Source organism: Harpegnathos saltator, unplaced genomic scaffold (assembly GCF_003227715.2).
Source record: "Harpegnathos saltator strain DR-91 unplaced genomic scaffold, Hsal_v8.6 scaffold113, whole genome shotgun sequence".
NCBI lineage: Eukaryota > Metazoa > Arthropoda > Insecta > Hymenoptera > Formicidae > Harpegnathos > Harpegnathos saltator.
The window spans coordinates 93,868-224,462 of record NW_020229888.1 but is presented as its reverse complement, the minus strand read 5'-3'; the positions used below and the strand labels follow the sequence as shown (position 1 = coordinate 224,462).

At 37.3% G+C, this 130,595-nt stretch overlaps 6 protein-coding genes and 4 long non-coding RNA genes across 20 annotated transcripts; 6 read left to right on the top strand and 4 right to left on the bottom strand.

The window, feature by feature from the left end:
* Nucleotides 1-3,637: 3,637 nt before the first annotated feature.
* LOC112588034 (meiosis-specific coiled-coil domain-containing protein MEIOC-like) lies at nucleotides 3,638-9,298 on the top strand. 2 transcript variants are annotated; one of them, XM_025301460.1, is made up of 5 exons: nucleotides 3,638-3,969; nucleotides 5,216-5,341; nucleotides 5,463-7,487; nucleotides 7,888-8,053; nucleotides 8,211-9,298. In XM_025301460.1, exons 1-5 carry the CDS (start codon nucleotides 3,898-3,900, stop codon nucleotides 8,420-8,422), a joined length of 2,601 nt encoding a protein of 866 aa, XP_025157245.1. In that variant the 5' UTR covers nucleotides 3,638-3,897; the 3' UTR covers nucleotides 8,423-9,298. The 2 variants fall into 2 exon arrangements, with proteins under 2 accessions (XP_025157245.1, XP_025157246.1); XM_025301461.1 differs by lacking the exon at nucleotides 3,638-3,969 and adding an exon at nucleotides 4,497-4,709.
* A 20,711-nt stretch (nucleotides 9,299-30,009) lies between these two features.
* Nucleotides 30,010-78,666, bottom strand: LOC105180991 (ADAM metallopeptidase with thrombospondin type 1 motif A). 5 transcript variants are annotated; one of them, XM_025301440.1, is made up of 29 exons: nucleotides 78,482-78,666; nucleotides 77,858-78,293; nucleotides 60,619-60,747; nucleotides 59,462-59,622; nucleotides 59,055-59,180; nucleotides 49,579-49,780; nucleotides 47,062-47,272; nucleotides 46,739-46,946; nucleotides 45,352-45,566; nucleotides 44,798-44,950; nucleotides 44,483-44,632; nucleotides 43,768-43,919; nucleotides 42,576-42,915; nucleotides 42,113-42,201; nucleotides 41,593-41,940; nucleotides 41,202-41,368; nucleotides 40,745-40,995; nucleotides 40,189-40,567; nucleotides 39,810-39,971; nucleotides 39,114-39,254; nucleotides 36,667-36,798; nucleotides 36,367-36,537; nucleotides 36,014-36,229; nucleotides 35,436-35,627; nucleotides 33,177-33,365; nucleotides 32,772-33,097; nucleotides 32,230-32,366; nucleotides 31,919-32,112; nucleotides 30,010-31,655 (listed from the first exon to the last, which is right to left on the bottom strand). In XM_025301440.1, the coding sequence occupies exons 2-29, from the start codon at nucleotides 78,162-78,164 to the stop codon at nucleotides 31,566-31,568; spliced, it is 5,538 nt and encodes a 1,845-aa protein (XP_025157225.1). In that variant the 5' UTR covers nucleotides 78,165-78,293; nucleotides 78,482-78,666; the 3' UTR covers nucleotides 30,010-31,565. The 5 variants fall into 5 exon arrangements, with proteins under 5 accessions (XP_025157225.1, XP_025157229.1, XP_025157237.1 ...); XM_025301444.1 differs by having other exon boundaries at nucleotides 31,467-31,655; nucleotides 42,576-42,919; nucleotides 43,778-43,919; XM_025301452.1 differs by lacking the exon at nucleotides 35,436-35,627 and having other exon boundaries at nucleotides 31,467-31,655.
* A 9,133-nt stretch (nucleotides 78,667-87,799) lies between these two features.
* On the top strand, nucleotides 87,800-92,732 carry gb (solute carrier family 7 member genderblind). Of its 2 annotated transcripts, XM_011137413.3 has the most exons (11): nucleotides 87,800-87,883; nucleotides 88,612-88,780; nucleotides 88,916-89,138; nucleotides 89,221-89,336; nucleotides 90,216-90,341; nucleotides 90,419-90,563; nucleotides 91,349-91,472; nucleotides 91,574-91,774; nucleotides 91,861-92,010; nucleotides 92,089-92,266; nucleotides 92,372-92,730. In XM_011137413.3, the coding sequence occupies exons 2-11, from the start codon at nucleotides 88,717-88,719 to the stop codon at nucleotides 92,434-92,436; spliced, it is 1,392 nt and encodes a 463-aa protein (XP_011135715.1). In that variant the 5' UTR covers nucleotides 87,800-87,883; nucleotides 88,612-88,716; the 3' UTR covers nucleotides 92,437-92,730. The 2 variants fall into 2 exon arrangements, with proteins under 2 accessions (XP_011135715.1, XP_025157217.1); XM_025301432.1 differs by lacking the exon at nucleotides 87,800-87,883 and having other exon boundaries at nucleotides 88,426-88,780; nucleotides 92,372-92,732.
* Nucleotides 92,733-94,549: 1,817 nt separating this feature from the next.
* Nucleotides 94,550-96,467, bottom strand: Vha14-1 (V-type proton ATPase subunit Vha14-1). Its single transcript, XM_011137416.3, has 5 exons — nucleotides 96,264-96,467; nucleotides 95,885-95,966; nucleotides 95,308-95,390; nucleotides 94,777-94,899; nucleotides 94,550-94,662 (listed from the first exon to the last, which is right to left on the bottom strand). Exons 1-5 carry the CDS (start codon nucleotides 96,315-96,317, stop codon nucleotides 94,630-94,632), a joined length of 375 nt encoding a protein of 124 aa, XP_011135718.1. The 5' UTR covers nucleotides 96,318-96,467; the 3' UTR covers nucleotides 94,550-94,629.
* A 768-nt stretch (nucleotides 96,468-97,235) lies between these two features.
* Nucleotides 97,236-98,070, top strand: LOC105180993 (uncharacterized). Its single transcript, XR_003113322.1, has 3 exons — nucleotides 97,236-97,483; nucleotides 97,566-97,785; nucleotides 97,959-98,070. It is a non-coding gene; the product is annotated as an uncharacterized LOC105180993 (long non-coding RNA).
* Nucleotides 98,071-106,019: 7,949 nt separating this feature from the next.
* Nucleotides 106,020-106,744, top strand: LOC112589178 (uncharacterized). The gene is made up of 3 exons (XR_003113346.1): nucleotides 106,020-106,355; nucleotides 106,513-106,607; nucleotides 106,689-106,744. It is a non-coding gene; the product is annotated as an uncharacterized LOC112589178 (long non-coding RNA).
* Nucleotides 106,745-106,978: 234 nt separating this feature from the next.
* LOC112589173 (uncharacterized) lies at nucleotides 106,979-108,994 on the top strand. Of its 2 annotated transcripts, XR_003113342.1 has the most exons (3): nucleotides 106,979-107,062; nucleotides 107,338-107,603; nucleotides 108,240-108,994. XR_003113342.1 is itself a non-coding variant. In XM_025301413.1 (2 exons), the coding sequence occupies exons 1-2, from the start codon at nucleotides 107,910-107,912 to the stop codon at nucleotides 108,477-108,479; spliced, it is 441 nt and encodes a 146-aa protein (XP_025157198.1). In that variant the 5' UTR covers nucleotides 107,610-107,909; the 3' UTR covers nucleotides 108,480-108,994. The 2 variants fall into 2 exon arrangements, 1 of the variants encoding a protein (XP_025157198.1); XM_025301413.1 differs by lacking the exons at nucleotides 106,979-107,062; nucleotides 107,338-107,603 and adding an exon at nucleotides 107,610-108,110.
* A 1,428-nt stretch (nucleotides 108,995-110,422) lies between these two features.
* On the top strand, nucleotides 110,423-112,661 carry LOC105190909 (brain protein I3). Of its 2 annotated transcripts, none has more exons than XM_011153923.3 (3): nucleotides 110,423-111,085; nucleotides 111,882-112,033; nucleotides 112,132-112,661. In XM_011153923.3, the coding sequence occupies exons 1-3, from the start codon at nucleotides 111,019-111,021 to the stop codon at nucleotides 112,261-112,263; spliced, it is 351 nt and encodes a 116-aa protein (XP_011152225.1). In that variant the 5' UTR covers nucleotides 110,423-111,018; the 3' UTR covers nucleotides 112,264-112,661. The 2 variants fall into 2 exon arrangements, with proteins under 2 accessions (XP_011152225.1, XP_011152222.1); XM_011153920.3 differs by having other exon boundaries at nucleotides 110,429-111,085; nucleotides 111,879-112,033; nucleotides 112,132-112,656.
* On the bottom strand, nucleotides 112,158-115,079 carry LOC105190908 (uncharacterized). Of its 2 annotated transcripts, none has more exons than XR_003113341.1 (3): nucleotides 114,251-114,985; nucleotides 113,631-113,742; nucleotides 112,158-112,295 (listed from the first exon to the last, which is right to left on the bottom strand). It is a non-coding gene; the product is annotated as an uncharacterized LOC105190908 (long non-coding RNA). The 2 variants fall into 2 exon arrangements; XR_002163098.2 differs by having other exon boundaries at nucleotides 112,245-112,295; nucleotides 113,129-113,742; nucleotides 114,251-115,079.
* An 11,579-nt stretch (nucleotides 115,080-126,658) lies between these two features.
* Nucleotides 126,659-127,485, bottom strand: LOC112589172 (uncharacterized). 2 transcript variants are annotated; one of them, XR_003113338.1, is made up of 3 exons: nucleotides 127,324-127,485; nucleotides 127,181-127,246; nucleotides 126,659-126,688 (listed from the first exon to the last, which is right to left on the bottom strand). It is a non-coding gene; the product is annotated as an uncharacterized LOC112589172 (long non-coding RNA). The 2 variants fall into 2 exon arrangements; XR_003113339.1 differs by lacking the exon at nucleotides 126,659-126,688 and adding an exon at nucleotides 126,730-126,754.
* Nucleotides 127,486-130,595: the final 3,110 nt, after the last annotated feature.

The window sequence follows — 130,595 nt, the reverse complement described above, 5'->3', positions numbered from 1 at the left end:
TTGACGACTTTATTGTGTCTAAAGACGTAACATTTTTCCGAGATGGAATTCATCAGCTGTCTGAAAGATGGCTTAAAGTTATAGAAAGCAACAGCGAATACTTTGATTGAACAATTTAATTTACTTTCTTTTAAAATAAACCTTGAATGTAGCTGAAAAAATTGGATTATTCATTTGTACACCTAATACTAAATAAGTACATAGTATTTGCGATGATATATTTATTTCTAAATTTTTTGTTGAATATGTGTTATTTGCATCTTCTAAATCATAAATTAAATTTTCCATTGCGCTTTTTGAGTCAAGTGACCCAACAAGACGGTGATTTTTTTACTCATGAAGAGAAAAGAAAACTGACAAAAAGCAAATGATTATTAACATTAATTAAGAGAGGACAAAATAATAGCAATTACGTAATCAAAAGAATTTAAATTTTGAGTTATTTCATAAAGAGGAAATTTGAAGCATTTTCCAACAACTTGGTCAAAACTAATCACAATCAATTTATCAGAAAGTGTCGTACAATGAAAAATTACTATTTGGGAAGACTGTATTAAAGTGTGGAAAAAATTTTCCACGTTTTGGAAACGTTTTAGTACAAGCCGATATTCATTATCAAGTCTAATAATATTTTGAATACAAATACTATAATCTTTCAGAATTATCGTATCATCCTTTCCATTCAATGACAAAGAAAATATTTCACAAAATATCTTTCGATATTGAAAGCAACACTGAGTAAAAATTCCAGGTGTAGGTCCTCTTCGATTCCTTGGGGAGCGTCGTCCCCGCCGTAGGGCACGGCGGGGCGGTGCTTCCCAGGGGTGGGAAGCGGGCCCGAGGTGACACCGGCCAAGGAGCCGCCACTGATTCGTCAGGGGCCTCCTCGGCCGCCTCGGGCCCGCCTCCGAATACGTGGAGGGGGAGGGGCGACGAGTGTCTAACCCGTCTCCCCCGAGCGTAGGGACCGGGAAAGAGGAGTGGAGGCTTGGTTAGGGCTAGGCCCCACTCCCTGCCCTCTTGACGAGCAAGGGGGCTTGGAGGGAGGGTGGGTATCCCCCCTCCAGTAAATATAACCAGAAGGCCAACCCGGCCGGGCAACTGGACGGGAGACCGCGCCCCCGACTCTCTTTGTGGCAGGGGGTGCGGTATTTGGGCGTGGGGTTCTGATAACAAGCTCTGGGGCCGGGGAGGGAATACGGGAGTAGTTCCCCTGACTCCCCCCACCATGGTCCGAAAGGTAGATGCCCCAGTGGGATTTTAGCCGGTAGGAGTCCGGCATAACCCCCGCCCTTCCTAAGGGGCGGAGGTATCCATAATGGATTTCCCCACCGTTATAAAAAAAAAGGTCCTCTTTGATGTATGCCAGAAACTTTAATAATATTTTTAGGTGATGCATTATATTGGCGGTGGAATCTTTGTTCCTCATAACGCCTATTATTTATTTGCTGCAAATGATGATTTGGCTTTCGACAAATTTTTTTTAAATATCTCATATTATTTTTATATGGGAAGGCTGAAAAAGAATCCAAAAGTCCATAATTTTTAACATCATTACATAAATGTAATAGACCATGAACATCATACGAAACGAATTCAACACCATACTATTTAGGAGCTCTTTTAACGAAAATTTTCAACATCGTTTCTGCTTTATTAATAAGTGCTGCATCTTTACATGAGGCATCGTCTACCAAAATGCGAATTGCAGAATGTAATAGTAGGAAGTGCAAATACATAGCTTCATTTAAAAGGTCAACAAAAATAATAGGACCGGTATATAATAAAATTTGACGATGCTCTGTAGCCTTGAAAGTACGATGTTTTGCTATATCAATTGGTAGTCTTGCAAATTCTTTTAGACAAAATTGTTTAGCTAACTTCAATCTATCAGAAAGAATTTTTAGAGGCAGGTGAAAGTTTTGCAGAAGAAGCATATTTTTTATTGATAATAGCCAAGAACATTTTATCCCTAACACCAAGGCAAACTAAGTACATATAATCGAAAACAGTTTGTTTTACTAAATTTATAGAAAGATGTGCGATAGATCCTTCTTCATTATGATGCTCTCCATCTAAACATATATCATATTCTTTGCTTGTTCGCAACCTATGATCTACATCAAGATATACCATAACACCTTGGCGAATACTTTCTCTTGTGATCCAATGCTTGGAACATGGAATTCTAGATTTATGACCTTGATGTTCTAACACAAAAGCTCATGCCACTGTATCTGCGATTAAACAACAAATACTAAATGTAACTTTTTCCCATTAAAAGTTATTCCTTTATTATTCTTGTAGCACATCATCAACAAATGGTCTTAATAACTCAGTAGCATTTGTAGGTTTCGAGGATCCTTTCCAAACACCTATAATTTCTAGCTTACTTCCATAAATGTTAGCAATTCTGATTTGTATAGGATACAGTTGAATTTTACTTGCACTATCTAAAGCGGCACTATCTACATGGAAATCTATCTTTAAATTATTCGGGATGATATCTAAAGATATAATTTTAAGAATAGACTGAATTCCTTTCTCGAAACCTAAATGTAGATACTGTCCTCCAGCAATGTCAATAATATTACATGGTGTACGAGGTATATTCATAACTGTTCTTGGATCACAATGAAGTTGTGAAAAACAAGAATGAGTCCTGAGAAGTTGCAAAATCTCTTTTGCTTGGACATGGTTAATACGTGTTTTTAGAAACACATAAGCAAGCTCTTCCTCGAAATTTCTTTCTACACCAAGAACTAAAGATTCCTCAATTTCAGATTTATTTTTCTTCTCATTTTCCACATTATTATAACTTGTTCGAGAAGACTTGTTAGTAAGTTTTACATTTCGAAATTCCTGCCTTATGTAAAAGTTAGTTGAATCATTCATTTTAGAATTACATGCAACATTATCTGATTTTAAAAGTACTTTTCTATCAATCATCTCTTTACGCGAAGTATTGTTCGAAAGAACAATTTGAAAGAAAAATTATTCGAGCTAACCTGTACTTATACCCAGTCGAAATTTTATGAATAATTTTACGTGAACGAATTTTTGCAATTTGTATATTTTTCAAATGAATGTGAAACAATAAATAAATATAAACAAAAATAAAACTTACTTTAATTAAATTTTTAAATAATATTGGCTAAAGAATATCGGCTTGTATTTATATCATGTCCGTTATACATGCGAAAAGAAATAAAGGCGAATGGTCTGTTCCTTTTCGCTGTACAACGACAGAAGCGCGCACTGTGAGATCATCATGCAAACATTTTGTTATCGGGGTGAATTACATGTCGTGACGGTAACATGCAAACTTTATCGATGCAAGACAGTACGGTGGCAGCATATTTCTTGCTCGATGTGCTTACCACAGCATGCACTAACGTGCTGACACGCTTTGTTATCGGGGTAATTAAAAATGTATTATTAAAATTGAAAAACTACAATAATGTATGTATGTTATTATTCTTCTTTAATCATAGCTCGAAAGTTTCTTTGCTATTACGAAAATAATTTAGAGTCAACCATCTTTATTATTACTTCATTGGTAATATGCTTTCTAATCGACGGTTGATAAAATGTGAATCGTCGTATATTATCTACAATAAAGTGACGCGAGCTTCGACCACTTAGATGAGACTCATATGGGTCAGTGAAATGTCAGTGAATAATGTGAACAGTGTACGAGTGGTATATGAGCGGTACGTACAGAAGATGTGAATAACAAGCGGTAGTGATGGATGACAATAGAAAAATAGGAATCACCATCAAAACTAGTTAAGAAAACCGATTGTAACTGATCGTCGCGATAAAGTGATGGCGAGTAACGACGATACAATCAGTGATAGTAGTGAGACAGTAACCATCGACCAGCTTTTTTAACGAATGGCGTTGTCCAAAGTGTGTAATCAGACATCTATGATTCTCGGCGATAATGCTTTCGCCATCGTTGGCAAGGTAAGGTTTTCTTTAAAAACCTCTTTCTCTCCCCTTCTCACTCTCTCTCTCTCCCCCCTCTCTCTCTACCTCTCTCTCTCCCTTTCCCTCTCTCTTTTCCTCTCTCTCTTTCTCTCTCTCTCTCTCTCTCTCTCTCTCTTTCTCTCTTCCCCTCACCCTCTCCTCACCCTGTCACACTTCTTTCATCAGATTAAAAGACAACGAAGTCTTGTTTGGCGTTTCATTAAATATTATATCAAAATAGTATTGGGTTCCTCCTACTTAGCTGCACTATGTTACATTTTCTGCACCACAAATGACACAAGTACAGTAAGTTGAGAAAGTTGTCATACTATTCATCGTGTTCTCTCCATATTTTTGTTTCCATAGGAAAGACAAATAATGCGGCAAAGTATTTCGTCGGGAAATATTGTTTTCATACGCACGTTAGGAACAGAAATTTTTATTTAGTAATATCTGTCTTCATATAGAATTGTATTAAAATAATAAGAACGGCGGTACCAATATCTTTTTTATCTGTTGTGTACATATATTCGGGAGAGGAAAGTGCAGGAAAGTACACAGAAAGTGCTGTCTAATAGGAACAGAATTCTTGTGTCGTAAACCTGAGAAAGAAGGGAGAAGGGTGCGATCCGCGTTTGTTTGAAGCTGCACCGAGCGAGTGAACGAAAAAACGTGAATATAAGAAATCATGCTTCGTGTATTTCTCACATTCGTCCGCAAGAATGCAAATAGTGATGGTATAATATCTGCGCTTATCCTTACATTCGTCTCGATCAGCGTGTGGGTGTATTCGAGTGTAGCGAATTTGCCATAGGCATAGCCACGATCATAACGTAGCTTCAACTTTTCTTACTTCGTTCGATTTCTCGGTTATTGGGATTTTTATTTCGTCAGCACACGTCGCATGTCTCGCATCTTTTACGTCGTTTAATATTTTCATGTAATAAATCGACTGTTCTTTCCTTTCGTTCGCGTCGTTCGAAAACAATCGACAGATTCTATGCTATTTTATATGGTTGAATACATTTCCTATAATAATTGTCGCTAAATAAATAATATATATTATTCAAAGGCTTTTTCGATGCTAACAGTCGTGACATTCGAAGTTTAGTTAATCGTAAACTATCAGCTTTACTAAATTATTGTTGACGACACTAAATTACTGTATATTTTTGTTTTATGGATTACCCAAGTCCACTTGTCATTTACAAGAATTTTATATCGACAATTGTTCTCTATACAGAATAACGAGATTGAACATAGTGTCAATATGTTGGATGTACCACGGAAAATATATTCAAGGGACTTGCATGGTTCAGAATATAATCATTGGAGTTACGACTTAACAGACTACAGCACAAAAAGAAATGTAAGTAATATAGATATTTAATAAATTTTGTGCTAACTTTATAGAATGATAATGCATAATGTTGTTGCTATAACAATATTGTCAATATGGTTGAGTTTTCAAAATGCCAAAATCTGTTTAGATGAATACTGAAGATGATGATAGTCAGGATTTAAATAATTCAATGGTTAATGATCTGGTGTCAAAGATCCTTGATGAAGATTCCATGACCATTGATACTTTTCGCAATAGTTATAACAGCAGAAATTATCAAACTGCTGAGTTTGTTAACTCTTATCCTAATCAAATTGGAGATAGTCTGAACAGTTATTTGAGTGATGTGGTAGATCACTTAGAAAGTCGTTATCCATGCGGCAAATTAACAAACAATACCTATAACAATGTTAAGAGTGAATACCATCGTACAAACAATCTTTGTAATGATTTTAATATATTGAGTCTGAATACACACATGGGGCAATCAACAGAACAAAGTAGTGCCAGCAGCAATGAACTTCCACCAAACACATATTCATCTGATACACGGGCACATGTTGTACATTCGAATGATGGGAATATATACACAAATGGAAGCAGTATGCCACTGTGTAACGATCTGCTAACAACTATCACTACAAATGAAATCAATTACAGCAAACAGTCTGGTAGTTGGACAGAGCCCTTAATGACGCCTTCAATGGGGTGCAACAGGAGTGAGTTAATGGGAAATTACTCGAGAGTTCCAAGTTGTGCTAAACCGGATCTTAATTTCAATGTGGCGTTAACCCTCGCCTTGGATTCATCGAACTCGACAGTTCCTATTAATGAGCTGGAGTATCACAACAGCTTGAGACACAATTGTACGCCATCTAACTCATATGGCAATCAATCTATGATGAACATGCATGATATGTACAGTATCAGCAGTAACACCACTCAGAGTTTTGGATATAGGCCGAACTCGGCGATGACTGACCTAAACGCCGAATCTGTTTTCCTGTCAACTTCGCCATCACATTTCTCACCTGCCGACACAACGACTCTACATACTTGTTTTGGCAGCAATATACAACGTAACGACATCAGCGATTTTGCCAAGGAGGCTCACGATACCGCTCGATTAAATATGACAAGTATCAGTAACATACCTAATGAACAGATGATTCAGTTCTTGCAGCCGCAGACTCGTAGTAGCTACAAATTGGATCAAGCTGTGGACCAAGATTATAAAACCTTAATCGATTACTATTCCCCTGGTATAACTGGTACAAATAATTTTATCGCATCCTTGACTAATAACCTAGACACGAATGAAAACGTCTGCCTCCCTAGTGACTGTAGGATCGATAATAATTTATTGAAGATAATCAGTCCGAAATCAAAGGCTGTTGAAGCTAAACCGTATTCGCCGATAGGATTTCCAAAGAACTTAAGTTCGCGTAATTTGTATCAGCCTATGGCTAAATATGGTTGTCACAGTTATCAACAATACACTGCCAGCAGTGGCGGCGATACTCTCAAGATATTGCCACAAAACTCGGCGTTTTATCACAACGACTTAAAGCAGCCTAAATTAAATGCATATAAACTGGATGGATATGATATAACTAAAGAGATGGCCTTTCCCTCGGCAGGTCATCTGACTGATTGTATCGCAAGTTCCACATTAGACAAGGACGCAACCTTTGGTCACATCATGAAGCAACATCATATGTCAAAAATACAGAGCATTCCCGCTGGGATCCCACCGCCGGATATTATTTTCAATTCGAGAATGATATCGGGTGCAAATACTGTAAGATCGGGAACATTCCCGTCAGTGATGCCAGTCCCAGTCCCTGTTCCGCTTCATCCCGTACCACGGCTGTTCTCCACGCTTTACGGAGGAAGTTTAAGTTTTAGAAACAGCATTAGTGGTGCAGCCAGAAAGACCGGTCCCTCGAGTATATTGCATTTCAATCTCGAGCAAACGTACGAGCAATTCAAGCAGCTGGAGAAAGAGCGCAAGAAGTGCGAGGCCGGATTAGCCGCTCACTTTCCAGGGAAACGAGTAACTAGCGCAAATAACATACCTATCCCACGTCCTCAAGGAAATCCGTCTAGAGTGGATCGCTTGGTAATCGATTATTTGAGAGAGCACGCTCGTGTCATTACATTAATAGCGAAGGTAAATAAACAATTGTGTCTGCGAAAATATATCTTTATCTGTACTACTTTATGTTTTATTTGTATTACGTAAGCACTATGCATTATAAACTTACCTTCTACTCCACTACTTTTATTTGACTTTACTGTGTTATGTATACACTGAATGGAGTGAACTGCTTGTTTTTCGTTCTCGAAAAAAATCTCTTATAAAAAGAAATTATTTCTTCTCTATCAAGTATTTTCTATTTCTATTTTGTTGTTCTTTAACTTTTTTTTTAAGAATAGTTTTTCATTGTCATAGTTTGTCGCAGTTTTATCTTTTAATCGTATCTTGTATATAATTTGCATATGTATATACTTATACAATTGTATAAGTATATACATATACTTATACAATTTTTCACTTTGTAATGGAACAGATGGAACGCTTACGTGGGACTACGATGAATCAACGTGTGCACAAAGCTATGGAACATTGGCTGGAAGCTATCAAATTTGTTCAAGATTGTCGCAAGCAAGAAATCACAAATGCTATCAAACGTCAAAAAGAGAATCCTCATTGCATTTTAGCGTATGACGACAATGGTGAGTGTAGTGGGAAAGTAGTTCACGTTGAATTTGCGCGTGAATCATTGATCGTAGTCCTTTTAGTGCAACTGTAAATTTGAAAATTATAAATTTGATATAACATACCATTATGTTGTTACCGTTATATGTTTTTAACATATTTGTGCGTACCTAGATATTTTGACTTTGGCTGGAAGCGTGCACGCATTGACGAAAGCATCGCGATACGCGCGAACCGGTATGTATAACGCGCTCCAAGCTACGCTACTTTATGATTTGGACGTGGAGAAGAAGGTCGTTGAGACTTCCAAGGAACCGGTGCTCGAGACTAGATACAGCGAAAGTCAGCTAAAAGATGGAATCAACGATTATTCAAGCAATACCTAGCAAAATTGCGCCGAATCCATATCGTTCATCTTGAAACGCTAAAAAGAGGCGAATTCAGCAGCTTTTTACTTACGTATAGTATTACGTTTATGAAAAGCGTACGCTGGTGTTTACGTGATTATTTTATCGTTGAAACAAAATGCCGCCCATTAAATTCAAAACTTTCACTCGCGATATGTGAGAAGAATCGTTATATGCGAGAAAAAGAAGACACGCACGTATACAGACACACATACACACACACACACACGACACACACATAGAAAGAACTAAAGTGTAAAACTCGAAAACGTGGAATGTGCGCAACTTTTTACAGATTATTAATAATTCCGTAGTTTTCTACGTATTTTAACGCTTATCGGCGGTGCGATATAGCTTTTCGGAAACACCGATATAGATGCGAAAGAATTTCGCTCATCGCTGGAGAGACTGCCCATTCTTTGTCATTTATCTCTATTATCTGTGTCAAGAAAAGAAAGAGGATATCTTTTTTTTTGACACTTGAAGATAAACTAGGAGCGGTATAAATTGGGTTTAAACCGGTGAATAATCACTAGCTTTGAAATCGTTGACTTATTAACTCGCAACAAGAACGAGATTGCTCAGATGATATTACATCCTTTTAGAAATATCGTTCTTCGTATAATTATTCGTTTGTACATGTATCTTAAGTTAAACGAGATAGGCAAAATACTAAACCGATGTACTCGTTCAAAATGTCCGATAGTAATTCATTAGATTAGCTCAATGTGGCCTTCCTTAAATGTGTAACCCATTGTGTGGTAGTAGATGTCTTAAAACTTGAATATTTCGTATAAGTGCCATGCCAATTAAATCGCATGCAACACGCGAGCTTTACATTTACATGTGTGTATATATATATATATATATATATATATATATATATATATATATATATAAATGTTGATAGCAGGGAAAATAGAGGAAGGCGCATTGAAACACTAGGATACATCCAATGAACGATTTCGTGCTGGTAGAAATACGATATAAACAAATTTTCGGTATTCTTTCTATTTGTGTTTCTCAAAGCCACAGAAATGTCATCAGGCCCGATAGATACAGCAAACGCCAAGAGAATAAATACGACATATGTTAGAGATACACACTTCTGCCGTGTGTATGGCGCACGGTATTTCAAAATTTATTTTTTAAACTCGGTGTTTCAAGCGTTCCCCGTTTTCTCCTTCTAGATTTTCATTACCGACATCGTTCCAGATGTACTCTTACGAATACAGAAGATACACATATGTAATACGCACATACGCGAGGTATGACTGCATTACATCGACAGGTATACGCACAATGACATTAAACCACATTCATATATATATGTAATGTTAATTTGCACGTTTGCTTTTTCGTGATAATTTTGCATATTTGCAATGGATATTAACGGTCAAAAGTTTGTATCATTTAATTTTTAATCAAATAACGAAGTAATTGGAAACGTGTGCGTAAAGTCATACTTTTTTGATTTTTTTCTTTTTTACTTATAGAATTTTCATTGTGTATTTTTCCGAAAAACGAAGAACTTTGATTTTCTTCATGCATTGTTTTGAATCCATATTTTTAAATGAATGACGAAATGACTTCCTTTTTTTATAATTTAGTAATGGATAATCCTTAATCTTTTTGAGAAAAGAAAAAAAGAATACATCGAGAAATATTTCGAGAGCGAATAACAACTTCAATTATCTCCCATCATGAATGATTTTTCTTCTGTTTTAACAACGCGATTCATAATGCACTATTATTTAGTTACCATCTATTTCTCTTCTTCACGAGTAGAACATAAAGTGTGTTGTAAACACATTATCATAATGCTGCATCCTTAAAAGTGAAAATACAGCATAAATATGTATTTGACAATCCCGTTTAAATTGCATGTGATATGTATTCAATACTTAAATGTACACACACACATACATCCACATCCACACGCGCACACATACACATGTACATACACACATATGTTAAAACTGAGATAATCAAGTACTATGTCTACGAAGTAGGAGCAAAATAGTGATGTGATTCTGATAGACTTTCTATGAGGCAAGAATTGAAAGATGCGGAATAAGAGTGAAATATAAGTTTGTAGCTAAAATGGTTAACTCTAAGTATGTAGAGATATTTAAAACATACTTTATAACTATAATGGGCTTGCAAAATACTCTTGTTTCCATAGTCCAATGAAATGGATGTCTAGTAAGACATGGATGTAAAAGTATGACAAAACGTACGCTTTCTCATTTCGGAGCCATTGGGTTTACATTGGTTAATCTTGTTCTAAGCAGATACGATATGTGTACGTACAGCTATCTTTGACAAATGGTATTTTCGCATCTTACGAGTTATAATTATCCGAGGAATTGTATTCGAGAAAATGTGGAATGTCCTTAATGGTTTTTCAATCATTATAATATATTCAGCTCTTCAAAAGTCGGTTATTTTCATATATATCCAACTTTATATCTTGAATCAATCACACAATCTCTCTCTCTCTCTCTCTCTCTCTCTCTCTCATTTATTTCCAAATGTTATTGTAACAAAACATGACAATTGAAGAGTTTATTTCCAGATTATCTTAGAGATATAGAAAAAGAGAGGACTAAATTATGTGCTTACGAACTTACAATACTTATTGGCGAAAGACGATGTCGTTCGTATGAAAGAAGTATGCCACGTATCGTATATGTTTGTGTATGTATATATGTATTGGGTGAGTGCAAAAGTTCGTGCGGAGTTTGTGAGTAAAAGTCACACAGTGATTAGGCAAACAAAAATCTTTGTTCAATCAATGATATTATTCTCCATCGTTTTCTATAATCTTTTTCCAACGTTCTGGCAGCATACGGATGCCTCGATCATAAAAACTGCGCGGTTTAGATTCGAAGAACGAAGAGACGCCGTTTTTTAAGGCCTCCAAAGAGTCAAAGTTTTTTCCATTTAAATAATTTTGCAATGACCGGAACAAGTGATAGTCAGATGGTGCGATATCAGGAGAATACGGTGGATGCGTTAAGACATCCCATTTCAGGCTCTTCAGTTTGCGCAGCGTCTTTTTCGAAACGTGTGGTCTGGCGTTGTGATGAAAGACGACTCCCTTGCGATTTGACAAAATCGGACGTTTCTCTTTTATTTCTCGATTCAGATTGGTTAATTGGCGACAGTACTTGTCCGAATCAATCGTTTCGCCAGCGGGGAGAAGCTCGAAATAGATTATGCCCTTGCAATCCCACCAAACAGAGAGCATCACCTTCATCGGGTACAAACTGGCCTTTGGCATTGCGTCACCATGCTCACCTGATTGTTTCCATGTCCGTTTGTGCTGAACATTGTTGTAGAGGACCCATTTCTCATCGCCCGTCACTAGTCGATCCAAAAACGACTCGTTATTGAGCCGCCCGAGTAAAGAAACGGCTGCAGAAATTCGCTTGATTTTGTTCTTCTCGGTCAGCAAATGGGGCACCCATATATCGAGCTTCAAATCGAATTCCATCTTTTTTAAACGCCGAAAAGCGGTTGATCGGTCAACGTTTAGTGCTGTAGCAACTTCTTCTGTTGAAATTCGCGGATTATTGAGCACTAAAGTACGCAAAACATCGTCATCAATGTCAGAAGGTCGACCAGAGCGTGGCTTGTCTTCAAGGTTAAATTCTCCGCGCCGAAATTTAGCAAACCATTTTTCCACAGTTTGTTTAGCTGGTGCTTCATCCTGATAAACATCCTGAATGTTTTTTACGGCTGCGGCAACGTTTATTCCCTTCCGAAACTCGTAAAGCGTAACATGCCGTAAATGCACCTTATCGATACTCATTTTTAAAGTGATATTTCTCGAAGCAGTTTGTATGAAAACAAATGATTTTTTTTTTAATAACAGCTGAAGACGTCATCTTTCCAACGTTATATAATATGTAGATGGAAGTATTAATGACAACACTTTACGACGCTTATAACTCCATCTATTGAAACTCCGCACGAACTTTTGCACTCACCCAATACATATATATATGTCGCGTCGTGCAGGAAAACCATATTTAGACATTAAGTGTGCCGCGCGTGTGAGTTATATATGTAAATAGGAGAAAAAGCGGTGTGTCGTAATACAATGCAGCCGAAAATATGGAAGCAATTGACCAATGTTCGAAGCGCGAGACTTCTAAACTATCATTACCATGTTATGTATACTATAGAGAGAAACTTAAGGCGAAGCTTTCAAATGAACATACTCTCTCCTGTAAGCAGGTGCTCACGATAATGAATTTTCGATACTTAGTATCGTAAAATTCGTCTTATCTCCCGTTGTAGCGGTTGCAAATCTCCTCCGTCATGATAGGTGAAAGTATTTCTGAGCCGCTTGTGAAGGATTAGCATGTTTAGTCGACAGCAGCGGTGTTTATAATCGTGAGCGCGACATACATTCACGATACTGTCGTTGCTGTTATAATAGCGCGATTTGCGTATGTAAATTACTTTTTTAATTGTTTTTTCTCGACGTCTTGTTCTCGGAAAGACTCGAGCGAGATTGCCAATACGTAATATGCGCGATTACTTCGCAATTCTCTCCTTCGTGAGTTATGCGCGGACGCACTAATGATCACGCGACCTGACTGTTCGGTCGCGGCTTTCACAGTCATAAAATGGCAGGAGTTTTCGTAATAATCAGTATTTATATATTGAAAACTGAGATCTGTTGACTAATATTTAAAAAAAAAGATTTTAACGAGTTTGTTATCTTTCTCATTTTTTTTCTTTTTGTCGAATTAGCTGTTTCAATTATTATTAAATTAATTGAGTTTAAGTTCAGTTTTTTTTTTATATACGTACGTATCGTACATATCGTACATATCATACGTAACTTCGTATAATTAATTTATATAATTGTTTAGTGTTTTTATTCACATTGTATTGTTCCTAAATAATATATAGAAATATTTTATGCGTTGAACTAATACACACGACTAGTCGGGCGTGTAACATAGTAACGAGGTCCTTATCGGCTTATTCAGCGGTTTGTTACGTGTTTTTTGTTCTTCCTGGTAGCTAGGTAACGCACTGCCGCTTGAATTTGCCTAATTAACATTAACCAAGTCTAGATGCAGCGAAACCGAAATCAAAGCGGGTCCTCGTGCTATGCTTACTGCGAATTTATTACAATCATATATTTTAGCATAGATATTGTTTATTATATGTAGAAATTCACTATACGTTCACTTAATGTAACTCCCGACTGCTATCTCGAATGTCGCACTGATACCACAACACCGTACCTTGAATATTAATAATAATAGTTATAGAGATCACACAGCGTGTACATATGAATATCTGAGAAAGCTTTCGTTTCGTTAAGCAAAGAATAAATAGCGCTGTGTCGAGATAACGATCTCTGTTAAATAGCACACGGGCTGAGCATCGTGCGCTAACTATGCGCGCATTATAATCTTATATGTATTCAGTGTAGTGGACGAATGTGTAAGATAAACGGTTAAAATATTGCGAGTGACAACACGATAACTACGAAACGAAAGTCGAGGTATGATGTTTATCGAGATGTACAGTGTATCGCACTTGAATCGCATTATTTTTTAAGGCAATTTTTTCCAGATTTATTCTTAACCAATATATAGTCGAGTTGCAAGACTGATTCTTATTCATTGCTACTTTTGCTTAATTTTGTATGTTCCAAATTATATATATTTGCAATTAAATATCGAGGTATGCACATGTAGAATTCTTCATTGGAGTTTCTTCAAGATTAGAAAAATATGATATTTAGTCCTTTTCCTCTTCTGAAGAAAACGCGATTTGTTAGGGAGCTTCTTTTTTCTGTCGATGATAAATTATACGGTTATCTTAAAACTTTAATATTCTTGTGGAGATAAGATTGTCTCCCCGTATTGCATTGAGAATGTGCCGTTGAAAAATAATGCGGTGTACATGGAAGTAGGACATAATACACAAACGAACATTTACAAACACACATACACATGTGTCGATATACTATAGATTTATATGTATGCGTGTTAGGAATCATTCCCGCGCTTTTATAGCAAAGGAAACAAGTCCATTGGTCTGTATGTCCCGCGTAATTCTGCGCGATCGCTGACCGAATATTAGGAGAATATATTGAGAGCTTCTTAGATAAGCTAGGAGATATATATGATATGTGGATCTTTCTCTCTCTCTCTCTTTCTTTCTCTCTCTCTCTCTCTCTCTCTCTCTCTCTCTCTCTGTTTCTCTCTCTTTCTGCAATTTCTGTCTGAAAAGAAAAAAATCGAGGTCTAATTATAGAATTTACTGGTATCTGAGCTCTATGTGATCAGTCGACAACCGCACTTATTTTTCCGATTATGTCGGAAATCGCGTGTAATCGAATAAAATAAAGGCAATATTCCGATATTCATTGCTAGCACTAAAAAGCTATAGTATACATTATGTATAATATAGATTTTTCTACTTAATACTTAGTACTGATAATGAACGTCGGAACGCGGCCAAAGAGTAGAGCGCAATGAAGATGGAACGTAGCGTAGTTTGCGAGAATTTGCGAATCAGTCGTTCATTATTAGATCGCGCATTATCGGCTCTAGATACGATTACGAAGTAGCGCGCGAATAAACTGAGGTCACGAAGCTTCCTAATTGGTTGGTCGACGTTAGAGACGATTATAACTGCGAAACTCAGTGTTACGCACTTCCCTGCCACGAGCGTATCCTTCCGTCATATTGCTCCGTTGTTATTTCTCTCGTTTATGAAGTTGTGTTATGATTCGGGAATCGAAACTGCTAATTTCTCATTGAAAAACCATGTAGATTCAACATCGCGCGAGATGACCCTCTCCTCGCTGGTTTACAGCGCCGGAAGTCACGTCGGTTGCGATTCCCATCGCGAACTTATCAGGGTCGATAATTAAGCAACTTAGCGTAATTTCCACGTGACACGCGAAACGAAAAACGAAAGCGTTTGACTCTCGCTCGGCTGTCTGTGGGGAATGATGCTGTCTCGCCGGTCGGTTTATTACTCGCAACACATTGCCGCTTATTTGACATGATATACCACTGTATATATAGTTAGGCAAATAGAGAGAGGTATGCCTACGCGGAAAAGGATAACGCAAGAAATAACTCGCGTAGATTATCGTTAGCAGTTTGTCTTATAAGAGACACACCGTACTCGCGACGATGCCACTTCTACGGATTTAGCGCGCGTTAGTTTCATTGAAAAATCCTCGATTAAACTCGTCGACGAGATGCGGTCCTCCATGGCGCGAACGTATCGTGAGACACGATCACAGATCGCCCCGACGAGATTAATCTTCGCAATGATAAGATCGAACTTCACAAATCCTCCGTCCTTGCGCTTTCGCTTTCAATTATCTTCCTCGTATCGAAGTCTCGGCTTTCCTCCGCTCGCTCAAGTAATTGCGACGCACGATTATCGAAACGAAATGACCAATCGCACCGATGACGACACCAAATGAAAGAATACAAAGAAAGAAGGAGACTTCGCGGTTGAAGTGTGTATCTCAATCGCGAGATTTCAACCGATGACAGTTTCTAATGATACCTAATACTGTAAGGCTCTATAAATTCGCCGGGGCGATCTTCTGATACTTCTCGCGGTACGTCCTTCGGAGAAAGCGTTTCGTGAACGAGGCCGTCGACTCTCTTCTGCCTGTAAGTCGCATTATAAACGAAGACAATCGCCAAGCCGCATCACCTCGTTCAAGACGGTATGTGCGTTGCCGAGTTAGAAAGAAGAGAGAGCGGCGTGAACGGGAGCCGATCGGCCTAGAGTTCGTCGACGAGATCGAGCGGAGGTGCTCGGTTTGCGGACCATTGAAACAAAAAAAAATGAAATACTGTACAACGATTACGCTACAATAATATCTAATGTACCTAGGTGAGAACGGGACTAAGCGTGATGGGTCTCATGTACGCAAGCTGTGCGCTTTTTTACAACACGTACACACGCATATTACGACCGTGATAAGACACGACACATCATTGCACCGAGGTCGACCGATCGGTCTTTCGTCCGTTTGTTTCTGCAAAGTTAAGCCGCATGATTTTCGTTCCGGTTCGACCGAGACGCGACAGTGCACAGCGAGATCCTTCGCGTATATCCCGGATAATCATAGCTGTGGAAATTCTTCGATAGCCGCGTAGATTGTATCAGTCGGTGTTGGAATACTATCGAGGAGACTCTTTTCGTGTAGGTAACGAATGACACGGAGATGTATTCGCGCGTCTCAAGACTGTGTTCGAAGATTTCCTCAAGTCGTCTCTCTTGGACACTCGTGTTGTGTCGCATCAATCTTTAATGGTCGTTAAAATGTTCACACAAGATCCTCGTTTTGGTGAATATATTAATATACATAATGCATATTCAAAACGTTTCTATAACGCTATTGTTTCGCCAATTTCTGATTAATATAGAAAAAAACTTCGCTAAGAGAGAGGAAGAGGATGGGGAGAGAGAGAGAGAGAGAGAGAGAGAGAGAGAGAGAGAGAGGGAGAGGGAGAGAGAGAGAGAGAGAGAGAGATCATTTATGAAACGGAAAATGTCCATCTGTTCCGACGCCGACTGTGTACATATCAATGTCTTCGATGTATTTTAGCTGTAACGTTTAGCGCGAACTTATTAGGAGACGATCCTTCGTTCCGAGCGTGTTACTTTCGAATATAAATCTCGAAGAGGGCTTCAACGTGTCTAGTGCCATCGTGTGTTGCCGATACACACGGCGATACGAGCGGCTGGCAAGTTCTCCGTTTCGCATGAGAGAAAGCCCCATTAATAGAGGAAGAAACACGCAAACTCCTTCGAAGAGATACCTCGACCTGTAGCGAAAATGTCGATCGTCCCGCACGTATCCTCTCGTTTCGTCGTTTCCTCGCGTTCGAATGTAGCATTAAGAGTGATTAGGTGTATTGTGAGTTTATCGTTGTGAAGAGTTCACATTGGCTTTGTCGATGTTTTCACGAGACGAACGACAGAGCTTGCAATTCTATGGCTCGAAAAAAGCGCTGATAACGAATATCGATAACGAATCTGTCGGTAGATTCCGCAGGCGTATGGATGTGTGTATGTATGTGTTTGTGCACGCGCGCGCGTGGTGTGTGTTAGCGCGCAAGTGTTATTTTTATATGTCTAATCATAAGATTTCTATATGGTGAAGGACTAAAAGAAAAAAAAAAGAGAAGAGAAATGATTGTATTTCCACATGATGGAGGAGGAGCGAAGGAAGGAAGGAACGAACGCGAATTTCGCTGGTGGGAAAATAGGGTTTGCGGAAAATTGAACAGTGTGAAAATGGCACACTCGGTGATCAGAGGTTGACGACCGGTTTCCTTCGTTCTTATCGACGTCCACGAGGTTCTCGTTGATTTCCATGTCTTCGTTATGACATGTTGTAAGTGTGTTAACGTTAATCGTGTCGATTACTTGTAACATTATTGTATTGTGCTCGTTGTTGTTGTCGTCGTCACCATTATCATTGTCGTTGTCATCGCTGTAGTTGTCAAGATGTTATCCTCATCCTCCTGCGCAACACATGTCTGTGATTATTTTCTTTCCTTTTTCTTTTTTATTTTTAAGTACGGCGACTCGGGCGACGAACTTATCAGTATTTCGACATATCGCGAAAGAAAATCAGAAGAAACGTGCGCGCACTTTCTCTCTTTTTCACATCTCTGTTTTTCTTCCTTTCCTCTCTTCCCCCTCAAAAGTTTATACCCGCGAGATTCCGCGTGCATGCATTAATCTCGCGACACAGAAATCAGAATGTTTCATTCACTGTCACTCTTGATCCTACGAGCAGTAAAACTGCTACTGAGGGAAGAACGTTACTCTATTGTCGCAGGTTGAAAATCTTATCGTGATACCAACGAGTTTGATTTTTCGACAATACGCGTGAGATGTTTTCGCGACTCATCGCGTTTATTAGACTCATCGTTCGTGAGTAACGGAGATCGCGCCTTTACGCGTCTGACACATCGAAAATCGGACTCTACTAAGTTCTACGGTTTCGGTTCTGCTCACTTTGTCCAAATAGAATAGCTTTTCTCCCCCTCTCTTTCCATTATTGCGTTACTTTCCTTTGGTACTTGTGATCTTTTCGCAATCGAACAAAAACATTTTTACGCGGCTACGATATATTTATGCGTATGTGTAACCGAGTGTCACATTGCAAAAATCCCTATTAACGCGATATCGAATATCCTTACGCTCGCGTGTACAGGACGAATTATCCTGTATACGTTTGTGTACATCAACATGTACAGAATGTATCGTGTAAGTCGTTACGGAATTCACTCCATGAAAATTATTCAGTTGTTACGGATGCGATTTTGTCGATACACCTATTTGCGATGGTAGAAAAATATAGAAACTTATGCGAGTATCAAAAATTAAAAGAAGAGAAAAGCGAGAAAATTATATCGGCCTAATTATAACTATAAATTTTATTGCAGAAGAGAAATTCGGTTTTTATATGAGAGAATCGGATTTTTTGACTCCACAAAAATGACAATTCTGAAATCGCTCTCCTGCGATTTTCTTTTGAAACATTTCCTCCTGAAATCGAGATCTTTGTAACGTTTTATGTTTTACATTCTGTACGTATATATCGATATTACTATAAAACGTAAAGTTTAATACAATCGGCTGATTTACTAAGTACGAACTCTCGAGGTTTTCCATGAACTTCAATGCTTCTAGGCTGTGATTTGTAACAGATCTATCGCGCGTTATTATCGAAACAAATGACAATCCTCCAAGAGCAAAGTTAAAAACGAGAGAAAAAGAGATAAGATTTAAAAGAAGAGGCATAGAAAATGCATTCAAAATAGAGAACACTTCGACTCTCATGTCGGACATGCTTTCTCTTCGTCCGGTTCTAGAATATTTGAGATACTTTAAAACGCGATATCAATATACGATCGTCCGTTTTTCACGTAATATATCTATGCTATCAACGTGAGATATGGATAGCGACGTCTACCGAAAAGAAACAGAAGCGAACAGAAAAAAGAAAAAAAGAGAAAAGCGAAATACGAAAGTCTATTTCTCTGTCTTTCTCTCTCCTCTCGGGATGGACGCGTAGAACGCGAGGAAGGCGAGAATAGGAAAACTAATTAATGATTTTTTTACGCGTTACGTTTCAATGTATACTACTACTGAGATATTACAGATTGTACGATGCTAGCCGTATGATACGACAGCGTAATATACTATAATAATACGTGGATGATATATCATTAAATGGGCTGTGGTAGAAAACCTTTATATACTTCACATGTGTATATACACATCATAAAAAACACATATACCGGCATACACAAACAACATATATATGTCGCGGCACGCGGATCCTCTCGTTTAATCTCGTCGCAAAAGGAGAAGCGCCATCATTCAAAAGCGCGTCTGTCTTTCGAGCGTGTGAAAGTTACTATCCTACATTTTCTCATACAACGACCTTGCACAAAATGTACCTAATTACATATACATACACACACATATATACACATACACACAACTATTGACAGTAGGAGGAGAGATCCACCGTAATGATTGTCAATAATATATTGTACCTATCGCATATATATATATATATATATGTATGTGTGTATATATATATATATATATATTTCGTTTTGACGCGGGCAAATTATATTGAGCTAAGGCTGTAAATTCGATCGAAATTTCGATCGGCGGGGGGAAAGATCCATTTTCTCTGATCGCGATATGCGTGACGCGATGCTGCCGCTTCGAAGATTTCAGAAAAGCTTTTTCTCAGTTGAGGATCGATGCTTCCCTCGCTCTCAGTACTTTTTATCCGATACCGTAGTGTGTTGCGGACTATTCACGATGAGATTCTATAACCGCGCGTACACGTGCATAAAGAACTCGGTCAAACACACGTCGAATGTGTTACAATAAATGTTATATACATTATATTAAGATTGTTCCAATATATACATACAAACAAGTATACGCGAATGTTTGTATACATACATAGATACATACATAACATATATGTATTAGGTCAACGCAAAAGATCTGTCGTTCGTCAAATATGATAATGAACAAAGTGGTGCAATCTTCAAATAACATTTGTCAAACAGAATACTTATTAGCTCTCTAACGCATTTTCTCTATTTGAAAGGAAACTGCTCGAATTTATTTTAAAGAAAAAGTATCTTAATGATTTAACGATAATAATTAGTAACTTAATACGGAACTCGATAGACGAACAATCTTTGCGTCAGTCTGATACAAGCACGATGTTTTTTGTGCGTCTTCTGCATTATTTACGAAATTAATTAACACTTCATGCTCGCGCACTTATCTGCGCGGCTGTCGCGTGCGAATTTTGCGCTCGTAACGATTTTCCGTGAACGCGACGTGTCGGAGCGGCAGGCATGCACCTATGCACAACAAGCGTTTATATCAATCGCGTAGTCTTAGTTCGCTAATTGAAACGGGAAAGGGATGTCTTAGAGATTCTTGCTCAAATAACACTGTATATCCTTTCGTTTCCGCGCGTCGTGAGCGGCACGCGTTTCCATGCGCCCTGTATCGCTCTCGGCCCAAGAGTATAATAGGCCCAGAAACATGAAGAGAGAAGAAAAAAGAAACGTGGACCATTCTACATGGGCTCAATCGCGATAGACACACGTACATGCAAGAGTGATCACAAAAGAAATTCCTATGTCTATATTTCGATCTGCCTAGCCGCGTGTAGCGGCGATGATCCGCGTCAGCACGTAGAGCAACGTCGTTCGTTGCATGCACCCTTTTTTACACAATGCGCGCGCGGAGATTCTCCTCTTATAGATAGAATGTAACTATTTGTAGACGCGAGAAACAGACTCGGACGTGATGTACCGGATTCAGGTCCCTCGGCTTTTCTTCCGACAATGTTGATGAGAAAGCACTATACCGACCAGTAAACGGAGAGAACAGATTCATTGAATTAATCAAACGCGCTCTGGTCGGTTCATTATTACGTTAATTCAATCAATCTTTTTTTCCGTGTGAGCTCTGCAATATACCAATGTAATATTTTGAAATAAGATATATTATTGACAAAGATAGCGACCCAATCAATTTGTCTGATGGCTTGAGGTCTCACTCCTCAGTATATTATAGAGCTCGCTAATTCCGACACTTGGGCTGACTAAATGTTGAGACAGTGTTGTACAATAGTGTTAAACTCGGTGTTGAGACCGTAGATAATCGCCGATACATGCAGGCTTGATAGCGACGGCAAACGAAGGAGCAAGGACTACCTCCTGAATTGACAAATACCGTCGACCACGTCGAAGCACGTCGACAGCGCATTCCTTCCATTCCCCTTTCTATACTACTTTTCAAAGTCCGCATGGGATCTGAGGCATACGAGCGTATGCATACGTAGTATACGAGAAGATGTTACTTCTCTAGTTATCCTCTCTCTTTCTCTCACACACCTAGAGTGTCGAGAGGCGAACTTAATTTTACATCGAAATGCGCTAATGTACTACGACGCAAACAACAACTGGAGAGCTCTTAGACTTTTATTTATACGCGCACGTACTTTTATACGTATTTCTGTGTCGTTAGCGCTGGCGCGCGAGGTGCCAGATCGATTTCCCGAGATTATCGCGATCGATCGATCATTGCGAAAAACATGATCGAAAACAGTGTGTATCTCCTGTCGTCAGACAGCTCTGTATATTTAGCCGTGCGCGACGCGTCTCGCGCCAACGCTTCAGCTAGATGGTTCATTGGAACGCGACGATGATATCCTCTCCGAATTAGAAAGTCAGAGTGGCTAGCACGATTTGTGTGACGCGTGATTGGGCGTACCAAGGATCACGTTTTCATAAAAAAGAAAAAAAAAGATAAAGAGCGTAGAGAGTCGTAAGTAAGTATATAAACTTGAGCTTAATGTATCCTCTCGCGCGTGTACGGAACTCTTGTTTGTACTTTACTAGTTTATTAAATGCTCATCTCGCAATATATTACATATAAAAGAAAAAAAGTTACGTGGGAGAAGGAAGTATCTAACGCGTCCCTCCGAAGTCTGTTATTCTCTCTTTTTTTTTTATTAGTATACATGCACATGCACATAAAAATATTGTGTGCACGTGTGTGTGTACACACACATATACACACGTATGAATGTCAAGTAGCAGAGACACGTACTTATCGTGCTTTCGCTTTGAGAGACATTTAGCAATTTCGATAGATTATTTAAAGCGTTACGAGCGTGATACTGTTCGAGCGAAGCCTATAGGAGATCGACAAAGCTGATTACTTGTTCTTTTGCTTTTTTTTCGTTCTCCTTTTTTATGTTCGAACACTATGACAGTTAGTAAATGTGTTTTACTCAAAGTGTCCTTCCTACGTAAAAATTTACTTGTTTGTTCTTATAAATTATAAATAAATGGTATCTTTCATGTTCACCTGTTCTCTCTCTTTCTCTTGTACACTCTCTCTCCTTCCTTTTGTGTACCCGCTTATTTACTACGATTACAATCAGAATACCTTCCCGATTTGTATCATTTAAGTTTCGCTGTGTATCGAGCAATATATTACATTTGGTAATGTGTAAAAAATAAATGTGTGTTTACATCATACTTAATAACGACAAGATTACCGGTACAAACGCACCAAATACGCGATAAAACAAATGAGTTTGAATGAAAAATGTACGCATTGTGTGTGACTTGTTGTATTTTAATAATTTATATACACTAGTTCTCTCTCACACAAAATCTTATGATCGCGCGCAACATCACGATAACATCGACAGTACACTGACTTTCCTTATACAAAAAAATTACCTCCTCGCAATTATGAGATAAATAAATATATCTCAGGCAATTGTTCAAGGCTTATGTAGAATATACAATCGCGCCACATAAATAAAAAAATACTCGAGATTGGCAGTAAAGAATTATAAAGTTACTCGATAGAGTGACGACATCTCGTACATGTGTATTTGTGTGTATATATGTATATGTACATATATCCTAATATTGCCAATGTGGTCATAAATGCTCATGAGGCAGGCTCTGTTAAGCGTTCCAAAGCACATTACCCACATAATGCCATCAAATCGTATATATAAAAAAAATACTTGAAAGTACTTGCAACGAACCACACTGCTAGATGCTTTTTAATAAGAGGAGTGCTTCTCAAATAAATATTCCTACTTATCGTAAATTTTATACATATATATCAGAGATGATAAATCAATGTTGTCGAATCACCTAAGCACTTTGTTTTCTACTCCGGTTTTATCGCTTACAACATTACACATTGGGAAGAATTTATTGTAAATTAGCCAATCAATACGAATAAGAAGAACGACATTCGGTAGTGATATTGGCATATTTTACACAAGTATCCCGGTAAATTTATGTTCGAATAGCACTCGACTGATATAAACGCGAGAACACACTCATCCAGGTATTTGGAGGACATTGCGTAAGAAACATTCCATTCGCGGATACATGATACGTTGATATAACAGCAAGATATAATAGAACAGCAGTAGATATAATAAAATATATAGAACAAAATGAATAGAACTGCAAAACAACGGTCGATCAATTAGATGTCATATTAAATATGTCTAGTCGCGACACAGGGTGCTCTTTTTGTACTGCGATACGATACGATTATATCTGCATTGTTCGCGAAATTGCAAAAGCTGGTCCGCATATAGATATAATGGTTCACAAGAATAGATGCTCCCATCGTCGTATTGTGTGGTAAAACAAATTTTCTTTGAAATGATATGGCAAACTGCCAAACGCAGCTCGCGGAATACTTCGTCACCAACGGTTTATTCAGTACCATCTGTCGCTAGCTTCCCTGACATTAAAACAAAAATCACATAAACATTGTTTCTTTACACATATCCCTTTACATTATCATCGCAGTTCTCACAATTCCAATAGTATTAATTTTGACTCAAAACATTTGTAAAAAAAAAAAAAAAGAAATATTTCTATTCTTTTTCTCTCCCCCCCCTCACACACACTGTGCTCACCAGGTAAGTTGCACGATTCATATCCTTGTCAGATCTTATTATGCTATGTGGCCGAGTCTGAAAATTACTCGTAATATACTTAACAATTATGTTTATACGTAACATACACATACACGCATGTACACACACATACATTAGAGGTAGGTATTTCGTTACTCTTTCTGAAATTCGAATATTCGTACAAGATATCCAAGTAGAAACAATCTATTTACCAATCTAAGTAATGAATATCCGCACGAATATAATGGACATTAAATGATTAAATATTTAATGAGTATATAAGATTAATCGTATAGTATATATATAAGAGTCGTAAATAAAGATATATATCATTGACCGTAAATTTGTTTGTTAAATTTGATATTTACGAGGAACGATTAAATCGCGGATATAGATGTGATCAATATTCCGGTTTCGGAATCAAAATTTCCACAATCCGAAAATTCGATTTATCTGATATTTAAATAAGCGGACTTTCTTATCTTTAATATATACCCACCTCCCACACATACTAGTACATACATACATATGCATATATATGTATACATAACATACATAACATACATAAGCATACATACATATGTACGTATATTTGATTAAAAAATGATCTAATCACAATATTGTAAATCGGGAACGCAGCAAAAGTGATCACAATTAAATTACCATGTAAACAGCAACCGATAATACAGGATGTGGAAATTGGATCAAGATAATGTGACGCATGTTGATACGTTCTATAGTATTCTAAATTTTGTATTATTTAACTGTTGCAATATTGGTGTGTAAAGAATCGGAAAATTTTTTGTTTCAAGAGAATTGTTTATAGGTAATTCCAATTCCAATAACGTTATCTACTTCCGATTACTATTTCGGCTTGTGAGCGTATTGCATATTTGTATATCTTTATATCAAACTATTATTTTGAGGAGAATTTCAGCAAGATTTTTCTTAAAATAAACAGTTTGTGATATAAAGATATTTAGATATCATATACTCATATTTTAACTGTTACGCTTAACGCTTACAGAAAGCATTATTGGAGTTCTATGTACATGTATATCTCGACTTCTATCATGATTGATTGTTCTGCAGAAACTTATAGCGATCCTGACTTTTCTGCGTTTCTAATTTTATTGTGCTTAAATCGATGTGCAACCAAAAAGGTATACATATATTATATATACGTCATATATACATACATACATGACACACATACATTATACACATTACGCAACACACATACATATTAACTATGGCAGTCTGTCAAAATACACGCGTTTATATAATATATATTTATACTAACAAGCGCCTGGTTTGAAGTGCCCTATAAACGGAACGATATTAGCACTTTATGACATAGTCTCACGACCGTTAGCGAAGTAAATTATTATACTGACCAATCTTGTTGATTATTCAGCATTAAAAGACTAACTGGCACTGCACTAATATTAATACCGTTTTTAAGCGCGATGGGATAAAATTCTCTTATGTTTTATACTTATCATACGTATTTCTTGTAGCATAAATATTATCGGTTTTTGTACAAATTCCACATGAAGTCATATCAGTAACGTAATACAATTATACTTGACATAACTAAAAATTGTATTTCGAGAACAGTATCTTTTTTATATATAAATTGAAATAAGAAAAAGAGTTATCCTACAGCTTGTTCCTTTTCACGACGGTCTCATGATTTTTTTGTATGCTCATTACGCAAGAGGAAAATATGTACAGGGTGTAAACGAGTAAGTGATCCAACTTTTGACTACACGATTTAGCATTATCAATAACACTGTAGTTAATGTAGTCATGTATAGATGTTGCACGAGAAGGTTTACTACTTAACGTAGTAATGCATTATAAAAGTGTGATGCATTACCACGTTAAGTATTTACACCTTTATGTACTTGATCTTAGCTTAAATAGCCGAGAAGTCAACTATCTCAACTTGCCGATAACGACATGATGCGTGTAACATCTATACGCGACTCCATTAATTATAGTGCTATCGGTAATGCTAAATCCTGTGGTAAAAAGTTGGATCACTTACTCGTTTACATCCTGTATACAGGGTGTTTCAGAACTTTGGGACACGGGCTCCGTAGGGACATAGAGCTAAGTGAGAAGAACAAAAAAGTCCTGTACCATAATGTGAAAATCGTAATAGTTTTTTAGTAATAACTGCGTAAAGTTTGGCATTTTCCACGCCTATCACGGTCTATAGACACTCCGCGGCAAGCTGTGTGCGTAGGGGCTGAGCGATAACGCGTCTCGCGCTGACTGTCGCGATGGCGTCTTAGCGCTTTGACGCCGCGCGACGGTCAGCGCGAGCTGCGTTATCGTTCAGCCCCTACGCACATAGCTTGCCGCGGAGCGTCTATAGGCCGCGCTGGGCGTGGAAAACGCCTAAGTTTGCGCTGTTATAATTAAAAAACTATTAAGCCCTAAACACAATGCCAGGCAACAGGCAATAAGAATAAAAATAGACCAATCACAATCGATTATTACAAGAATAATCTATTGTGATTGGTCTATTTTTATTCTTATTGCCTGTTGCCTGGCATTGTGTTTAGGGCTTTACGATTTTCACATTATGGCACAGGACTTTTTTGTTCCTCTCACTTAGCTCTATATCCCTACGGAGTCAGTGTCCCAAAGTTCTGAGACACCCTGTATATAAAAAAAAGAAGAAACGGTAAATAACGAAATGGAATCCACTCTCGTCATGCTTTATGAAACTTCTCTCAATCAACTGTAAATTATAATCTTGAATGGATCTTAATTAGATGTGACGCATATAAATTTTTCATCTACTTAAGAACTGTGAATTATCATTAACTATTCTAATTACAAAATACTCGGCTCAATTATGCTCATATTATCTTTCGATATTTTATTCCCAAAATTAAAAATAAAATATCTTTCCGTTAATATTTTTTCTTTCTAACATTGATAAGACACTGTGAAAAAATATGGCAGTGCATCACGATTAATAGCAAACTATAGGATCATAAGATCATTAAAAGAGAGCGTAATATTAACCGTAACGTACATAAAGTCTGTAGAAAACAATGATACAAGTGAAAAACAAACCAAAACTGTCAGGATAATTATTTATATTTTAATACATCATTGTTTCCTTCTCTCTCTTTTTTTATAGTTTTATAGTCTATTTTTTAGAATAATTCTTGACCATTTCTTTTTCTCTATTAATTATTACAAATGAAAAACGAATATAATTCTAATATTATTTCATAATCTTCTTCGTAATTTTTTTTTATTTTACACTTGTAGAAACGTTTCCTACAGACGCATTACGATTACATGTATATCGTAACTTGGCACAAATATTTTACTGTATTTAAATGCACAGACATCGCGTATTCTTATCTACAACTGCAGACGAATTCACTTATGAAAAAAGAAAAGAATAGCAAATATGCGGATCGAAATGAGTTTCAAGTACGAGATCTATTCCAGCAGAATGATCGCCCGAGAAATTGCTTCATATCTGTAGGTAAAATTTAATGCACATAAAATACAGGGTGTGCCATAATTATAAAACACCAACTCCATAGGAGCGTAGAGCTAAGCGAGAGAAACGAAAAAAATCCTCTTCCATTTAGTAATATCTCGCATAGATTTTTAGTAATAATCGCGGAAAGTTTGGCGTCTTGGCGCTTTGACGTTGCGCGACAGTCAGCGCAGTGATGTCAGATGCAATATATTGTGATGCTACAGCACATGCGTGAGATGACGTAGGAGCTCGCTGCTTGAGTAAAAGCCCCAGTATCGAATCTTTTTTAAGGTATTATAGCGCCCGTATTATACTATGTATTGAGAATTGCAATCGAGTAAATTAGATAATCTAAATCGTGGTTATTTTATTTGGTCCGATAGTAATTCTCAATCTATAGTCTAATATGAGTCTAATACAAATATTATGTAACAGTTACATAGTTGAGTGAAAAATTATAATGTTAATGTAACGTAACTGTTATTTAGTATCCACTGGAGTTATAATGTAACTGATATTTAGTATCCACTGAACAATATAATCTAAGATAAGGCACTCGCGCAAGAAACACGGGAAAATTACACTGGAGCCTGGAAGGCAGCTGATCGGATAGCGCGGACCCCTTCATGGACCCTGTGATGCGCTTTATTGCCATCATTGGCATAGAGCTTTACGTCATCTCACGCATGCGTTGTAACGTCGCAATATATTGCATCTGACATCACTGCAGTCAGCGCGAGCCGCGATACCGCTCAGCTTCGATGTACGTAGCTCCAGTGCTGCGAGATCGGGAGAATTTCTCACGCTACAGCGCATGCCTGAAGTGACATAGAGCTACATATATGTCAAAACCCACTGACAGTTTAAAGCGTATGACAGAGGATCCACGGAGGATCCTTTCTATTCTTCCTACAATTCCTTCATATTTTCTTTCAGACGAGGGATCTTACGTCCGTATTAGACTATAGATTGAATTACAAGTGGACCAACTTAAATAACCAAGATTTAGATTACCTGATTTATCCGATTGCAATTTTCAATCCATAATATCATCACCATATCGTTAAAATACCTTTAAATTAATACGGCACTGAGACTCCCACAGCATTTACTCAATGCGCATGCCCGGAAATTCTCCCGATCTCGCAGCACTGCACAGCTCGCCGCGGAGTGTCTATTGGCCGCGAATGCCGCGATGGGCGTGACAAACGTCAAACTTTACGTTATTATTAAAAAACTATACGAGATATTGCTAAATGGAACAGGACTTTTTCGTTCTTCTCGCTTAGCTCTACGCCCCTATGGAGTTGATGTGTTACAATTATGGGACACCCTGTATATTAAACAGGCAAATCAAGTATTTTGCATAATGTGTCATATGCAGGGTGTTTGATAGCTGATCATGCAGACGAAAGTTGGAGATAGATTGGGTGTAGCCGAGAAGAAAAGTCATGTACCATAATGTCAAATTGCCAATACTTATCGAGTTATTAATTAAAACATGTGAGCCAATGAGTGTGTAGAGAGCGGAGGGCGACCGCAGTAAGCACGTAGACATTTGATACAGGCGGAGTCAGCGAGTGACGGTAGGCGAGCGCGGCGAGGGGCAACGTAAACAACAAGAGGCGAACGCGCGCGACGAGGAGCGAGCGAGCGCGAACGACGAGGAGTGAGCGAGCGTAAGCGACAAGAGGCGAGCGAGCGCGACGAAGAGCGAGCGAGCGCGAACGACGAGGAGCGAGCGAGCTATAAGGAAAAAGTTATAAAGAAAAAGCTCTCGCTCGCTCCTCGTCGCGCGCGATCGCCTCTTGTCGCTTACGTTGCCCCTCGCCGCGCGCGCTCGCCTACCGTCACTCGCTGACTTCGCCTGTATCAAATGTCTACGTGCTTACTGCGGCCGCTCTCCGCTCCCTACGCGCTCGTTGGCTCACATGTTTTAATTAATAACTCGGTAACTATTGCCAATTTGACATTATGGTACATGACTTTTCTTCTCGGCTACACCCAATCTATCTCCATCTTTCGTCTGCATGATCAGCTATCAAACACCCTGTATGTGTAACATTGATGGCTGGTGAGAGTGATGCATTACCGAGGTTCTACTCTAGGCGTGTGACGAACGCTATGCCCTTTTAATTCCAAGTTACGTTTTTCTTATACGAAAATCATGTATAACAGTTCGAGAATCAGAAAGGCATATTTGGTATTCGGTATACGTCCAGAATACGATTCTTGGTCTATACCCTTAGTTAAACTTAACCATGCATACGCGTACAATTTCAACTTGACACAATTAATCATCAACCGAATGTAGATCTCGTAGCTGAAGATGGTAATTTTTATTTTTTCAATCGCACTAACGCGTGTGATGGCAGTGATAGTTTAAGTATGATGTCATATGCATGTCGGTATATCAGCCGGTGTGTGAGCTGAATTCTGGTATCGTTTATATATTCGATATTTTTTTCATCGATGGTTACTAAGAAACTAGTCGAATTTAAAGCATGTCGGTGGTTACAGTACACCACGGCTCGCAGTCGCGGAATCGACGTATGTGTCATTTATCTAAATTAATGCTGTCAACACACATGAGTAATCTCTGTACAGGGTGTTGCATCAACATACGCCTCAGTACGACAGTATATGCCTCTGTATTACTCCCTGAATTCGGGCAGTAATACAGGGATGTATACTATCATACTAGGGCGTATGTCGATGCAACACCCTGTACATCTAGAATATTCATTCTTTGTACTTTCGAATATTCATTCGGTATACAAATACATAGATATTACTCTGGCGCTCAAAGTATCCGGATACTTGAAATGTACGAGTAAACCGAGTTTTCAAGAAAATCCGAGTAAATAATGTCTGTCTGAATAATTACTGTCTATAATTAAATTAAAGATCTATTAAATTTCAACGACAGATACTACCGACTGTACCATATTAAGTTCATGTTGCACCGGTTTGTATTTTGTCGACATAATTAGACAGTGAACTGGCAGTAGGAATCGAGAGAATCCGTCATATGTTCCAATTAACAGTGATAATAAAATTAGACTAAATAAAATTCATAACAAGACTTATATCAACAAATTTCGTATCAACTATTCAAAACTACACTTTTCCAGTTGCAGTCTTGGAATATCTAAATATTCAAATATTAGATATTCAAATGTATAAATACCAAAATAACAGACTCGTATGTACTCGTATATACCGACAGCATTAATCTAAACGTATTGCTTTTCACACAATAATCGAATTTTTCTTCTATAACTCCATTAAAATAGTCTCTAACGAAGTGTTACATATTAAAAAGAGAGAAAATAAATTTTCTCTGGCAGCCAACGATTTAGGAAATATAAATCGGGGTGTTCCTAATAAGAAAAAATGCTTACTAGTGTACGCGTGACAGATCAGCGATGTTCGTCCGATTGTTCGCACTCTCGCTACTTCGTAAAGCATCCTGGATACTCTTTTCCAGATTCTCCTTTGGATCGTGTGATACACGTAAAACAAATTGATATAGCAGAAGAAATTGATGATTGTGACTAGGGAGGTAAGATGTCTAACTTCAGGCCTATCTTCGGTTTACAAAAGCCGCAATAACCGCCACATTTGCCGAAGATTCGCTGATTATTCTGAAAAATAAACATAATGTTAGTAACAAGATATAAATATAATGGTAATACCAAGAACTTTAAAAATTATAATACAAGTAATTATAATATAAAGAAACCAATTGACAATCTTGTTCATTTAAGTATTTTAGTTTTGGTAATAGAAGATGTTAATATAAAACATAAAAAGAAATATTTGAGAACATGTGTGTTTATGTGTATATATGTGCAGTTATAGTATGAAATCGGCAATCACTTTGTTCCTTTAAAATTTGATTTCTTACGATCTTGTTAATCACAAGAGAGGCGCTCATGGTGTCCGGGATCCATGTAACTTCTGGCGATAATTTCAAAACGGTTCCTCTCAAATCAATGCTAAAATGACCCTGTGGGCATTTAGCAAGACTATAACAATCGCCGGCCTTACCATACTCTACGCGTTTCATCCCGTGTGTCCGTGAAAATGTATAATCATTTGCTAAAAATATAGAAACGATATCCAAAATGTAAATATATAAATGTCTAAAAAACAAATTTTTAATGCAAACGAACATTCTAAATAAAGTCTTGTTAAAGTTTTGCAATAATTATTCACCTATGATGTAGAGTCTCACAGGATCTATGCGTATTCTCTTGAACATGGTTTTGCCAGAAATCGTTCCAAATTCAGACACACAGTTACAGCTATCATTTCTTTGGCCATTAAATGGGCACACATGCGGATTTTTTAACCTGATTCGTTCAAATCAAACAATTAATTTTTGCTTGTATCAGTTATTAATCAAGCTAAGTATCAATTATCTAAAACAATAAGTAGAGGAAATATTTTAGATACACGATTCAAAGGCAGATTGGGAAAATCTTTATCTTCAAGGAAATTATTTTATCTTTATTTCTTTGTCTTTAAAAAAAACTTTATTTTAATTTAATGGCGCGGATGAACTTTGATCTTTCAGTAGCACGAATAGTAGTTTTTCTATTTACTAGTGAAAAATAAAAGCCTCTTCTAACCTGACAATTAGTTATACTACTGTATGATTAAAACTTTCGCAGAATAGGCTTCAAAGAAATTAAATGAAATGAAGTTAAATAAAGTCGATTCATTGATTAGTATTTTGCTCATTCTTAATAGCTCACCTTTTATCGTAAATCTCCGCATAGTTCTCACTATCGCCAGCTGGCAATGTCAGATATTCTCGTGGCTCAGCACTCGACATACCGTGACAATAAATTGTCATATTTTTACCACCAATCAGCAACGAATATTCACCGTCTATGTTAGTTCGAAAACGTCTCTGAATTTCCAGACAGGTGATCGGTCCGCATCTTCTTTGATTGCACTTGCGTTTTCGTTGCGGCCTAAATTCTACTGGGCAATAGCTTCGCGCGACTTTATTGCCGTTTCTGTCATGGCAATAGATCCTTCGGTTCTGTCGGCCTTTGCGTCCACAAGGATGACTGCACTAGAAATTGATAAATCAAGAGGAAACGTGAGAATCGATTTATATGATTTCGGAACGGAATTCAAGAACCATGTCTTACTTTCTTCCAGGCGCCGGCGGTCCAGTAAAATTTGTCACTGCATTCACGCAATTTGCAAGTTTGCTCACTGGTCGGTTTCTGATCCATTAGGCAACCCTCAGTCGGGGTTGGGTCAATCCATCCATAAGAGTTCACATGGTGGCAAGTAACCGTGCGATGTTGTTTCCCTTCGCCACATTTGGCCGAACACTTAGAAATAATAAACATGGTTATTAGCCTTGTTGTCATCGCATAGAAAAAACAACGCCGTTAGTGTAAATGAAATTTCTATGTTGTCTAGGAACTAGACAGAAATTGTTTATTGTTGGAACAGAAAAATTTTCCTATGGAAGGGTCCGGCTTAATCAATCGCTCTCAATTATCTTGACCGAGTTTTAATGCAGTTAAATGTTTACAAATAAATGTTTGCGGTGGCGACAACAGAGATACTATAATATTCTTCGTCATTAAGTTTTCATCTGATCCCTCTTCAATTATATCAATTGAAACATTTTTTTCGTGTATGTTCGAATATACCGCGAGATTGTATAGAAAAATTACACAGAAGTTATCACGATATTTTTATGAGAATCCTATCATGTAAGAGAATGTATTCATTAAAAAATCATTGCAGTCTGGTGAAATATATTCGTGATCCAAATAAAGCTTTCGTAATAACATGTTTTCGTAATGTCTCCACAAATATTAATTAATTACCAATTATAACTGTAAGAGTTTCACATGTCTGTCGATAGTTAGATATGTCTTACGTCGATCTTAAAAAAATACGTTCTTTTGTTATATAGACGTGTATTCCCATCTCACTCAACTATGCGAATTTGTACGGACAATTTAAAACCGGACACATGCTCATGCGTAATCTGAAATGAAAATGCAGAGGTTTTCTTCTAGACACGTGTCAAATGCTAAATATGTTTTTCTGGTTCTTAAACAAAAATAATTATATGTAAAGTTCGTACAAAAAAAGTTTGGAATTAAAAGGGTGTACATATCTGGAAGCTACATATAGGAAGCGCAGAGGAAAGTGGGCAGTAAGTGAGGACCGCCGGAGGAGAAGTATTTCCCCTGACGCGGCACGATATGATGTACCCCAGTGTACTTAATGTCTTCTAGTCCAGGATGAGATGAAGGTTTGTGACGCTCTAAACTGTGTTATTTTATTAATATATCTAATAGAATATTTGTTGAACACGACGAATACCTCACAGAATGTGAGTGAAACACAGTGCTTTATCCCTTTTGAATATTATCCTAATATCAATATTGTATGCGTGATTATGTATCACAATGCAATAACGTTTTGCAAATCCGCTAAATAAAGTGCAGATTATGTACGTAATGACAATGCACACGAGGAATCCTTTCGTATCAAAATGAATACATAATCGTTATTTTATATTATTGTTATTTTTATAAACAATCGTTAAGTGCACGGCCTAATGTTAAAGAACTTAATGAAACCCAATTTTTTCGAAAGCTATCCACTTGGATCAATCAACGTTAATTGTTTCATTGTTAAAAACCTTGAAAATAAAAATCGCTTCTGTGTCCATAAAAATATATGTTATTTTACAGGATGTCTACACACACAAAAGTATTTTCCAATTTTACAAATTTACTCAGCATTATGCTTTGTAATTCCAGCACAATCTTTTACTCAATCTATCTGATTTCGGAATTCCAACAATTTTTAGCGTCTGTTTAATGAATATAGGACTTCTTTTCAACTGTTTTAATGTTGGAAATAAGAAATCCCTAATTCATCAAACTATTGCTTTTATAAGATTCATTGAATTTGTGAGATTGGAAAGCGCCTTCGTGAGCATTCTCAATTTCTCAATAATACGACGAGATTCGCATGCATGAAGGACCAATACGCTTCAAGTAACGAAAACGAAGGAACATTAAATCATCAATGCATCTCAACCGGATTTAATGATGTCCCTTATCGATAACCATTGATCAACAATCATCATGCATATACTATACTCCACTGTAGCATTTATAGCACCCATTCCTATATGATATGATTCATCAAGATTAGTTACTTATGGATATATTCTTGCTGCGATAATTGTTATTTCCTTTGCAGTACAAGTATATATACACAAACATACGTGCGTAATATAAATAATTCGGTTTTACTTTCACGTTTTGCTCTTGAAGGCTAACGAGAGTTATATGTGCGCATAATGGAACATAGGAGCAAGCCATTACGAGTGCAAGATGCTGGCATAAGAGGTAGAGGTACAAAGATACCTCCAACCAGGAGCCTTCTTGCCAGCTATAGTCGCAGGCAATACGCTGGCATGATCTCTGCGATTTTGGTTTGCGCGGTTTCGTTCTCGAGCACTGCTCATCTTTAACGGGTACTTCCGGCCCACGGCTGCCTCTTCTGATTATACATTCCACTCTTCGCGTCTGAATTCCGTAGCCGCACGATTTAGAGCACTGCAAAATATTTCGTTTCGCTGCAAGTTCGCTACATATGATGGCTCGCACTGGTCACACTCGGCGAGAAATCACATTGTCATCATCACCAATTATCGCTTCGCTGCATTTTTATTTCTTTTTCGTTTTTTGAATATTTATATTTGCCTGTCTCTTGTGAAATTCTCACGTAAATTAAATCCTGATATTGATTGTTCCTTATCCACATATCAATCGATTGGTTTTTAAATGCCAGAGAGATCAGAAAGGATTAATGAGAACAAAGGAACATTAAGTACATTAAATTGCCCATGTGTGTCAGCCAGATTTGACAACGTCCCCTATTGATAACCATCAATCAATGCGATTATTATTTTATATTATCATACGAGAGAAACGTTACTTACGGGAGTCCAATCAGACATTCTCCATCTGCGGACAATATTAGAATCAAAATTGTTCTCTCTGTTGATTTTAGGGCCACCTCTGCAAGGCTCCTTCTGACACCTTCGCATGTGTTTCGGTTGTTGACCAGTGCATTCCATGTCTCGCAAGGTCTCGCCGCGGTAACTCTGGCAGCGAACTTGACGATGCTCGAATCCATGGCCGCACTCCGAGTCGCACTAGATCATTTCAATCGTCGAAAAAAGCATTAATCATGGACATAACATAAATATTATAAAACAATTCCAATGGAAATCATATTAATATGACAAAATTATATGAGGCATAATATATTGATATATACAAATGGATCTACCTCGCTCCAATCACCGGTAACCCAAACTGAACACGGATGACGATTGCACGTGCTCCTGGCCGCCGGTTGTTGACGCGCATTGCAGTAATAATTTGGTGCAACAAGTCCCGTCTCCGAGGATATACACTTTACGACTCTACTTTTGTACCCGGTGTCGCACGCTTTCGAGCACTATATGCAAATAATAACGAGTATAACGAATATTACAGACATCACGATTGCCATTATAAACATTATGATCGTTGTTATAAATGTCACGAATATCACAAAAAAGACGTTTAACAAAATCAACGAGCTTACCTCACCGTACAATCCTGCATCCCACTTGTAACCCGATTGAAATGTGATGCCGTTGTTATCAATTTCGTTATCTTGCTGCGAAAGATCTTCACGCGATGGATTGGACGAATATATGATCGGTGGTACATTTATCTACAAAATGTATTCCCTTTATACGTTATAAGTAGCCTTTCGAACGAGAATACGAAATATGGTGTTGAAGGAAATTATATAATAAACTCGAAACTTTTTCTTACCGTATTCAATTAAGCTGGCCATCAGTCAACTTGTAAATTGAACGTATAAATAATGACAAATGTATAATGACATATGTTTTACGTCTGGCTTTTACGGCTGACACAACCACTGCAGCACAATTGCATGGGACTAGTACAGAAATTTAGTGCTTTTCGTTGCTCTATTCTCGATTTTGTTGCTTCAGCCATTTCGAAGAAAACAGTGGCTGTGCTAGCTTAACATTAAAGTTAGCACAGCCATTCCAAAAAAGAAATAAAAAACCAAAAACGAATACATTTTTTAACTACGATTTTGTTGTTGTTAATTTCTTGCTTTATTCCTGATTTTGTTGCTCCAGCCGTTTCGTCAAAAATCGGTGTCTTAAACAATAGCCGGGAACCTATAGGTGTATGCTGACTACAAGAGTAAACTACTCGAAAAAAATTTGTTGCTCGCCCAATTTCGGTCTTAATATGTTGTCTGATTTTGTTGCTCTTAAGATGTCGCAGTTTTGGATTTATTACTCACGAGCAACAAATTTTTTTTCGAAAATCGGTCAATTTCTTTAGAGTTCTGGTAGCCCCCCGAAGAGTTCTATCGATTATTGTTAAGAATCGTTGAGCTGCGATCGAAGATAAAAAAGTTGCAGTCGTTTGAAGTTTCGAAGTGCTAAATTTTCTAAGTCCCTCAGAGGTGAACAAATTTTTTTTCATAATTTCGGCGTTCCGTTAAGAGTTCTGATAGCTCCCCTAAGAGCTCTATCGATTTTCCTCAAGCATCAAAGCACTAAAGTTTAAGGTAAAAAAGTTATGGCCTTTTAAATTTACGCAATCGTGAAGGTCCTCCCCCATAACTTTATTTCATGTTTTAACCACTTTAATCAACGAAACTCTTTTTTTTATTGATAGAGAACTCTAGAACTATTTGAGAGGCAATCAGAACTCTGCTCATTTTTTTCAAATTTTGAAAAGGTGGGGTAACTTCACAGAGGTCGGCGTAGCCAAGAAACCAGCCACGCTCGCCTTCCAAATGCGCGCCGTCATCCCTTCACTGCGAGAGCATTACCGTGGTCCCAAATAAGGCACCGATGAAGGCATATGATTTGAATTTAGCTAATCCCGCGCGCGACTCTATGTCGTGCGTTTCTCAAACATTTACTCTTGTAGCCAGCACACACCTATAGGTTCTCGGTTATTGCTTAAACATGTGCCGCGAGCAACAAATTCGAAATTGAGATATCTTAAGAACAACAAGATCGGGTAACATATTTAGTCCAAAATTGGGCGAACAACAAATTTTTTTCGAATAGTTTACTCCTGTAGCCAGCATCTATAGGTTCTCGACTATTGTTTAAACATATACCGCTAGCAACAAATTTGAAACTGCAATATCTTGAGAGCAACAAAATCTGACAATATACTGAGATCGACATTGGGTGAGCAACAAATTTCTTTCGAGTAGTTTACTCCTGGAGCCAGCACACACCTAAGTTGCCGGCTATTGTTTAAATATATACCGCGAGCAACAAATTCGAAACTGTAATATCTTAAAGGCAACAAAATCAGATAACATATTAAAACCGAAATTGGACGAGCAACAAATTTTTTTCGAGTAGTTTACTCTTGTAGCTAGCACACACCTATAGGTTTCCGGCTATTGTTTAACACACCGATTTTTGGCAAAACGACTGGACAACAAAATCAGGAATAAAGCAATAAATTAGCAAAAAAATCGTAGCTTAAAAATATGTATTCGTTTTTCATTTTAATTTCTTTTTCAAGTGGCTGTGTTAATTTAAATCTTAAGCAAGCACAACTACTGTTTTTTTCGAAATGGCTGGAGCAACAAAATCAGGAATAGAGCAACAAATTAACAACAAAATCGTAGTTTAAAAATATATATTCGTTTTTGGTTTTTTATTTTTTTTTGGAATGGCTGTGCTAACTTTAATGATAAGCTAGCACAGCCACTGTTTTCTTCGAAATAGCTGGAGCAACAAAATCGAAACTAGAGCAACAAATTAGCAACAAAAAAGTACTAAATTTCTGTGCTAGTCCCATGCGATTTGCTGAAATGACTGTGCCAGCTTAATAGACATAAATGTTTTTACAAAAATACTAAATTCACCTGACTTAATTCGATATTATTCCTTTACACACATTATGTGAAGGTGTCGTATCAAAAGTTACGAGTGCAGTATGGATTTATTAAGTACAGTACCGGTAACTTACAACAGTAGGGCATGGTTTCAGCATGCAGGAAGCCGAATCATCTGGTTTTTCCGAGATGGGACATTTGTCGCTCGTCAGACCGTCAGTACTTTTGCAGATAACATTTCTTCGTAACGTTCCTTCACCGCACGTCACGGAGCACTGCACAAATAAAAAAAGTAGATTCAATCCGGCAGTTCATAACGCAAAATTGATAGTCAACCAAATCGTGGTGTGTTCTAAACCATGCATTTAAACATCTATCGAAAATGTCGGTGAGATATTTGGCTAGACTGTGGATAAAGACTAGCGATATGAATAATATGAATTGACAGATAATAAGTAGATTTATATGTAATAAATTGAGCTCAAGGTCAATTCTTACAGTATGCCAATAGTTCGGAGACCGTCAGGTTTAATCGTTTTTATCGTGGAATGACGAAGATGAAATCATTTTATAATAATTTCATCATCAGTATCGAGTTCCAATGCAAAAGATATTCTGAAGTCGGGAATGATATTGTGAAATTACTTTCATCGTTCGAAATAGACATCATTATCATCGATATGCTTTTCCGAATTAAGAAAAAAAAGAAACTTTACATAATCTCTTAAAAGATACAGATAAACTAATAAAAACTGGAATCGGTAAATTTTTATAAGTAAGGGAGACGCAAATTTAAGCAGCGAATATTGATCTCGAATGATGTACAGTACCGGACTCCAGTCGCCGGCATGCCAGTAATGACAAGGACCTGCATCGCAGACCTCCGTCGTTCCGATTGGCGTACCGCTGCAGAAGGTATGCGATACCACGCGATTCTCGACATGGCACCAGGAGTCTCTGTGCCGTTTTCCCACGCCGCATGTCACGGAACACTGCGACATTTCGTGACGCGCGTTTCACATTATTAATCCAACTCATTCGTAAATGTTATTCGATGTGCGGGCTAAGGCGGTTAAAGCGTGATGGACAAGCTTCTCGAGACCTCGTGTTTCACTTCACTTGAAACACGTGTATAATCAAGACTGAGGCTTGAAGAAATGTCAATACATCGCACATTTTACCCGCCTTTCTACGTGGCGCATATCTTACCGGACTCCATTCGCCCAAATCCCACTTGGGGCAAGCCTCTTGACCGCATATTCTCTTGAGATGCTTCTCCTGTCCAGCGCAATTCTCATCTCGCACCTGTCGTTCGTTCGAATCAACACATTTCGCGCTTCTCGACTGAACACCGCCGCCGCATGAGACACTGCAGGAATTCCACTCGTTGTAACTCCAATGAGCGTCATCACATGGACCCATACAAGATTGATGTTCGTTTGGTTTCTCGATGTGTAAGCACACGTGTGCTGATATCGGCTGTGGAGGATGTGTCGAATCCAGTAAGACTTGAACGCATCGCGAAGTTATGGTTTGAACGCCTGGGCCACAGTGATTCGAGCACTCGGACACAGAAGTCGTCTGCCACCTAAAACATATCAATTCTTACAATATAATAATACAATATAATAATTCAGTCGACAAGAAGTTCGGAAATATCATGTCTTACGACTAACGAATAACAGTTCATCGAATCAATTAATAGATCTAGTAAATAAAATTCTCAGGTACGAACGTAACACCACCAAATGCGTAATCTACTTACTGCAGTGTGCAATGTGCATTGCACACTTGACTCTCCTCTTGTGGCCTGTTCTCGGCTCTGCAATAATCGTCGGGCACCACGTCCTTGTGCTCGGTGCTTCTGCATTCGGCTTTACGATATTTCATACCCTGGCACATTCGATTACAAGTCGACCAGTCGCTGAGCAACCACATGAAGCTGTTGAGAATATTCTTCGGTACGGTGTATTCATATGTAATTTGCGGCGGATACACATTCCCTACGGATAATATCTGGAACATTGTATATGTTTATTTGAACAGACATACATTGCCGATCTTTCTTCGGTCCCTGAGTAACGTCATTGCAATCGAATAACGTTAAATTAGATATTAATATATATATATATATATTATAAATATACTATATTATATAATATATAATATACTGTAATATACAAAATATAAGATACTATAAATTAAATAATGAGTAGACCTGCCTCCAGAATTAGATCGATAGTGATTGGCCGAGAACTGTTGAGTCGCTCGACGACCGATTCTGGTCCGCTGTATTCGATGGTGACGCCCGGATATACGATCACCTTGCGATGCATCACCATAAAATTGCCGTTCAGAATATATTCGCCGTCTTCTCCGATCCGCAATGCTATAGGACAATACATCGTGACACGTTTTCAGTTAACATCCAGTCAAAACTTTCGAGGAAATTAATTCAAATCGTGATGGGTTAAGAATGTTCCCAAAGAGACAGGAGTGCATAAATAGGAGGATTGACTGTTTTATCATCATAAGATATCATGCGAGTAATTTTCAAACGTTGAATTGTTATCACAGTAGGAAACAGAAACCGAATTTCGACGAGAGTTTTACCGAGGTAATTGCTATCATTGTGCGAACTCAGCCAGCCGCGTTGCCTAATGTCGATATAACTACTACCGGCAGGAATCTTAGCCACTCTCGTATAACCGTACACGCTGGCATTGTAGGAGCCGGTGATTCTCTGACAGGTAGAGTTATCTCCTCGGCAGACTCCGCAGGTATCGAGCTCAACAGTCGAATTCAAAACGTGATCGCACCCAGCTGGTTTGCATTGGCCGTTAACGCATATATGAAAAGTATCGGGTCCGCAGGGTGTTCCGTCGATCACTTTGTCGCGTAACATATAATATTGATTACTTTCCACTTGGCAGTATAATTTGCAACGATCTTGCGATAGTACTGCAAATGAAAGATTCATGTTAAGGTCCTTTTTCTTATTGTTCGTGGTACTCCTCGTAAATTCAAAGATAAATTAAAAGTCGATCTTACTTGTTCAAAGTAAGTTTAAACGAATGTAAAATAACTGAGAATAAATAAATGAGAGTAAATCAAAATAAAAGTAATCGCTTACTTCTTGTATATTTTGCATGCCATTTGACATCCCTAGCGAGATTCTGAATGTTGAAGTTATTGTTGTCGAATTTCGAGCACTGTTGCTCTCTGCGAAAAGAGAAGAAGGAACGACTGCTAATATTGAAAGTGTATGAGTGAATCATCGAGATCAATAATGCTTTACGGGGTTAAAATGCGATTATGCACTACACGCTCCAATTTGCATCGCTTCATTGATCTATTTCCAGCGTTAATTGATACAACATTAATTGACACAGTCATGCTCCTGTTGATTCATTTAGAAAGTTATTCTAAGAACTGAAACAGACGAGTTTCTTTTCAAGAAGAAATATAAAATAGATATAAGAAATCTCGCGCATAATGCTTATTAATTATAAATAAATTTTATTAAGTTCCTATTTTTCACACTCCCGAGAAATTTCATTGACGATGATTCTCGCGCGCAGCGTGTTAACATGTACCTGAAATCCGGGCTACCAGGTGGGCACTCTCTGATACCGCAGCTACGATATTTGACACGTTCACCAATGCAGTAGTTGCCACCATTCTTCGGTGCCGGATTGTCGCACTCGCGGTACTTTCTTTTGACACCGCCACCGCAGGTGCGCGAACATTCGCCATATCTTCCCCATTCGCCCCATTGGCCGTCCACCGGCTTAAGATTTCTGCGCGAAACGCACTCGCCGTGATGACACCACTTGTCGACGCCGCACGAGGTACCGTCCGCCCATGGCATATGCTGGGTGTGACATTGCTGATGATGATCCCACAATGGCGCGGTGCACCACAATGTCCTACACACTGCCTGGCCGGTAACCAACCAAGCCCTCAGTTTACCTCAATTCTTAAGCAACAGTTTATTTTAATGCATATATTACAGAGTTATTGATATCGGTAAGATTTCGAGGTTTAAATTGAACTATGCAATTTTGTTATTGTTTGCATATAAAAGAATTAAACTCGTTACTGTTATGGTAGCTTATAGATTAAATAGATAATAATATGAATTAAATATAGTAACAATAATACATACACAGACACACAATAATAATAATATGAAAATAATATTGATGATGATAATGATGATGATGATTATAACTTTAATGCACGGTATATAGGATACAAAGCGTCTGATTACTCGAGTGTAGTAGATGTATTTGACTTTGTCGTGAAGCGACCAAACGACGAAGCAACAGCTTCGCAGCTGATACTACTGCCTTGACTAATGAAAAATGTAGTTAAGATGACAACTATGTTTATTCGACAGTATGGTATGTGATGTCGCAAACAATGAAGTCAATGCACACAACGACGCTGACACGGTATGAATTTACATAAATATAAGTAACTCATCGAACGAACTGACTATAGTTCACTCGACACAGTATGTGACTTCATACAACAGAACGGAAGGTTGTGAAAAAGGATTTCAAGGAGTAGGAAAGAATTGTAGTGCTTAACTGCAGAGAATGATAATGTATTAAGCTGCGTATCCATCGACTCTCATTGCGCAAGAATATCAGAATTAACTAGAATGGTCAAAGGTGCCAATTAAATGAAAATGAAACAAGCGAAAGTAGAGCGTGTCCTTTTGAGACAAATCGAGAACTAGTTTCAATCAGATCCATGAAAAGAAGAACGTTTTCGACTTACCATCACTCACCATGTGAGGGCAGATTCTGGATCCTTGCCCGAAGACGAGCTCGCACTGCTTGTTCTCCGAATAATCTTCGCCGGGTAAGCGACCGTTCTGCCGTTCCATCATCTTGCTGGGCTCGTCTAATAGGCAGTTAGCGTAGCCAGCTCTGAAAACAAGACAAGGCATGAATTAAAGAATTTCACGTGGTTCTTGCGAAACACGTCATTAGACAGTTTTGCATATCGCACAAATATCCCTTTGGGATCGCATTTCTCGTAACAACGAGATGCGTTTACGAGCGCACAAGAATCGTTTAAAATCCCGTTCAACCGGATTTTTACACGACGACTCGTCTTCCACCTATTGCCCTTTCGAAAGATATATTATAGAAAATATTCACAGCATCCCACGTTTCTCTCGAATTAGATTTGCTCGGAGTTGGCAGAACTTGAAAGTCCTGTCGGATTGTGAAGGGATTATTAAACGAACCATAAGTTATCATCGCCGCGGACAAGTTTCGAGAAATAGTCTATTCAGAGATCTCATCGCGAGCGCACGCTATACAAAACAGAGGCAGATTAACGCGACACAGACAAAGCCTGCCATCGCGCAGCGTGTTGCGGTATCGTATCAGGTCGCGGTCGTGGGTCAATTCGTGATGATCTTTTCCCAGAGTACCCCGGCGCGCCGTTCATAACCGAGTCGTTTGCCGACTAATGATTGACTCACTCGAGAAATTCGGTGACATAGTGCCGGGAGCATTTGGACCATTCCCAAGGAAAGGTGTTATCGTCCAGCATGCGGGACATGACGTTGTGCACGCCCGAACGGTTCCTGAAGCCCGCACACTTGGGATCGTCGTCGTGCGGCATGTTGAGCCTGAAAATCATTTCAAGTATTTCTCTTTGAAGCGAAGCATAACACGTTTACGATCATTGTAACATATGTAATATGCTACTATAATAATATGCTACTATAAAATAGCATACTATTCGAATATTAGAATATAACAGTGATATGTTATTGTATTGATAATACACTTACACATGACCGATCTCATGCGCGATGGTAAACGCCGCGGCCAATCCATTGTCCTGTACAATAGCACACGAAGATCCTGGCGAGCACATTCTACCAAGTTCGGCTAATCCCAGAGTGTCACAACGCTTCTGACTCGGATTGTGACATAAATTTTCTCTAGAAATTTACTTTGTATTCAGAAATGTACATGCAGTCCGTCTCGGTATCTCAAATTTTAACTTCTTAAAACCAAAATTTTCTCGTCAATTATTTTATCTAAACATCCTTATGGTAAATGATAAAATTGTAAAATTTTTTAACGCTGGCAAATAACTTTAATACAATTATTTATACATAATCAATCCAACATTATATTTACTACATATCGTTAATTAATATTATTTGATCTATATGCAGTTGTTATGTAATACGTACGTATCGACGATAATGTTGCAACACATTTCTCTTTGATGTATTTTGAAATGAAAATCACGAAAGAGAACCAAAGCTTGCCATTGAGTATATGTCTATAATTTGAAGAACTTGAGTTTGTCTAATATAATATGTCTGATACAAACCTGGTCAAAAGAAGCGCAGCGTCGTGGTGTTCTGGGGAGGGCTCATCCGGATTGTTGTGCTTTTGCCAGTTGCAAAATCGCTTCAACATCTCGGCTGCCGCGATTCCATCGCTGCCAGTATGCTTCTCACCGAATATCACGTCGGTCTTGATAATTTTCATCACGGCTATGCTCACTGGATTGCCGATCGATTGATCTTTATAAATCCGTGAGACCTATCCTTCCAAGGAGCAGACATATTTGACAATGTATTTGAGACAATTTATTTGATTATCGTAATATCGCAACGAGTTCATCTACAGTTGCAACATATTTAATATTCAGATTCAACATATTTAATATTCATATAAATTGAGTAAATTGGTGCATGACTTCGTGCTTTTTACCCAAGTGAAAGAAGTTATATCTGAATAAGTAAAAAGAGGTAATTTAATCAAGTTCAAATATATACGACGTTAAAAATTAAAATTGAGAAGATTAAAACTAAAAATAAAAAAAACGAGTGATCATCTCGTTGCTGTCAAAAATCGTCTTTAAGATAACTGTAGCTAAGATTATTGACTGAAAGAACACTTATTGTATTTAGGGTACGCTGCATATCGAAAGCATCTATTTCAATTCTGTTCGCTCTTTCATTCATAAAAGATTCATGAATCTCTTAAAGCCGATTGATAGTTGGCAGTTAGGAAACGAGATTGAATCATCGAATGAATGACAGGCGTGGATTCGTGAAAGCGAACTCTCCGCAGGATGTTGCCCTCCGGTAAGGTGTGGCCTTCGCGTGGGATATATAACTGGCGTAGTGCACTCGATAATGACCACCATGACGAAGCTAACTACCGAATTACATCGAATCAATGCTTGCCATCCCGTTTCTCTTCTTCTGTCTTGACTTGAGAGAGAGAGAGAGAGAGAGAGAGAGAGAGAGAGAGAGAGAGAGAGGAGAGGGAGAGGGAGAGAGAGGGAGAGGGAGAGGGAGAGGGAGAGGGAGAGGGAGAGGGAGAGAGAGAGAGAGAGAGAGAGAGAGAGAGAGTCATATATTTTTTGAAAATCATTATTATATTAAGTCTTCTTAATGCGCGTGCGTGCACGTGAAATGAGATATAAAATATAATATACTACCTGACACGACATGTTTTCCTCACATATTAAAATATCAGCAGTATTATAACGCTAGTGCGTTTCCTTTGATATCACAGCGATCAAAATTTTATAGCAAAAGTTAAAAAATGAATAACGGCGAAGAGGAACGTAAGAACCGTACTGATTTGATTTCATAACAACGAAATATCCTTCTATACGAAATAGATATTCGGATTCACAGTTAGAATTTTCAATTTCCACTTTCTTACTAATCTACGAATATTCGAAGGTAGTATGTACCCACCGTGCTCATCAGGACCAAGATATAACTGATTAAGCCGCTACCGTGGTAATCTACCATTTTCTTGTCAGCTACCACCATGATCTCGATGAAATATTCACGAGGCAACGCTCGTCGTGGCCTCCACGTGACGAAAGGATCCGACTCCATCTCCGAGTCTTGAGAGTACTCTCCGTTCTGATAGCTGTGCTCGCGTTCCATACTGTAGTATCTAGAATTGCATCAAACGTATGTTACGAACTTGATGCATACATACATTCGACTGATGCACTCAGTGATTTTGTCTTCTTTCCTTATGCTCGGTCATATGTAGAATCAGTCGATACCTATTGTCGCGGTTTTCCTTTTCAAAGAAAGCCCGACGATACTCGCTCTGCTCCGTAAACCGTTCGTACTCCTCCTCTTCCTCCTTGGAATGCCCCAGCGACGCGGTTTTCCGCGTCAATGATCTGCGTTCTCGCGGACGCTCCCCGACGTAAATCTTATGAGCGGAACTGTCGTCCGTCAGCGGTGAAGGAGTGTCGTCTAAGTCATAATCTATTGACATCGTAATGCTAATCACGATTATGCAAGAAGAATCATACATTCACGAGTTAATTCTTGAAATAGGAGAAATTATCACTCTAATGTGTAACGCTGACAATCCTGTTTCGCTAAGTAAATTATTACGTTGAACGCGTTCACGCGCATTTTAATACGTTTTACAGATCACCGTTATTGCTTACGGTCGACTGGAACGCCAGAAGGGAGACATTGCGGAATTTTCCGTCGCATCGGCCAATTCGTCACAGCACGCACGTCGGTTTTTCACGCGATTCTTATTTTTCGCTTGAAATCCTGTCGTACACATACGAGGGATATCGTGCCGGACGAACGTTGCAAACAACATGCACTTTCACCCGATCGAAAATACAGTATACATCGCGTAACTTTCTAGCGATTATCGAATATCTTACGTCTCGTCTCGGCGAAAAGAACGCATTCATAATTTGCATGCTCGAAGGTGCGACGTAAAAAATGATGAAGTGTATTATTTGCATCATGCCTTCTCATGCCGCTATCGTCTCTTCGATGTCCTCGTTATATCTCATTACCGCATCGCAGTCATCGTTTAAATGTTACATATAAGTGAAAGTAAAATCACTAGAAGGAGGTAGCGGGTATTACACGTAATGGTCTCCAGAGACCATTCATATTTCTAATATTCAACGTCGCGATAACGACAGCGAATGAACGAACTTTCGAGTCGCGTGACTTCGTAGAGATCGTTTTAAGCGGCGACCCTTTCGTCCATTCTTTTCCTATTATGGACTCGACCGAGTATCCATAATAATTCGCTTTTTTTTCGCGAGGGACGAGAAAGAAAGAGAGAAACAGGAAGGGCTCGGGTCAACTTGGAAGTTAATCAGGGTACCCGTTAGCTCGCGACGCGATCGCATCGAGTCAATGACTTTTGCATATCGGAGATTCGATCGTTCGCGTCGAAGATTGCTAGAGGCTCCGCAGACTTAACGAGAACCACGTAATCGGCGTGTGCTGTCTGTCTGCTTTTCCCGGCACGCCTCGTCGCTACTACATTCCCTTGCTTCGATACTTCGAGATCTTAATAATAAAAGGGACGTATTATCTTTATATATTATCTTTAACTAAATCCTTAGGATCTTAGTTCTTAGTCAATATCAAGAAAAAGAAGAAAATGAAGATGTACTGATTTAATATTTTGAACTCTTCTATTTATGTAATCTCAATATTTTGAACTCTCGTTGAGCTTTACATCTTATCCTTTTAAATTTTACTGTGAAAAACTATCACCGTGCTTAACAAATAATGTGTTCAGAAATAGCATGCTTATTCAGTGAACTTATTTTGTAGCTTGTAATAATAATGTCGTTATCGTTACATTCTCGTTGCGTATCATCTCTGCCATGTATTATACCTGCGCAACAAGTAACGATAACGACGTTCCCGTTAAACGTCCCGTTAAACAAAATTTATCTAAGACGGAATAATTGTTTCATTTCGGCATCATGTTACACATAGAGGCAAGAGTTCATACTCGTTGCTTACGCGTGAAAATTTACACGACTCAGTTTTATCGTAATTAATTAATCGACACGCAATTGATATCGTATCGTTGCAGGCAGGCGGACTCGACGAAGTCGACGTTATTTTTAAAAGATGACACTCGCACGACCCGAAGTGATACACAAGGAGATGAGAATATTTGGACAGTGTACCATCGACGACGTCGTTTTGTAGGCAGAGAGTACCGCGCGTCGCCAAGCTGTCTCGATGGTACATCAGAATTCGCCCGAGGAAAAACGTAAATGTCTGAACCTGTTTCGGTAGAGGTGGTCGTGCGAGTATACGCTGAATGAAAAAAGACACGATACCTTCTCTCCTCTTCGAGTCCTCGCGTACGTGAACACGCGTTTCACGTCGAGATGTGTGTTAAATCCGTGCAATTGTGGTCTCACATATAAACATGGCAGAAAGAGAGGGAGAGAGAATATTTTTTATTTATTCAATAATTATATGAAAACTTTCAAATGTTTAATCAGTAAGGAATATTTGGGACAAATATGAGTTACGCAGGATGACAGTTGCGAATTTTACTGATGAATGGATAATAAAATCGCATTATTATCTTGCGTAGCCTTTCTTAATGTTTCTTAGTGATTTATTCATTTAGGTCATTTCTGAATTTATTATAGCGTTGTTTATAGCGATTGCATCGATAAGTCTATATGCGCGAAATTGATAATGTCGTATCGATCCTTCCTATGTGGCGAGAATATCGCGAATGAAATTAGTTATAAACATACGAGTGAAAGTTGACTTACCTATCACGCCGCAGTTACGATTCTTGACTTCGTCCTCGGTAATATCGAAGCCGGTATCTTCGTTGAAGCTGGACGACACCGTTGAGGGTACCCGATAAATCGCGTGCTGCAATGAAGATCCAAGGGAGTCCTTGTCATCTTCGCGCCAATGTTCCGTAGGTTTGATAAAGTAGCTTCCCATAGACGTCTTCATGTGACCGGTCTAAAAATCGCAACAAAAATTCGAATCATAATGCATCACATCGATTGTCGCAATCACCAGATAATCTTCCAGATAAATAATCTTCATAACGGAATTTTCGATTCTAAAATCCTACATATCAAAATATCAATTCCGTCGACTAAATTCTATCCGAGTCTACTTGCGAAACGAAATATAAGAATACAATTCGTTCTATATTTGCTTCCCCGAAGTTTCCAGTTTCTCGTTAAACGCACTTTATTTTTACCTGTCGATCGAAGATTACAGGTACTTCTCATCGAGTTGTCTCATCGAGAAACAAATTGATTCCGAATCGATCCAGACAATCTTCAAGTGAACAGAACGTCCGCTGATTTCGCAAAATATTTTTCCACAGTATAGTTTTCGCTAGTAATATCTCTGATCTCCAGCATGGTCTATTTGGGGATCAGTTGTGTCTCGATATTGCACTATGTAAGAACTTCCTCGATCCGAGCATATTATGCGGTAGAAGCAGCCGAGAGTATGCTTTCGCTAAATATAATCCGCCTACGTGCATTCCACATGTAAGCGAATCCGGGGGAGAGACGCGCATGGATGTGCACGAGTATAGACGAATCAAAAGAGAATTTGCTATGTCGAAATACAATGCAAATCTTCCTCAAGAGGAGCAATTCGAATCTGAGACGCTTCGCCATTGAGATATCGCATGTTGAACGTTAAAACATATAGACAACGATGTCGCGTCAGATTTTCACAAATGACAAACTAATATAAAATGACTAATAATTAAAAGATACAAAATTAAATTGATTCAAAACCCAAATTGAATTAATACAAAATTCAAATAACTCGAAATAGCATTAGAAACACAAAAGAAAATGATATTGTATCGAATATTCTACGACGAGGAAGCGACAATTAATTCGATATGAAGAATCCGCGAGTTAAAAGAAAGTACGGTCGATCCGGGACATCTTGCACGCGCCAATAAAAAGTCGAAAGTTAACACACACATCTGCGACGTCGTTATTTCTCTTTTTGTCCGACGTGTATATCGAAGGATTAACAAAATTCAATCTAGGAGACCCATAATTAAACTCGTCTTTGATGAATAGTCACAGAACGATGATCGCAAAATAGTGGAAAAGGGAGAGAACTTTCTTCTAATTACAGCAAGCTGTCATCAGGATCGCGGATCGTCCACCATGACTGCTCTAATGACACACCACACTACATTATGGGAGTGTGGTGAAACTGGCTTAGAAGCAATAAAGCGACATTTATCGATTATCAACACCGTTATGGCACGATCCGCGTTTTCCTCCGTAATTTCCATATTCCGCGAGCGAGCAACGTACATTCGTTCGTTCACTTCTAATTTGCGACAAATTGAACCTAAAAGTGGTTTGCACCGTTCCGCCTGTTAAACACGTGTCAACACACGTGCGTAACTATCGCTTTCATAATCGATCCCGTGTTACGTATTGTAAAAAGTTGCGCGTAACACACCTGTGAGAAATGCCTGTATTTAGAAACGAATTTTATTTCACACGAACGAAAATTAACTACCAATTTTTATTTTTTAAACATCGTTTTATTATTATTTTCGATTATTCTGTAATTATAGACTTTCAGTATAACTTACGATAATACTTACAAAGAGATGGAAAGACATGTAACATCAATAATTGAATGAGTCATATTTCATTCGAAAGGGGGGGTTGAGTACATAAAGAGGGTTCGCGTGCATGGGCCTTTATTTGCAAGAAATTTTCAATTAAAAAAATAGCTATACCAGAACTGTAGTAACTTGAAACCACTAACCGCGAAGCGCGGTAGCCACAAAGACTAAGGCACGCGCCTTATTTTGTTCTCTACGTCCGAGGAGGGATTCGAGTCCTCGTAGGGGACAACCTTTTTTTATTTATAATATTATATATTACTATATTTTATATTTCTAATATTTTTATTATTTTTATTACTATATTTTATATTTCTAATATTTTTATTATTTTTTATAAGACAAAAATATAATGCACACATATACAATAATATCTGTCTTATTATATAAAAAATAACAAGAATAAACGTTTTAATTATTTATTATATATTTTTTAAAATTTAGTTTTAATTATTATTATGAATTTTAAAATTGAACCAGCCTTGGACGTAGACAACAAGAGCGCGTGCTTTAGTCTTCGTGGCTATCGTGTTTCACATTTGTTGTTGATTCCAAGTTACTGTACTTGACATGTAGCTATTTTTTAATTGCAAATTTCTCGCAAACGAAGACTCATGTACACAATCTCTTTTAGGATTTTTATGTACTCAACCCCCCCTCCATTCGAATAAAATATGACTTATTCAATTATCGATTTTACATGTCTTGCTATCTCCTTGTTAGTATAGCATTTTGCCAGTTGAAATAATTTAAGAAATAATTTACGAGATTTATCCAATACGTTTTTATTAGTGGCGTTTCTATTTTTTCAAGAAATAATTAATCTATTGAGCGCAGATCGGGAACTGCTAATTCAAAGTAAACCTTCATCGAACAAGCGAGATTACGTTGAAATTATTTAGAAAAACGGCATTTCACGTAATTATTATAACAGAATATTGGACGTTGTGCATCTATATAAAATAACAAGCGTTCCCGTTTATTTTCGATCACGACGACGTGTACAGATATTATTAGAAGAGTGCTATTTACAAATAAAGCACCGTCCGTTGTTATCCTATCTGCTAACACCGATATGTTAACGTTTTGATTAAACATTCTAACGGAGATAGACTCTCTCATTTATTTGTTTTTTCGGAATGCGGAGATTCTCGACACTTGTACATACACGTGTGCCGCGAAGGGAGCGAGTAGCACCGATGATGATCTACTTAAAATACTTACAGCCTGAATAGCTTTTTTCATATAGTTACGTTAAATTTACAATTATTTAATTATACTTTTTTACATACTACTAAATAATCATCCCATTAAGAATTGGCACGAAAAATTTATCCTATTTAATAATTCGTAGAAAAAATCAGTGATTTGAATCCAAAAAGCTTTATTCGAGTAACACCTTTTTTAAATCCGATTTTTAGCGGTAAATATACTGGGTTAATGAAGAAAGTTGATAGGAAAAAAAGAAAATAAAACGACTTTTCGTTAGATGTTCACAAAAAAAAATACTAAACCCACATTGCATATTTTATTTATAAAAAATGCTAATACATCGAAATCAAATGGGTATTTCAAGTTTTATTTGACAAATATGACAAACTTCTATCGACAAACTTCGCCTCAACGTTTGGGTCAAAATCCCATCAACGATATGCTCCGATGCTAAAAAGTAAATATTTAGTATAATGTGCACTCTCTCTCACTACTTAACTTCTTTGTACCACGTGTATATTGTGCATGTGCGTATGCGCGTACGTATGTATGTATGTGTGTGAAGAGTTTTCCTTTCTGCACAATGAAAATTCACCATCTACGGTCTCCATCTACGGTCCAAGTTCTCCATTTCTTTTTCCTCTCCTGATGTGCATTTCTCTCGTCTTCTTTTAGTAGCCAGCCGGCAAATGTTGCACAAAAAACCCACAGACGTATTCGACTTGAGATCTTTCGTTCAACGTCAAATCACATAGTTCACTATAGTCGGTATCGATGAGGAACTCACTCGTCATATAATGCAAATTGAAAAATTCGTCGGTTCGGTATCGATGTGTTTCCCGCCGGGTCAGGTGTGCGAATAGCGAAGAATCGAAGCTCGACGTGACTCGCCACGGCTGCGAGAGATCGGACTTCGTAGCGGCTCGTCCGATTCGTTCGCAATTTGCATTCTCGCAGGCATGCACCTTCCCCCGCGTGGCTATTCCGCGGCACAAAGAACGACTTGACGGATACCAAGAACTCTCTCGGCGTCTTGGAACGTCGTTTTTCTCTATCCGTTTTTTTCCTCGCCTATATACGCCGTTATCTCGCTTTCCTATCCGCCCTTCTCCTCGTTCCCAGACACCCACCTACCGTTTCGCCTGTTCGATCAACGAATAAGCCGCCTGTCCTGCAGTGACCATCTTCCGAGGGGAAGCACGTCGATCTCTCTCGACGAATCAGAGTTTTATTTCAGAGCTAAAATTTCATACTCAAGGGAAATGACCTCCGTCGACGTCGTATGAATTCACTATTTCGGGAAGGATAATTTAAGATTATTCAAAATAGCGTTTTGTCCGTTCGGGACAAGGTTCACCCAATTTAAATTTTATCGATAAGCACAAAGAAGAAGAATAAAGTTCGCAAGGATATACGGTCCATTGCGACAGTCCAACGTGGCCGAGAATCATGGCGAGAAACATAACAAAGACAATGCCAATGATTTTAAGGTACGTTATACGAAGAAACGGCATCGGATCGCGAACAAGTGTGCTTGCTTGCGATTCTGTTGAGAAAAACGTAAAAATGCTGACCGCATCGTTCGCGGCTGTGACCATAGCGCATTCATTTGAGTATTCGCGATTAGGCTCGCTAGTCGCATCACCGCGAGTCGCTATTTAGGCTCGCGCGCTCCCGTAAATTTGTGGTTTACGCTAAAATGTAAAAAAAAAGCAAGCATCGCCATGTGACGGGGAAATGCTGGGGTAGAAATGATGGTGTTCTGGTATCGTCGCGAGAGATGCAACGATACCGAGAAAAAAGTCTCAAACGATGTTAGTGAGAAAAGTGCGCGCGGACGTCGCGAGAGTGCATACGTTTCGCATGTAGAGGGCTAGTCGTTAAATTAAAGGCGGCCAGAGTGGGCCGAGACCCATGAGCGAGTATTATCTTTATTTAGGTTCCGCTTAATACGCAGAACATAATACATCATAATAAAAGGTGACTGGGCTGTAACGTACACTCGTGCGGCTTGCATTAAGAGGGACAACGACGACGGGCCACGCAGTAATTCGATGCAGAAACGGGTCTGAGCGCTGTGAGTTTGAGGACTCGAAACAAACAGTTTCTTTTCTCTGTAGAGTGTAGATCGATGCAAAAAGAAAAATTGAGGAAAGGTAATAGTAAGATTTCGTTTAGTTAAAATTTTGCTTGTTGTTTTTAGAAGCATGTATATTTAGATAAATAAATAAATATATATATATATCTGTATATATATATATACACATATATATATATATATATCGATTTCATTACTACGACTCTCTATGAATAATGTGAGCGAGGATTGGATGAAACAGAAACCAACGGGCATTTTCTCTAAGGATTTCAACAAAAAAAGTACCGCTATTCACTGTTTCGTTATTTTCGAAAGCGCTAATCGATAGCAAGAGAGAAACAAGCGAGACGAATTTGAATTTAATGTCTGCTCGCGGCTTCTCTCTTTTCCTCTCTCTCTCTCTCTCTCTCTCTCTCTCTCCCTCTCTCTCCCTCTCTCTCTCTCTCTCTCTCTCTCTCTCTCACATACACTCTCTCTCTTTCTCTTTTTCTTTCTCTCTCTTCGAGGCGCGTATCCTTGTTAAAGCGGCCGTACGAAATGTCATCGCGGACGAAATATTTCTAATTAATTCCGCCTATTATATTACACATTTCTGCCAAGGTCGTCAAGTCGAATTGAAACTGGTCGTACCGGCTCGAGTCGAACTCACAGATTTGGCGTTCCTTGATGCCATGTCGCGTCGTGTCGCGCTGCGTTGTGCTGTGCTATGTTGTGCCAAATAAAAACAATATCCAGTTTCTCTTTGTCGGAAAGCTGCGTTCGGAAAAATTTACTGCATCCAGCTGAAGTGGAGAGACGAAGCTGAAAACGTTCGGGGTCGAATAATTTCGGCGTCACAACACTCGCGATTTACGCTTACGATTGGCCAAAAATACGCGCTCTTTGTTACGCGACCTATATGAAAACGCTCACAAAACAGAAGACTCTGAATGAGACTTTAATCCGCAAAGTCCCGCGGACATGTGACATTAAAAATCGAGAGGACGCGGTAAACAATGACTCGCCTCGGAAGATATTTCGCGTTGAGGAGAAGTGACCTTTAAATTAAGATTAAGTCAAATCGCAAGAAGATATTTCGAAAGCCTGAGTCCTTGTTTCATCGCGATAATTTTGCCTGGAAATATTTCGAGTCATCAATCCATGTCTGTAAAAAACTTGATGTCTAGACAGTAAATTTGGTGCACGCCCGTGTATGTGTCCATCCGCTTCTATGTGTACGAACACCCGAAGCGATGTGTATATACAACGAAATGGTCCGAGGAGTGAATCACTGCTTAGGATATCCCGTATTCTCTTGCTTTCGTTTTCTTCTTTTTTCTCATCTTTTAGACAACGCTAGTTTACGCATCAGCTGGGAATTCCGTGGCGAAGTTCCACGTTCTTGTCTAGCCTGTATCGTAATTTGTCGAGATTACACACGAGATGTATATTTTCGATCGGTCAAATCTGAAATTGCCGGATAATTATTCTTCTTTCCTAAAACCTCTGTTCTGCTTCATCCGTCGATCAAATGACAATTAAGATTACACAAAATTAACTGCGAGTGTTGTATAAACGTACAATCAACAGAGATCAAGACACTTGCAGCGGTAACAGGTAAAATTCCAAGCGGAAAATCGCTGGAGATATTAATCTTCACGCCATCAACTTACGACGTCATCGCCTTGTCCTGAGGCAAAGTACAGAAATAATAAACTAGAGCAGCGCATATATATCGCGCAACCAATTGAATTGCATTTCTCCGTTATTATTGATCATCAGTACAGAGATCATGATCATCCATACCGGTTAGTGAATAACCAGCAATTTTGAACAAACTTTCTCATGGTCGTCAATGTGAAAAATGCCAAAAAATGCGGGTGCCAAACAAGAGGAGTGATAGATATTGGAAAATAATGAGCGATGAAGGAGAACGGATCAAGTGACGTATCCGGACACAAACGAGCGAACGCGAGATAGCGACCGAGATTCACGTGGTGTCTCGCGCAGGGTCGAATAATTAGGTCGAGTGGCTTGACTCGCTATCGAAAGTAGAAACATCAAGGCTCGACTCTCTGGGTGCGCTTCTTCCTATTTCTACGCTTGAACAGACGACCGATTGACTACTTTAACCTTGCCATGACTAAATTAAAGCATGACCCAATCGTATGCGTAGAACGCGTTGAACAAGCGAAAAATAAGTTCTATTCCATTCTCCACGCCCGTCGCCTTTTCCAACGGACGCTTTCGAAGAAGCGCGCGCTATCTCTACGAGTGTCAAGAAAGGAAAATCTTGGCCAACGGGCCTCAAGCAAAATCCCTCTCTGTGACTCGAGTGTGCACACGTATGTGTATGTGCGTATGCGTGTGGTGAGCAAAAGGAGCTTTTTTATTCTCCACGATAAACCATTCGTTTCGAAGCTTCCGCGACATTTCGCAAAGCAGAATTCCGACTCGCGAGAACCGAACACCGAGGCGGCGAACGCGTCTACCGGGTGTCCGGCGAGAGAAGAGAAGACGCGTGATATACGAGCGGTCCGCGCAATAAATTCGCTTTAGAGCGTCGCAAATAATTCTCGCTCTCTAACACCTCTTGATATAAAATCCAATCGCGCCGCGCGCGCGCGCTGCACGACGCGACGGTCCGGTGTTTCCCATGGAGCGTCGAGACGGTGCTGTCGCGGTCGACTGCGCGGCGCGTTTCCCCGCTGAATGGCTCGCGAGGACTTGTACGATTCACGAAGGTGTTTCTGATGTACGATCGAGTCGTCGTGTTTTTTCCTTCCTTCCTTTTTCTCTCTTCAGCATCGAGCAGCTCTCGAGTGAATTCATGCCGCGAGATGTGGTAATTCGCACAATCGATCGTGCGTGCGCGACGTGTACAGTCCAACAAATCACGCGGAACGTGTATCGTTTCGCACGACAACGACGGTGTGTGCACGCGGTGCGAGCACGAGACCAATGATTGCTCTACAACGGAGGGCTACGCTACACGAACCTTGAACCTATTTTTTGCGTGCAACTATTTTCAGACATCCTCGCGTGTAACGTACAACAACGTCTCGCCCAACCGTCACACTCGCACCGCGCCGTCGTGCATGTTACTCGAGTTTACTTTTTACCCGGCCTCATTGAGCGAAGGAAATCTCAGCCGGCTAAGATGTCTTCGAGGAAGAAAAAATGTGTAATCGAAACCCCTTTTTCGAGTTGCCAATGACAAATGTTGTCGAATGTGTTGTAAATCATGGCAAATAAAATATATATCAATCATGGCAAATAAAACATCATGGCAAATAAAATGTACACATTTTTCATCGCGGTTTTTGCAAGCGTGCTTTTGTCTTACGGTGACAATAAAGAATAATCAGACGAAAAAGCTTCATGCTTTGTTTTCTATTTTGGTGTTAAGGAACAATAACGCTCAACAATAAAGCTTCCGATTTTCCGGCAATATAAAGTGTAATTTTACATGTGCGCGTGCTCGGAGATGAAAAATTGCAAAAACAAACGATACTCTTTCAATGTCGCCATCTTTCAATTTTTCGTATGAGCATGCGGAAGCATACAATCGTAGCATTGCGCGGATCGTAAATACCTGAGAAATTCCATGAATCGTAATGTAACGACGCAGTGCCGGCGTATATATTTACGACCGGTGTGATTCAAAAGAAGTTTCCAATTTTATTTTCGCAACTCACTAAAAACTACCCTCCCCCTTCTCTCTCGCCTTCTTTCTCTGCGTTTTTTATTTTTCGATATTGGCAGAAAACTGGTATATTGGCGATTGAGCGAGAAAGAAAAAGATGCGCGCTCGCATGCCTACTTGTTATTTTAATTATTATAATAAATATCACGAATTATTCGTACATATAAAAAGAGAACTTTTTTAATTCCAAGGTTGAAAGAATGAAGAACGGAAAAAGTGTTGTGTTAATTTTAAATTAACTTTAGTTAATTTTAGATTAACGTATTCCACGCATTTTCCAACATCGCTTCTGGAGTGATGCTGTTCGCGTTTCGTGAAAATTCTGCACGCAACACTGAAGACTTAACACAGTGATACCGATAATAATAATCACAACCAATAACAACAATAATCTAAAGCATGTTCATTAACCGGTAGAAAGAATATATACATATATTATTACATTCAGAAAATTAGACGTGAGGGGAACTCTTTATGTTAATCGACTGGCGTTACAACGAAATACAAGCTCGGGCAGATTTATCATCCTCGGAATCGATCGGGATTAACTGCGCTGCGCGATGCGAATAAAGAATCACGAGAAGCGACGTTTTCTAAAGCTTAATCTCTGACTCACCATTCCGTGACAAAGGCTGACACTGACCGCTGAACTTGGATCGCCATCGACCGATCCGCTGTAGAAGCAGCCCAAGTGATGACCCGCGTGCTCTCTTCTGGTTGTGTTCTCGCCAATGTGCGTCACCTGCGTCGTCATCATGCAAAAGCTAATGAGTGTTGCCGATTAAGTAGCGAAACGACTCGCCAAGATCACGCGACCTTAGCTCGTTTCGCTTTGACACGTATCCTTTCCCTATTGCGCTACACCAGAATATGCATAAGATTCTTCGTCTAGCTCGAGTTATACATAGATATAAATTCTCGTTAAAATATATCTGGGATATATGATGAAAACAGTACGTTAATAAAATGATAGATACAACATAATCGATAGATACAATATCGTTTATCACCGTTGGTACTTACTTTTATGTCAGGAGATACGAAACTGGCGTCGTGCGCTAATCGCAAGCGAAATCGTTTGCCGAAGGCAGTAAATTCGTACTGCGGATGCGGGTCCCACACCTCGGCCGACGTATGGCGGAAGTGACCGCTGTGATGCCTCTTCGCCGTGGAAAACCCTTCGGCTGAAAACAAGAGAGGATTCTTTTTAAGGGTTAGATTATTAATTGTACGTATATATTTTGGACTCACAAGAAGATGGCAAAACATGTAAAATCGATAATTGAATGAGTCATATTTTATTCAAATGGAGGGGTTGAGTACATAAAAACCTTAAAAGGGTTTGCGTGCATGAGCCTTTGTTTGCAAAAAATTTGCAATTAAAAAAACAGCTATACGTTTGGTACAGTAACTTGGAATCAACAAGTGTGAAGCGCGGTAGCCACGAAGACTAAAGCACGCGCTAGTATCTTGTCGTCTACGTCCGAGGAGTCGAGTCGTCGCGGTGCGAATTTTTTTTTATTTATAGTATTATATATTATTATATTTTATAATATTTCTATATTTTTAATATTTTTATTATTTTTTATAGGACAAAAATATAATGCACACATATACAATAATATCTATCTTATTATATAAAAAATAACAGGAATAAATGTTTTAATTATAATATATTAATTATAATAGTTTTATAATAAATAATTAAAACGTTTATTCTTGTTATTTTTTATATAATAAGATAGATATTATTGTATATGTGTGCATTATATTTTTGTTTTGTATAAAATAAGAAAAATATTAAAAATATTGTAGAAATATTATAAAATGTAGTAATACATAACATTATATAAAAAAATTTGGCACTGCGAGGACTTGAACCCTCCTCGGACGTAGACGACCAGATACTAAGCCGTGCCTTAGTCTTCGTGGCTACCGTATTTCTCGCATGTTGATCCCAGTTACTGTACTTAACATGTAGCTGTTTTTTTAATTGCAAATTTCTCGCAAACCTTCAGGGTTTTTATGTACTCAAACTTTCTATTCGAATGAAATATGACTCATTCAATTATAGATTTTACATGTCTTGCCATCTCTTTGTCAGACTCGACGGTAATTGGAGAGAGAAACGAAGAAGACGAGCGATAGAAACAAAAAATTTTTGCACATGTAACACTTACGCGGATCCTCATATTGATTTTGGCTAATTTTTAAAGGCTTCACATATTCCAGATTGTCTTTGATAGGCGGCAACACGTCGATCGAAGTGTCATTGTACCTTTTTGTATTTTGTGTTTCCTCGGAAAGCACTACAACAAACAGAATAATTCAGATAGAAATAATTATGAAACTAAAAAACTGAATAAAGACTAATCTAATACAGAAAAAAATATTTAAAATGTTTTAAAATAAGGTGCGCTTTCTGCAATTTTTCGAGTTGACGTTCGTCCGATAAGACTAACAAGAACCGTGTTGGATCGAGGACGCTCGGGTCGATCGGACAGTACGAAGTGGAAACTATTTCTCAAGTAACAATTTCTTTAGATAATAATATTAACATAACTTGCCGAAGAAGGACAGGACGCCGTTTTATGTATCGCTAATTACCTACCGGCTAAACAAGCCAATCGGCCGATATAAACTGAACAACTGCGTGCGTAACGACCAGGTAGGTACATTCTACGATTTCTCTGGTCGATGCAATCAGGCCTGGCTCTGATAGTTTTTTTACGTTATCACGTATCGAGCCCCGCTTACGCACCACGATCGGGAGCAAGGGGAGAGGTGCCGATATTCATTAATCTAGATTTAACGACGAGAGCGCTTGTGCGAAGCACGACGAACGAGAGAGACCTTGGAGAAATTGTTCGCGGAACAGCGACCATTGCTTTTCGCCTAATTATATCGGGCTTACCTACAACGCAACAGCCACGGTATAGTGCGCCACGTCTGGAGAGAAACACATAGCGCACGCACGGTTCTATAATTACGCACGACAGTTTTCGCGAGACGTATCGAATGTCGGTTTCGAATCTCGCGAGTCGAGAGATAACCGCGAAATGTCTTACGGCCGAGTGTCACGACACAAATGTATTACTGTAATCAAAAAGTATCCGAACTTTATTTTTTTTTAAATCGTGGGTAAACTGTAAATCAAATCCGTTTGCTTTCTTAAGTTAGTACACATGTCCTTCACATTTGATGAAAAAATCATGGCGTTCCTTTAAGACCATCACACATAAATGAACGTAAGACAGTAAGACGTAAGCAGTAAAGAAACTGACTAATCACAATCAATTATTCTCGTAAGTTTTAAAATGGCGTCCTTAAATTCCGATTGTGATTGGTTGATTTGCTTACTGCTTACGTCTTACTGCTTAAGTTCGTTTGCGTGTGATGGCCTTTAAGCCGTTTGAAAGTGGCAGTTGTTTATGTCAGTGAAGATTGTTGTGCACGGCGATTTTACGATGTCGAAAAATATGGAGCAAAGAATTTGTTTGAAATTTTGTGTTGTGAACGAAATTTCGTTCACAAACGCATTCAAAATGTTGCAAAAAGCTTATGGCGATGATTGTTTATCGAAGACAAATGTTTGAATAGCTTAAAAAGTTTCAAGAAGGACAAGAATCCGTTGAAGACAACCCACGCTCTAGAAGACCATCAACATTAACGGATAACGCTCATATTGAGAAAGTGAAGAAATTGGTGCTCCAAAATCATCGATTGACTGTGCGAGAGATAGCAGATGAAGTTGAAATATCATTTGGATCGTGCCAGCACACAATCTGTAAGAAACGACCGGAATTGTGGGAAAACAACTCGTAGATTTTGCATCACGATGACGCATTATCGCATACCTCGACACTTGCGTGAATTTCTGAACTCAAACTGAAAAAACTCAACGAATGTTGCTCCGCAAGCACCGTATTCACCAGATATGGCCCCCTGCGACTTTTTCCTATTCGCCCTACTGAAAAAACCACTTCGCGGACAACGTTTCGAATCGATTGAGGAGATCAAAGAAAAATCGCTGCGTGAATTAAAGGCCATACCGTCTGCCGCGTATGAACGATGTTTCCAGGACTGGATCAAACACTGGCGTATGTGCGTTGCAAGCAATAGGGATTACTTTGAAGGAAACTATAAGAAGAATTTTGATGATTGAATTGTAATTTTGATTTTTAAAAATAAAGCTTGGATACTTTTTGATCACAGTAGTACATGCACTGCGGCTTATGTGGCATATAAAAAAGAAAAAATTTAAGCGATGCAACTTGAGCAGTGAATAAATCTATCAACAATAATCGAGATTTAAAGTCGACTATCATTTTAAATTATATTTCAAATTACATGCATAATTTTATATTATATGTATTAATAATTAATAATAACAATAATAATAATATAATATTATACACTTATAAAAGTTCTCTCTACCTATTTTAACGAGAGAATACATATATCATATATGTTTAACATTTTAGTAATAAATATATCTCTGTCTTTTTCATCTTTCTTTTTAATGCTGCTATATGGGAATATAGCTGCTATATAGAAATAAATTCCTGGAGAAGTTATCTACGGAAAGGAAACGAAATGAAGAAAGACATTTCAACGCTATACACAGCCACAAGTAACACCATAAAAGATTACGGAACAAAGGGATACCGTGTCATACCAGAGGAGATTAAGCCTAGTTACAAAATGTGAACACGTGGGCGACCGCGTCTGAGAATATGCATGTTCAACGTTGCACAATTCTAGCATGGTACGCGGATACCGCAGAGGTAGAAAAGAAAATTTGTGTGACGAACCTACATCGTAAATAATATTCCCCTCTTCAAAACCGAAAGATTTTCATTGCGCGATTATATTATTTCACTTATTTGACAAGTATATTACAACACTTCCAATAAAAAATCTTTCGCAAGCACGATCTCCGCGCCCAGTGAAGTTTTCACTAAATCTGGAAAATCACAATTTTAACGGGAACAATCAACGAAATGTATAAACCGAACGATTAAAAAAACAAGTTCAAAATTTGGGTGCACCAAAAGTAACACGAGTCTTGATGTAAAATCACTTATATTCAGATAAGGTTGTGCTATACGCGATACTTAATACACTGTTTAAGAGACCTTCATCCATTTACATTCTCTCTGATACAAGTTTTCTCTGATACAAGGAGGAGTAAAAAGCATTTAGAGACTATTCCGGCTGATGCATTGCGATAACGCAATCTCATCTTTCACGATAACTTATGTAATAAAAACACGCAACTCACTGAAAACGCAATACGTTTTCTCCAGACATCTTTTATAGATATCATAGTATATACGATTTACGATCGCAATATAAGGTACTCAAAATACTACGACGGGGACAAAGATTGTGAAGGCACGTCAACGTGTTCTCGTTGGCAATGACGAAGTGCTATCGTCGCGCCGGCACGTTTTAACGATCTCTATCATCAACCGACTAAACCGTAAAGCGGAAAGTCTTTTTTACCGGGGTTAACAAATGACTCTGCGATCTTTGTCGCACCCGCCATCCGTGCCGATAATAAACGATCCATCAACGGCTATCAATCACGGATAAGTGCTTACAGTTGAATCTATTAATGGACTATAATGCCACGTCTCCTCGGCTTTCTCTACGTTATATCTTCGTTGATCGCGCGTTGGTTTACCGATACGAAAATGATACGGTACGCGTTCACGGCGCAAACGTTGTGCCATTTTACGACGATTGTGCCATTTTTACGACGATTCAGATCGGTAGATTCGCGTATAACAGTCATCTATAATAGAACGTGCGGCTTGGTTACGTCAACGATTGAAAATACGCGAAAGGAAATACGCGGGAAAGGATGTTTAGCGTCGGAATAAGTTGCTAAATTCGATACATCGCGCAATGTTTGCGTTTTCGACACGTCGTGCCGATTGTTTATCGCAGAACTGCGAGGGGCCGATAGTAATTATCCATTTCAACTCCGCGGGCTTGGGGATTCGACCGCGAGACGTGATACTTTTGAAAATACTGTGGAAACGTGCCAGACGGCGCCAACCCTTTCGAAAGGAGAACAACAGGTTCGCCTCGCGCGCTGAAACTCCTTTGAAAGGTACTCCCGCGACACTAACAATAACTACTTCTGCTTCCACTCTCGAGAGGAAACAATACGGTAACTGTAAATATTTCACCATATCTCACACTTTCAATGGGAATATTCTAAATGACCTGACAGACGTATATGCGTGAAAAGGAAAGAGAAATGAGAGGCAAAGAAATGTATAGTTTAAGATCGTGTTTCCGAAATCGGAAAGCGAAGTGGAAAGGAGCTATTGCAAGTTGCGAACAGAAAATCGGTTGGTTATAAAATGGAATCGTGAAGACGATGCAAGAAGGATCTGTCTAGAAAAACTAACGGCAAGAAGGACAATTCTCTGAACGTTCGACGAATCATGTACACACTAATGTTAACAACGCTAATCGTTTTTCTCAGAATAACGTTTAACTAGTTCCCTGCATATCTGCATTAATAATAGAGCATATACCAACAATTTTCTCGATCGCTGCTTGAAAGCTGAAATGATAACACGACTCGTAAGTATCAGCCTCGCCTGTCAAGCACCGACGTGACAACAATAACATGGCATTACCAGTAAATCTTATGTTGCACGTTGGTACATACATAATCATGTCTTGTAACTATGTCGTGGGGAAAAATACAACAGGGTTAAACAGTCACTCGAAGTACACTTCTCGCTACAAAATGGTCCTTGTGACGTGTAAATTAAATGCAATAACGATGTTCGGGAATTGTTTTGGGAAACGTTCGATGTTCCATTCAGTACTAATACATTCCATACAGGACTAATATTCGTCCATCTTTCTGTATTAGCTTTACGGATCACTAGAAAACTACGCGAACCAAAAGACGAGGTATTCTCGTGACAATATCTTTCTTTGTCACGTTGATAATTAATTATCATTTTCATTGACGAGGAATTATAAGAAACCTTCAGCCTAAATTTTTGTGATCGTAAAAAGGACATGGTGAGAGTGTACATTAAGTTAGCCCTACCTTTTTTGAAAATTATATTTTTGAAAGTTGTTCCAGGTTGTTTAACTTTGTACCACATTGTCCCAAAGCGATATTATTTTATTCCAAACAGTTCTCAAATAAAACGAGAAAAACTGTTTTTTAACAGGTCCCCCCTTTTTCAAAAATCTAATATTTCTTTATCGTTACAGATTGTTCTAGTTATTCCAAACATTGTTCCAGAAGAACAATTCCGTAAGTCGAACCATAAGCCCAGCAAGTTAAAAAAATGTTCGACATATAAATACTCCCCGATCAAGAATAAACATACCCTTCCTTTCATGTTCCAATCGATAGCTTTTTGTTCTGAGTTGTTCTAAGCCTAAATAACATAGTTCTATAGTATAAATCTCGAATCATCTACGGTTTTCACAAAATTCGGGAAAATCTATTTTTAACAATATCGTCAAGAGTAAACATACATTTCCTTTCATGTTCCAATCGACAGCTTTTTGTTCTGAGTTGTTTTAGGCCTAGATAACATAGTTCTGTAGTATAAATTTCAATCATCTACGCTCTTGACAGTTAAAAAATTCGTTTTCCGTTAAACCGTTAAAAAATCGATTTTCTCGAATTTTGAGGGAATCGTAAATGATACGAGATTTATACTACAAAACTATGTCATCTAGGTCTAGGACAACTCAAAACAAAAAGCTGTCGATTGGGACACGAAAGAAAAGGTGTGTTTACTCTTGACGGTAACCGTTAAAAAATCGATTTTCTCGAATTTTGTGAGAACCGTAGATGATTCGAGATTTATACTATTGAACTACTATTTATACTATTATACTATTTATACTATTTATACTATTGAGATTTATAATATAGAACTATGTTATTTAGGCTTAGAACAACTCAGAACAAAAAGCTATCGATTGGAACATGAAAGGAAGGGTATGTTTATTCTTGATCGGGGAGTATTTACCAGGTGTGTCGGTAATTCCTTTCCGGTTTTTTCGCTAAAGAAAACACGTTATTTACAATGGATAGTTAAAATATATTTATTCAAAGTATTGGCCATTTGATTCTATACATTTTGCCCATCTCTCAGGCAATTTATGGATGCCATTCCAAAAGAACTGTTTCTCCTTTGAGCTAAACCATTCATCGAGCCATTTTTTAACTTCTTCGAAATCGGCGAAGTACTGCTCTGCAAGCGCGTGCCCCATCGATGCGAAAAGGTGGTAGTTGGATGGAGCCAGGTCTGGAGAGTACGGCGGATGCGATAAAACTTCCCATCCAAGTGATTCCAACACTTCTTTGACTGGTTTTGCTGTATGAGACGGCGCGTTGTCATGCTGCAAAATCACCTTATCATGTCTTTGAGCGTATTGTGAACGTTTTTCGATCAATGTACAGTTCAAATTGATCATTTGTTGTTGGTAGCGATCAGTATTAACTGTTTCTCCAGGTTTCAACAGTTCATAATATACGACACCAACCTGGTCCCACCAGATACAGAGCATAGTCTTGCGACCAAAGCGATTTGGCCTTGCAGTCGATGGGCCGCCTTCGCCAGATGATAACTATGATTTTTTTCGCTTGGGATTTTCGAAATAAATCCATTTTTCATCACCCGTTACTATTCGATGCAGAAATGACTTCCTTTCATACCTTTGAAGCAGCATTTCACTGACGATTTTTCGATTTTCCAATTGTCTGTCATTCAATTCATGTGGCACCCATCTTCCCATCTTTTGGATCTTTCCCATCGCTTGTAATCGTTCACAAATTGCTACTCGGCTCACATTCAACTTTTCTGCCAATTGTTTTTGAGTTTGTGTTGGGTCTTCATCCAATAACTCCTGCAATTCCGCATCTTCAAACGTTTTCGGCCTACCAGGACGTTTTTTGTCTTGAACGTTGAAATCACCACATTTGAATTGTCGAAACCACGTTTCACATGTTCTTATGGTTGGAGCATGCTCACCGTAAGTCTCTACCAGCAAACGATGACTTTCAGCGGCTTTTTTATCTTGATTAAACAAGAAAAGTAATGCGTGCCGCAAATGCACGTTTTCAGGCACAAAACTCGACATTTTCAAAAAATTACTAATCTATAACGCTGTTATTTTGGCGGAACGTAACTTGTGTAGTTTTGAGGTTAATGTCAGTAGAATAAAATGACATATATATCAAATCATAACATTGCATACTTATGGCTAGTGACATTTGTTACAAAAACCGGAAAATAATTACCGACATACCTGGTATATGTCGAACATTTTTTTAATTTGCTGGGCTTATGGTTCGACTTACGGAATTGTTCTTTTGGGACAATGTTTAGAACAACTAGAACAATCTGTAACGATAAAAAAATATTCGATTTTTGAAAAAGGGAGGGCTAGCTAAAAAAACAGTTTTTGTCGTTTTATTTGAGAACTGTTTGGAATAATATAATATCGCTTTGGAACAATGTAGTACAAAGTTAGAACAACCTGGAACAACTTTCAAAAATATAATTTTCAAAAAAGGTGGGCTAACTTCATGTACACCATGGAGGGACCCAGAAGTAATAGAAGAGGAATAATGTTATCGACAATATTTAGTCATCCGACATAAATATCTGGATATTTAGAACATAATAAATATCAATCTTACTAGGTGCGCAACTAGCGCAAGTTTCCGGGTTTTTTAATCAATGAAAAATGGAAAATTTCAAGAGAAATACAAAAAATGGTTTATTCAAAGTATCGTCCCTCGCTAGCTACACATTTTTGCCATCTCTCTAGCAATACATGAATACCGCGACGATAAAACGACGCGTCTTTGGACCAAAACCATTCATCCAATTTTGCACTTCTTCGAAATTGGCCAAGTGTTGCCCAGCCAAGCCATGCGCCATCGACCGGAATAAGTGATAATCGGAAGGGGCCAGATCTGGCGAATACGGCGGGTGCGGTAGCAGATCCCATTTCAGTTTTGATGGTGTTCTGGACGATAGAAGTGCGATGGCACTGAACGTTGTCGTGCTGCAATATCACTCGTTCGTGTCTCGTGTCCCATTCTGGCCGTTTTTCGAGCAATGCATGGTTCAAATTGATCAGTTGTTATCGGTAGCGATGCCCATTGACAGTTTCGCCCGGTTTCAGCAGCTCATAGTACACGATTCCTTTCTGGTCCCACCAAACGCAGAGCATTGTCTTCTTTCCGAAGCGATTTGGCCGTGCCGTGGATGTTGATGCTTCGCCAGCTGAAAGCCACAATTTTTTGAAAGCCTCGAAATATATCCACTTCTCATCGCCAGTAACAATTCGATGCAGGAAACTCTTTCTTTCATGCCGCAAAAGCAAAATTTCGGAAGTGGCTCTTCGATTCTCCATCTGTCTCTCAGTCAACTCATGCGGCACCCATTTTCCTTCCTTTTGAATTTTTCCCATAGCATGTAAACGTTTGGAAATATCTTGGCGAGTCATGTTTAATGCCTCCGCAAGTTGATCTTGTGTTTGCGTATCATCTTCATCCAATAACGCTTGGAAATCGGCGTCTTCAATTGTTTTTGGTCTTCCAAAGCGCTCCTTGTGCCCAATGTCGAAATCGCCACTTCTGAAGCGTTTAAACCAATCTTCACAGGTAGTTTTCGATGGTGCATGTTCGCCGTAGGCCTCCTCAAGCAAACGACGTGCTTCAGCTGCACTTTTTTCAAGTTAAAGCAGAAAAGCAAAGCTTCCCGCAAATGCTGTTTATTTGGCACAAAACTCGGCATCTTCGTTGTTAGAAAAAATATTTTTGCGTTATGATATGTGTTGGTATTACGACTGGTTATTGTTAACAGATGTCCAAGCTATAAAAGAAATACAACTTCAGACATGTATGTCGACTACATGTGTCGTTAGCGCCATCCATGTATGAAACCCAGAAACTTAGTTGCTCACCTATGTAGTATAATTTATTGGGGACTTGAATAAGTTCTCGCTGTTTTTTCGTTAAAATGAATGCTTTACTTAAAAAAATTAGTAAAGAACATGTTATTGAAAGTATTGTCCATCGCTAGCCACTACTTTCTCCCATCTTTCTGGCAGTATACGAATACTATGTCGAAAGAACGACTCATCTTTTGAGGTTATCCACGAATCGACCCATTTTTTAGCATCTTCATAAGAATGGAAGTGCTGCTCAGTTAGGCCATGAGTCATCGATCGGAACAAGTGGTAATCGGAAAGAACAATGTCCGGTGAATACGGCGGATGGGGTAGGACTTCCCATTTGAGGGTTTCCAAATAGGTTTTGACCGGTTTTGCAACATGTGGTCGAGCGTTGTCATGCTGCAAAATTACTTTGTCGTGTCTCTTCTCGTATTGCGGCTGTTTTTCCTTCAATGCTCGGCTCAAACGCATCAATTGTAGTCGATAGCGATCTCCCGTGATGGTTTCGTTGGGTTTGAGGAGCTCATAATATACTACACCCAGCTGATCCCACCAAATACAGAGCATAAGCTTGGAACCATGGATATTCGGCTTTGCCGTCAATGTTGATGCATGGCCGGGCTTACCCCACGATTTTCTACGCTTCGGGTTATCGTAGTGTATCCACTTTTCATCGCCAGTCACGATACGATGCAAAAAACCTTTCCTTTTCTGCCGTTGGAGCAGCTGTTCACACGTGAAAAAACGCTGTTCGACGTTTTTCGGTTTCAATTCGTACGACACCCAATTTCCTTGCTTTTGAATCATTCCTAATGCTTTTAAACGTTTGGCAACTGTTGTGTGATCAACTCCTAATGATTCTGCAAGTTCATTTTGCGTCTAACATGGGTCTTCATCGAGTAATGCTTCCAATTCTTCGTCTTCAAACTTTTTCGGTGCGGCAAAGCGTTCTTTATCTTCAACATCAAAATCATTATATTTAAAGCGTCTAAACCAATCTCTGCAAGTTGTTTCCGACAGAACATGGTCGCCGTAAGTCTCCACAAGAATTCTATGTGCTTCAGCTGCAGATTTTTTTTTGAAAAAAATAATGCAGTAAAATTCTCCGCAAATACTCTTTTTTTGGCACGAAATTCGACATGTTTAACGCTATGAAAAAATATGTTATTTTACGCTTCGGCAGAATAACATATACTGTCACTTCGAGCCTAATGATGGAGCTTCACGATGCAGTTGGCTGTAGTAAAAAGGCCCGATGTAAAAAGGCTAAGATAACATCATCTGTCGAGAAACAGCGAGAACTTATTCAAGTCCCCAATACGATTACCTCAACGTCTCATCGATATGTAAACTTAGAATAAAGTAAGTAAGAATAACTTAGAATAAAAGAAGTAACTTAGAATAAAGTAAGAATTGGATATGTTCCGAGCAATACGAATATATCCTCTAGCTGAATAAGTACAGTACAGTACTTTTTTCTGTGACTGCTAGTATCTTTCACAAAAAATGCTTTCCACGTACTGAAAAATTTGATTATCGAATTAAGCATACACGTATCATTAACGCGCTTGTCTTCACCAAATAGAATATTCTTTCACTAATGGTTTCAGTAAACATGACATTACGGTGTCGAGTTATAAGATGATGACACAGACATATCGTTGTTAATAGATAATACTCATTCAATGGAACTGCATTTCATTCCACGAATCAACCGCAAACGCGCGCCAAACAGTCTGCACGTCGAACATTCCTATCGTAAACGTATCGTTTGTGAGACATTGTTTCCCACATAAAAGAGTGACTCTCATTATCGCCGGACCATTTCTCTCGCATAAACATTTACAGTCGGATACGACTCGTCCCCCTACGGTTAGGCCCCTACGGTGCCGAGTGACATCGAAAAGAAGGCATTCTCTGTCACAAGGCGGACACTGTTCGCAAGAGAAAGAATATCTACAAGCTTGCCCGTTGTCGCCGTTTAATTACTGCATCGAAAAGCAAGGCCTCGAAAGAGACTCGAGATGTAAGCTATCCAGCCGAGACATCGAGACTCTTGTCTTGATCGAGACGAGATATCATCATCTCCATCGGGAGAGTGTATCTTTCTTCGCGAGACAGTTGTTGCACAAAATTCTCGAAACTCGAAAAGATTGCCGAGCGGCTTACTGGCCAACCGGCTAACTTAAATTGGCTTGTGAAACACGTGGCGATTAAGCAAATAAGCTGTAACTTTGCTGAATCTAACGTCTTGCGGACAAACACGCGGTATCCATGTGGCTCGTGCTAGTAATAAAACTTTCCGAATGCGAATGTGTCAAGCGAATCGCGACGAAATTATATCTCACTCCTCGGTCTATCGCAACGTCAATAGTAAGTTTGGGATACCGTGAAGGATGCAGTTTACCCTGAACGGATGGCGAAGTAAGAAAAAAAGCCTCATATCAACGTGTTATTACTGCGTGTGTTAAATTAGATATTGCGAAGATTGCGCAAGCTGTCGATCGATCGATATACGAGCAAATTCAGAAATGTGTTAATGTCAATGGCTATCCTGTTTGAAAACGCAACACTAGAGAGAGAAATTACAAATAATAGCTGCTGTTACAATGCGACTCCACCTTGAGCTGCTTTTTTTTTTGCGTAATTATTATAAATCTCGTATGAGAGCGCGTGTAATATGTAATGCTAAAAAGATCAAATTGAAACGCTTTATGGAAATAATTCTTCGTAAATTATAAAGAACTGATCATCTCATCTCTTTTTCTTACAGGCCGTCGGAAAATCACGCGAAGAAGAAAACGAGATATTTGCGTGACAATATCTCTTCTCTGCTATGCTGAATCAAATAGGAAGATTCTTTGGAGAACGTGGCAGGTTACATATTTGTACTCAAGGTCGCCCATTTGAGCACTTTCGTTGACTCATTCGATATGATCAAATATTTTCAAGTGACCTTGTCTGGCCTTGAATGTCCTCGAGTGACAAGTCATTGAATTCGTTTCGATACGCGCTACGGTAATACAACGATGAACCGATTTTGACCTGATGAAACTCTAAAAGAGGATGAAAGATTGCTCTTCTTTCTCTTGACGAAGTTCTCTTTGCGAAGTTCACCGGATACATTTTACCACAACTAGCAATAAGCAATGAAACAGTTATAAATCAGTAATCGGGTTTCAATATTATTGTCTAATTTGTGGCAATCGATAACACAAGCAATGAGGAATAATAGTCCTAAGAAAATTAACTCGCCAAGACTATTACTCCGGTTTAAAATTTTTCCTCGTGGTTCTCGGCACGAAGCCACATGCAAGCGGCTGCAAAAGTTGTAGGAACCGAGGTTTTAGCGCGCCAGGGTCCATTAAAAGCGACGATTGGGATAACACGGATCAAACGCGGTGTAAAATCACGAGCAGCAGCACCGGCAATGCGCGGAGGAGGTTCAAGACCATCGAACGTTATCGTATCGTTCAGAGTGGCAGCTGGCTTCGGCTATTTTAATTCGAATGGTCTTAGACGTGAATTATGACCGGGCGACCGATATATCCTGCGTGTAGCAAAGCTGAGGTGATCCGACTTTTGTGGATCGGTCGAAATGTTTACGGACGAAAGCTCTAAACGTCTGGCGGCAGTATCGGACGTCCTGGGCGTTCGCGACGCCATCGTCCTCGGGAGTAAACTTCTCCCGTGAATTAACGGTGCTTCGTATATCGCTCGGCGCTTAAGCCAATCAAGGAAGCGACACGCGTTTCGTCAACCACCTATTAAAACATTCTTTGTTTAATCCGGTCAAAGCACAATTCTCTCCCGCTTTAAACAAACAAACTACCGAGTTCAATTTTGGTTATTTCCTGTTATTTTCTGCATTTATCGGACGTCGAAATACGCAGGATAGGTCGAACGTCGTAAAATTTGGTGTGCGCGTAACTTCCGACTGGCAGCAAATTAAATTGACAAAGAATGTCGAGTTGTTGTATTAAGTGTGTGAATTAATTCGGTCCGTTATTTTCTTCCAAAAAAAGACTCTAGTATGAAAAAACATGAAAAAGTACACTAATCAAAGTATTTGCCATCGCTTGCTATTACTTTTTCCTATCTGTCTGGCAGTTGTTCCATTCCGTGATGGAAAAACGACTCGTCCTTCAAAGCGATCCATTCTTTATTTCTTTGCATATTCCGGCCGCTTATTCTTCAATGTATTGTTTAAACGGATCAATTGTTGTTGGTAAAGTTCGGCAGTGATGGTTTGGCTCTGTTTTAATAGTTCATGATACACCCTTTTGGTCCCACCATACATAGCATTACTTTCTTGCCATGAATATTTCGCTTTGATATCGATGTGGATGGTTTTCCTGGGTCGCTAATGGATTTCCTTCGTTTGGGATTATCGAAATATATCCACTTTTCGTCTCCACTCACAATACGATGCAAAAGACCTTTTCTTTTTGCCTGGCAAGCAAGATTTCAGACATAGCTTTTCGTCTCTCGATGTCTCTTTCTTTCAGTTCGTATGACATCCATCTTCCTTCTTTGTATATCTTTCCCATGGCTGCCAAACGCACAGCAATTGTTGATCGATCAACATTCAACAATTGCGCGAGCTCATGTTGCAATTGACACCGATCTTCATCGATTAGCGCCTGTAATTCCTTGTCTTCGAACTTCTTCGGCTGCCTGGACGAGGTTTGTCATCGACACTGAAATTATTACTTTTGAAACGTCGAAACCATTCTCTGCATGATTTATCGGTAGGAGCATTTTCACCATAAGCTTCTACGAGCATTCGATGAGTTTCAGCGGCTGTTTTCTTTAAATGAAAATGAGAACTTCCCGGAAATGATGCTTTTTTGGCTCGAATTTCAACATTTTCGAATCAGATAAACACGATGTTATTGTTACAAACCTAAACGTTTATCAACTGAATATTATTGCCAGATATTAAAACCTAAAAATTAAGCCTTTTGCAGACATTAGAGGTTAGAAAATTACATAGTACAGCAATTGGCCACCAGATGGACCGAATTAATTCACATATCTAATAACTTGGGATCCATACGTCGAAAAAAAATTCTCTCGGATATTTCGCGAGAAAAAGATTTTGAATAAAAAATATCAATATTCACAATTAATATTCAAGATATTCACCACAAAGCATCGTTGACCTTTCGCATTTCCTCCGTAGCGAATGAGTCGCGTATCACGCGCGGCATTACGAAATCGGTACTATCGTATGAACATATGGTATCTAGCGATACCTAACGATCGAAAAAGAACAAAAGAAAGAGAGAGGGAGGGAGAGAGAGAGAGAGAGAAAGAGCGAAGCATCATTCATTTGCGAACAACACGAAGAGATTGCGTTACGTTATGGCTCAACTATTTCTTCTAGTGTTATTGGCATGACGATTATGTTTAACCTCTTAACTTGCTCATTTGTTTTGCTTTGTTGTACACTGCAACGCGAGTTTCATGTATATAAAGCAAAAAATCTCCTTTTTTATCCTCAAACTTTCTATTCTCATATTTGAGTGAGGGAGAAATTACATGAACATCTGCGTATTCACGTTAGTGTTTCTGACGCCTACGAAATACGGATCTATCGTCGACTCGATAAATCATGCAGAGAGAACAAAGGATATCAATGAATATTCAGAAAATGATTTGAAGACGTGGTAAAACGAAGTGGAGTTCGCTCGTTCGCTTACACTCTCTGAGTTTCTTGAAGTGAAATCTCACACGAAACGAGCGAAAATTCGTTTAAAGCGACAGTGAAATTACTCGCAACTCGGAAAATCGCCAGAGTGAATATTTTTAACTTTGACCTAGAGTAAATTTTCTCAATCCAGAGCGAATTTGTCCTTGCGACAGAATGACACACCGGTCTCATTCTCCAATTTCAAATGAAAATATTCACTGTACAATTCAACCTTGCGATATTAACAAAACAAAAACGATCCCGGGCTAACCGATATTCTCTCTCTCTCTCTGTCTCTCTCTCTCTCTCTCCCCCCTCTCCCTCTCTTTCTCTCTCTCTCCCCCCTCTCTATCTCCCCCTCTCCCTCTCTCTCCCCCTCCCCTCTATCTCTCCCCCCTCTCTCTCTCTCTCTCTCTTTACCGTAATGACATTTAATCGCGTAGCTCAAAACGCGTCTCTCTTTCTCACATGATACATGATCCTCCTCTTTCACATCGTCGTACTCGACGTGCTTGAACGTGCGAAATATTTGGCGCAACAGATTTACCCACTTATCGAAATCGTGCTGTACGGCTCGTGCTCGTAGTCGACGAGTTAGAAACATGTGCGCGCGAACACGACCTAAGCCGCCGCGAGCCAACCGAGGACAACGTCGTGCTCGCTTCGTTTAACGCGTGATATCCGCATCTGCTGACCCTGGCAAGTAACACGAGCCTTCACGACGTACGCACTTCTAGAGGCGTTCGCAGCACACCTTCAGTTATACCGATGTTTCCTCGCTTTTCTCTTCGCAGCGACGTACGTATTGAGCATGCCCGTTCGACTGCGCGCTCTCTTAGGCGCGCGATGTTTTGTGTCGTGCTCTGCCAACGTGGCCATGCAAATGTGTCTTATCAGACACGCGATGTCACGCGAGGCGGCCGTGATTATGCGTTGTATGCGTTTTAACGAGCACGCCCGCCCGGCCGGACGAATTCGCAAAACCGTACATATCTACCTTAACACAGCGATATCGTTTCTCGGAATATTCGACCGAAACCGGAGAGAGAGAAATTGAAGCGTGTAATCTCGAAACGTAGTTGAATCGCGAGTATTACGCGTGGGTATCTCAGTTATAAAACTGTGAACGACGAGGTAATGTAATGAATGCCGGCTTTCACTCATTAAAAAAAATTCGCGAAACTCGAGAAAACTCGTGACACAAATCTTTATGTACATAGACCGGCGTAATAACCTCAACACTCAACGCAATTAGCTTGTGCTTTCGAATCGTACGAACGATTAATTCGTCATTCATCAATTATTCAAAATATGAGGACGACGTACCAAGATGATAACTTGTTACTGATGAATGTCACTGAGCATTGTTGCCAACTTCCGAAAACAAATCGGTACAATGAAAAAATATTAACTGTATTATATACTCCTACCGCGCACGTCAAGACTGTTGTTGATCTGTGCACAAGCTGGACAGAAAGCGTGGGTGACTTTTTCCTTTTCAGAAATGCGAATCATTACGAACGATATTGCGGTACAGGTCGGCAGAAATAGTTCTTTTCTACGCCACAGAGATCGTATACATTTCGTATTCACGTTATACAGGGTATCCACTTGAAAACTTCCCAGCTAATTATCTCGAAAACTATGAAAGATATTAAAAAAGCTAACTTTTTTTAACTTATCGACCTTTGGAAATTTCAAAATTATTAAATTAACAAAAGTTAGGACATTATTATAGTAATATATTCTTGATAGTAAATAAAGTAAAAAAGTCTAATACTATTTTTTCTTTCGACGAATAGTTAGCGAGATATCGTAAGTTAAATGTTGAAAAAGTTACCAAGTTTTCCTTAAATATTTCAAAAAATATTAGGCAAATGAAAAAATGTTTCGGACAAAAGTTGTTAAAATTAATTAGAAATTAGGTAGAAAAAGAAAATATAATAAAAAATTGGGCTTTCTAATTTAAAAACTTAAGTTGACCTACAACTGATCTTGAAAATGCCCTCTAAATAAAAAACTGATAATGCCATTCTCTTTCCTCTTCGAAATCATAGAACACGTGTTTTAGCTTTTTTTAATATTTTTCGTAGTTTTTGAGATAATTAGCTGGAAAGTTTTCAAATGAACACCCTGTACATTCCCCAATCCTAGCCGTAAAGTTGCACTCAGTGGAAACGTATAAAATCGTTGCGCTATTAGAAGAACATGTACACGCGAGTATATCCGTAAGAACGAATGTAAGTGTAGGTGTGCGCGCTTTAGAGCAGCGGCCTTACAAGGTCGTCTCGTGCTTGAGATATATACTTCGTTGTAACTTTCTCTAGACCACTCGAGCGTATTAATCTAGCCGGCCTACCGCCCGGTGAACTCGTGCCATTTCATTACGCTCGGAAAGAGCCCCGAGGACTCCTCGAAAAACATCATGGCGAGCCGTCCGTTACACAGCGCATCCGCGATAATCTCGATCTTGTGAGATCCTTTCAGTGCACGTCTAAAAATTCGCTCGACCGGAAAAAGACAAACGATAAGACGTTCGGTGCGGATGATCAAGTTGGAGAACCGCAGCGTTCGCTCGAATGAATACTCGTAATCTTTCGGAACTAACAGTTCGTAAGAGCAAAGCCGCAGCATGATGTGGTCGACGAGGGGGTGAATTAGCGGGTTGATCGCGCTTAAACGTGAAACAAAACGACGCCGTGTCCGGGCGCGAAGCAAACGAAAAAGGAAGAGAGACACGGACTCGCTGGACTCACCTTCGTTCGTGAAGTTGTGCTCGATCGGCGGCTGACCGAACGTGCTAACGAGATGCGTGGTGACGCGCAGACCGGCTTGCTGCTGCTGCTGCTTCCTCCACGTCTCATTGACGACGCGCTCGACCGTTGAATTCTTCCGTATTCGAGCGGCATCCGGCTCGAGCCTATCCATGTTGCGCACGTCCGACCACAATATTACCAACAGTATCACGAGCAAAACGATGGCGAGTGCCGCGCCGATCGTGGCAACGCGATTCGAAATTCGCGACATCTCTGCAATTCCGCCGGTGGCGGTGCACGCGTGCATCCGTCTCGTCCGCGTGCTCTCCTGGTTCCCTGGCGCTGCTGTTCGACGGCGTATCACCGAGGATGTATCACCAGGAGATCGATTCTCGCATTGACCGTGCCGCGCGCGTTGTCGCCTCAATCGATCATCCTGAGAGCGTCATCGAAGAATAAGGCAAAGAAAAGAGAGAGAAAGAGGGAAAAGGAGAGAGAGAGAGAGAGAGAGAGAGAGAGAAAGAGAGAAAGGAGAGAGACAGAGAGACAGAAAGAGAGAGAGAGAGAGTGAGGATTATTCGTTCGCGGCGAATGAATATTTCGAAGCGAGTCTCTCCTTCGTACCTTCGTATACACCCATAAAACCCTCGCGCAACAGGAGGAGATCTCAAGGTCCCTCTTCCTTCTCTTGAATCTTGTTTTCCTCGCGGAGCGCAGCTCGCCGGCAGAATATAACCGGGATCAGCAGCACAACGTCCATTAAAGAACGCGCGAATCTCGCCTCGCGGTCTTCTTATCTTCCTCGGAGAACCTCGACCATACCGCCTGGTTCAGGAGGTTATTACATAGGGGCTAGCCGGCTACGAGAGAATCGAAACGCATCACGCCGATCGCGGCCGAACGTTCAAGGGCGGATATCATAGCTCGTTGGTGCGTCAAATACTCCCTGCTAGATACTGCCTTTGCTTCGTGCCTCATACGTGTGCAATAACGTTACGTCTGTTGTGCCAGCTTCACTGCGATCCTTTTTTCGATGCTCGCGGGAGGAACATCTCAGAAGCGCATCGAGGTTTCGGTACCACGCGGCGTCAGCGGATCGGCGGTCAATGGTGATGTAAACAGCAATAATGACGATGACAACAACGACGACGACGATGACGACGACGACGACGACACAGTCGGAACAATCGGGATCTTCACTTTACGAACGTGGTCGAATCTCGGCAGCTGATTAACGTTCTCCTGAAACCGAGTGAAGAGTAGATCTTCAATGTAAGAAAACGAGAACTGCGCTGCGAGACAAATAGGCGGTAGATTCGATTTACATTTGCAAATCCGCCAAGGAACGCGATGCGCCACGTCCCGAGATTCTTCGATCGAAGTAAATCGCGATCATCGAATCTCTTACCGAGTCGCATGAACACTATTCGAGACTCTTCAAGACTATGCTCGAGACTACACTCGCTAACTTCATTCGCTTAATTTTTTGTTATCTAGGCTACAACTTTTTGTTCTCTCGTCACTATCGCGATGTATCGAAGAAGTGTCTACTATAGCGGCTACTATGGTCTACTATATATATATATTTTTTTTTGTACTTCTGTTTCTTTTCGAGGGAGGAAGAGAGACAGGAAGAGACGATATTTTTAGAGAAACATCGGATTTTTTTGAGAGGGGAACCCAAAGCCGCCACGTCGTCAAGGCTGGGCGAATGAAATATAAAAGCCACTCTCGGCACGCGGCTACCGACCTCGGAATCTCTTAAGGTCTGGGTCAAACTATTCTTGTCGCGTATCGCACGCGCTGGGCTGTGATCGCATCGGTCGATGTATCGATCAATCTTTGTCTTGAAGTTTCACGCAATTCACGCGATCCACCATCTCGTTCACGCGCTCGAATATACATACGGCGCAATTATCCCGAGCCTTCGTGTCTTTTTGAAGAGTTTAAAATTACAAAGCAACTCTATACGACGTATAATTGCGCCATTAATATACATAATTAAACATTATGTTCCTGTATCACGTACGATCGGATGAAATATCTTTCCTTTCCTTTTGAACGCGCTCCCCGCGCGTTTCCTGTATAGTAGGAAACATAGATTATGCAAATGTGATTATTATGATGGGAACTACTTTTTACGATCTTCTCGGTTTTTTACTAAGATCAATGTAAATAGGTTTAAATTACGTGATGGCTTGATTCTACAACATCATGCCGGAACATCCTCACTCTCTGACGGATACTTCTGACCGTAAAAACAACGACGAACGTCACGCAACGTCGTGCCTTGCAACGCCGCGGAATGTAAAATTAACGCTGGACATGCCGTCACACTCCTTGCGAATACGCTTCGCCGTGTAAAACTCGATTCATACTATTCCCACGGTAGAAAAGGGATTGGCTCTATAATAAATCGTCGGACGATGAAACGGAGCTTCATTAATACTTTCGGACGCCCGTGTACCGGTTCAGTGAGTTATTCGAAGAATTCAATCGGCTACTGCTGCTTATAAAAAGAAAAAAGATAACGTGAGAGAATCAGTAGAGCCAACAATACTAATTATATCCGAAGAATCATCTCGTTAATCGTTTTATATTTAAAACGCACAGATAATTGCTTGACGGTGGTTAGCTGAAGTTTAACGAGCGACTCTCGCGATCGTTCACATTTTTCTACGTTCATCGCGATCAAATCGATCGGCAATTCTCTCACCGACAATGTCGATCGTTGATTATGAGTACTCTAATCGTAAATTAAGACGATATGCGATGCTGTCAATTCATTTCCCGCCGGCTTCTCTAGGCGGATAGTGTGAATCGAGCTTAACACCATGAACGTTCACATACATGCAGAAGGCAAGACCGAAAGAATGAGAGACGAAGAGTGGAACTAGATGGAAACCGGTAGTGTGCATTTTCAAATTACACAGCCTCAGTAGAGTGCGCATCTTAAACGCCGAATGTAAATTTACACACCGGTCTCTGTTCTTCCACCTGCCTGACTCCACGCTGTGCGTGAGTGCGTGACTCCGAACTTTCGTTCAGTGTAAACAATCTCACGGACGTTAACAAACGATAATGCGAATCGCGACACATATCTCCTGCGATATTTCATCTAGAAAACGCTTGCATCGAGCCATGGAGAAAAGAAGAGAAAATGATGTGAAAATATTTGGCTCTCGGAGTTGACCGAATAGATCATACGTAGACCGTTGCGATAGCATCGACACATCAGGTTGCACCTTTTTGGAGCGAATGATATATCTAAAATGGAGTAACTTCATGTATTAAGGCTATCATGGCGGTGATATGTGTGCAGTCGTTTACTGAACGGTTTAAAAACCTTCGCCGATCTCGGAATGTAGCCGATTTCCAATGAGGGAGAATCGGTTTATGAATAATTGTCAGCCGCGTTTTGAAATTCATCGCAAAGGAGCAATATTCGAGTTATTTTTCAAATAAGCAGACATACAGGGAGGAGATCATAGATCTATCTTGTCGTCGCCTCGTAGCATGTGAACTGTACAACTTTGACGATACGCTTTGAAAGCGAATTCTTCAATTACGCGACGCGTAGCGCGTGATGAATACGCGTGTGCGTACTCACACGCGCGTTTACGGCAGACTCTAAGCCTAAAAATACAAATTTAAATATTGCATAACGCGTCAATGTCGGCGGTAACTCATTTTCACGGGCACAAATTGCTCTCGATGAAGAAAGTGTACATATACATACACACTCGACGGAATCTGTCTCGCGGTGCCGCCTCGACGAAAACGATCTTCACCTCCAATGATCGTCGCTCCAATGAAATTCAAACTCATTCGATATCATGCACGCGATGACTTTTTCGTTTCTCTTTCAGATCTGAGCAAACAGTCTTTAAAGACGTCGGAATCGCAAGTTTCAGTGTGCGCACGGAGGCAGGACACTTACCTCGACTCGCAATTGGATGCATAGGAGGGAATATCGTCTAGGACGAGTAGGCGCGCGAAGGAACGAACGAACGGACGATTTCTCGATGAGAAGAAACACGCTGATCGGAGGCCTCCTCTTCTGTCGTGCTGTCTTACTGTTCTCTCACGAGGTCGAAGCCGCGACGGTTATTCGCTGCGATGCCGATGATTAGGAAGAAGCTCGAAGGTCGGGAGAAGACGATGTGTCGGGAAACGTAGCGACCGCGAAGACGAGACGAGTGACGCCCGCACATATCAGGAACGAACGAACGAACGAACGAACGAACGAACGAACGAACGAACGAACGAACGAACGAACGAACGAACGAACGAACGAAAAAAACGAACGAACGAAACGAACGAACGAACGAACGAACGAACGAACGAAAAAAAAAAAAAAAAAAAAAAAACAACGAACGAACGAACGAACGAACGAACGAACGAACGAACGAACGAACGAACGAACGAACGAACGAACGAACGAACGAACGAACGAACGAACGAACGAACGAACGAACGAACGAACGAACGAACGAACGAACGAACGAACGAACGAACGACGAACGAACGAACGAACGAACGAACGAACGAACGAACGAACGAACGAACGAACGAACGAACGAACGAACGAACGAACGAACGAACGAACGAACGAACGAACGAACGAACGAACGAACGAACGAACGAACGAAAACGAACGAACGAACGAACGAACGAACGAACGAACGAACGAACGAACGAACGAACGAACGAACGAACGAACGAACGAACGAACGAACGAACGAACGAACGAACGAACGAACGAACGAACGAACGAACGAACGAACGAACGAACGAACGAACGAACGAACGAACGAACGAACGAACGAACGAACGAACGAACGAACGAACGAACGAACGAACGAACGAACGAACGAACGAACGAACGAACGAACGAACGAACGAACGAACGAACGAACACGAACGAACGAACGAACGAACGAACGAACGAACGAACGAACGAACGAACGAACGAACGACAACGAACGAACGAACGAACGAACGAACGAACGAACGAACGAACGAACGAACGAACGAACGAACGAACGAACGAACGAACGAACGAACGAACGAACGAAACGAACGAACGAACGAACGAACGAAAAAAAAAAAAAAAAAAAAAAAAAAAAAAACGAACGAACGAACGAAAACGAACGAACGAACGAACGAACGAACGAACGAACGAACGAACGAACGAACGAACGAACGGACGGACGGACGGACGGACGAACGGACGGACGGACGGACGAACGGACGGACGGACGGACGGACGGACGAACGGACGGACGGACGAACGGACGGACGGACGAACGGACGGACGGACGGACGGACGGACGGACGGACGGACAAACGAACGTCCGATCTAACCCGTTCGCACGCACCGACTGAAGTTGCCCGAAGCGCCGATCCCTTACAACCTCCTCCTCTTCTTTGCTACACCTCCACCTCTTGCCTCCACACGTCCCTCTTATTCTTTCCGATTTTGTCTCTGTCCCTCTCGGTCTCCCACTTTCTGCCGGTCTCTCGCAACAGCCACGGACAACGATCTCACCAATACTATGTCAGCGTGTGTTACTCCTCCGCTACCACCTACAGCTGTCGCCGCACACGGATAGCAGCACCCTGATATACGTACCCGCGAATATCCGATCTTCTTCACAGGCTATTAACCGGCCTGCATATGCATTACCGAAATGTCTTTTTGACGTGCCGCATAAATCTTCTTACCGACGCGCGGATACTTTGCTTCGATATGTCGAACTGCTCTCGATATCCGTCGCTATGCTATCGATATCCGCAGAAGTTACGTGTTGAATACGTGTCGAGCACGCTTCTTCATTTATTTGGGAATTAACTAAATAAATGAGTTAACACTTTGATCCCACTCTCCCGAGAGATTCTGCTGTTATCTTGATTAGATTAAGTCGGTCTATTTTCGAGGGTATACTAGTCGTGTCATGCTTAAACGTTGGGCAGATGGACATTTTCCAAATAAACGCATCTCGCTTAGATATTTATGTGTCGCAGCTATACAGTACAGAAATAAGCAACATTGCGAGTAACAACCAACAGTCAGCTGTCAGCGTTTGACATATGTCACGTCTTATAACCCTTGTAATTAGTATTCTGTTCGTCGCTCAACATTACGAGCGCCTCTGCACTTACCCTAGATAGACATTGTCAGGAAAAACACATAAAATGTTTAAATATTCGTGCATTTTAACAATTTATATTATGAAAAAATGGCAATGTCTTTAAATTAAGAGGGAAATTATATATGGAAGGCTGTTTTCAAGGCTATTTTTACGAATTTTTTTAACAGAAACGGTAAGATCGATGGCCTCGAAATTTTCACAGTGTATTCATTAATGTTCAAAGTATAAAATAAATTTTATTGAATCATAAAAGCCAATCCAATTTGTAATTATAGATAGATATGCAATCATCCGTTTGCGAGCTCTATGTTTGCTATCGACATAATTCCGGGTCTCTCATTACTCTGAAATCAGAAATGAGAAAGATTTTAAAAATATATGGCTGCTATTATAGCCTGTACCAAAATGAAGGCAGTGAAGCCAAGTTTGGAAAAATAAAGACTGTACAAAAAAAATAACGAAAATAAAGATATTTTTCAACTTGTAATCATGTTTAAAAAAATGAATTGAATGAATCATGTTCATAAAATGAAATATAATTGTGTTCGAGATAGAGGCGAAAACTACATGTCTGCTATATATTGTGTAAAAATTTCAAGTTATTCGGTTCAGCAACTTTTGCATAATTGTGTGGACAGTTTAATGTGTTACAGTAAAATGGTGTTTCTAGATAAACGCGTTTAAAGTTTTATGTATATTTTCCATATAGATAGTAACAAATTTATTTTATACTTTGAACATTAATGAATACACTGTAAAAATTTTAAGTCTATTGATCCTACCGTTTCTATTAAAAAAAATTGTAAAAGAAAAACTAAAAAAAAGAACTAAAAAAACTATGTATTTTTAATATTGGCAGTGAATTTTGGAACACAGTCACAGGATGCGTTCCTTTATTTACTGCAAGTACTGACGCTATGACGTCAGAAGTGTACTACTAATAACGTTCCGTTTTAACTTCGAGGACTGTCGAGGTGTTGCAACGTTACAAATCGGAACGTACCGCAGTACGCTTCGTGAAGCTTGTGTTTATGGTTTGTTACCAATGCATCTATTTACAAACATGAGTGAAATCTCAAATACCAATATCCCGTACGGCACAAAGATTTGCAGCAACATTGCAATTGTACATTGCAATTGTACATTGCAGAGCAATGTTGCAGCAACATTGTATAAATATTAGTGTGCAATATTGTTTAACCAATATTGCAGTAACATTGTAACAAATAATTTGTGGCAAATATATCCTATATTGTGGCAAATAATATCCTATTTTTAATTGTGTGAATGTTATTTCAAATAAATTTACAAAAATTATTAATATGCGGTTATTATTACAATAATTACTTCTATAAATTTCAATTTTATACATATAGTCCATATTCCCACTTTTATTGATAACAGTGCATTTAAAAATGACGCTTAAAAACTACTTGATTAATTGGCAATTTACATTTTTTTATATCTATTCGAATTTTAAGAAAACAACATATGTGATACTAACCAAAGATAATTATTTTTTTTTCTTATAGTAGCTATAATAGATAAATCTCTTTTGTTTATATAAAATGTTTATATATTAATTATAAAAAATAATTCTTTTTTGTTTATTTATAATAGCTATAATACAAATACTTATACGTATTATATAACTTTGTTTAAGTTTCCCATACAGCACCGCAAGATTGCAGCGACATTGCAGAAATATTATATTATGACATTGCAATATTGCAGCAATGTTGCGTAATGTCGCTGCATCGTTACAAAAAAATTGCAGCAACGTTGAAATGTCCGTCCTCAGAGAGATTGTAGAGCAACATTATAGCAATGTTGCTGTGCAATATATTTGCAATAATGTAGCGTCATTGCACATAAGCACTGAGCAAACACTAAGTAACAATAACATGACAATAATGTTATAAATTTTCACTCAACAATGTAATAGTTGTATAATACACGCGTTATATTATTTTTACCCTTAGGAAAAATTACTTTAAGATGTTCAAATTAATTTAAAGTTACTCATAGTTATCTAAAATTATTTATAGTTAACTATAAATTATTTACAGTTAACTATAAGTAACTTTAAGTTAATTTGAAAATTTTAAGTTATTTTTCCTAAGGGTACATTGTTAAATGGACAATTATAACATAGATGATAGATATTTCCTTCTCCATGGGGACATGGTCTAAAATGCTTCGAAGCGCATAGACAATTATAATTGTTCTTTTTGCGCTCCAAAGCGTTTGTAGTTTCATGAATCCTATTTAATATGTGCACACACAATCGCAACTGATGATGAAATTTGAGTTGTCGCGCATACGTATCGATAGCTCCAACGAGAAAAATTTTATTTTCAGTATTTTTGTCTTATTTATAATAATAATTAGACAACAAAGCATTAAAATATTTTTGCAATGTTTCTAACCAGAGTACGTCCTGAAAACGAGCTGAGGATGTTTCTTCCTTTTTAGGACGTCTCTGCGACGCCTTCAGATCTTGTATTATCTGGGATGGAAGATTGCATTTCCATTTCCGAGTTTCTGCGATATTGCAGTGCAAGATTGCAATTTCATTTCCGAGCAATGTCTCTACAACATTGCTCGGAAATTTGCAATTTTGCAAGATTACTGCAATGTAACTGCAATCTTCTGTGCTGTATGGGTTATGTATTTATAATTATAAACATTATAACAGCAACTATCAATAAAATATTTTAATATATATAAATATAAGTTATATGTATCATTATTTATTATCCCCAAAACTGAAGATTACAACTAAGCTATATTCTTTACAAGTCGGCATAAGTGTCTTAACACACAAAAGTGAAACCATTGTAGAACACGTGGATCTCACGGAAATGTTTTGAATAAAATAGTATTATTTACGTAATAGCGTATATATAATAACGTATATATGACTAAAGTAACATTGTATATATATTGCATTGCAACATTGCTATAATGTTGCATTGCAATATTTCTCAAAGCGGACATTTTACCGTTGCTGCAATCTCGCAACAATGTTGTGGCAACATTTTGCAGCGTTTCTGCAATGTTGTAATCTTGCACTGCAATGTTTCTACAATGTTGTTGCAATTTTTCGGTGCCGTACGGGATAACTATAATTGCAACTATAATAAGACAAAACATAGATGAGGAATAAAGCAATTTAGACATAGAAATAGTATAACAGCTAGCTATTATACTATTTCTATGTCTAAATTGCTTTCGCTTTATTCCTCATCTATGTTTTGTCTTATTATAGTTGAAATTAATGCGATTATAGTTATATTGGTATTTAAGATTTTACTCATGTTTGTAAACAGATGCATTGGTAACAAACTATAAACACAAGCTTCACGAAGCGTACCGCGGTACGTTCCGATTTATAACGTTGCAACATCTCGATAGTTCTCGAAGTTAAAACGGAATACTACTAGTAGTACACTTTCATGACGTCATAGCATCAGTACTTGCAGTAAATAAAGGAACGCACCCCTTACCTCACTAGTTACAGTAGCCGCAGCAGGAAGTGACACCGAAATTAATGACGTCATACACTTATAGAGGCTGCGTTCCGATATTCACTGCCAGTATTGAAAATATATACTTTATATCGCATATATTATAGATTTTCAGTACTGGTAGTGAATATCGGAACGCAGCCAAAGTGCGTTCCGTTTCACGCATATGCGCGCATTTTTTATAGTATACGTGACATAAACTATAGATAAATGCGCACGTATACGTGAAACGGAACGCACTCATAGAAGCGCTTTCGCAGGTACTGCAACTCATATCGGAACACTGTTAGTACTGCTGACAGTACTCGCAGTGAATAAAGGAATGTGCCCTTAACCTCCTGGTCAGTTCATTCCGTTCCTTTTTGTTATTGTACACGTGTTTTTAAATTCTTCACACATCATTTAACCTAGTTTAACCTAATATGATGCTTTTAAAAAGAATGTGGTTAATTAATGTGATATAAAAAATTGATTTTATAAGAACAAGTGGTTTATAAATGCGGTAATAAATAAAGAAAAGAGGACAAATAAGATATCGTATTCAGAGTAATTGCAAGTTCATATTTGTAAATTAATGCTTGTTTTTCTTATGTTTTGTACATACAATTCTGTAAGCTTTCAATTTCTATTTATAATTACTAATATATATATATATATATGTATACATATAAATACTCATTTTTATTATTAGTAAGACAAAAATGGTAAATTTTCAATTACATAATTATTGATACGAATTGATACTATTAATTATGATGAAACTTTTCTCAAGTCTTTTATCATAACAAATTTTATATAATTACTTTTTTCTTATATGTATAATTGTTTTTTGTATCAGGAAATTGTATGTTCTTTTGAATATTAAAAAACAAAAATGTTTCAGTTACAGATAATGAAGTTACCTGTGTGAGCAAACGTTTAGTATAAGTTTCCATAAATTGTTCTTTATGATGATCTTTAACTACTATTACACTTCATGTTAATTAGAAAATTAACCTGTCACAAGACTTGATTTAAAAAAATTTCATACATTCTGCAAAGTTATTCTTTTATAACAATGACAAATCAGGCATGTGATGAATCCGCCAAAGAAATAAGACTGATAAATTCGGATGATGAAGGATCCATTCGATTACGAACTGACAGTCAACAGAAAACTGTTGGTAAGGTGCAAATGAAAAAACAGCTTGGTCTTTTAGAAGGAGTAGCTATTATATTAGGAATTATATTTGGTTCAGGTATGTCCAAATTAAATTTAATAAATGAGAATAAATTAAAAATTGATTTCTTAGAGTTTTATATTTCATACATATATACATAATATTTAAGATATCTAGATGTTAAATTTAAACTAATTTAAATTAACTTAAAAGGTATTTTCATCACGCCAAAAGGTGTTATACAAGAAGTAGGCAGTGTTGGACTATCCTTAATCATATGGATATTATGTGGTTTGCTTTCTATGGTGGGTGCATTATGTTATGCTGAGTTAGGTACCAGTATACCTCGCAGTGGAGGAGATTATGCTTATATTCATGAGGCTTTCGGTGTTCTGCCTTCGTTCTTGTACTTATGGGCTGCTAATTTAATTTTTGTGTGAGTTTCTTTAAATAGTCCTTAAATAATCTAATAATTTACTATTCAAAAGTACACTGCAAGGTATCATTGTTATTTACAGACCAACAACAAATGCTATCATGGGTTTGACTGTTGCTCAATATGTCTTACAGCCATTTTTCCCTAACTGTAATGTTCCAGATGATTGTGCACGATTGATAGCTGCACTCAGCATATGTAAGTTATTTATTTAGTATGGTTAAGAAATTTACATATCATTATTACATTATCATCATTAATTAGACAGAAATATTTAGACACAGTTATTGATTAGATACAAATATGTGTAAGAAAGCATCTATGAGTATATCATACAGTAAAAAGTCCTGAAATTGGTAGAACGTTTGCATTTAGTTAATAAATATAGTAATTTGAATCTAGATTTATATATATATATATATATATATATATATATATATACATACAGGGTGTCCCATTTTAATGTTCCACCCCAAATAACTCTCCAAATAACTCTTCAGTAGTGAAGTTTCAAGGAAAATGATCTGAATAAAAGTTGTAGGGATTTAAGTGAGCTACCTTATAATGACCTTGACTTTGACCTTGACCTCTTTTCAAGGTCATTTGAAGGTCAACTTGCGTTATTTAAACAGGAACCCTTATTTTTTATTACACTGTTCTTTTCTACTAGTTAATTTGAACAACTTTTGTCTAAAACTTTAACTGCTGAGTTATTAAATGACTAGTATGACTTTCTTTGCTGAGTTATTTTTATAATTATAAAATATTTTATAATTTGCTGATGATCCAGATTTTCAACAAATTCACATTTTTAAATTAAAAAAAATACCAAACGCAATATCACACACATTGAAAGTCCAAATCGAGTAAACTCGATCGTAGCAAGGCCACCATTTTTTTCCACATTCAAGTTATCTCGACCGTAGCAGTTAAAGGGTTAAAATGGGACACCCTGTATATATATCTCACATTAGAAAAATTATCATTTATTGTAAACACTTATAATTTAATTTATAAAATTAACGATTTAATTATTTACGATTAATTAAATTACAAAATTTACGAAATGTTTGTTAGGCTTGCTCACGTTTATTAACTGCTATGACGTAAAGGAAACTTCTAAGATGCAGAATATATTCATGTTTGCTAAAATTGGAGCATTGGTGATTATTATCATAGCTGGTTTGGTTTGGCTATGCATGGGTAAATTTTCTAACTGATTCGCTGTAATGCATTCTAATAAGTATTGTCTTTTAATTAAAATTTTTTATGTTAATTAGGATACACGGAAAATTTCGAGAATACTTTTGAAAATACAAATTATAGTCCTGGCAAGATTGCAGTGGCATTTTATTCTGGTATATTTTCTTATTCAGGATGGAATTATTTAAATTTTATGACGGAAGAACTAAAAAATCCTTATAAGTAAGTTTATTATCTATCGTCATTACGAATTTATTGTAGTGTCGATTTTTACGAAATTATATAGATTTCATATTGTTTAACTGATGAATAAATATCCTTATTGGATCATTGAATGATTGATAAAAAAGAAAAAGCAATAAGATTAGTTTGCTTCATTATTGGAAAATTTAATTTAAAATGTACGAATAAATCAATACGAGTCAGTAGACATTGATGATCATGTTCTATCCTCTTCTCATAAATGTTTTATAATAATCAGAGTTGCGAATTTTAACAATTACTTGATCTTTTTCCAACCAATGTCCATATTTTAAGAAACAATAAGGAATATATTTAAACAATTTAGAATTTTGTCAACTGAAGAGAAATCATCATTAAGGAGGAAACTTAATAGGATTTTAAAGCTGAGGCTTCAACCTTTAAAATATTTTCAAGTACATCGCTCTACAATTATTATCCGTAAGATTGTATAAATTTATATTTCATAGTTTCATAGTTTCATAGTTCATCTTTATCTGACTCAATATAATTCTTTAGTTTTATTGACGAATATAGAATCGACTGTAAATATTACAGTGCGTCATAATATGTATCATATTGCAAATAATCAGGATAGATCAAATCAGATGATAAATACTGAAAGTAATCGAGCCCAAAAAAAATTATTAATAACACAGAGGACATTATATATGAATATTAATGTTTACCGGCTCCTACTGACTTAATTGCATATTTTGTATGTGTATATTCATATACTTCTTTTTCTGATTAAACTTTGTTATCAGGAATCTACCACGTGCAATTTACATATCACTGCCGTTGGTAACCTTCATCTACGTTATGGCGAATGTAGCTTACTTGGCTGTTTTGACGCCGACAGCCATGATTGCTTCTAATGCTATCGCAGTGGTAAGTTGATTATAAATACAACATAATTTATTATAATTTACTAATTGAATTTATTCTATTCGATGTTTGTATGCAGAACTCAATGTTCTTGTTGTTATCAGACTTTCGGTGATCAAGTACTTGGATATTTAGCTTGGACCATATCAGTAATGGTGGCTGTATCAGCCTTTGGCGGATTGAGCGTACACATCATGACGTCGTCAAGAATGTGCTTCGTTGGTGCTAGAAATGGTAATTTCCCCTCGATGTTAAGTCACATCAACATGTCCAGACTGTCGCCTACTCCTGCCTTAGTATTTCTGGTACGCGTTTATTAATCAAATTAGTGAAATCGTTTTTTAGAAATACGTTTGAGATATTTATAGTATAATCTATTTTACATTCGTAGTGTATTCTGTCTCTGGTAATGTTATGCACAAGCGATATCATCGTGCTGATTACGTATTGTAGCATAGTAGAATCGTTCTTTATTATGATCTCTGTGGCTGGAATTTTATGGTTACGCTACAAACGGCCTGACATGGAACGACCGATCAAGGTAACGTACTACTTGCAGCATAGAGATAATATTATTAGGCAGTATATGTCTTGGGACTAGTGAACCTCTTCTTTCCAGGTGCCATTATGGATACCTATAGTATTCGTAGCAGTATGTGCGTTTTTAGTTCTCGTACCATGTTATGAAAGACCGTATGAGGTTGGAATGGGTATCTTGATTACCGCTTCCGGTATACCCGCGTATTTTATTGGAGTCGTTTGGAAAGACAAGCCGTTGTGGTTCCAGAAAATCAACGGTTCGTTGATTCTCATAAACATGATTTGTTTTATGTTAAACTTATCAATCATTTAATATAATTTGAACCTTTAATAATTATACTTATGTTCTGTATTGTTTTTAGTTGAAGCTACGCATACTGTGCAGAAGTTATTCCTGTCTGCGAAAGAAGAACGTGAAATTGATTAACTAGATGGCCAATTTTATAAATTAAATTAAATCCCACCAAAATAAACTAAGAAATGATCTTATCGAGATGATTCAGAAAGTCGAGGAGAATTTGGAGATTTGTAAACTTAAAATTTTGGAAAATATCAGAATTCAGAAGAAGAAAGAATTTGAGAATAGAAAGTTTCCAAAGAGTAGAGGATTCAAATATATTTAGAGAATTTTTATAATGTAAAATGTTACATTATAAGATGCTGGAATAATTTATTATAAAAATCAAAGAATATAAAGATATTAATAACACAATCTGGTTTATAAATGTCTGTTAGATATGAGAAATGCATTTTAATATTTTTAATATTAACAAAGAAGTGTGTTTCGTGTGCTGTATTATATAGATATTCTTTGTATTATTTGTATTAATTTGTATTAATTATACACAGTACTTGATTATTAATACTGTTGTATGCCGAAAATATAGGAAATAATGATGTGCAAGAATTTTTGCTAACAACTGCAGGTTTTAAAAATTATATTTTGATACAAAAATATATTACATCAATTGACAATTCAATCCTGATTCAGAAATAAATAATTAAGAAATTGGATTGAGAGGTTAGATTGGAAGAGCAATGTCGTAGTCACTCTAGACTGTCAGAAACTGTTAATATGCTCATCTCCTTTTAATTTTTCAATATTTCTATGTTAAAAAATAACGCAGCTTTATCAATTTCATCAGATTTTTTATAGATTTTATTATTAGAGGTAAGTTAATCTTGGTCTTTACACATCAATTGCCATGTAGCACAAGATAATACCCCTTCTACGTGGAATGTTCTATGGTTGGATATAAGATACAATATATAAATGACAATAGAATTTAGATCACATGGTAAGGAAATTGTACTAAAAAAAATGGGAGGAATTGTACTAAAAGAAACAGTTACATTCAGTACTATGACCGTTTATTAAACATTCAGTAAGCTCTTATGATTGGCATATATTTTAAAATCTATAATATGCCAATTAAATACAAGTGCTCACTGAGCAATCAGTGATTGTTGAAGTTTGTAATACTAAATAACTAAATTCAGAAAACACGACGGTTACAATTAATTAACGTTGCAAATTCGTCAACGTTATAGGTCTAAATGTAAGAATCTAATAATAAAAACCAATAATTACTGCTTTGTTTTCTGAACATAGTTAATGCACACAATTTCTTGACTTTATATTTTCAATTTCGAATTCATCTGTATATCTTTCAAGTTTTTTTTGTCAACTTAAGATATACTGTTTACTTACTTTTCTCTTAATTATATATAATTGTTTTATAGATTTTATCATAATGAAGGGAACAATTGTCCTTTTTCATTACATAAACGACCAATCCTCGCATTGCGTAATTCGATAAAATATATCTGTCTATTGTTCGTCACAGAAATCCAACATTATATTTCGCAAATTATCAATGTTCAATCTTTGTATATGTCTCAACTAATGTTGTACGCCTCTTACCCAAAATTTGCCAAGACTGTTGTCCAATATTTTCAAGATATATATCTGTAACTTGCAATTACTATTGGCCGAGTAATATTAGCTTGTTATTCCACTTGGTTATTTTTTTCTACCCATTATTTGAAAATGTATCTATTAGATAGTCAATGGCATAGAATAATTCAGCTGGAAATTAGTCTATGAGATGTATCACAAATCAAAGATATCAATCAAATAATCAAATAATCGTTACCATATATAAAAATATTTAAATATTGACCGAATATATAGTTCATTCAGAAATCGAAATACATAATAAAAAAATGCATATTTGAGTTTATATATTATATACTTTTTTCTATTTTATTTATTGAACACATTAATAATTTACTAATATGTAATAAAATGAATAATAATAATTTATTGTGATTTTAGACAATTGGAGTATAAGCAACTTGATGCACAATATTATAAATATAAAATAATTTTTGAGACTTAATTATTTCTATCATTTTATTATATACATACGTGTATATAAAATAACAAGAAAAATTATACTTTCCTCATCCATTATTCTTTGTACTCAATGAAAACAATTTTACATTGCATTTACTATAATCTAATAAAAATAAAGATGTGAAATGCAATAACAAATAATTCTAGTTTATTATACATCTGTGTAGAGTAATTAACAGCAAATTTAATACTGTATACATATTATGCATGGATATCTTCCGGATTGAACATTCCCTACAAACAATAAATATAACAAGATTCCATGAAAAGATTAAAGGGAAGATAAGGAAACAAAATTAAACAATAATTTATCATAACTAAGAATTATCATAATTAAATTCAACATACTTTGGCACGTCTCAAAATAGAATCCTTACTGGCATCGTAAGGGTGATCCTTGCTCGGGATTTCCAATACAGCAGGTATTGGTTGAGTGTGACTGTCTATCACATGACGAATCATTTCAGCTACCTATGGCAGAATGTCGAATGCAAGATTAAACGAAATAAGAGAAAATTTGCATATTTACAAGAAAATAAAGAAAGTTATAATTTTTTCATGAATCAGAATAAACATTGCTATATTTAATATTATAATTTTAAAATACAAGTAACCATATATATATAGTACATTATCTCTCTTTAAATTAAAACTATAAATTAAATTACAATTAAATAAATTCCATTCCATAGATAATTTGAAACATTGGAATATCCAAAACATTTGAGTATTGTGAATCTTGTAATATATTTGTTGATTTGAATATTAAATGCTGTCAGCAGATTAAAACATCTTAAAAATTCATTAAAAAATAATACAGATATTTTGTTTTATGAATATAGTTATTTTATTACTGCTTATCAATATTCAAATACTTACATTCTGGTTAATAAGGATGATATCAATGTCGTCACGTTTAATAAATCGTTTAAAAGTATCCTCTATTTCACTTACTGCTGTATCTAGGAATATTATTGTTCAACATTAAGTATACCATTGCAGGATCTTACAATTTATACTATGATAATATATTTATATATGTGTATATAGAGTATACAGTTTGACAATATGTTTATTGTACACAGTAATACTTTTTCAACCAAAAATTGATTCTTAAAAATTTTTTAATTCAATAAAAAAAATTTTTGCTTAAAATATATTATTGTTAACAAAATGGAAAAATATATTTGCACTGTAAGGCTCATAAATACAAATTGTCTTAAGAATATTTTGTCTATAAATATTAAATGATACAAATATAATTTAATATTTTTCTATATTTAATAGAAAAGCTTCAAAAACTAAAGAAAAGAGATATAACATCATAGATTATATCTTCAATAGAAGAAATATATTAATTTTTAATCGAAAATATTTTGTGTTTAATATATCATTACTCTTTATGTTGAATACATCACTATTTAATTAGCTTAAAACATATGATTATTATACATACTTTTATCTACAACCATAAAATTAGGTTGGCGATGTTTATTGATTTCTCCAACTCCACCTAGTAAGAAACCCACACATGTGTCCTAAAACAATATCCATTAATTGAATTCATTTTTATTCTAGTTTTAAATATCTCAAATACATATTTGCTTTTGAAAGTTTATTTTAGAGAAAAAGATATAACCAACAAGATACAAATAAACTTTATTAGTAGCAAAAATTCAGATAGTCTTAATTTGCTATTTGATATATGTACAAAATGTTCTTTTATTACGCAACGAATTTATTTTAATGTTATACATAAAGTTATAAAAAAAATAAATTTAATAAATTCTTGTCTAAAATAAACACATTCAAATATGTATTTTATTTATATTTACCTCATCGCCAATCACTGCAAGAAGTTTGCCTTTACTTGCAGAATGTAATGCCATTTTTCCCTCGTTTTCGAAGCAAATTAAATTTATTCAAAGAAATTTTTTAAAAGAAAGTAAATTCAATGCTGATCCTACGTAATTTTATGTTGGACATCAGCTGACTAGTCACACCTACATAATCATTATATAGAAAGAATTTTGACTGGCTACATCGTGACAGTTACTTGTGATATTTTTTCTGATACGCCATCTAAAGAAGTGGATATAAAATTAATTCACTAGTATCAACAGAGGGCAAATGATTGATTGGATTTAGTAATTCACCAGATAGTAGTTTGCACCTGTTGGTCGTGTCCAATCGTACTATGTCGAATTGGGTGCCACAGTCAGGACGGATGTAGTGTGCACACATTTTCTCAGGGGCGCGACGGAATTCGGCAGAAAAAGCGTCCCAGCGGCCCGGTAGCCGCTCTCAATTTTATTTACAGTACAGTCGGGGTGTAATAGGGTGCAATGAAGCGGTCCGATTAGATGCATCAGATTGGTTGTGTTCATAGACATAGTATATCTAGGCTGCGTTCCGAAATTCACTGCCAGTACTGAAAATACATAGTTTATGTCACGTATACTATAGAATTTCAGTGCTGGCAGTGAATATCGGAACGCAGCCCTAGACTGCGCGTTCTCCCAAATTTCAAGAATGTAACTCTTGACTCAAGAGTATAACTTTCGTAAAAAAAGAAGCACTCTGTTTTTACTGTTCGTTCTCTCTCGTACAGTCCCGATGGAAGAGGAATAGGGGCGGTGGTTACTGTATAGTACTGTACAGCAACTGCCTCCCCTATATCCCTTCTATCGGAATTGTGCGAGAGAGAACGAACAGTAAAAACCATAGACATAGGAATACAGAGACAGAGCATAGAGTTGCGGGGGATAACCATTGCGGGATGGTGCGACGAGGTAAACTGTGCCTAAATCTAATTAGTTGTGCCGTGTGTAAGTATTTGATACATACATAGATGTGTATGAAATTATGAAAGAAAAGTCACATGCATAACCTCTGCAAAATAATACTGTCAGTGTAAGTGTCGGTGATAAGAAAAGATAAATACAAATAATAGAATGGTGCAGTGTTGCGTTCCAAAGTGTAAGAACAGGTCCGATAGCCAAAATTGGAAAAAAACCAGCAATGTGGACAAAAATCGAAAAATTACATTTCACAGGTGTAAAATTGCGTGTACTGTAAAATAATAGTACCCAATTTTCAAAAAAGTTTTTTAATATAATATAAATATTTATGTTTAGCATTCCAAAAAATAATACCAGCCGCAATTTGTGGACCGATATCTTAAATCTTCCACCACATATTCCAAAAAGTGCACATATTTGCTCTGATCATTTTTCAAAGGAATCTTTCGATCAAACGGATTATTAACGCGATTAAGGCCAAATGTTTTGCCATTGAATGAATGTGAAAAGCATATAGAAACGGAAAAAAGAAAGAATGATTCCTTCATTGTATGCCGTAAGTAAACAAAGTAACAAATTTTTATACTTATTTATATTATTAGCATTTATATTATTTATGATTGGATAATGCCTACTGTTTGCGGAGGTTGTGGAGATAATATAATTGCTAGAAATACAAATTATTCATTGTATTATTATATATTATATAAAATATCTTATGACGTTTAGCACAATCATCAACAACAGATAAAGAAACAATGACATCGATACAACCATGTACAGCAGAGAAAGCAACAATGGTATCATTTAAAAGAATTCATAATTCTCTAGAAAATGTCGATTGAGGAATTTATTAATATAACTTTAGTAATAAGTATATTCATATATAATTATATAATATATATAATAATAATTATGTATAAGTATTGTTTTATGTTTTATAAAAGTTCTTATAATAAATAATATTATTTTATAGTATATATGCATATTTATTTTACTCATTATATACTTCAAATATTACATAATTTCTATTCTTACTATGCATTTCTGTACAACAAAATAGTTCTTATCATTTTGTTACATTTACTATTTGCCAGTGACAGCAAAAGTCGTTGCATCACACGCTCTGAATATGCGCACTATCGTAGCCAATGAAACTTAGGCACAGTCGCCCCCCGCATTTCAGTACAATTCTCCTAGCCTATCTTACGGGCTTATGCTCTGTCTCTATATTCCTATGTTTATGGTAAAAACAGAATATATCCTTTTCTACGTGAGCAATATCCCCACTTCTCGAACACGCAGTCTAGGGCTGCGTTCCAAAATTCACTGCCAATACTGAAAATACATAGTTTGTATCACGTATACTATAGAATTTCAGTGCTGGCAGTGAATATCGGAACGCAGCCTAGGGGCCCTATTCTTGAACTACTTGCGTATACGTATCAGAGAGAAGCCTGAGAGCGGGCATGGCTGTATTTACAGCGTTATGGAAAAGTTGGCTGATTCGCAGCGCCAACTGGGTCCATTTTTCATGGACATGAACTACTAAGCCAATGTCCACGATTTGTCGGTACTATTCCGTGCTATGTCCATAATTATTTGGTTCTGTTCTGTGCTATGTTCACGAGCGAGCTAGATTAGTTAGATAAAAACGAAGAATCGGTCTTCGTCTCACCACCAGCGAATAGACAATCGCGACGAAGCGAGCCAGCAGCGATCTTATCGTAAGGCAGACGTCGCCGTCCCCCCTTTCACCCCCTTGTTTTCCTTTCCACATTGTTTTATATTTATAATTCGGGAAGAAAATAATTTCGAGAGTTCGGACGATTTCTAGCAATGACGCGACAGAGATAACGCGCGGCCACATTAATTTGTCATGACTTTTAAATTACTTATAATTACATAAACGCCCATATGTGCAAATTATAGATAATTATTGCGCGTATGTTTTAATATTGTACAATATGGCATATAATAACAACAACTTCATTTCTTGCAGTATTTTTTTAAGATCTTCGTTGAGGTCGTGAATTAATTTTCTTCATCAATCAGTTTTCTGCAAAAATTAAGATTTTTTAAATAAAATATAAAATGTTTCTCTTCTCTTCTCTCCGAAGAGTTAATTAAAAAATATGTACTCCACAGAGTCAACTAACAAATGTGTAGTCAGAAGAGTCAATTTAAAAGTGTACTCCGAAAAGTCAATTTAATAGCGTATTCCGAAGAGTCAATTTTAAAGCGTACTCTGAAAAATCTAATTAATATTGCAAATCCGAAAAGTCAATTTATAATAGAATATTTACTTCGATGATTCAGCTAAAGAAAAAAACATTTACTTATTATTATATTCAGAGAATAATATTTAATTTATTATTTATACTTATCTTACTTATGCTTACCCTACATATGCTTCTTTGAATGAAAAATTTAATTTGTTGACTGATTCAGATTCAGATTTGTTAAAATATCTCTTATGCGCAACTCTTGAACAGGTAGGTAGTAAAATAACTTTTTTTCTTTACGAATTTTATAAACTTTTCAAGAACATAAAAATTGAAAGATTCTCAGAGAACAAATAACTTTTCTTGAACATTTAAATCAAAGGAAAATCTTTTCCCATTAATAAAGAATGAATAATTAATATCTCACACGAGAGGAATCTTCACTCTTGAAATAACCGCGTGATTTTACTTTTAGAAAAGTATAATATTGATGTAATAGTAACAAATGCTACCCAATAACGGTGCAAATCTTAAACGTTTTTGAGAAATGCAGTTTGAAGTTTAGTCTTTTCTGTTAATGTCGTTATAGCAGAAGAATTACCAATTTGCTTCAGTAGCGCAGTGGATCAGGCTTTGTGATATGAGCGTAGAGGTTGTTCAAGTGTGTTATTTTTACTATCGCAGGGAGAACTATGTAGAATGTATAATAATACGCAGACAAATTCTTTACATAATCATATTTATTTCTTTTAGCATGAATAAAAATGATCAATGCTAACGTGATAAGTGTATATCGCAATTGTACGTGTACACATACACACACACGTACACACGTATACCAATGATGTCAAAACCGAACAATTCGTAAAAATTTTTTATTAATCGCAATTGTACGCAAAGACGAAAGAGAAGTACGCGGGTCTCCGCGGGTATCTCGTCATATTAATTGTCTATGGGCTGATAAACAATTGATCTCCGGTATTTACAAATTACACTTGTCCGCAGCTTGTTAGGTTTTGATATCATTGGTATCAATGATGCGAATTGGTGACGGGCTTGCACGAGGATTCTCTTCCCCCCCCCTTTATACGCACACAGCCAGCTCGGTTAATCCACGTGAGCCACGCGATCGGCAATTGTCGACGCGCCGAGCGAGCGAGAGAGAGAGAGAGAATATCATTCCCTCCTTGTCGCTCTCGTTCTCGCACAGCGAGCGAGCCTAATTCTTTCTTACCCATAATCTGAATCGCGGGCGCGACTGTCTCTCTCTCCTTTCCTCTCTATGACAATACTGAAAAGTTTTGTCTACTCGGCGCACCGAAATTATTGCAAATAATATTTTATTATTAATAATATTATTATTTGTAATATATATTATTTGTAATATTAATATTTGTAATTTTATTTATAATTGTATAATAATGTTACAAATAATACAAATTTTTACAAATTTTATTTGTAAAAATTTATATCATTCGTAATATTATTTGTAAAAGTATTAATAATATTCGGCGCCAAGAAAATGAAATATATTTTATTAATTATTTTGCGGAGTCGGGCAGGTTCACAGGTTTGATTATTGAATTGTTTAATAATATTTTAAGAGTAATTTTAAGTTATACAAGGATGTAGTATGAAATATAAAAGAATATTGTAACAGAATCAAGAAGTACGAAATGAAACCTCTTTACTTTTATTACAATATCCTGTAAGTTAATAAATATTTTTCATACAGTATTAAATAATCTCCAAAAACAATTACATCCGTGAAATTTTCTATCTGCGCAAAAAAAAATTCATAAAATATATTTGTTTCGTCGCTCTAAATGAGAAAACTCTCAGAACAATGTTATAGTTGTTCAATGCACTATTCAATAAAAATATAATAATACTATGTTTGTATGTGTGAAGAATATTTGCTAACTTACAGGATATTGTAATAAAAGCAAGGAGGTTTTATTTCGTACTTCTAAGGCCAAGACTTATTAACGGCTAAAGATATATTCGAATTGATCTTGCCTTAATTGGTCGGATCAGTGATCGGTCTTGCCTTAAGTTCCAAGCCTCATAACTCGGAAAGTACTCGATGAAATATAACTTTGTTAGAGTGTTTTGGAATGCTCTCGAGATAAGCTACAAGAATATGTAATAAAAAATCGTAGTTTCTATTTAAAAAAACATTAATGACCTTGGCCTGATTTTGACAAGGTCACTTCACTCAAGGTCAAGTCCACATTTCCGTTATGTGTCGTCCTTCAAGCCATGCAACTTTCGTTCGAAAAATTTTTTAATAAAATCATCGATAATGGACCATGTCACTTTAGTTAGAAAAGTATGGAAACGGTCAAATACCTCGAAAACGAAACATTTTTAAGAAAAATATTTCCAACTAAAGTTGTAAGGTTTTAAAAGTTATCTATTGAATGGTCATATCCGGTTGACCTTGAATGGAGGAGTCAAGGCGAGGTCAATGCCAACATGATTTTCTTAAATGGAATATCCCACTTTTTATCACACAGTGTTAAAGATGACAGCGATACATTTCCGAAATACTACTTGATGACCTATTTTTGTTGAGAATTGTCTGAGTTATGAGCTTTAGAATTTACGGTGCCGCCAGCATTAGTATTATTCAGGATGTACCGCGTGGAGGTTGCATGGTCGGACTTTACGAATCTTTCAATTTTTATGTTCTTGAAAAGTTTATAAAATTCGTAAAGAAAAAAAGTTATTTTACTACCTACCTGTTCAAGAGTTGCGCATAAGAGATATTTTAACAAATCTGAATCTGAATCAGTCAACAAATTAAATTTTTCATTCAAAGAAGCATATGTAGGGTAAGCATAAGTAAGATAAGTATAAATAATAAATTAAATATTATTCTCTGAATATAATAATAAGTAAATGTTTTTTTCTTTAGCTGAATCATCGAAGTAAATATTCTATTATAAATTGACTTTTCGGATTTGCAATATTAATTAGATTTTTCAGAGTACGCTTTAAAATTGACTCTTCGGAATACGCTATTAAATTGACTTTTCGGAGTACACTTTTAAATTGACTCTTCTGACTACACATTTGTTAGTTGACTCTGTGGAGTACATATTTTTTAATTAACTCTTCGGAGAGAAGAGAAGAGAAACATTTTATATTTTATTTAAAAAATCTTAATTTTTGCAGAAAACTGATTGATGAAGAAAATTAATTCACGACCTCAACGAAGATCTTAAAAAAATACTGCAAGAAATGAAGTTGTTGTTATTATATGCCATATTGTACAATATTAAAACATACGCGCAATAATTATCTATAATTTGCACATATGGGCGTTTATGTAATTATAAGTAATTTAAAAGTCATGACAAATTAATGTGGCCGCGCGTTATCTCTGTCGCGTCATTGCTAGAAATCGTCCGAACTCTCGAAATTATTTTCTTCCCGAATTATAAATATAAAACAATGTGGAAAGGAAAACAAGGGGGTGAAAGGGGGGACGGCGACGTCTGCCTTACGATAAGATCGCTGCTGGCTCGCTTCGTCGCGATTGTCTATTCGCTGGTGGTGAGACGAAGACCGATTCTTCGTTTTTATCTAACTAATCTAGCTCGCTCGTGAACATAGCACAGAACAGAACCAAATAATTATGGACATAGCACGGAATAGTACCGACAAATCGTGGACATTGGCTTAGTAGTTCATGTCCATGAAAAATGGACCCAGTTGGCGCTGCGAATCAGCCAACTTTTCCATAACGCTGTAAATACAGCCATGCCCGCTCTCAGGCTTCTCTCTGATACGTAAGTGACAAGTTTCGACTAATTGCAATGGAAAATCTTTAGAACCGTATATTTAACAGTCGCAAGTGAAACGTATACACAAATTATCATTCGCAATGCAACGAATAATAACATACGTTTCTCTCGAAACGTATGTGATACGTTATGCAAAGTATAGAAAGTGGAGTATAAGAGTACACATAGAAGCACATTGTTATTAAGAAGAAGAATAATTCGACGCTAAGACGGCTAAAAGAGTGGAAAATAATAGCTGACGTTACATATTCGTGAGAGAAATAATATATACGAAATTTAAGAGAAAATAACATATAAATTTCATTGCATTTTAATTATAGAGTAAAACTGTAGTAACAATAACGGATTTAGACGATATAATAGTAAACATACAAGTCATAAATGCGTTAGAACATGCTGAAATAATGGAAGAATCAAGAAGATTTTTCCATATTAGTTCCATATTTTCCACTTTGTTTTGCTGAACGTAGCCAATTAAAGTTCGTCGTAGCGTATTTTTGGTCGATATTTGCAGAAAGTACATATGTTTTCTAATGTTGTCAAACGTAATTAAACGCAACGGAAAGCGTATACGTTTCTAGTTGCGAATACTACACAATTAAGTTCAAGAATACCATGTCAGAAACGTATGCGCATTTTTACCGTTCGCAACGTGCGTATATGTAAAGTTGCGTATAGATTCAAGAATGGGGCCCTAGATATACTATGACTACGTTTACACAGCTCAATTTACGCCAAAGTTATAACATCGATGTTATAACTACTGACGTTAGATGCCGTATAAACACTCCTTTACGACGAAGTTATTACATTGATGTAGTAACTCGAAGTCATTTGGTGAAGAGGCTTAAAGTTTCTACATCGACGTAAAGAAGACGTGTAAACGGACGTAGTGTAAATATGACAATAATACCAATATAAAAATTGAACATCTTAACTTGATTGTAAAATTGATTTATGTCGTGAAAATTGTAATACAGGTCCGAGATCAAGCAAATGATTTGGTGGTGTTAAATTCAACAAATGTAATATAATTTCTTTCTGACGCTTTCGCCGTTTAATCAAAATATTTCGTACATATAGTACATATTGCATCGTCATATTTTCTACTATTTTCAAATATATAGCAACAAACGAGCGTACGCTTTCCATATTTTCCATGATTAATTTTTTCCAAAATTGATAACCTAAAATTTTAATTTCATTTTTAGTTAAATATTATATTTTATTATATAAATTTTACTATATAGATATATACATATTTTATAATTTTCAAATTCATAATATAACCTAAAAGTTCACTTTATCTGTTGATTTATTTACATACTATTCTTTTCATATTCTAATTCTTTTATATTCAGACTACAATCACAATCATTTCATTTTTCGGCCTTTTATATTGGTACTAATGGAAATCTTTAACTCACTCGAAAGTTATTAAGTTATTTCAAATAGATAAGCGTAAATGTGTAAACGCAACTCACTTTAAGTAGGAGTTATAACATAGCGTTACTAAGTCGAAGTTAGAACCCGTGTAAACGTAGTCTGTGTCTATGGTTGCGTTCAGCAGAGAAAATCGTTTCGCTACTGCTCCGCTACCGTTACTCAGCGCTTTACGCTGCGGTCCCGGTAGTGTACAGTTTCTGCTGAACGCATTCCCCCGACTCCCCACACTCCGGCTGCCTGGCAGATACCCCGGTGCAGTTTTAGCCGGTAGGTGTTCGGCATAACGCCCCCCCCCCCCCGGGGGTATTCATGAAGATTTCCCCACCGTAATAAAAAAAAAAAAGAAAAAAGGTTCTCCAGATTAATTTTCTCCTTAAACTTCCCAAAGCATGATACGTTTTAAGATAACTGTAATGTGTTCATTATACAATACAAATGCTAAACACTTATTCATCATTATACATATATATGGAATGGCATTCTTTTTCAATTTGTGTAAGGAATGTCCCACTTCATAATCTTCTCAAAAACGTGCAGAACATACAGCCGCTGTTTTACGTGGATTATAATTTTTTAAATTTAGTGCTACAAGCCACTTCTCTTTTCTTTCATTGGCTGCGTTTAGCAGAACAAAGTGATCAGTGAGCGCTTAGTGATTCTCGCTCCTGATTGGTAAATACTTCTGGGTCTATGAAGAATCTAAAAAAATGCTCCAATCACAGACAATAATCATTAAGCGCTCACTGATCATTTTGTTCTACTGAACGCAGCCAATGTTTTGAGGAAACCTAACAACAAATATAATACATCAAATATACATATATATATTATATTAATTTAAATATAAACAAATGATATTCCAATTGGAAATTAACCTACATTCTATATATTTTACTTACACGTGAAATGAAAACTTATTTTTCACTTCATTTTCTAATTGTTCATAATTTTTTTTGCACAATTTTTGCACCCAAACACGACACAAAAACTCATTTTTCTTTATTTTTGTACTTTATTATTATATTTGGCAATATGGGGTCCGTTTTTTATAGCTGCATTAAGGTCATTCTACAATGAGGTTGTAGTAGTATGCAGTAGGCAAATTGACCAATCACGATTGTTCTCTTTACGATCGAAGAAAAATCGACTGTGATTGGTCAATTTGCCTACTGCATACTACTACAACCTCATTGTAGAATGACCTTAAAGGTCATTCTACAATACATGTCGTAACATGGTGGTAAGAATATCTGGAGGGAGCATAAAGTATTTTTGAGGGCGAGGGGAATGAAGCCTGAGAGGTGAGAGGAAATATCCGTAGCGGCCATCTTGGTGGTTCAAAAATAACATATATATAAGATACGATATATGTAACGCAAATCTATTTTCACATCATACGGCGTAATTATAACCAAAGAATTTTGAGGTTGTGTGTGTATCACGTATTTTGTAATAAAAGTGCTTGCAATAAAGTTGTTTATATCTGTAATAAAGTGCTTTGCAATAATAAATTCACATAATAATTCATGCAATATGTCTGATTGTTATGCAAAAGACTGCAGGAGCAGAAGACATGTAACACGAAAAAATAAAACACAATTGAGATGGAAATATTTACATGGCAAACTAATTACATTTCACAAGTATGTTTTAATACTATTGATTATTCAAAGTAAAATTATATTTTATATCATTGTTGACATTTTTTAAAGTAATTTGATAATTACAAAATTCCAAAGAAACCACAAGTACGTAAAAAGTGGCTTGATAGAATGGATTTAAATGACAGTAATGTTCCAGAAAATGCATTTATTTGCTCATTACATTTTGAAGAAAGTGATATGGACAAAACATCACTTAGTTGTATTAGAATTAGATCTGGTGCTGTCCCATTTGTATGTATAGACATAGAATTATCAGTTTCAAGTATTTTATATTTTGTAAGACAATATGTATTAACTAAATATGTATTACAGAATAATATGAATATGAGAAATGACGAGTCTCCTGTGAAAAAAAATATTGGACGAGCATAATTATAATTTAATGAAAGAGCAACAGAATCTTGATCCTGTAAAAATACAAAAAATACATCACAATGCAGAAAAAAGTATGTTAAAACATAATTATCTTATTATAAAAAATATACTATTTAGTGATCATCTTATTGTAACTGTTTAGTGATGTGGAGTTATGAATAATCTTATTAATAATTTCTTATAAAATATAATGAAATATAATGATTCTTTTAATGACAATTATATAGATTATATAGATGATCCTGAAACATGCAGAATCAAAGAAGCAGAAAATCTTGATTCCATGGAAATATGTGACAACACTGAACAAGGTATATTTATCAATTGCAATAGATAAAACAAATCATTTTGTAGAAACACTGTTAAGTGATAGCGGACTATTACAAAAATTTTATATTAATAATAAATTGGCCAGTGATTTTTAATAGTTTTGTTACTAGTTACTATAGATTGAATAATAGAATGAAAATTTAGCATTTCTACTCAAGATATGTAGTTACTTTTTTTTTCCTAATAAAAGAATAATGTTTATGAAAATTTTTTTCGTTTAGTTATATTTTTTTCATCAACATTGTATTTGATACAGTTTCCCAGATGAGTACACCACGTACTTAAAGAGTTAAAAATCAAGGAATAATTGTTTCGCCATATCTATCAGAAAATACGTCACGGAAACAATCGTTGAGAACTGTGTTGATGTATATGAGAAAAGAATTTCAGAAAAAAATTAAAATGTTACAACAAAAGCAACGACGAACCATTAAGTGTGTTGCAAAATTGAAAGATGTATTGACATGTTTGAAAAAAAACAAATCTTAATGCAGAACAGCTGGATGTCTTTAACAGATTTAGGTAATTTCAACAAACAATTATTAAAACGTCAAATTAATAAGATTAATAAAACTCCAACGCTTAAAAAGTATAGGCCAGAATTAAGATCGTTTGCTTTAACATTGTACTTTTATTCGTCACGAGCGTATGCATTTGTTCGAAAAAAATTTGATACTTGTTTGCCCCATCCAAAAACAATAAGTAAATGGTCGGTTCAAGGTGTCGGTTCACGGTGAACCTGGTTTTAACGAGGAAGCATTGAAGTCAATTAAGAAACGTGCTAATTTAGTAAATTATCCTCTTTTTGGCGCTCTTATATTCGATGAAATGGCTGTAAGGCAACATGTAGAATATGATGATGAGAAACATTGTGGATATATAGACTTGGGGCCTAATATTGATTGTGAATACGGTATAATAGCAAAAGAAGCACTAGTGTTTCTTGTAAATTGTATTAATGGATCCTGGAAAATTCCCATTGGATATTTCTTTATTTCTGGTCTGAATGCTGAGCAAAAGTTCAATATGGTTCGTCAGGCATTAATACTATTGCATAAGCATGAAATAAATATAGTATCTGTAACTTTTGACGGGGCTCCAGCTAATTTAACCATGTGCACACTTTTAGGATGTAATTTTAACTTTACATCTTTTCAGACTTATTTCTCTCATCCGATAACGGACAGAAAAGTTATTGTATTTCTCGACCCATGCCATTGTGTGAAACTGTTACGTAATTGTATTGGAGAACATAAATCAATAATTGATGACAATGGTGATATGATCCAATGGGAACATTTTACGAAGCTTAATGATATTCAAGTTAAGGAAAGTCTACACTTGGGTAATAAATTAAGAACGCGTCATATACAATACCATAAACAAAAAATGAAGTAAAACTCGCAGTGTAAATCTTCAATAACTCTGTAGCTGATGCATTAGAAATTTGTAAAAATGATTTACGATATCCAGAATTTGCAAATTCGGTCCCAACGATGAGATTCATTCGAATAATAAATGATCTTTTTGATATCTTAAATTCGAGGAACATGAAACAGATAGGGTTCAAACAACCGTTAAATAAAAACAATAGTTCTATAATTTTGGAAAAATTAAAAGAAGGCTATAATTTCCTATCACAATTGCGAAAGACAGATGGTCAATTGTTGATTTATTCTAAAAATAAATGTGCATTCCTCGGTTTTATGATATGTATCAAAAGTATAACAATACTTTATAAAGATTTAGTTGTTAGTCAAGACGTATTAAAATATATACCAGGTTATAAATTTAACCAAGATCACGTTGAATTGTTATTCAGCTCTATACGAGCTCATGGAGGTCCTAACAATAACCCGACGGCTCGGCAATTTAAAGCCGCTTATAAAAACAAATTTTTGTCCATACAGAGATCACAGAGACAGCAACTGGTAATTGCATCCCGTTAGAAATAATTTCAATACTACATGTTTCTGCGAATTCTGTAACTATAATAAATCAGTCAACTCCGAAATCTCGAGTAATAGATGATAGCAATCATGAAGATAGCAACGAAAATTTACCTCTTTTGCTTGATACAATAACGCTTTCAGAATTTGCAACGAGAGTTATAGCTTATATTGCAGGTTTTGTTGTAAGACATTTAGAAAAAATTCTACATTGTGAAACTTGTATCGAAGCTCTTACTGGCAACGAAACACATATCGAATGTTCTTTAATTAATATTAAAAATCGTGGGGGCTTAAAATTGCCTTCACACGATGTAATTGTAATTTGTACTAAAGCTGAAATTGCAATTCGTTTAGCTTTGCGTGAAAGTGGCGATAAATGTTTATAAAAAAAATTTACAGAAATTTATCTCTTGAATCAGGTTTTGCAACGTCTCATTGAAAATAGAAATATTTTCTCAAATATAGAAGAACATTCTCGTGATCAAACAATTTTAGAAAATCATGTGTTTCATATAATGAGAGCAATCGCCTCTAAATATATTAAAATAAGATTACATTTTATAGGGCGTAATATACTTCGTGATAACATAAGTATAAGGCAAGCATTTAACAAAATAGTTTTGTTTAAGGGACAATAATTCTAGTAAACAATAACTAACAGTAACATTACACTCATGTTCTAATTTCTAATTATACAATATCATAATGTGCATCCTACGTAACAGTTGCATCTTGAATAGAAAATTATAACATTGTATTGTGTTGGTAGTTTTTGCGTTTACATTTATATTTCTTTTATGTTAATAAAAAGTAAGACATGCGTTATAATCTATAACTATAACTATATTATAAAATTATAATTTACTTTTATAATTATATTACATTTATAATGCAATTTTTATTTTGTCATACGTTTTATACATTTCATAATAAACCATACGTAAATTGATTATATTTTTATTCTCTGAAATTACTTTTTCTCACAATGCATCAAATTCAATTTATTATTTTTATTCATGTGAAAGTTGTATTTCCAAGACGTTGCAATAGATATTCCATGTAATCACCGTCACTGCTATCGCCATCTTGGTAGTTCATATACGTTACAATAGACTTACACTCCCCTTTCCCCTTAGGCTTCATCACCGGAGAAATATGCTTCCTCCAAATATTCCTACCTCCATGTGTCGTAAGTTGTAAGTCGTAAAAATTGGCGAATCATAGTCGATTATTACAAAAATAATCGGCTATAATTGGTCAGTTCTTACGGCTTACAACTTACGACACGTATTGTAGAATGAACTTTCTATTGTAGACGAGGTATTACTGAACTAGTGCAATAAGTTAAAATGAGACAACTATATTTTTTCTCATTCTAACTTATTGCACTAGTTCAGCAGTGCAGCTATAAAGAACAGACCCGTTACCGACACCAACACATATAGAGTATGAGCCGAATCTTACCGAAGAGAAACGAAGTTTATCGAAGTCAATATATGGTCTGTTCTTTGTAGCTGCACTGCTGAACTGGTGCAATAAGCTAAAGTGAGAAAATCTATATTTGTCTTACTTACTTTAACTTACTTTAACTTATTGCACCAGTTCAACAGTGCAGCTACAAAGAACAGACCAATAGTGATCCCCTTTCCGCTATTATTACCGCTCCTCTCGTTTAAATCAGTACTTTAGGCTCCATCCATGTATTCTATAGTCAATGCATTGTACCATCACTTATTATATCTTATTATAAATTGAAAATGTGATTGGTCATAATTGATGATTTTTTTGGAATATTGACTGTAATTGGTTAATTTATTTATAACTAACGACTTGTAGGAAGCTCTTTAAATGCTGTTTTCTCTTTAAGTTTCGGAAATATACAATGGTTCTTCAAGAAAGAATAGCCTAAAAGACGAGTATCCATATTTTTTATATCTACGTTATTTCTATTAAGCAGTATAAACCAATTTTATTATAAACCAATTATGGAGATTCAGCCACTGAAAATATCTGAAAAACCACCACCATATTCTATTGCAACGGCTCCAGCAGGTATGTTATAATTTCTTATTCCTAGGTTAGATTTGTTTTGCATCTCATAGATATGTATATATATATATATATATCTACATATATATATATATGTTTGATTCTTTATATTATTTTATTTTACAATAATGTCTTCGAAATGTATGTAATATATAATTACGATTGATTAGTTTACATTGATATTAACTTTTCTGTAAAGGATGAACTTGAAATATTATTGTAAAGAGATGTAAATGATTAACATGTTTCTTTGTAAATAACCTATAAGTATATCAAATTAATTAATTATGTCATTATAAATATATGCTCTGAATTATCCTCAGATAATTTTTGTTTAAGTAAATCACATGAGTTAATCTTGATTTTGACATATATTATTAAGGACATCTTGTAACTTTCAAAAAGTTTCAATTGTCAACCTTTGTTTATCAAAAAGTTTATTTTTTAACTAATTTAATTGAATCTATGTCATGTTTATCTTAAACGATATTATTTCTAAATGTTAATTGTTAATACTTCTTAACGAACTACTAAAATCTTTTAGAAATTATGTTAAAGAATATTTTTGACAACATATATTAAGATTAAAGGTATAAAAGCTGTGTCTGTTAAAATGAATAATTACTCTATTTTTTTTCAAGGATGAAGAAAATAATTGGAATTTCCTTATGATTCCATTATCTTTGATTTCTTTTATTCTATTATTATGGATAGATAAAATCTTTATTATAAGCTCTTTTTATCATTCCTATATCAATAAGTTGTTACAAAGAATTTAATAAGTTATAATTTTTAGTAGTGAATTCATCATGGCAACCACCTCCTGGATACTATGTTAACAATACTGAAACTAATAATCAAGGAAATTATGTTCCATCATATGGTGCTACACATTCCACAACAGTAATTGTTCCAGAAATTATTTTGGTTGGTGGCTGTCCTGCATGCAGAGTATGTATCAATGTTATTTAATGTTTATTATTATTGTTTTTTATCTTTCTGTATTAAAAATAATTTATATATCAAAATTTTATTTTTGTACAATATAGGTAGGTGTGATGGAAGATGATTATACATTTTTTGGTCTTCTTTGTGCAATTCTCTTCTTTCCCATTGGGCTGGTTTGCTGTATGCTATTGAAGACAAAACGTTGCTCAAATTGTGGTGCTTATTTTGGTTGAGTGAGAATAATAATCGTCTATACTTTCTATATCTATAAAAAATAATTTCATTTAAAATAGATTGGAAGTAAAATATAGATGTTAATAATTCGTTAATCAATATTGTATGATATAAATTATGTTTAGTCAAAATAATATATTTTTATAATAGAACATATATACATATAAAGAAGATTTAAAAGATAAATAAAAAGAATGAGAATAATATATCGAACTCAGGCAATAATAGTTATATCAGATTAAAACAGCAGTTTCCAAATTATTTTTTCATGCAATGTACAAAATTTGAATAGAATTTTGTGAAGCTGTAATGTAGAATATATTTTACCAGTTATATCTGACTTTAATAATGATGTCATTCTCAATTAATAAGTTGTCTTTTCTTAATAATATAATATTTTCTTGTATATATATAGAAAAGTATTGAGATAGAATATATAATAATACATGTATGTGTAAAATAATAAAATTGTTAGAATATATTTAAAGAAATATATTGTGATAGATGATAAAAATATGACTTCATAATTAAAAAATAGTTCCACACATAATTTTACATATTACTTTATATGTTAGAACATATTATATCTCTTTCAATATATGGAGAAAGCATGTACTTTTGTATTATTATATTTATGATTTATATATTTAACAAAAAACTTCACTGATGAGTAAATATTGTAAATTATACTTCTATAATTTCTAGGTTATATTAAAATTTATGAGTTTTTAAATAAATCAATTTTTGTTACACATTTTTAGAATTTTTTGTAAAGTTTCCTAATAAATATCTTTTAATAAAGCTTTCTACAGTATATGAAATAAAGGTATAAGTAACTTCATAATTATCTAAAATTAAAATTACTTTTGTCCTGAGTATTTAAAGTACTTAACACCATATAATTTATGTGTTCTTGTATATACTTCCCATTTATGTTTTTGCATGTGTTATGGTCCTATTTATTTTATATAATTTCATTCATCTTCGAAGACAAATATAGTCTGTTTCTTATTATTGATTAATATAAATTGTTAGAACTTAGAAAGAAACAAACATGGGGTTGAAATTTAAGCATAGAACATATGATATATACTACGTATTTCTATTCAATTCAATTCAATAAATGGCTCTGGGGCAAAATAGGGTACTGCTCCAACGCCACTTTCACAGTGTAGATAGATGAAATTCTGTAAGGCTATTTTCCAGTAATATGGAGGTAAAAGAAAAACAGACAATGCATATGCAGTCCCTATGTATGCATTCAATCAAAAATTCATATCAAAATTCATATCAAAATTTATATAAAAAAATATGCATAGTTACAGGAACCATATCCAACCGCCACGGAGGTGAACAAAAGACTTACATATTTCTAATTTTGGTACATTTTCGAAGATGGATGGAAATGTACCAATCAGAATGCAATATTTTCATCCAGCAAACAATCCCGCACATAAACAAACACCGTGTGCTGTTGGCTTTAGAATAATACATATACATACACATACATAAATCTTATCTTTTGAATCTTTCATTGTCAGTAATAAATAAATATGGAAAATAACGTGCATCAAATCGGCAACGATTTATTTATTTTTTGTTTTATTAAAAATAATTATTAGAAAGTAGTTTGTTTGTTTTATTTGTAAATCTGTTCTTTTTGCAAATGCTCTATTTTTGTTTTATTTATTAACTTTTTGTTCTATTTTGTTAAAAAGTAAAGTATTTAATAGTATTTAATTTGTTCTATTTGCAAACCAAATTGGATTTAACGAAAATTTATGTGACGAGGATTTATACGAATTGGATTAATATGAAAATTTTTTATATGTACATGCGAATTTATAATAAGACGTTATCATTCCACAAACGAGATGTAATATTCGTAATTCATCAACTAAAGTACAGTTATTAGATTAGATACTTCTGCAGTTTTTTCTTTATTAATGTTAATTAATTATTAAACATGGGATAACAATATATTACCATCATGTTCTTCATCCCAGATAGGTTATGCGTGTAATAGTGGTGCAATAAAGATAAAATATAATCATTTTCATCTGAAGAATCATTAACTAGACAACGAGTAACACCATGTTGTTTTCTGTATTGTGGCGTTCTTTTCCATTCTATCTGGCATCACTGCACCTATGAACTTTTGCTATACTCGTCAGTTCTAGTTCTGAACCAATGCAGTTCAAGTGCAGCACTAGGGGTGCGGTCCATCAATCGCTACAAATGCTTCGAAGCGTTTTTACTTCTCTCTCTTCCTTCGTTTGCATCCGAGAAATAGAACGAGAAAGAAAAACGCTTCAAAGCATTTGTAGCGGTTGCCGGACCGCACTCTAGTTTAGCTGAAAAGAACAAACCCTATGATTGGCTACCGCAATATTCCCTAGTGAACTTCCGCTACGCGGCAAGCGTGTCGCGTCCTGTGTGTATGTCCGGCTATTCACTGCCAGTACTGAAATTCTATAATATACATGACAAACTATATATTTTCAGCACTGGTAGTAAATTTCGGAACGCAGCCTATATATGTTATATTCAGAGAGAAGAAGGAGAGGTGTCATAGTCCGCTGTTAGCCGAGCTTAAAGTCCGCAAATAGAGACAGAACGAAGTCAGGTCCTCTCATGGCCGCCATTTTAGAGCCAGAGAATCTGTATAGGTGTACGGTCGCGGACATAAAAGTTGTCACTTTTTTTTTAATGACTTTGGGGACACATCCCGACTCGAGAAAGATGAGAGCTGCTGCTCTGCCTGCGGAGTACGCCTGCGCAGTAACTCACAACGAAAGGCGAGAAATTAAATATACGTGGTACGATATAAGTATGTCAACAATCATTGCGTTTAGTGGAGAAAACCGCTCAATGAGCGATTAGTGACTATTGGTCCTTACTGTTAGATCCTTACATTCAGACCAATAACGTTGACAAATTACTCAACAATTGCTCAACCGTTGAGTGTTGTGAACGCACCCAATTCTTACATTTTGAAAAATCAGCAGCGGAGGGATAGATACATAGTGCAAGTCATTAAAATGGGAATGCGTTTTTTGCAAGGTATTGAACAGGTATGTATATTAAATTTTAAGTGAAATCGTATTTATTTAGTCACTAATCGCTCACTGAGCGGTTTTCTCCGCTGAACGTAATGATTGTTGATATACTTATGTCATACCACGTATATTTCATTTCTCGCCTTTCGTTGTGAGTTACTGCGTAAGCGTGCTCCGCAGGCGGAGCAGCAGCTTATCTTTCTCGAGTCGGGATGCGTCCCGAAAGTCATTAAAAAAAAAGTGACAACCTTTATGTCCGCGACCGTACGTGATACTTATAGACATATAATATATAGACCGCGCATTCGCAACGTTTCCTTTGTCTGCACATGTTCAATATTAGAAAGAGGTAGCATGCTTTCGTAAAGCAGTCTGTCTCTTTCTAACGATGCGTGATGGGGTATTTTGCCCCTCCGCCTATTTAGAGTGGAGTGTTATATCTCCGGTTCTCCTTCTTTTCGTAAAACAAAGCGTATGTAAACAAGACGATTGACATTAAATATTATAAAACGTATTTACTCATAATAGTATAATCATAACACAAAAAGTATAATCGTAACACAATGAGTCTATATTGTTGTGTATGCCGCAGTAATGCATATAAAAGTGACAAACAGATTATTTTCCACCGGTATGTAATTATACCCATCGTCATATGTCCATATTCATCATTTTTCCATACAAAATCATCATTTTTCCATATGCGTGTATTTATATCAGACGTATTTTCTTCTTTTTGCCTTTCACAATTCTCTTTTCTCTATATTCTCCTATTTCTGTTTCCCCTGTCACGGAAGACTGTTTTACCCCCACTATGCATCGTCAGAAAGCGATAGATTGCCCAACGAAAGCATGTTGTCTCTTTTGAATATAGAACTCCACTCTAAACAGGCGGAGGGGCCAAATACCCCACTACGTATCGTTAGAAAGAGATAGACTGCTCTACGAAAGCATGCTACCTCTTTCTAATATTGAACATGTGCAGACAAAGAAAATGTTGCGAATGCGCGGTCTATATATTATATGTCTATGGCTGAGCCACAGTCGCCGCCATTTTCGAGCCAAACTGTGTGAAGTGGAATGAAAGGACCTGATTCTCCGTCTCTCTATTTACGGACCTTGGCTGAGCCAAATGCGAAACGCTCTCTGTACAATCGTGCACAAGAACTAATAACGCCAGTGTCGATGGTTCTTTATTGATTTTCCCTACCACGCATGCACACATAACCGGCTCGATTTATTCATGTGACACATTTTCTTCTATTATTGATAAATACCTTTCTCGATATTGTATATTCACAAGTCTATAACGAAATACTATCAGGTGTAGTAAAAAGAAATCCATTATTTTTCCAATAGATGGCTTTAGTTATCTGTATCTCGCGTTGTATAAGTCCGATCGGGTTCCACTAGATGGCGTTAGAAAGATGAGATTTCATACTAAAAAAACTTTTCTGACAGTTTTGTGATTAGTTGACTCAGTTTTGTTTGAGCGCGCGTCAAAGATGGACACTAGCAAAGAGAAAATATGCTATATTTTACAGTTTTTCTTCAATAAAGGCGAAAATGCAAGCCAGGTGGCTGAAAATGTGAATAGTGTTTATGGTCCTGATACTGTAACAGCCAATCACGCGCAATTTTGGTTTCGTCGATTCCGTTCCGGTAATTTCGATGTCAAAGATGCACCACGCACTGGAAGGCCAATTGTCGAAAATATCGATAAAATCATGGACATTGTCGAGTCCGACCGTCATGTAAGCACTGTTTCGATTGCCCAAGAGTTAAAGATTGCACAAAAAACCGTTTGGAACCATTTGAATAAGGCTGGATACAAAAAGAAGCTCGATATATGGGTGCCACACGAGTTAACGCAAAAAAACTTCATGGACCGAATTTCCATCTGCGAATCGCTGCTGAATCGCAACAAAATCGACCCATTTCTGAAGCGGTTGGTCACTGGTGATGAAAAGTAGATCACTTACGACAACGTCAAGCGAAAACGGTCGTGGTCGAATCGCGGTGAGCCGGCGGAAACGGTGGCCAAGCCAGGATTGACGGCCAGGAAGGTTTTGCTGTATGTTTAGTGGGATTGGCAGGGAATTATCTACTATGAGCTGCTCCCTACGGGAGCTGCAAAACTCTTAACTCGGAACTGTACTGTCAACAATTAGACCGTCTGAAGGAAGCAATCATCCAGAAGCGACCAGCTTTGGCCAATAGGAGAGGAATTGTGTTCCATCAGGACAACGCCAGGCCACACACATCGATAGTGACTCGCCAGAAGCTCCGGGGGCTTGGTTGGAAGGTTCTTATGCATCTACCTTATAGTCCGAACCTGGCACCAAGTGATTACCATCTGTTCCTGTCCATGGCGAACAATTTTGCTGGTGAAAAATTCGCTTCAAGAGAGGCTTGTGAAAATCGACTGTCTCAATTTTTTGCCAATAGGGACGAGGGCTTCTATGAGAGAGGCATAATGAAATTACCTTCAAAATGGCAACAAGTTATCGAACAAAACGGCGCATATTTGATCTAAATCGGATCATTCTAACTATGGTAATTAAAGCCTTCAATTTCATGCAAAAATAATGGATTTCTTTTTACTACACCTGATATATATTTCTGTGTGCAACAATATTATTGCACTTATCATCAATGTATTTAATGCAAATTTACCGATGAATATGTCGATGCACTTATCGACAAAAGTTTACTAAATAGTGCATTTTTCTGTTTCGTTAAATTCTGCAAGTCCCATTTAATATTATTTCGTAGGTAGGTATAAAAGATCCTTACCCTTGCCAGTATCTGCAAATGACTGAATGATATTATCAACAAATGATATTTTACGTTAATTTATATAGAGTGTTTAGTAATTTATAGCCATAGTTGATGAAGGCATGGAACTGATTAATACATAAAAGTCCCATACCGCTTTGTGATATTCGCAGTAATTATCGTGGTGTTAATTATAAAAATTTGGTGAATGAGCATATGCTGAGATGATATTGGATGAGAATTTCAATCGTTCGGGTCAGCAGTGCTCAATCGATCTAACAACTGTTATCGATGTGCAGCGAGAGGAAAGACACCGCACTGTCATTCGGTTTTGCATTAGTTTTATCTTACTGCATGCCAGTAACAGTTGCTGGTAATACCAACTGTGTCGCGCTATAATTTGAACTGACTAATTTTCTACCAATCGTCTCGGCGTGCGCTCATTCATCATATTTCTATAATCAATAACTTGATCATTATTGCGAATATCGCAAAACGGTATGGAACTTTTGTGTATTTTAATCAGATCTGTTTCTACTGGTTAATATTGTCTACTGTCTTAATATTGTATCAAGAGGCACACCGTGCCTATTATACGCGAAACTGCGAGTTGAAACGAGATGAGATATTCATATCTTAGCAGTGGTTGAACCGATCGACGTTTTTTAGTCCTAATCGATTCAGCCTTAAAAAATAGGAAGAAAAGTGTCCTAGTGTTTTTTGTGTACGTTGTCTCCAAGTACATATATTTTAAGACAAAGTCCAAATTACGGAAAATTACGATTCAGTAAGAAAGTAAGAAAGAAACGCTAAACCGCTGAGGAGAGGAGATTTGTGCATCTCGTTTTTCCGACACCAGAGGTGTTACGAGCGCGCTGAAGAAGCAAAGAGCAGTGAGTGCGAGTGAGCAAGCGATAGAGAGTAAGAGAGAGAAGAATATTGCTACAGTAGAAGAGGTGAAAATGTATGACAGAGAGAGCGAGAGAGAGAGAGAGAGAGAGAGAGAGAGAGAGAGAGAGAGAGAGAGAGAGAGAGAGAGAGAGAGATAGAGAGAGATAGAGAGAGATAGAGAGAGAGAGAGAGGGAGTGAGAGTGGGAACAGGCGAGAAAGAGAACGGGCGAGAGAGGTGAAAGAGAGAGGCATAAAAAGATGAGAATGTTGGTATGCTTTGGTATGTTATGACGTATATCATTTGATTGCCGATCAGCTGATGCTGAGCAGACGATGTGATGAGCTATGCCATCGAAAAATCAATACCGGTGTTTATTGACTCGTCGTCCAGGGTGATCGGCCTTCAATTATAAAGACCGCTTCATACAATTTATAAGTGGTGTTAGGCGATTTAGTTGGATAATTAACAAGTATAAATTAATAACATTTATATATTAATGATGTATGTACGTGACGTATATATAAAATTACAAGTAAAACTCATACAAGCGCAACATGTATTGTGTTATTTTTAGAAACTTCAAATTCAAATTTTTTTTAAAGGGTGAGTCAATTATGTGTGTGTGTGCGTTCGCACGCACACACACACATACACACGCACACACACACACACACATACAAAGAGGTATAAATCCGATCGTGCAACCTCCACGCGGTACATCTTGGGTAATGCTAATGCCGACGATACTGTAAATTTGAAGCTTCATAACTCGGGATGTACTTAACAAAAAAATACTTTGTTGTAGTGTTTTGGAAAGCTCTTGAAATATGTTATAAGAATATGCCAAAAAAGTAGGGTGTTCCATTTGAAAAATTGTTGGTGACCTTCACGTAACCTTCAAATGGCTAATCAAGGTCTAATCAATGATACCTTCTTATGTCCCATTTGACACCATACAACTTTTGTCTGAAACATTTTTCTCTAAAATTATTCATTTCCAAGATATAAGTCTGTAACACTTTAATTGACTCACCCTGTATATGGACATAACAAGTTTTTACAAAAGCTATAAAGAAAAAGCTCGCTCGCTCCTCGTCGTTCGCGCTCGCTCGCTCGCGCGCGATCGCCATTTGTCGCTTACGTTGCCCCTCGCCACGCGTGCTTGCCTACCGCCACTCACTGACTTCGCCTGTATCAAACGTCTACGTGCTTACTGCGGCCGCCCTCCGCTCTCTATGCGCTCGTTGGCTCACATGTTTTAATTAATAACTCAGGAACTATTGTCAATTTGACATTATGGTACATGACTTTTCTTATCGGCTACACCTAATCTATCTCTAACTTTCGTCTACATGGTAAGCTTTCAAACACCCTGTATACAGGGTGGGGGGTTATAAGTTTACAACCCGAAGTGTGAAGGTAGATTGGGTTAAGATAAACATAAAAGTCCTATACCGTTTTTCGAGATTCGCAATAATTATCGAGTTATTAATGACAGAAATCTGAGGAATGGGAGCGCGCCGACATAGATGATTGGAGAAGCGTTGTAGCTACTCAGGCCACAACGTGGCCCACTCGACCCAGCAACTATTGGCGGCGTGCGGCGAGACGTAGGTTCGGCGAGATAAAACAACGAATAGCGGCGCATTGTCTTTCCCCTTGCCGCGCACCGGCAACAGTTGCTGGATCGACTGGGCCGCGCTCCGGCCTAAGCAGCTGCAACGCTTCTCCAATCATCTATGCCGGCGCGCTCCCACTCTTCAGATTTCTGTCATTAATAACTCGATAATTATTGCGAATCTCGAAAAACGGTATGGGACTTTTATGTTTGTCTTAACCCAATCTACCTTCACACTTCGGGTTGTAAACTTATAACCCCCCACCCTGTATATACATATACATATAAATATATATATATACATATATATACATTCTGTTAATCACACGTGTAATCATACGTGATATATAATGTGATATAAATTAAGTTTTATTTCTGTTGAAAATTAATTATACATTATTAATATTTATACTAGTTCAGCTAATTTTAGAAATTAGCTGTAATTGCCGTTAAAAATAATTCATTTCTATTCAGTATATTGCAAAAAGGATTTTATCATAAATATATGTATTATGAATACAAATAAGTTTCCGCCGTTTGATAAAAGATGGCCCCACCAGAAGGTTATGTTAAAATTGTCAGATGTAAAACGTAATATTGCAAGTTTGGACATCTGGTAACAACATAACCTTGAAGTATTAGTGACTCCGTATCAGCATCACATAATTTTTTTCGTGCGAAAATGTCAAGTTTTGTGCCGAATAAGCGTCATTTGCGGGAACTTTTGATTTACTTCTTTAATTTGAAGAAATCTGCAGCTGAGGCGCATCGATTGCTAGTAGAAGCATATGGTGAGACTGCTTTGAGTAAGAGAAGTTGTCGTGAGTGGTTTCAAAAGTTTAAAAACGGTGAGTTTGACGTGGAAGACAAAGAACGTAGTGGAAGGCCGAAAGTGTACGAAGACACGTAATTAGAAGCATTATTGAAGGAAGATTCGTGCCAAACGCAAGAAGAACTTGCACTTACATTAAAAGTGACTCAACAAGCAATTTCACATCGTTTAGAATCGTTGGGAATGATTCAAAAACAAGGAAATTGGGTTCCATATGAACTGAAGCCGAGAGACGTTGAACGCCGATTTTGCACGTGTGAAATGCTGCTTGCCAAGTATAAAAGAAAGGATTTTTTGCATCGTATAGTTACTGGTGATGAAAAATGGATCCACTACGATAACCCAAAGAAGAGAAAATCATGGGGACCACCTGGCCATGCTTCAACATCGACAGTCAAACCGAATATTCATGGAAAAAAACTCATGCTGTGTATTTGGTGGGATCAGCTTGGTGTCGTGTATTATGAGTTGCTCAAACTGAGCGAAACTATTACTGGAGCTCTCTACCGAATACAATTAATGAGATTGAGCCGAGTACTCAAGGAGTACTCAAGACGCGCCCATTACTACTCCAGACACGACAAAATTATTCTCCTACATGACAACGCTCGGCCACATATTGCAAAACCGGTCAAAACCTATTTGGAAACACTTAATTGGGAAGTCCTACCCCACCCGCCGTATGCACCAGATATTGCCCCTTCCGATTATCACTTGTTCCGGTCGATGGCACATGGCCTGTCTAAGCAGCGCTTTACATCATATGAAGATACTAAAAATTGGTTCGATTCGTGGATAGCCTCAAAAGATGAAGAGAGTTCTTCCAACATGGTATCCGAATGCTGCCAGAAAGATGGGAAAAAGTAGTGGCTAGTGATGGACAATACTTTGAATAAAACGTAATGTACCGTTCTTTCACAATAAATTCTTAATTTTCGATAGAAAACGGCGGAAACTTATTTGTACTCCTAATACTATTTTTATTGTATTATATTACGTAAAACATGTGTACGCTTTTTTCCGGTTAATCAGTAGAAATACCGAGTTATATTTGACCGTTTCGATGTTTTAATGTAGTACATTGTTTTTGTATAGTAAAAGTATGACTTTGAAATTTTCTTAGTTGTTAACGCACGACTTGTGTATGGTTTCTTTATTGTGACACAAAAATTTATTCTATAATATATTCTATAATGAAGGTTTATAATTTATTATAATACTATATAAACTTAAATAAAACATTACACCGTATATGTTTAGAGAGAATTTACAAGTACATTTTATTATAATCTTGGCGCGGCTGCACCAAAAACTATATCGAACTAAAACTTGTTTAATACATATATGACAGCATTTTTATTATAATAAAATGTACTTGTAAATTCTCTCTATACATATACGGTGTAATGTTTTTTTTAGTTTATATAGTATTATAATAAATTATAAACCTTCATTATAGAATATATTAGGTTGTTCGGAAAGTTCGTTTCAAATTTCGCGCGCTCCACATTTCTATGTAATCAGTAAGAACGAAGGCGCTCTAAACGATTTTATGTTTGTCAACAAACATTCCCGGATCTATGAGCCCGCTAAGGAAACTTCGCAGATCTTCCTAAGTGCAACTATTTCGTCAGAAATCAGTTTGAAAAATGGAGAACCAAAAAGTCCATTTTCGTTATGTGATGCTATATTGCTTTAAACGTGGCTTCACGGCTTCGCAGACCCTGAATGAGATGTTCTCAGTATATGGAGATGCCTGCATCATTCACCAGACAGTTCGAAATTGGTATCGAAGATTCGAAGCTGGCGATTTCAACATGGAATATCAAGCTCGCTCAGGCCGGCCTTAGGAGGTTGATGAAACGCTTCTTATGGATCTCGTGCACGAAAATCCTCGAGTGACAGTTAGAGAACTCGCCGACCCTCTGCACAAATCTGTTTCCACCGTGCATGACCATCTGAAGAAGCTAAGATTCTCAAGTCGACTGGATGTGTGGGTGCCACACTCAATGAATGAACGGCAGTTGCTGGAACGTGTGAACGTCTGCGATATGCTGCTTCAACGGCACTAAAAAGAACCGTTCTTGAAGAGGATCATAACAGGCGATGAAAGTTGGATCCTATATAATTATGTTAGCCGCAAGAGGTCGTGGGGAACCAGCGACGCGTCTACGCAAACAGTGGCCAACCCGGGGCTTCACGCGAAAAAGGTTCTTCTGAGTATCTGGTGGGATTTTAAGGGCGTGGTATATTATGAGCTTCTTCAACCAAACGAAACCATCAACGCGGCGAAGTACAGCCTTCAACTGGACGAACTGAAGACTGCCATCGCACGGAAGCGCCCTGAATTGACCAACAGGCGTGGAATTGTTTTCCATCATAATAACGCCAGACCTCACGTCGCAATGTCTATCCGTAGGAAGCTGTTAGACTTCGAATGGGACGTTCTTCCTTATCCTCCATATTCTCCCGACCATGACCCATCTGACTACTATCTATTTCTTTCTTTAAAAAATTTTCTTCGGGACAAGAAATTCAAGTCTTTGAAAATCCTCAAAAGTCATCTTGATAAATTCTTCGCCAATAAGAAACCTTTATTTTGGAGCAAAGGTATCATGCAGCTTCCTGAAAGATGGGCCAAGGTTGTTGAACAAAACGGTACATATTTGCTTCAATAAAGTTCCTCTTTGTGTAAAATATTGCGCTCTTAATTTATTTCAAAAATTTGAAACGAACTTTCCGAACAACCTAATATTATAATAAAAATGCTGTCATATATGTATTAAACAAGTTTTAGTTCGACATAGTATTTGGTGCAGCCGCGCCAAAATTTTTTGTATTAAATATTTTTTATTGCATTGTTATAATAATTAATTTGTTACAATAACAAGTAAAATAACCATATAACTCAGTGTTCTAATAAATAATGATAAATTTTACTTATAAAAATTTATGTTGGACTTATAAAAAATTATGTATGGACATTTTTTGTAGCTAGGTTTTCTTGAATATTTTGAATAACATAACCTTTAAAAAGATATTTTTTTAAATATTGGACACTATTAACAAACGTGTTAAATTTTTATTTTAATTTTTATTTTAACACGATATAATTTTTACTTTTAAAAGTTTATGTACATATATATCTTACAAAAAAAATAATTTAATAAGTTTTACTTATAAAAACTTATGTACATAATATTTAAAAAGATACTTTTTTTAAATATTGGACACTATTAACAAACGTGTTAAATTTTTATAACACAATATAATTTTTAGTTTTAAAAGTTTATATACATATATGATAAAAACTTATGTTATGTACATAATATATATCTTAAAAAAGAAAATAATTTGAATTTGAGATTTCTAAAAATATTAAGTTAAGTATACAATAATCATATATATACAGGGTGTTTGATAGCTGATCATGCAGACGAAAGTTGGAGATAGATTAGGTGTAGCCGATAAGAAAAATCATATACCATAATGTAAAATTGGCAGTAGTTACCGAGTTATTAATTAAAACATGTGAGCCAATGAACGCGTAGAGAGCGGAGGGCGGCCGCAGTAAGCACGTAGACATTTGATACAGGCGGAGTCAGTGAGTGGCGGTAGACAAGCGCGCGAGGCGAGGGGCAACGTAAACGACAAGAGGCGATCGCGCGCGACGAGGAGCGCGACGAGGAGCGAGCGAACTTTTTCTTTACAGCTTTTTCCTCATAGCTCGCTCGCTCCTCGTCGTTCGCGCTCGCTCGCTCTTCGTCGCGCTCGCTCGCTCTTCGTCGCGCTCGCTCGCTCCTCGTCGTTCGCGCTCGCTCGCTTTTCGTCGCGCGCGTTCACCTCTTGTTGTTTACGTTGCCTCTCGCCGCGCGCGCTCGCCTACCGCCACTCGTTGACTCCGCCTGTATCAAATGTCTATGTGCTTACTGCGGTCGCCCTCCGCTCTCTACGCGCTCGTTAGCTCACATGTTTTAATTAATAACTCGATAACTATTGCCAATTTGACATTACGGTACATGACTTTTCTTCTCGGCTACACCTAATCTATCTCCAACTTTCGTCTGCATGATCAGCTATCAAACACCCTGTACGAGGGCGGTCCGATAAGTACTTAGCCTCAACGCCCGATGGCGCCACTATCGCAAGAGAAATTTACTATCGTGTAGTACATCGTGTAGTAGACAGCCGTCTCGTAGACGGCTACTGTCGAAATTTCAGCCGAATCGGACTCGTAGTTTTGTTTTGACCGCGTGTGGAAGCGGGCGTGTCCGCGGATTTTAGAAAAATGGAAAAAGAGCAATATCGGTCGGTGATTCGATTCTTGTTTTTGGAAGGGAAATCGCGCAGCGAAATCAAAGAGCGCTTGGATGCTGTGTACGGTGACTCTTCTTCTTCGATGGCGACCGTCAAAAATTGTTTTAATGAGTTTCAACGTGGTCGCACGTCGGTTTTTGATGAGCCACGCCCAGGTGCCCCGAAAGCGGCTACCACGGAGGATAACATGACAAAAATCCACGATCTCGTATTGGCAGACCGCCGATTGAATGTGCTCGAGATAGCTGAGACAGTAGGCATCTCAAAAGACCGCGTGGGTCATATCCTGCATGAAATTTTGGGCATAAGAAAGCTGTCGGCGCGATGGATGCCGCATTTGCTCACTCCGGACAACAAGCGCAACCGTGAGACCACTTCAGAGCAGTGTTTGACGCTATTTAAGCGCAATCCGAAGGAGTTTCTGCATCGTTTCGTGATCGTCGACGAAATATGGATCCACTGGTACACACCAGAGACCAAGGAACAGTCGAAACAGTGGACTTCACCCGGCGAACGTGCTCCGAAGAAGGCGAAGACTGGCCTATCGGCCGGAAAGGTGATGGCCACCGTTTTCTGGGATTCACAAGGTGTGATCTACATCGACTACCTGGAGAAGGGCAAAACGGTCACAGGGCTGTACTATGCCGAATTATTGGGCCGATTCGACGCCGAATTGCAGAAAAAAGGCCCCATTTGGCGAAGAAAAAAGTGCTCTTCCACCATGACAACGCGCCGGCTCATACCTCCGCCCTCGCCACGGTCAAATTGGTCGAATTGGGCTACGAACTGCTGCCCCATCCACCGTATTGTCCAGATTTGGCCCCGTGCGACTTCTTTTTGTTTCCAAACTTGAAAAAGTCACTCGCCGGGCAGAAATTTGAGTCGAATGAGGAGGTCATCGCCGCCACGGAGGCCTACTTTGCAGACCTCGAGAAAACGTATTTTTCAGACGGGTTAAAGAAGTTGGAGCATCGCTGGGTCAAGTGTATCGAGCTAAAAGGAGACTATGTTGAGAAATAAATCGCCACTTTTCCAAAATTTTCGTTTTTCTTTTGTAGGCTAAGTACTTATCGGACCACCCTCGTATATGTTAGGTTTCTCAGTTGGCGCTACTGTTCTAATATATCACTTCTTTTGTACAGTAGAAAAGTGTTGCAGAGTTTTATTATAGTTATAAGTTTTACTCGTAAAAACTTATGTACACATATATACAATAAAAAATAATTTGAGTTTGATACTTTTAAAAATAACACAATACGTGTTGCGCTTGTACTTGGCGCCTTTTTTACCTTTTCGTTTAAAAACGTAAGCTTTACATAAATTTTACTTGTAAAATCTTATACTATGTTACATTATTATTTTATATATACGTCACGTACATACATCATTAATATATAAATATTATTAATTTATACTTACTTGTTAATTATCCAGCTAAATCGCGTAATTGCTGTATTCACTAGCCTGCAATCATATATTATATATCTTTATATGCGATTATATTATACTTATCATCAACATATTATATGCAAATTTATCGACAAATTTACCATCAAACTTACCAACAAACGTATCAACAGGAATTTACAAAATAGTGAAGACCAGGGCACTCTTAGTCCAGTCCCTCAGTACAGACCACTCCGGCATGGTAGAACCTGCCAGGGGCCGAAGCCCCCGCCGGCACAGCTCTGTACATCATTGGGACCTTCAAGCCCCCCCACCACGACAAGGTGGTGCCCGCGGGGGGGTAGTATTAAACACCCTATATAAACGTAAACAAAAATAATTTAATATTTACAGGATAAATATTAATTTTATAATTTACAATTACAACGGTAAAAATAAATAATCTTGATAATTTTAAGAAGCAATAAACTAGAATTAATATTTGTGAAGATAAAGGTGCAACGTGCTGTCCGAATATAACTGAGGAGAGTGACATTATCAACAGTTAATATTAAAATTTAAATCCTTGAACACTTAGTGCTCAATGGAATATTTTTCCTTCATTTACAAATATCTCTCAATATTATATTGCTATATTCACAAGCCTACGCTTGTAAGCATCCGCGCCCCTCTTTTCCGTGCAAGGTGGAGGGAGGACGTGGCACTTGGGCGAAGGGCTTGTTTCGAGCCCCAGGGCCGTGGTACTGGGGAAGGCGTAGTTCCTCCAATTCTCCCCACTCCGGCCTACCTGGAAGACATCCTGAGTTTTAGCCGATAAGTCTAAGGGCATAACCTGCCCTTCCCCAAAGGGGCGGGAGTATCCATGAGGATTTCCCTTCTGTGAATAAAAAAGGTTGTTAAACATAAAATATTATAATCTGTAAAATCGATTATGTCGGACTCTTACCGACTAAAGATCAATTCACATTATGCCAGTCTGAATCAGTAAGCGATAGAAAATGGACGCAGTAGAACATGAAGTAGGAAAAATAAATTGAAAATGTTAATATTCTGTTGGTGAAATTACCTCACGAAATGATATATTTTGATTCTGTAGTATAGGTTCAATTAATTTTAATAAATCATAAAATTTACATTCCGACATTCTAAAATACTGATAATACATGTCATATTTTAGTAAATCATTGAATAATGTGCAATGTTTTTTTTCAAGTTTTCTCTTTTTTAACATTAGATGTATCCATTTCTGATTCCTTTCTTTCATTATTTTCAGTCCCGTTTTCTCTTCGTCTAAAAATAAGGTTGCAAGAACCAATTTATCGTCGCTAGATGATCCATCCATCATGACTGCAACGTCAACTGACTGACAGTTACCGGAATAGTCTGAACATATGCATTAATTTGTCGTGTCGGTGTCAGTACATGTCGGTGTCGACACGTTTCGGTGTCCGTACGTGTCGGCGTCGGTACGTGTCGGCGTCGGTACGAGTTGATGTCGGTACGTGTCGGTACGTGTCGGTGTCGATAGGTGTCGTTGCCGATACGCGGCGGTCCGTGCCGTATAGTGTGTATCGATTTCAAAACCTCTCCGGAATGTTGTCTAAATAGGCTGGAGTGGAGGCAGCTGGGGAAACTGTGCCAGCATTCCCTCCCCATATTTATAACAATCTACCCCGCTAATAGCTAACTCTAAGAATTCCACAGGGTATCCCATAACTCGATACAAGGAATTCGTGGAAACAGAGTGAATTAAGGCAAGTATAAAAGTCCTAGTTTTGCGATATTCGCAATGATTAACTATAATAGTTGAAAACTTATATTGAACACATCAGTATTGTTTTATAAGAGGCCTTTTACAGGGTTCTTTTGTTCACGAAAAGAAATCCTCATGGATACCCCTGCTTCTTTGACAACAGGCGGGGGTTATGCTGGACTCTTACCGACTAAAATCCCTCCGGAGTGTCTACCAGCTGGGCCGGAAGAGAGCTAGAGGAATCGATATAACATTCCCTCCCCAGGGACCCTCGAACTGTTCAAGCGATTATAATTGTTGTCGGTAACCCATATCGCATGATAAAATAGTTCATAAATAAGCCACTCATTCTATATAAAATGTTAGGATGTTCTATATAAAGTAACAAATGTGGCCATAGCCAATGGAGGCATAATGTTAAGCAAAGTAAAGAAAAAAGTCAAATACTATTTTTCAAAAATCTTAAAAATGACCAAAACATCCCTTTAATAAAAAGCGCATGTCAACATTGTGAATGTATTTCTTATCGCGATGCTGATTGGCCGTTTCGTTATCGTGTTACGGCCGGCTTCGTGTCGCTTGCGGTTGTCACACAGCAGGTTGTGAATTACAGCTGAGTGATATTTTTTGCATCAGCGGATTTCTTTTGAAAAAGGTGCATGAAACCTCGAACTCGAATATATCGAAGCGGGCGAAGAGAGGGCGTGGTGTGAGAGGGAGAGGGAGGGAGGGAGAGGGGAGAGAGTGAGTGAGAGAGAGTGGAAGAGAGGGAGAGTGGGAAAGAGAGGGAGAGATAGGGGGAGAGAGAGAGAGAGAGAGAGAGAGAGAGAGAGAGAGAGAGAGAGAGAGACAGAGACAGAGAGAAAGTGACAGTGAGATTGAGAGAGTGAGAGTGAGAGGGAGTGAGAGTGAGAGAGGGAGAGAGGGGGGGAGAGAGGAAGAGAAAAAGGGTGTGAGAAAATGAAATAGTTAGAGAGAGAGAGAGAGAGAGAGAGAGAGAGAGAGAGAGAGAGAGAGAGAGTGAGTGAGAGACTTAGAGAAAGTGAGAGTGAGAGTGAGGCTGAGCCTGGGAGTGAGGGAGAGAATGGGAAGAGTAAGAGAGAGTGAGAGGGAGAGTGAGAGAGAAAGGGAGAGAGAGAGTGAGAGCGTGAGAGAGAGTAAGAGAGAGAGAGAGAGAGACAGAGTTAGAGAGAGACTGAAAGAGTGAGAGAGAGTGAAAGTGAGAGTGAAAGAGTGAGTGTGAGTGAGAAAGACAGAAAGTGAGAAAGAATGAGAGAGAGAAAGCGGGAGAGAGAGAGAGAGAGAGAGAGAGAGCGACTTGCGGAACGATATATTTTATTTTGTAGTAGAGATTCAATTAATTTTAATAAATTTTAATAAAATTTACATTGCGGCATTCTAAAAACCTGATAATACTTGTCATATTTTAGTAAATCCTTGAATAATGTTCAATGTTCCTCTTCAAATTTTTCTTTTTTTAACATTGGATGCTCCCATTTCCGATTTTTTCTCATTTTTTTCGGTTCGGCTTTCTCTTCTTTTAAAAGTAAGATTGTAAGGACCAATTTATCGTCGCTAGGTAATCCATCCATTATGACTGCAACGTCAACTGACTGACAGTTACCGGGACAGTCTGAACAAATGCATTAATTTGTCGTGTCGGTGTCGGTACAT

What these genes read in the sequence shown, in the direction of transcription:
- LOC112589173 (XM_025301413.1), top strand. Translation starts at nt 107,910, where the DNA reads ATGGCTGTAAGGCAACATGTAGAATATGATGATGAGAAACATTGTGGA. An exon ending in CTGAGCAAAAGTTCAATATG is followed by an intron (nt 108,111 to 108,239) that starts GTTCGTCAGGCA and finishes ACATCTTTTCAG; the next exon opens with ACTTATTTCTCTCATCCGAT.
- LOC112588034 (XM_025301460.1), top strand. Translation starts at nt 3,898, where the DNA reads ATGGCGTTGTCCAAAGTGTGTAATCAGACATCTATGATTCTCGGCGAT. An exon ending in TCATTACATTAATAGCGAAG is followed by an intron (nt 7,488 to 7,887) that starts GTAAATAAACAA and finishes GTAATGGAACAG; the next exon opens with ATGGAACGCTTACGTGGGAC. An exon ending in TTTAGCGTATGACGACAATG is followed by an intron (nt 8,054 to 8,210) that starts GTGAGTGTAGTG and finishes GTGCGTACCTAG; the next exon opens with ATATTTTGACTTTGGCTGGA.
- gb (XM_025301432.1), top strand. Translation starts at nt 88,600, where the DNA reads ATGACAAATCAGGCATGTGATGAATCCGCCAAAGAAATAAGACTGATA. An exon ending in GATAGCTGCACTCAGCATAT is followed by an intron (nt 89,337 to 90,215) that starts GTAAGTTATTTA and finishes AATGTTTGTTAG; the next exon opens with GCTTGCTCACGTTTATTAAC. An exon ending in GTGGTTCCAGAAAATCAACG is followed by an intron (nt 92,267 to 92,371) that starts GTTCGTTGATTC and finishes TATTGTTTTTAG; the next exon opens with TTGAAGCTACGCATACTGTG.
- LOC105190909 (XM_011153920.3), top strand. Translation starts at nt 111,019, where the DNA reads ATGGAGATTCAGCCACTGAAAATATCTGAAAAACCACCACCATATTCT. An exon ending in TATTGCAACGGCTCCAGCAG is followed by an intron (nt 111,086 to 111,878) that starts GTATGTTATAAT and finishes TATAATTTTTAG; the next exon opens with TAGTGAATTCATCATGGCAA. An exon ending in GTGGCTGTCCTGCATGCAGA is followed by an intron (nt 112,034 to 112,131) that starts GTATGTATCAAT and finishes TGTACAATATAG; the next exon opens with GTAGGTGTGATGGAAGATGA.
- LOC105180991 (XM_025301440.1), bottom strand. Translation starts at nt 78,164, where the DNA reads ATGCACGCGTGCACCGCCACCGGCGGAATTGCAGAGATGTCGCGAATT. An exon ending in AAATCAATATGAGGATCCGC is followed by an intron (nt 59,623 to 60,618) that starts GTAAGTGTTACA and finishes TCTTGTTTTCAG; the next exon opens with CCGAAGGGTTTTCCACGGCG. An exon ending in GCGGAGATTTACGATAAAAG is followed by an intron (nt 32,367 to 32,771) that starts GTGAGCTATTAA and finishes TGAACGAATCAG; the next exon opens with GTTAAAAAATCCGCATGTGT.
- Vha14-1 (XM_011137416.3), bottom strand. Translation starts at nt 96,317, where the DNA reads ATGGCATTACATTCTGCAAGTAAAGGCAAACTTCTTGCAGTGATTGGC. An exon ending in TTGCAGTGATTGGCGATGAG is followed by an intron (nt 95,967 to 96,263) that starts GTAAATATAAAT and finishes ATATTGTTTTAG; the next exon opens with GACACATGTGTGGGTTTCTT. An exon ending in CTATTTTGAGACGTGCCAAA is followed by an intron (nt 94,663 to 94,776) that starts GTATGTTGAATT and finishes TATTGTTTGTAG; the next exon opens with GGAATGTTCAATCCGGAAGA.